At 37.5% G+C, this 110,000-nt stretch overlaps 6 protein-coding genes across 20 annotated transcripts in view; 3 read left to right on the plus strand and 3 right to left on the minus strand.

Moving 5' to 3' along the window:
- Positions 1 to 2,162: 2,162 nt before the first annotated feature.
- On the plus strand, positions 2,163 to 17,662 carry emc9 (ER membrane protein complex subunit 9). Of its 4 annotated transcripts, XM_081697892.1 has the most exons (7): positions 9,212 to 9,351; positions 9,986 to 10,065; positions 11,983 to 12,059; positions 13,072 to 13,093; positions 13,355 to 13,424; positions 16,203 to 16,297; positions 16,428 to 17,662. In XM_081697892.1, exons 3-7 carry the CDS (start codon positions 11,987 to 11,989, stop codon positions 16,606 to 16,608), a joined length of 441 nt encoding a protein of 146 aa, XP_081554018.1. In that variant the 5' UTR covers positions 9,212 to 9,351; positions 9,986 to 10,065; positions 11,983 to 11,986; the 3' UTR covers positions 16,609 to 17,662. The 4 variants fall into 4 exon arrangements, with proteins under 4 accessions (XP_081554019.1, XP_026887749.1, XP_081554018.1 ...); XM_081697893.1 differs by lacking the exons at positions 9,212 to 9,351; positions 9,986 to 10,065 and adding an exon at positions 2,163 to 2,779; XM_027031948.3 differs by lacking the exons at positions 9,986 to 10,065; positions 13,072 to 13,093 and adding an exon at positions 2,361 to 2,779 and having other exon boundaries at positions 9,155 to 9,351.
- A 10,228-nt stretch (positions 17,663 to 27,890) lies between these two features.
- irf9 (interferon regulatory factor 9) lies at positions 27,891 to 55,196 on the minus strand. Of its 5 annotated transcripts, none has more exons than XM_027031941.3 (11): positions 55,040 to 55,196; positions 54,114 to 54,188; positions 51,701 to 51,757; positions 50,867 to 50,989; positions 50,460 to 50,640; positions 47,121 to 47,263; positions 46,796 to 46,880; positions 37,140 to 37,202; positions 36,634 to 37,014; positions 30,272 to 30,384; positions 27,891 to 29,649 (listed from the first exon to the last, which is right to left on the minus strand). In XM_027031941.3, exons 3-11 carry the CDS (start codon positions 51,755 to 51,757, stop codon positions 29,497 to 29,499), a joined length of 1,299 nt encoding a protein of 432 aa, XP_026887742.2. In that variant the 5' UTR covers positions 54,114 to 54,188; positions 55,040 to 55,196; the 3' UTR covers positions 27,891 to 29,496. The 5 variants fall into 5 exon arrangements, 4 of the variants coding, with proteins under 4 accessions (XP_026887742.2, XP_026887744.2, XP_081554154.1 ...); XR_014117265.1 differs by having other exon boundaries at positions 29,511 to 29,649; positions 36,639 to 37,014; XM_027031943.3 differs by lacking the exon at positions 54,114 to 54,188 and having other exon boundaries at positions 55,040 to 55,193.
- Positions 55,197 to 57,447: 2,251 nt separating this feature from the next.
- Positions 57,448 to 84,330, minus strand: LOC113591443 (E3 ubiquitin-protein ligase RNF31). Of its 5 annotated transcripts, none has more exons than XM_081698024.1 (20): positions 83,001 to 84,330; positions 81,463 to 81,697; positions 81,146 to 81,292; positions 77,329 to 77,484; positions 76,491 to 76,556; positions 76,297 to 76,371; positions 75,929 to 76,159; positions 75,188 to 75,490; positions 74,851 to 75,036; positions 74,534 to 74,740; positions 74,094 to 74,267; positions 72,926 to 73,024; positions 72,738 to 72,827; positions 72,368 to 72,482; positions 68,289 to 68,401; positions 62,496 to 62,609; positions 62,367 to 62,412; positions 60,997 to 61,087; positions 59,430 to 59,595; positions 57,448 to 58,605 (listed from the first exon to the last, which is right to left on the minus strand). In XM_081698024.1, the coding sequence occupies exons 2-20, from the start codon at positions 81,655 to 81,657 to the stop codon at positions 58,558 to 58,560; spliced, it is 2,622 nt and encodes an 873-aa protein (XP_081554150.1). In that variant the 5' UTR covers positions 81,658 to 81,697; positions 83,001 to 84,330; the 3' UTR covers positions 57,448 to 58,557. The 5 variants fall into 5 exon arrangements, with proteins under 5 accessions (XP_081554150.1, XP_026887738.2, XP_026887737.2 ...); XM_027031937.3 differs by lacking the exon at positions 83,001 to 84,330 and adding an exon at positions 82,129 to 82,352 and having other exon boundaries at positions 60,997 to 61,084; XM_027031936.3 differs by lacking the exon at positions 83,001 to 84,330 and adding an exon at positions 82,129 to 82,352.
- psme2 (proteasome activator subunit 2) lies at positions 82,497 to 94,795 on the plus strand. Of its 2 annotated transcripts, none has more exons than XM_027031938.3 (11): positions 82,497 to 82,660; positions 85,000 to 85,032; positions 85,154 to 85,216; positions 88,677 to 88,763; positions 88,882 to 88,927; positions 90,757 to 90,854; positions 92,333 to 92,401; positions 93,256 to 93,323; positions 93,453 to 93,507; positions 93,620 to 93,706; positions 94,575 to 94,795. In XM_027031938.3, the coding sequence occupies exons 1-11, from the start codon at positions 82,622 to 82,624 to the stop codon at positions 94,653 to 94,655; spliced, it is 726 nt and encodes a 241-aa protein (XP_026887739.2). In that variant the 5' UTR covers positions 82,497 to 82,621; the 3' UTR covers positions 94,656 to 94,795. The 2 variants fall into 2 exon arrangements, with proteins under 2 accessions (XP_026887739.2, XP_081554156.1); XM_081698030.1 differs by having other exon boundaries at positions 82,552 to 82,660; positions 85,136 to 85,216.
- Positions 94,575 to 97,538, minus strand: lsm5 (LSM5 homolog, U6 small nuclear RNA and mRNA degradation associated). Its single transcript, XM_027031939.3, has 5 exons — positions 97,448 to 97,538; positions 96,822 to 96,917; positions 96,668 to 96,695; positions 96,505 to 96,577; positions 94,575 to 95,274 (listed from the first exon to the last, which is right to left on the minus strand). The coding sequence occupies exons 1-5, from the start codon at positions 97,491 to 97,493 to the stop codon at positions 95,242 to 95,244; spliced, it is 276 nt and encodes a 91-aa protein (XP_026887740.1). The 5' UTR covers positions 97,494 to 97,538; the 3' UTR covers positions 94,575 to 95,241.
- Positions 97,539 to 102,465: 4,927 nt separating this feature from the next.
- The window catches only part of kif22 (kinesin family member 22), an 8,755-nt gene continuing 1,220 nt past the window's right edge, over positions 102,466 to 110,000 (plus strand). For 2 of the 3 annotated variants that reach the window (XM_027031945.3, XM_081698311.1), the window contains exons 1-10: positions 102,466 to 102,810; positions 103,076 to 103,268; positions 103,610 to 103,737; positions 104,775 to 104,929; positions 106,475 to 106,684; positions 107,012 to 107,532; positions 107,886 to 108,006; positions 108,168 to 108,369; positions 109,474 to 109,556; positions 109,955 to 110,000. The exon at positions 109,955 to 110,000 is cut by the window's right edge. In XM_027031945.3, the coding sequence (XP_026887746.2) occupies positions 103,078 to 103,268; positions 103,610 to 103,737; positions 104,775 to 104,929; positions 106,475 to 106,684; positions 107,012 to 107,532; positions 107,886 to 108,006; positions 108,168 to 108,369; positions 109,474 to 109,556; positions 109,955 to 110,000 (1,657 nt within the window). In that variant the 5' untranslated portion in view covers positions 102,466 to 102,810; positions 103,076 to 103,077. The remainder of the gene's footprint in view (positions 102,811 to 103,075; positions 103,269 to 103,609; positions 103,738 to 104,774; positions 104,930 to 106,474; positions 106,685 to 107,011; positions 107,533 to 107,885; positions 108,007 to 108,167; positions 108,370 to 109,473; positions 109,557 to 109,954) is intronic. The other variant, XM_027031946.3, reaches the window with a different exon arrangement.

Below are 110,000 nucleotides of genomic sequence, written 5' to 3' on the forward strand. Positions count from 1 at the left end.
TGTCTGTGTGTGTGTCTCTGTCTGTCTGTATTCTGGGCCTGCTGCCTGATAACTGGCTGGCTCAGGGAATGAGGGATAGAGTGACAGAGTGAAAGAATGATGGATGGATGAAAGGAGGAGTGCAGGCTAGTACTATGGGGCTGTGACGATGTCCCACTCAGCATATGGTGACCCTTCTCCTCTGTATAGCCATTTCTCTCATTCCTCTCTCTCACCCTCTTTCTCTCTCTCTTCCTCCCTTCCTCTCCCTCTCACCCTCTCTTCCTCTCTCTCTCTCTCTCTCTCTCTCTCTCTCCCCCCCCGCTCACTATTTCTCTCTCTCTCTCTCTCTCTCTCATGTGTATTGACATGCAGATGTTAGGACAGGCAGATGTTTGCTCTGCAGGGCTTTATGGCCAAGCCTTTAAGTTCAGACCAACCCTAACCCTAACTAACCCTTACCCTAACTAACCCTTACCCTAACTAACCTTAACGAACCCTAACTAACCCTTACCATAACTAACCCTAACTAACCCTAACCAACCCTAACCCAAACTAACTCTAACCCTAACTCTAACTAACCTTCACCAACCCTAACTAACGCTAACACTAACCAACCCTAACTAACTCTAACCATATGAAACTCAAGGATTGATTAGCCACATGATAACCCTAACTAACCAACCCTAACCCTAACTAATCCTAACCCGTACCCTAACTAACCTTAACTAACCATATGAAACTCAGGGAATGATTAGCCACACAATAACCCTAACTAACTCTAACTCTAACTAACCCTAACCTTGATCCTAACCTAACCCTAACTTTAATCTAACCCTAACCCTGACAAATCCTAACCAACCCTAACCCCTAACCCTAACTCTATCCCCTAATCCTAACCCTAACCCCTAACCAACTCTAACCCTAACTCTATCCCCTAATCCTAACCCTAATGCCTAACTAACTCTAACTCTTACCCTAACCCTAACCCTATCCCCTAATCCTAATCCTAATGCCTAACTAACTCTAACCCTAACCCTAACTCTATCCCCTAATCCTAACCCTAACCCCTAACCAACTCTAACCCTAACCCTATCCCCTAATCCTAACCCTAATGCCTAATTAACTCTAACCCTTACCCTAACCCTATCCCCTAATCTTAACCCTAATGCCTAACTAACTCTAACCCTTACCCTAACTCTATCCCCTAATCCTAACCCTAACCCTAACTAACTCTAACCCTTACCCTAACCCTAACCCTATCCCCTAATCCTAACCCCTAACCCTTAACCCTAACCCTAACCCTAACCCTAACCCTTACCTAACCCTAACCCTAACCCTAACCCAACCCTAACCCTAACCCTAACCTAACCCTAACCTAACCCTAACCCTAACATAAACCCTAACCCTAAACCCTAACCCTAACCCTAAACCCTAACCCTAACCCTAACCTAACCCTAACCCTAACCTAACCCTAACCCTAACCTTAACCTAACCCTAACCCTAACCCTAACCCTAACCTAACCCTAACCCTAACCCTATCCCTAACCTAACCCTAACCCTACTAACCCTAACCCTAACCCTAGGGGCGAGGGATCAAAAGGCTGAGGAGGAAGTTTTACTGTTGCCACTACTGTTGCTCTACACTCTGTTGCTGTTGCTCTACACTCTACACTAACCCTAACCCTAACCCTAACCCTAACCCTACTAACCCTACTAACCCTAACCCTAACCCTAACCGTAGGGGCGAGGGATCAAAAGGCTGAGGAGGAAGTTTTACTGTTGCCACTAATGTTGCTCTACACTGTTGTTATGACAACGATAGCGCGAAGTGCATGCGCACAGGAAAAATGTCACACAAAACTCAATCAGCCTGTGGCATTTAAGTTACAATCGTATACATATCCAATCTAGGACGACATACGAAAGTTTCTCAAATCGCATTTGAACAGACCAGATGTGTGTCCACGGATCCTTGAAAAATATAATTTCATTCACATTAACGTAAAAAGGATTTGAATCACTTCAGGTCGGTAATGTCATCATAGCCTGACCAATAGCTAGCTAGAAACTATGTAGAAGCTGCAACATGGTTAAGCTTATTTACATAAGGACCATAGACGTTTTATATGAGAGGGACTTCCGCCATTATTGCAAGGCGTACTTTTCCAGGACATAAATAGCGGCGTATATGCGTCATCATTCTTTAACGATAAAAGTAGAATAATGTTTTGACACACATACATACAATATCTTGATATATTAATATCAAAATCTGTTAAAGAAAGGGGACCAAAACTGTGGAACAATAGAACTGCTGCTAGCATGACGTCGTCATCTTTATCTACAAACTTTGAAAGAGTACATCAATAACACTCTAGGAAAACACTGACGGAGAACAGGACATTTAACATAGACGCTAAATCATAGAAGTGTCCCTAGTGGCTAGGAGCAGTTCATTGTCAGCGTTTTGGAAAAATGTTTTTCGTTTGCTGTTGTGTTGTTTTATTGTGCTAATGTTAATATTTAGTCCCGTGAGTTTTTGTTTTTTTTCCTAATCTCTTGTTTTCGCAGTTCACATGGGCCCGTGTGCAGATCGGGTCGCCAACGACGCTGTGTAGGTGGCAGTATACGCACAGTATTGTAGTATACTACTAACACAGAAGAAGACTGTTACTAATAAAGTAATCCGCTAGAAGCAACGTTTTTGTCCATGTTTCGGTGGAGATTGTTGTTTTAGTTCATGTTTCATTTGTGCTTTTAGTTATATCTTATTTTATTCTGCAAACTTCATAGACAGGTACGTTCATCGTTATGTATTTTTACGGTCTATGTAGCTATCATATTGAATGAGGATTTACAAACACTGCCTAGACATAAACCAGAGTTAATCTCAAATCTGCTGCTCGAACATTCTTAAAACGTCACATAGTAAAATCGATGTTGCGTCTTATATTATTGATTGCAAGGAGTATATCAAATAACGAAGAGTTATTAGACGATATTTTAACGTTTTGATGCTCTCCACGAACGTAGCTTGCTACCGTTTCAGCTGATTCATTCTTTTGAACATACTTCACTATTTCACATTTGAGGACAGGCTACAGGATCGTGGTTTACAAATATTATGCGTTACCATTTGTTATTTTCTGCTTCGGTCTTTCAGTTTAACAGATAGCAATTAACATAACATAGGGCACATATTCATATGTTGAGCTATTCAATAGGCAGATCAGTTTACCTAGCCAGCACTCAAACGTTTTATGCACATTTCTGTTCTGTTTCCTGGACAAAAATATGTGAAACAAGATCACCATATGACTTTAGCTATTTAACAGGGGTATTAAAGTTAAAATATTTGTGACTCTGGCAGTTTAATCCCACAAATCTTAACACAAATATTTTTGTATAGCCTGCATTGACCCACATCCCTATGAACTGCCCCTTCAGTAGTAAATGCCTATGACTAGAACACATTCAACCAAATTAATGGCATAGCAACATTTATTTTCCAAGTCAAGGCTTTATTTTCATATACTTGCTATTCTTCACTGTCAAGATAATGGGTCAAGTGATGCTGCGTTGTAGGCTACACTAAAGTTGCAGAGGATGTGTCACTTTTGCAATTTTCAGGTCAGGTCAAGTTTTGTCATTTGTATAAACATACAGGACATTCATACATTTGAAATGTTTGTGGTGAGGCTCGGGTAACTCCCCTACATCAACACCGGCACTGATGTATGCAACTAATGATGAGATAACAACAATATATTAAATATACAGAATATACAACAGCAGAGTAACAAAATAACAATGTGACTTCAGGAGGGTCCTAAGGAGGAGCCTCCTGCTGTTTGAATATATTAGCCAAGGGTAATCTATAAATAAACTACACTGTATATTAATAATGACTATGTGGAAATGTTCAAGTAGTGGTGTACTACTATCTTGATAGCAATGGTGATAATGCCACAGTGAACTGATACTGGGAAAGACAAACTGTTTCACATACTGTTTAAAAGCCTTATAGCCAAAAGGTAGAAACTGTTCTGGCCTGTATGCTGTGGGACCTCTTGCCAGATGGCAGTACTGTGAGCTGTCCATGTGCTGGATGGCTACTGTCTAGCTGGATCTCTTTTATTTTTCTCAAGCAATAGGACTGATGGATATCCTGTAAGGCTGGGAGTTTATTGCCTATGATGGATTCTATAGTCCTCACTACTCTCTGGAGGACCTTGCAGTGGCTTATACACTATATTGCCAAAAGTATTTGCTAACCCATCCAAATAACTGAATTCAGGTGTTCAATTGTTCAATTCAATTGTTCAGGTGTTCAATTCAATTACTTTAATGGCCACAGGTGTATAAAACCAAGCACCTAGGCATACAGACTGCTTCTACAAACATTTGTGAAAGAATGGGTTGCTCTCAGGAGCTCAGTGAATTCCAGCATGGTACCAGGATTGGACATGTTGCACAGATGGCATCCTGTCATGAAATTTCCTTGCTACTAAATATTCCACAGTCAACTGTCAGTGGCATTATAACAAGGTGGAAGCGATTGGGAATGACAGCAACTCAGCCACGAAGTGGTAGGCCATGTAAAACGACAGAGCAGGGTCAGTGGATGCTGAGGCGCATAGTGCACAGAGGTCGCCAACTTTCTGCAGTCAATTGCTACAGACCACCAAACTTCATGTGGCCTTCAGATTAGCTCAAGAACAGTGCCTAGAGAGCTTCATGGAATGGGTTTCCATGACAAAGCAGCTGCATTCAAGCCTTACATCACCAAGCACAATGGTGTAAAGCACGCTGCCACTGGACTCTAGAGCAGTGGAGACATGTTCTCTGGTGTGACGAATCACGCTTCTCCATCTGGCAATCCGATAGACAAGTCTGGGTTTGGCAGTTGCCAGGGAAATGGTACTTTGTGCCAAGTGTACAGTTTATTGGAGGGGGGAATATGGTGCGGGATTGTTTTTCAGAGGTTGGGCTTGGTCCCTTAGTTCCAGTGAAAGGAACTGTAAATGCTGTAAAGGAACTGTAAATCAAGAGATTTTGGACAATTTCATGCTCCCAACTTTGTGGAACAGTTTGGGGATGGCCCCTTCCTGTTCCAACATGACTGCACAGCAGCACACAAAGCAAAGTCCAAAATCACTTATCCATGTCTTAATGGTGTGGAAGAACTTGACTGCTCTGCACAGAGTCATGATCTCAACCTGATAGAACACCTTTGGGATGAGTTAGAATGGAGACTGCGAGCCAGGCCTTCTCATCCAACATCAGTGTCTGATGTCAATGTGCTGCTGGAAGAATGGTCAAAAATTCCCATAAACACACTCCTAAACCACGTGGAAAGCCTCCCCAGAAGAGGCGAAACTCTTATAGCTGCAAAGGGTGGGCCGACATCATACATCACCTGTGTATTAAAATTGGGATGTCACTCAAGTTCATATTGGTGCGAAAGCAGTTGAGCGAATTCTTTTGGCAATATAGTGTATATTATATAATCCCAGGTTCCCTCCCATGTGATTTAGACACATAGTTTCTTTCTTGCAGACTGAGGTTACCCCTGTCTTCTGTCTTTTATGAAATCTTATCCTGACCCTGCTACAGTCTGGTCCACTGCAAGACTATAGCCCAGATCCAGATAGGAACATAGACCAGGCCAGTTTCCAGTGACTGAGTGACTCACCCTGGACAAGTCATGAGACTTTATTTTGACCTATTTGGTATTACAGACATCCTGCTGTACTGCACAATGATGCAGATGAACATTCCTTCTACCTTGCTAACCTAGTTACTTATCACTAAATGTTCAAACTATTATCATTTTCTTACATGCATGTTTCAAAAAGCCAGTAAATGCTTTCTTTTACTGAAAATGGACATTTTTCAAATGCATTTAGTTTCTGCAAATAAAAGGCATGTTTTAATCTCCTTGTCATGACTTATGAAATAATGATGTTTTTACATAATTGACAACCTTTTATTACAAAATAACATGTTTCATGTTCTCTTTAATTTATAGCATATTTGAAGATGTATGCTACTATCTTTATTTAGTTTTGTAGGGTTTGTATCTGAATTTTACAATTCTAAGATTAGAACCTGTACCTGAACTAGATAAAGTTCTGTATTTTATAGTTTTGTTTAAATGCATGTTCTTAGGACAATTATTAATTTAATTCAAATGGGTCAAACACTATATATAAAATTGACTACTCATCACTAAGTTTATATAACAAGCACTTTCCAGTGATGATTGCTCAAATTGGCTTGTAAGCTTTAAATAAACAATTTAAAATTGCATAGCATGGACAGAGATAATCATAGCACACTACCTGTCTCTTATGAGAAAATTAATGTTGTTTGTTTCATCTCTGGTGGTTTTAATTTTGTGGCTGCTCGGTATAACATTAACTGCATTAATGAGAGAAGCCTATTCGTGCTACAGTAAGACCTCTCAGCTAAATGGGACTTCTTAACATAGCACTTTTGCAAAGGAAATAAACTAAATCTATCTTAGCTGGCTAAAGCTCATTTTAAACTAATAATTTGAAATTGGCTAGCTAATGTTATTTCTCTGATTAACCTTAAATTTAATAAATAGCCATGATGGTTACACCAAAAATGTGACAATGTCTTACTGATAAATATTTTACTTTTTTTCCATTGTAGAAAGTACACTAGGTAGCCAGCTAGCTAGCTACTGTCAGAAAAATTACAAGCATGCTAAACTCAATATAATGTCAACAATTGTACTAATTGTAATAAAGGCACTTAAGAAACCATTTTTGATTGGTGTAAAGATGGGAGCTTTGCCACAAACATTCCAGTGTTCTGCATGAAATTTGAGAGATTTGTGGAGTGGAGAGCAAACGTAGCTTGTGAGCACATATGAGTTTTAAATGTAGAGGGTGCTGTTGAATAGAGAGCTGTTGATTTTTGAATAGAAGTGACATAGTTGAGCTGGATTTCAGGTTTTGACTGAAAGCAGTGTTTTACTGACCCTATCTGAAGGTTTTTACCTGTGCGTTCAATGTTAATAAGTGCATTTAAGATCATTAGCTGTGTGTGCAGTCGAGGGTCTTTTTTGTTGTTGTTGGATTTAGACAGTTTATCATACAGAATGTGGTGATCAGATACAGGTGGGATGGTCTTTTGGATTGTGATTGGGACTTTCTAACTCAACCAGGGAAGTGGCAGTTTAGTTTTCCCTCCATTGCTGCATTGACTCAGCTAACCTTCCTTTGTGAGACTGGAAAAAAATGCAGAGGGTATGTGCAGATTCCCATGTGTGCATTTGATCCGATGGACTAAAAATGTGCTGGTATGCAGACAAAACACTACATGGTGTGTCAAAAAGGTTCAAATCATTTCAACTTTTGCTGCAATGGATTCTGATATAGAGGTACATCAACCAATGGGGAAAAAGGATGGGTGCACTTAAGGAAAGGTCTGATGGTATATTCCCTGTTCTATATGACTCCAAATTGCCATAATATAAAGATTCTTTGAGTCTTCCCACAGCCTGGCAAGGTGTGTCTCTATATAGTGCTTTGTCAGGTTAATCTTGAACCAGTCTAGCCGGGTTTTTGGTAGAGATGCAGTTGGACAATGATTAACTCAAATGTTATCTAGAAATAGTTAGCTGCAATTTACTTGACTGTCCAGCCACATTTTGTTGAACTAAATTTAATTAATTATATGTACCCACAGCTGTGACTTCTTTTCCTTCATGTTTCTCTCCTTAACTCTGTGTGGCTATCGCCAGAAAGTGTTTTTTTTTTTTGTTTTTTTGTTTGTTTTTTTTTTGTTGTTGTTGCAATGGTTCATATTTTTGCTTAATATTTGTGTGGTTCCTGCTTAGTTTTGTATAAAACAATCTCCATTAATGCATTTCCTTCAGAGTCATTTACCTTGTATATAAGCTTTGGTTGTGCATTACATTTAGAGATCACATTTGTGCACATAATTTCATTCGTACCTTCCTTAATTGAGCCATTATTATTAGACATCTCTGCGTCTTCCATTTCCCACTGGACGATTGATACCTCCCAAGTTAGTGTTGAAGATTACATTGCAATTACATTGCAGCATGTCTATACAAAACAAACAAAACTCTGATTTTCTCACTTTGTTTAGCTACTCGATCAGTTGACCACATTTTTCAATTGTGGGTTTTGAATTAATGGTAGCCATCTTGCTAAAAATATCCTGCCAGTAATAGAGTGTACACAAGTCACTTTATGGTCAAATACTTATAAATTACAACATTATCATGTTTAACACACACTCTTTGTCATGTTTGAGGAGGCTAAAGGAAGGAGGAAGCGCTCACGTCCTATTTGGGACATGTTTTTTCCCTACATATTAGCTACATACTTTCTGGTCTTTGGTCAGTATTTTCCCTGCTCTGTTTTTCTCTCAATAATTCTGATGGTGATCAGCCAGTTGATTTAATCCATAAGGTATTAGCACTGAAGGTGCAGTCAAGGTGAGGTAATGAGCTAGAGCAAAACATTTATCATTATAAAAGTTAGTCAAAGCAAAAGGTTTATCACATTACACAGATGACGTACTGATATAGTTTATGGGTCAAAGATTCATTTGCAAGCTTCTTTTTTTATATTGATTACACTGTGCCTAGCACATCTTAAATTGCATGACAATGAATTCTAATGTACTGATTACTGATGTACAGAGGAGGTCATAAAAAGTGTGTGTGGGGGGGGTGTTTTTGGAGCATCGTGGTTTCAAAAAGGTGCCAACTGATGATTTGAAATATTAGATGCTGTAGGCCAAAAACAGTAATAGTTCAATTTGGGTGGATTACAATAAAATAAACAAAAAATAAATAAATAAAAAACCATCATAATCTGCCTTAGTTATAATGGCAGGAAAACCCTGGTCTGCCTCTAGAATTTGCTTAAATGCAATTTCTTCAGTATTTTTAAATCCATTGAATATTTACTTTTTCAATCCAGTAGACTTATTTCAGTAGACAGTTCTTAAAAATATGTATTGCACATAATGCATATCCTACTTTGTAGTATTGCATATCGAAACACTTTGCAATATTTTCTTGCTTATTCAAACTTTTTTAATCACTGCAACATTTTTCCCTTTTTGTCTCACTTTTTTTCCCCCCCTCTTTCTTTAAAATAAGAGATGAGTGAGGTGGAATTGTCCTGCCTAGCTTATGTGAAGATGTACCTGCATGCCAGCCTGTTTCCGCGCTCCAGTGTGAATGGGCTACTGTTATCTTCAAGTCTGGAAGAAGGATCTGTGTGTGTTACTGACTGTGTGCCTCTGCTGCATTCCCATCTCCCGTTGGCTATGATCAGTCAGCTAGCTCTTACACAGGTATGCAGGTCTCATGCATGAACACTCACCATTTTGAACATAAAATTATGTAGATTCAAAGTGGTTGTTTTGTATTTACATTTACGGCATTCAGTAGACACTTTTATCCAGAGCGACTTACAAAAGTGTTCTGCCAGCTTTTACCTTTATTCAAACACAACACAGCAGCATTTGTCATTTTTTTCCAGACAGTACATATTTGTTATTTTATATACATCAACCAATCAGAAGTAAGAACATGTTTTCCAGAAGATATATGAAGCTGTTTGTCATAAACCACGGGGTTTCATGTGAGATGCATAGATGTAAAATAAATCTGAAGGGGAAACTGACAGGTAGTTTAACTAAAGATAATCGAATGTAATTATTATAGGGTTAGGGTTAGCTATTATAGCTAACATAACTTTAACTCTAATATGGCTATTATCTGATGAGTCTTTCTTACTTTCATTAGCTAGCCTGCTTTGCTGTTTGTCATCGTAAAAAATCTTCTGATATAAATGACCAAAACTCCCCTTATAATAATGAATTGCAACAGAATTGAAGATGTGTAATTTTCATTTGTTGCTATGTGCAAATCTGAAGTTTAGGTAACTGTTTATATATGATACACAAGCTTATTTTATGTTTCCAGAAACTCCTCCAGGCCAAAGCAATGAGACAAACATTCTGAAATAAGTACAGGTGTCTGCAGCAACGGCACCATTTAACCAAGTAAACACTTCTACACAACAAAGCACATGCATTTACCTAGGCTGAAATGGTCTGCCTTCTGAAGCAAGATCATATTTGTTTTTTGCTGTTTAAAATAAACATAGTGTAGCATTTTAAAAAGCTGAATTTGGTTGATTATTCTAATAAGAATGGGGGGGAAAAGTGTGATTTTTTTTTTATGAAGGAACTAAAAATTTGAATAAAAAGACAACTGCTGCACCATTTAAGGTGGCACACAAAAAATGTGCAAGAAGCAGTGACAACCTTGTGCTTTGTTCAACTTTGGAAAAGCTGTCAAATGTTTGAAAATGTTCCCATAGATATAAATACCTAATTAAAGCCTAAATTGATTGATTGTTTTCAAATAAATCTGACCGGAATTCTTATTTTATTTTTCAGTCTGTAATGGCAGGCTTTTCACTGTATTTGCCTTAGTGTATATGACTTACTGGGCAGTGTTCATAAACATCATGCACATGCATTTCTAGTTAATAGGTTTTTTTTAACTTCTCTGTACCCATTTTTTCCACACTGTTAAAATCATAAAATGTCTTATTGGAGAGGATTCAGATCACATTTTGTTTTCTGAACTGTCACCTTTTTCACTCCCTCAAGTTTGCTTAAAATGCATAGGAGATACTCAACATTTTTTTCAAATGTATTTGTATGGAACTTTTTGTAACAGGTAAAATGTACATCTTTAATCAATAGTTGATGTGAAATTTAATAATGTTATAATGTCAGCTGCTATGTTTCCTCCATTACTGCTTGTTTATTCTGTAAAAGTTTTGTGAGCCAACTTAGATCTTGTTTCAGCAAATCTTTGGATCACCTGCATGAATATGGCTCAGCATGAATAGAAATAAATGTACATACAGTGTATAAAAATAAATAAAGCACTGTCCACTTATTTTTGAATCCGCTATGTACAGCAACATGGGTAGACAAATAGCTCCTCTCTTACCTTGGATTCTAACTAGAAGACATCAGATAACACAACCAACTCACATGTGTATGACAGTGACTGCCCATTTTATAATAGATGACTGGAAACTGAAGTCATTTCTTTTATACACAGAAGATGAGGCACACTGGAACGATCTTTGCTCAAAAATTGAGTGAAGTCATGTAGGATTGGGGGGGGGAGTAAATATGTGAGCAATCACACAGTAAAAAATGTTGGAATTTTGTAGAGGGCAACAATGGGGTACATGAACATTTAATGTGGTTATTTCATTTTGCTGTTCAACCAAAAATATGTGTAATGCAATAACAAGCAGTAGTTGGACATGTTCAGTGCATGAGACATGTTCTGAGTGATTCTTGAAAAGGTGCTGCATGATTCCATGGAAACATGCCCATTTACCCTGAGCATAGCAGTGGAAAACTTGAAAGGAGCAAGTTTGTAGTTGTTTTTAACAAGCAAAAGTCAAAATAAAAATGACTGTAAATTGAAAAATCACATTATGGTTTTACACATTCTGCTTTCTGGAGGCTTCTCTGCATAGTTGTTCATGGTTGTACAACAGCCATTGAACTGAATCTGGTTTTATGTCAGTTTATCCAGATGTGCAACATTTTTGACATTTAAAATACAAGGAGCTACTGTTGGTAAATATGAATCATTTTCAGTGCAGAGATGGCATGATATACTTATTTAAAACTGATGACATAGCTTATGAAATAGTTGTGTATACCTGAATGAAAAATATCTTTGTGTAATGTTAATCCGTACCCATGACTATTACAATAAGAATATACATTTCTACATATGAATATATGTATGTATGTATGTATGTATGTATATGATATAAAAGGTTGATGAAGCACCTTTGAAATGGTGTACCAAAATGTATATAAATTCTTTAAACTCTACCATCAAAATTGATGCTGATGATGAATCTTTTTCTTCTGTAGGTGGATGTATGGTGTTCACAAACACAGCAAAGGATTGTGGGATACTATCAAGCCAATGCCTGTTTATCAAATAGCAGGTGCTTCATTGTCATTCTCTCATTGTTTGTTTATTGTTTCATTTTAGCCTCCACAAGGAGTTTTTATCCTGTTCCTTTATGCTGTCAAAACCCAGTTATTTTACTTATTTCAAAATTAAATTCATTTTAGTTCATTAAGGTATGTCCCTGACATGAAGTCACAAGTGCACATATCAGAAGTTACATGTCCACATTTTCTCGGCCTGCTTAACACTCATTCAGGTCACTGCCTATAGAGGTGATGTTTTTACTCACTTTTTTAGTTCACAGTGGGTCATACAGCATCCTAAAACGCATCCACTAGTCATTGAGAACTTTATTAAGACCTGGATGTGGCTTGAGGAGGTGGAGAGATGTTTATGGATATGTATTTATAAAGGCTATTTGGGTTGCTGTTGACTTCAGTATTTGTTAACAATGTTAGCAGTTAGCATCTGTTATTCTAAACTAAAGAAGCAAAATATGGACTTCAGACATGTTTTATTGGATCTGCTGCCTCTGGGGTAAGAGAAAAATGACAAATTTGATTTTTCTTTTTAAAAAAAAAACAACAACAAAAAAAAACTTGTGCTGTCTTTACTTGTCCTGAACCTAATCTGGAGAAGAGAGAAATCTCTCCTCAAAAATGTCACATTGCCATCTATAGTTAACATCACACTTGCTGTTATGGCAGCAGACAGCTACCTTTTAGCTAGTGCCTTTAAGCACAGTTAAAATACCTGTGTGGTTGTATTTCACCAAAAAATATTGACACAGGGAATATTGCATGTAAAGGGATGAACAAGTCAAATGTAATAGAAAAAAATAAAAATAAAAAAATATATATATATATATATATATATATATATATATATATATATATATATATATATATATAATGTATGTGTGTGTGTGTGTTAGGTGGACACTGGTTCATTTTGAAGTTTACAATGTCTTACAAATAAGACATTCTTTCTTAATTTTTTTAAATTGTTTTTTTTTTTAATTGTTTTTTATTATTATCTGGGTCTAGGTTTCTTCCTTACGCCATTTCAGTGAGTTTTTTTTCTTGCTAGTCTTGTTCATTAGGAGTCAACAGAAATTTCTATAAAACTGCTTTGTGACAATGTTGTAAAAGGCATTTCAAAATAATATTAATAATACATTTAAAAACTTCAATTATTATTATTATTCTCTATCTGTATCACACTGTGCAAAGTATGTACTTTAGACAAAGTGCTTTTATTCATTTTTCCAATAAAACACTTGCACTTTATCTCTCTTTCATCTCTCTTTCCCCTGTTTTTACTGAACAGCCCTACTCCAGTTGCTTTCAAAATGGCAGAGAAGATTGTGGAGCACTACAGTAATGCAGTTTTACTAATGGTAACTTTTAATATTAAAGTTTTTTACTTGTAATATTTAGTGAATTTTGGCAAACACTGTGAAATTTAACAACACTGGGCTTCATTACTGATTCATAACATACATAGCATAGGGATTCTGAGACATGACATTGCATGCACAATCAATTTATAATGTAATAAACATCATATATGGATTTAAATTATAACCTAAGTAAAATTAATAAAGTACCTAGCAAAGACTACAAGTGGTAGGTTAATTCAACAGATCTCATTTAATAACACTGGGTAATAATTGTAACATTTTGTCCATTTTCTTAGTCATTTTGGGCTGAAATCAAATCTATATATTTATTCATAAATAAGGCTGTTAAAATATTAACAGTACAAACTTGCTGAAGTAAAGCGATGACACTCAGTGGAGGAACATCTTGATGAATATAACAGTAAAAATACTCTTAAAATTTACAATTTATTCCAAAAAGATACTTAAATAAATGTAGCATGTTACTACCCACTTCTTCTCAGTGCACACCCCATGCAAGCAGCAAGAGTGGTTTATATAGTTCCTTGCTTACACCGTTGTACATGATTAGTGAGTACAACTGTATTCATGTGTTCTCTTAGCTTTCTTTGTTACATCTGTAGTTTTCAGTACATGGAAGATGCTCTTATTTAGAGTGACTTACAAGACTGCTTTGTCATTTACTGATCGAATGTATGAGTAGGATTAAAGCAGATATCATGTTTATTTGAGTATAAAGATACAATGATAAGATCACTTCTTCATGAGAATGTACTGGGGCTTTCCTCTGTATAATTAACCCAATCAGTTCTATCGTGATACTTTCCTCAGGACTTGCATGTAGCCTTTTCCATAATAAGCTTGGTCTATGCCATTACAGCACGGTCAAAGACCCATCCATTACTGGTCCTGTTCATTTTTTAGTACTTCTTAGTAGATTAAGTCTTTACACATGGAGAAAAAAGGCACAGAATGAGTACTCCCATTATTTCTTAAAAACATAAAACAACATTGTTCTTATGTTTATTTGTAAGCAAATTGGTATGTATTTCATTCTTTGATGAGTATACATTGATAAATGCATAATACCAAGTTGAATGCCTGTTGCTTGGCAGTTCAAGAACTATCAAAATCAGCATTTTTATTTTTTTGAGAAGATAGAGCAATGAAGGGAAAATGAATAAACAGAAATGGATGGCATAACAGAATTTAGCTTTTAGAGCCATTAAATGTTTTGAACATTCCTAGTAGGCTATTACAATTGTGGCCAATTCTGACTTGGTAAATTTCTCTAGAAAGGTGTGTTTCACATTAAAACGCTCAATTATTTTGTTTACATTGGTAACACTGAATAATTATTATTTTTTTTTTTGCAAAATGACTGTTCCCCTTCGCTAGCTTTAGAAAATATACCGATTATAGAGTATGAAGGAAATGAAAATGGGTTAAAAGGATAAAAATAATTGATAAACTTTTCACAGTGGCAACATAAACTTGGAACTAAAGACCACTGTAACAGATTGAAAACTATGACTATATATGTCAAATCAATTTATTTCTATAGTGCTTTTTACAACAGATGTCATCACAAAGCAGCTTTACAAATGTCTAAGTCCAAGCCACCAGTGAACAAGCCAAGAGCGACAGTGGCAAGGAAAACCTCCCTGAAGCACGAGAAAGAAGCTTTGTGAGATACCATGTGCAGATATATACTTTGTGTCATAAATCAAACATTTACATTAAGTTTGTAAATGTACCTTCAAGGTAGATCAAACCAACTCATTTTTATTTGAAGGGATGAAGGCAAGGACAAAGGGGGTGAGTTAAAAAATGCCATCAGAATGAAATGCAGTTTGGGGCTTGGGGTCAATTGTTAAATCTTTTTACTGTTTGATGACTATAGCTTAAATTCAGAGATTTATAAAATCAGTGGGTTACTGAGGGAGGATGGAGGGATGAAAGAAAGGACAGAAGTGGTAGATAAGTGCCATTTATCTGAAATGAACTTTGGTACAGAAATTGAATCTGTATTGCAAGTGTGATGGGTTTAATTTGAAAATTTAAAGCAGACTAAAATCACTGGGAAGATAGAGGGATGGAAAAAACAAGAAATTAAAGGAGTGGAGGTAAAGAAAATGTGTTGTTACATTAGAACTAAGTATACTAACTTTGGTGGTTATAGCATGTAAAACATGGGAGTGAAAAATTATATGTTGAAAAGTGAAAGAAAAAGAAGGGTTGAAAGTGATAGAGAATATAAAATGCCTCATGTCATCCACAGCAAGTGTGATAGTTTTTGCATAAACTTACTCCACATAGGAGTAGTATGAAAACGTGGTCAGATGGAGAAATAAAAAGATGCAGTTGGTGAATAGCACTAAAAAGTTCAAGCTCCACCAATCATGTTTCTATAACATTTGATGGTTCTAGCTCAACATCATTTGAACAGTCATCTAAAAATTTGCACAAAGAATAGGAAGAAAAATTAGTAGAAGAAAAGGAACAGTAAGTTGACTAAAATATCCAGTGAATATCATCCACCCTCATGCATTACAATATATTGTGCCTTAGCCACGATTATCGCTGAGCTTTTATAAATATAATTGTCTAGTTATAATTTAGTTTTTTATATTTTAATATTAGCATTAAAAATAATCCATACACACTTTGATTTTAAGTAGTGTAATGTGAACAAGCTTTTAAGTGACATATTTATAGTCTTTCATATATTTAATCATTTAATGAATTTTATTCTTGTGTATGTTTTAATGGAAGATTGAAGGAAGAAAGATGTCATCAGGATACCGGGTTCCTCCAATAGTTGTGTATGAGCATAAAGACTCCCGTTGGACCCTAAAAGACAAGCACAAGTAAGCAAATCCTTCTGCCTGTTCTGTTGAATTCTAGATTAAGCACCAATTAATTGTCAAGATTTATTAAAGTAAATAAAAAATTGCAGTCTTCAACAATGATTTATAATATCTACCACCTCCCTCATAGAATAATGCTTCGGCAGTGGGAAGAGACTCGTTCAATTGCCGATCAGTTATTGAAGTCAAATGATCACACAATACTGGTGGATTTTGACAGCCATTTGGATGATATAACAAAGGACTGGACCAATCAGAAGCTCAATGCCAAGATAATGGAGCTTGCCTCACCAGCTAATGGAAACATGTAAATTGGTGTGGCAATATCAAACTCTATGTAACCTTTAAAAAATGATTTTAACAACTTCTAACATTTGTGTATTTGTAATATTCATGTCACAACTACACTTAGTCCAAGTCACTTAATTAAAAGGTATTTATTTAGAACAGAAAATGTACATGAAAGGTTCCACTTTACTAAAGCCTTTTCACATATTGCAGATGTTTAGTACAGAAATGTTCAATCTTCCTTTACAAACCATACTATGCATTGACTAACTATCAGAGTTATGTATCACTATATTATAATTGGGGGCTATTGTTAATATTTATGAACAGCAAGAACCATGTTTTGTTTATAGAATATTTACAATGTTATAATAACTAGAGAAATTTGGGGTCCTTTTGTAAAGTTAAAAATTATGTAATTAAAATTCTGTCCTTGATTATAGAAATTGCACTGCCCTTCAGAGCCCCTTCAGAGCAAATGAGCAAGAGTTGCTGTTTATGATGCAAAAATATTTTTAAAATAATGTAGGTTGTCCACTGTCATACTTATTTTGTATGCTCATGATTGTTATATAACCTTATGTAATGGCATTTCATAGTGGAAACAGTTGTGTAATAATTTTCCTAGAAAAGCTTTGAAATATTTATTGCCATCTTAAATACACTGGGCTTCTTTGACTAGTAGCATGAGTCCATCTTCTCTTATTTGTTTGTTGAAGAGGTGTGAACACAGCATGGAATGTGAACATTTAATGAAAATAACTATATTCCTCAGAATCATTTTCCCTTGCTTGTACTCTGTCTAGGCTTTGATCCATTACAGAATGGAAGGTGGTGTGGTGGACGATTTAATAGTAACCGATTGACAGTAACAATGGCTAAAAGTTATGGTAACAGGTGTGGAGTGTGAAAGAAACAGAACAGCAACACAAAATGAATAATTATCCAGTATATTTATTTGTTATATTCTTGAGTAGGGTGACATACCTACCCAAAATAAAAATGTAAACAAAAAAAGACAGTCACTTCCCTAACTCTCTAATTATACAATAAACCTATACAAACATTGGCAACCAACCATGCACCTGGTGTGTTTTGTACAATAGAGTTTATATATATAAAGACTGGGTAGACACAGAGCTATTAAAAATTTACACAAACTTGGCAGAGGTATCAAAAGAGGCAAGCCAATCTCAAAATCCAAATAACAAACAAAAATACAGCATTACAGAACAAGAGACACAATGAAAACAAAGTGATGCAGAATCACATGGTGACCCTCCAAGACTGGTGAACACAAAGAAGGGCATCCAAAACAATGACTGCATACAATGAGAGCTGCTGGACTCAGAGAAGTAGAAAAGACAGAACACGTCCACTGACTTCACCTAGTTTAGACTGTTCTATTCTAAATTGTTTAAAAGTGGGCTTGACTAAAGGGGTAGGTAATTGCATTTTTAACTTTAGAAGTGCTACAAAATAGAAAATGTATGATACTTAGATTTAAAAAATAATTACTAAGAGTAGAAACAGTGGTTACATCTAGGTGAAAAAAAAATCTTGCCTAAGATTTTCTTAATTTAATGTAGGATTTTCAAGTAATTATTACTTGATCTTTTTGCTGGTCTTTACTAAGGATATCAATAATTCTCAAGTGATTTTAGGCTTTGCGACTAAAGGCATATTACAGTATATAACAAAAAATTACACTTCCTCTTTAGAAACAACCTCACTAAAATCTTAGCTTCTAAAAAGTGGAATCACATTCTGTATGTCCTCATCATTTAGTCCTCATTATATGAACCTACACCCTGGCTAATGTAATTGTACTGAGGCACGTTCACAAATTAACAGGTCGTGGGGTCAAATCATCATTAAGACACACAAGATAATATAACACTAGTGGTCATGGCAATAATAATGGTAAGGCATGGATATGTTGGGGTGGGAGAAGACTAGAAACTGAAAATAAAATATAATAGCATGAGTTTCACTATTTTAATTCACTCAGCAAAACAGACAAACCAGACCATTAAAAAAAACAAACAAACTTGGCAGTAGTCTTGGTAAAAGTGAAAGCAATGATCCTGGTATTAGAACATGATGGACAAGGCAGAGGCATAGAACACCATATCACAAAGTAAATGGTATCTACTCTACTTTGGATGTTATTTCTTACAAAATCGCAATCCTTTATTTTTATATAGCCTGGATACAATAAGTAGATGACATGTCAAGGTGGTAACAATTTTGTGATGTTAAAAAAATTCACTACAGTTCTTGAGTGTGATATGCCTCTAAACAGATAGGCTGCTAGGACTGCTGTGCTCCCTTCCTGATGTGCTCCAGTTCTGGACTATTGCTGTCTTGTTACTGGCGCCTCCCTAGCAATCAAGATGGTATATATATGGACCAAGTTGTAAGACTAAAGACAGCTTCTTGTGGCTCAGCTTTGTAATTGCTGACTCTGCTTAGCACTTGTTCTTCTGTAGCTTCTTGGGACTGTAGACCTGTAAATACTTGTAAATAGTTACTGGTGGTAGGGAGTGGTGCCTATTTGTTTGGAATTAAGGTTTGTGTCTGTTTTTCTGGTTAGGGAGTTAGAGTAGGACTTTCTGTAAGATGGCACCGGTTAGGTCGGCTGCCATCACGACTGCTCCGTCCACACCTGTCACTTTTTTCGCTCTTTTCGTTATCTTTTTCGCTCTTTTCGCTCTTCCCGCTACCCCTGATTTCTCCGCAGCCCTTCTCTCTACACCATGACGCGTATCTCATACAGCAGAGACGCTCTTATTTCTCTTAATCTACATAGCACTCACCTCAAGCCGTCTCTAACCCCGCACCCGAGATGGCCGACAGAGATCCTGAGGGAGAACAAAGGACGTGACGCAAGCAAAAGGGCTCGAGGGAAGCGAGCCAGCGTCAGGAACAGGCTGAGGGCTCGGGCACACCGAGCTCCCTTACCCAGCATCCTGCTAGCCAATGTCCAGTCTCTGGACAACAAGCTCCACGAGCTCCAGGCCAGGATAAAGTTCCAGAGGGACATTCAGGACTGCAACCTCCTCTGCTTCACCGAGTCGTGGCTGAACCCAGCGGTACCAAACCACGCCATCCAGACAGCCGAGTTCTTCTCGGTTCACCCTATGGACAGGACGGCAGATTCGAGGAAGTCGAGAGGCGGTGGAGTGTGTGTGATGGTAAACAACAGCTGGTGCAACAATGCCAATGTTGTTACTCTCGCCCGCTCCTGCTCACCCAATCTAGAGCTGCTCGCCCTCGAGTTTCGTCCTTTCTACCTTCCTCGGGAGTTCAGTTCAGTCATCATCGACACTGTGTACATCCCACCTCAGGCCAACATGGACACTGCACTGTGTGAACTTCATGAGGCTCTCACACACTTTCAGGCACAGCACCGGGACGCTGCACTTATCGTGGTCGGGGATTTCAACAGTGCTAACCTCAAGCGTGCAGTGCCCAACCTTTACCAGCACGTAACCTTCCCCACCAGGGGAAATAGGACACTCGAGCACTGCTATACCCCATACAAGGACAGCTATAAGGCACTAGCTCATCCACCGTTTGGTAAGTCGGACCACGCTGCCATCTTCCTCTTACCAAAATATAAACAAAGGCTGAAATGGGAAGCTCCGGTTCAGAGGGAGGTCGTGCGCTGGACAGACCAATTGGTGGCCGCTCTGCAGGATGCTTTGGATGACGCAGACTGGGACATGTTCCGGCACAGTACTGATGATGTCAGCGAGTTTACGGAGGCAGTAGTAGGGTTTATTGGGAAACTGGTGGACGACACGATTCCAAGAATCACCATCAAGAAGTTTCCCAACCAGAAGCCCTGGGTGGACAAAACCATTTGCGAGGCTCTAAACTCTTGCACTGCTGCCTACAACATGGGGATCATCAGCGGAAACATGGATAAGTACAAGTCTGGAGCATACGGAGTGCGCAGGGCGGTGAGGGAGGCAAAGCGGCGCTACGGGAGGAAACTAGAGACACAGTTCCAGCAGAGTGGCTCTAGATCCCTGTGGCAGGGACTACGGACGATCACGGACTACAGGAGCCCACCCTCTGGACTGATGAGTGCAGATGAATCTCTGCTACATCTAGCAGCGCTAATGTTAATAGCGCTAATGCTAGCAGCGCTAATGGTGCTATCGGCGCAGCCAACGGCGCATGCGCAGAGCCCACCAGAGAACAGCGCCCTCTCATCATCACGGAGAGTGACGTGAGGAGAGTGTGTGAAAGGGTGAATACCAGGAAGGTGGTGGGACCAGATGGTATCTGTAGGAGAGTCCTCAAAGCCTGCACAGACCAGCTAGCACCGGTATTCACCGACATCTTCAATCTCTCCCTGACGCTCGGTATTGTCCTGTCCAGCTTCAAGCGATCCACCATCGTCCCCGTCCCAAAGAAACCTTGACCCTCCGGCCTCAATGACTACCGTGCTGTTGCCCTCACATCAGTCATGATGAAGTGCTTTGAAAAGCTAGTCAGAGATTTCAGCACATCTTCACTGCCAGCCTCCATGGACCCACTGCAGTTTGCATACCGCCACAACCGTTCCACTGATGATGCAATTGCACATCTGCTCCACACCACACTGACCCACCTGGACAAAGGGAGGGGTAATTATGTTAAAATGCTGTTTGTCGACTACACTTCAGCATTTAACACTATCATTCCCTCCCTACTCACTACTAAGTTGGAGGATCTAGGACTGCATACAGCCCTGTGCGACTGGATCTCCAACTTCCTAACAGACAGACCACAATCAGTATGGGTGGGCAACTGTGTCTCATTCACCCTCACCCTCAGCACTGGAGCTCCTCAGGGTTGTGTCCTAAGCCCCCTGCTCTACTCACTGTACACCTACGACTGCACAGCCACTTCCAGCTCCACCATCATTGTCAAGTTTGCTGACGACAGCGTTGTCATGGGCCTAATCTCGGACAACGATGAGAGGGCCTACTTGGAGGAGATTAAACACCTGAAAAACTGGTTCTAGGAAAAGAATCTCCTCCTAAACGTCAGTAAGACAAAGGAGCTGATCGTGGACTGCAGCAAGAAGCAGGAGCGGCACTACCAACCTGTGAGGATTAGTGGAACCACGGTGGAGAGAGTAGATAGTTTCAGGTACCTTGGTGTTCACATCTCGCAGGACCTGTTCTGGTCCCGCCATACCAACTCCCTGGCAAAGAAGGCTTGTCAGCATCTTTACCACCTCAGACGCCAAGGGAGACTTCAGACTGTCCTCCAAGGTACTGCGGAACTTCTACACCTGCACTATTGAGAGTATCCTCATGGGGAACATCACAGTCTGGTTTGGGAACAGCACCAAGCAGGACAGACAAGCACTCCAGAGGGTGGTGCGTTCAGCAGAGTGCATCACTCATACAGAACTTCCTGACCTGCAGACCATCTACTACAAGCGGTGCCAGACCAAGGCCAGGAGGATTGTGAAGGACCCCACCCATCCCAACAATAGGCTCTTCTCTCTGTTGAGGTCAGGGAAGTGCTTTCGCTCCCTGAAGACCAAGACAGAGAGACTGAAGAGGAGCTTCTTCCCACAGGCCATTCGGGCCCTGAATCAGGGAAACTGATAAACTGTGGGGACCACCACCACCATGTAACATAACTCTAAATATGTTCAATTACCACCATGTAACATATAACTGTAAATATGTCAATTACAAGATAAAACTGTTACAAGATAAAATTACAAGATAAAACATTCTGTACATTGTGTACATACATATATACATATCCATATATACATTGTATATTGTGTATATAAACATAATATACATATTGTACATACATTCATATATTTTGTATATATATAGAATATATAATTCTCTATGCACCCCTGTTTTTCTTTTTCCTCAGTTTGGACAGAGCACTCTCAACCATTTCACTGTGAGTTATACTGTGTATGGCTATGTATGTGACAAATAAACCAAACTTGAAACTTGAAACTATATTGTTTGAGGCTAGATAGGTCTGGGATTTATGTGGTAGTGTTTGTTTTGTTTGTTGGTTTGGCATTGTAACCACTCCTGACAGTTCAGCAGTGCAATAATGTCATACAATAAATAAATACAGGACAGGACCAATACACAAAGAAGAGACAGTGCATTTATTTTTACCAGTACGCAGTACTGGGAATATGTAAAGTGGGTTGTGCATAGGAGTCAGTGACATGCTATACTGAACATAGCAGTCACCGGTAGCAGCCAGAACAGTTCAGAGTACAGTGCTGATTTAGTACAGTACTCTAGCAGGAAGTATGAATAATGTGCAAGAGTGCAAAAGGAGTGCACTTAAATCTAAAGCTGTGATTAAAGCATTGATTAATTTCTGTTCTACCTTTGGCCTACCTAAATTTATCCAGTCTGACAGAGGGACTAATTTCACCTCAAACCTATTCACCCAAGTAACACGTGAGTTAAATATCCAACACCACTTCTCCAGTGCATATCACTCCGAGTCTCAGGGTGCATTGGAAAGGTTCCATCAGACTTTTCAAAAATATGCTGAGGTCTTACTGTGCTGAGTATGATAAAGATTTGGATGAGGGTGTTCCTCTGCTCCTTTTTGCTATTCCTGACACAGTTCAAGAGTCTTCGGGGTTCAGCCCTAATTGCCCTAATTGCTTTTTGGACGCACAGTGTGTGGTCCACTGAAGGTTTTGTATAACCAATGGTTGTCATCCAGTCCCATGAATAGTGTCCCCCATTGTGATTTCACTGCCAAATTACATAATTGATTGCATTTTGTTAAACAACAAGCCAAACACAATCTTAATGACTCTCAGGCCGCTATGAAGGCAATTTATGACTGAAAAGCTGTTGGTCATTCATTTGAGGTTGGTGACAAGATATTAGCCCTTTTGCCTATGTCAGGATCATCCTTAAGTGCATACTTTGCAGGTCCCTCTATGATAGAGAAAAGATTGTCCCCTACCAATTATGTTTCGGCTACACCGATCGTAGACGAAAGTATGTGTCATCAATTTGCTAAAGACATATGTGGATCGTGATGTGGTTTCCTCATCATCATCAATCCCTCCTACCCTTGCTACACTTACGGTTGCTGTTGAGCATTCCCCTGAGCAAGATGGGTTACACCTGGCTCACAACTGTCTACCATATGCACGTCTACCCAACTTAGAAGCCCTACAATGTCTCCTAGAGAAGCTGTCAGACTTGTCACCCTCAGCTAGGGATGACCTCCTTGCTCTGATTGAGAAATACCCATCACTATTTTCTGATACTCCTTCATGTACTACTGTTGTTCAGCATGATATAGATGTAGGCTCACACCCTCCGATAAAACAACATACCTATCGAGTAAACCCCCGTAAACGTGTTTGTTGGAATAGGAAACAACATGTCTTGGTTTAGCCATCCACAGTAACAGCCCTTGGTGTTCCCCGTGTCTTCTGGTTCTGAAACTTGATGGAACCTTTCGCTTTTGCAAAGATTATCATAAAGTGAATAATATTACAGAGCTGGATTCATTCCCCATGCCTTGCATGGAGGACTGCATCGACAGGATAGGATCTGCTAATTTCGTGAGTAAGCTTGACCTTCTAAAGGGTTATTGGCAGATGTTGCTTACTCCACTCGCCTCTGACATTTCAGCTTTTGCCACCACTGATAAATTCCTGCAGTACACGGTCATGCCTTTTGCTCTCAAAAATGCACCTTCAACCTTTCAGCGACTTATGAATATTGTGCTAGGGGATGTCCCAAATTGTGAAGCCTACCTGAATGATCTAGTTTATACTTGGATGTGGGAGCAACACCTACAAACATTAGAAATGTTTTTTGGAAAGTTGCAGGACGCTTTGCTTGTTTTGAATCTAGACAAATGTGATTTTGGTAAGGGTGAGGTAGCATACTTTGGCAAACTAGTTGACCATGGGATGATTCATCCTTTGGATGCCAAAGTCCAAGCCATTCTGTCCTTTCCTGTCCCAGACAACAAACAGAGTCTCAGACGTTTTCTGGGTATGGCTGGTTTTTACAGATGTTTCTGTAGAAATGTTTCTGTAATTGACACCCTTAACAAACCTACTCCATGAGAAAGTTCCCTTTGAATGGTCCCCCATGTGCAAGGATGCTTTTGATACTATTAAAGCATTGTTATGCCATACACCTCACTTCTCATGTCCCTTTATATTGGAGCTTGATGCTAGTGGTGTAGGTGCTGGTGCTGTCCTCATACAGGAGGATACCCAAGGCTTAGAACACTCTGTTTATTTTTCAAAGAAATTTGTAAAACATCAATTAGAATACAGCACCATAGAAAAAGAGGCACTCTTGCTGTCTTATTAGCATTGCAGCATTTTGCAGTCTGTATTGGCAGCAGTTCTCAGCCAATTACGGTATATACTGGCCATAATCCCTTAGTGTTTCTTAGCCATATAGTAAACACAAACCAGCATCTTGTTAATGTCATGTAAATACTCTGAATGTTATCTCTAATGTGCTTAATTTTCTCATTAAAGAAATTCATGAACTCCTTACTACTGTGTGATGTAATCTGAGCATAGGTGTCAGTTTTTTTCCTATTAAGATTTTACTAAAAAGAAATCTTGGATTATTTATGTTATTTTCTATAAGCATTGAGAGATAAGATGTTCAAGTGGTAATAAATGCTTTTCTATACTTGAGAAGGCTCTCCTTCCCTGCAAGCTGGAAGACTACAAGTTTAGTCTATTTTTCAAGTGTTTTGTTTTAAATTGTGAATGTGGTTATTATACCAGGGTACTAATTTTTGTCACAAATTATTTTACTCTTAAGTGGATCAACATCATTGAGTGTGCAGTGGAATACTGATTCTAAGCATTCAGTTATTTGATCAAGTTCCATGGGGTTTGAGGGTATCCTAGTTGCAAATGATAAGTCTGGGAGATTCACAATAAATGTAGGTGCAGTGGCTGACTTGATTGTGTGTATGGTATGAGAGTGAGGCAAGGTAACTATATTGTGGCTCCTATGTAGTTCAAATGAAATTAGGGAATAGTCTGAGATTGCATCTGACTGGTGTAGTATAACTACGTTCTCTATGTCTACACTGTATGTCAGTACTAAGTCAAGCATGTGTCCACCAGAGTGTGTGGGTTCTCAAACTAATTGACTCTAATATAGAACTAAAGGCCAATCTCAGAGGGTCTTGGGCATTATCAAAGTGAATATTGAAATCACCAACAATAATGGCTCTTTCTATTCGAGTGACTAGATTATACAGAAATCTGCAAATCCCTTAATAAATTCTGAGTCCTGGCTGCCTGTAGATGCCAATTAGTGGAAGAGGCTGGGTGGGCTTCTTACTGCTAGCTACATCATTTATGCTAGTAAAAACTAATTTCAACGGACTCGAAATCATAACAATCTTTCTGGTTTATGCCTAATGTGTCAGTATAAAAAACTGCAATGCAGCCTCCATGGCCAATTAGATGAGGGCGGTGAATGTGTCCTCTGTCTACTTCCAGGCAGAGATGAGGAGTGACATGAGTGAGAAAACCTGAGCTCACAATCCTCCGTCAAGCACTTATGGTGATTGTGTTCAATTTTTTAGCAAGCTAACATAACTATTAATATGGATTTACTCTGCAGTTGTAGCTAGTTACCACCCAATGCTTCTAGGTACCATTAGCCATTACATATCATTAGCTTTCCTGGTTAGTTTCGAGAAGTGAAGTCTACATTTAAAAAACAGGGATTAGCTAATCTTTGATATTAATCAAGTTTCGAGTTAAGGAGTAAGCTTGAAATATATTAAAAGTAGATTTAAAGTATAATTTCAGATGTATTTTTCCTTCATTTGAAGGCTTATTGTCAAGTAAAATTTATTTATATAACGCTTTTTACAACACACATTGTCACAAAGCCTCTTTACAAATGTATGGGTCCAGATCCCTATTGAGCAAGCCCAAAGTGCCAAAAACTCCCTTGGCATAACTAAGGAAGAAACCTCAAGAAATAAGAGGAAACTGATCACCCATTGGTAAGCCCAAATGGTAACCAGTCAATTATTTATTATGTTATTATATTACTGTGGAGACCATGAAAAAAGAGGGGGAACTCCATATCGTTTATTGTGTACATTTTCTTCTTATTGTACTGAATATTAAATACTCTGACTAATCAGCATTTTTGTTAGTTGTCTTTCAAGTCTAATATTGTTAGTGTGAAGGTACAGCCTTCTATTCACTATATGCTTTGTTTGTTTTGATTGTGTGCCGTGACAAGAGTTAGCCTTATTCAGATGAAGAGCTATCTTAGCTACCTATGACTCCCTGCTCCAACACTGAGCGGGCTACTCCTCGACAACCGCCCGTGTGGGTGGGGGGGAGGACTGGAGTCTCAACAATAATCATCGCACTTGTGCGCGAAGCGAGAGGAGACATGAGTAGTTGCTTGACTCGGACGCTACAGCTCATCTCCGTAAATGTCACGGACTCGTGAGTATTGGACCAACCTGCTCTGTGTTTCTTGTGAAACCATTCAGCGTTCTACAAAATGTGCACCAACATTTTGGGCCCCAACTAGTAATAATACAAATGCTTCTGAACACCCAAGCGCTAAGATGGACATAGCCAAGCTCTAGTTAATGTTTGCATTTACTGTGTTGACCATTTATTATTGAGTGTTTCATTTTCTAATTTCAGTGTTTATTCAATTGATAAATGTACAACTGAGGCCTCTGAGGGTAAGAGAAATATTGATATTGGTGTATTTTCTTTGCGCGTTTTGAGTTGTGGTTGGAGTTGTGACTGTAAGGAGTAACTTAACAAAATTCGGTAACCTAAAGCCACTGTTATTTTGGGTTGTTCCTAGTCAATGGTTAGTTTAAAATATACTTTATAGTTTACCAGTGACGAAGCAACAAGTCAACTGCTTACTAATAAGTAGTCACATACAGGCAGTCAGCAGCAGACAACACAGCAGAAGACAATAGTGCAGCAAGAAATGGTCAGATTACTTATATTTAGGAAAAGATGTCATATTTGATAGTGCTGGTCTTATTTTATATTCAGTTAATTGTAGGGTTAGAAAGCTTATATTTCAAGTATAATTATTTGATAGATGGATGATTGCATGTTTTTATGAGGCTTGACTTGCCTCTCACAAGTATCAGTTTATACAGAAATAACAGTGTTAGAGTGAAATTAAGACTTGTTTGAATTGTTTAATGCATGAATATAAGAGCGTTATCACAGTGTTGTGATTTCACTGATCATTTCCAGGCTTATATTTATATTAAATATAAAGTCATATGAAAATGTCTGAACACAAATTTTTTAATACAAAATACTTAACACATCCTCTACAGAGAACAAACAAATATGGCATTTTTTATTTTTAGAGCACAAAACATTTTATTACTTATTTTTATTATTTTATTACTGTTTACTGAGTTTAACATATTGCAAAAGATAAAACATTCGTTCTATGTAATATTATATATATATTGGGGCCACTGACTGTTGGTCCATGGTGAAGCAAGCTACAGATTGCGAATGTGTAAAATAGAAGCATTTCACTGTAGCTATTGGTATGCTGATGAAACAGTTTTGCCAATACATAGGCTATAGTTGATAGCTGACAAAAGTGTGAAGAAGAACAAGTTCGTGCGAAAGGAGAATGTATCTAAGCTACAGTTTTGTAGCAGAGCAAAGTGAATCTAATTGAAAGCAGAGTAAACATGATTAAGTACATATATATTTTGCATGCAGGCAAAGGAAATCTGTGAGTGCTGCATGAATCATGCTCTTGCATTTTTTAAAAATAAACTCCACTATTAGCAGGAAAATAATTCCATATGTATCCACTTACTAAGCTGTAACATATACTATACATGTACATACAGTAAGACAGGTTAAGGCCAGGTTTTAACTCATCTGTATTTATACTGTAATATACTGTATTTATACTTCTATGTATACTACTGGACAGTTCTAGAAAGTTTATTTAAATTCTTGCAAATTCTAGAAAATTCTGGACAAAAACGTTTTGAGAGTTCTCACAGTCCCAGAATGTACTTGTCTACTCAGTGCGGAATGCATCACAAATGTTCTGGAAAATAGACAACCTTTCAAAACATCATTGTCCTGATCACAAAAACAAAGCACATGGGACCAATAGCCATTTTCTAAATATTTTATGGCCAAGGAATTAAGAAAATACAGTACTCAGAAAAAGAAAAAAAGTTCTTACATAGCATAATTAATGCATAATAGAAGGTCTGGAACAACAGAAATGTAACCAATGAAATAAATATAAATGAAATTATTATTGGAAGCTTGTTTAAACAAATTAGGTTTTATAAGTCAACACCTAATCATGTAAATCTGTATTTGCTGTTTTTTAACCTCTTGATTTAAAATTAGAGGTTACACTAAAAATTGAGGCTGGTAATAAAGTTGTATTTGAACTTTAAAGCTTTTTAGCAACAGGAAATTATACAACTTTTGTTAATGTATCAACTGTATTTACTTTAAAATTTTGAACAGAAATAAATCAAGTTTATTTCCTTTTTTTTATACTGAGAAAAAGATTTGTTGTTATTGTTGTTTTTACCGCTACCTCTACAAGTTGCCACATCCATTAAGGCCAGAAAAATAATTAAACATTTATGTCAGTCACCAGTTCAATCCCTTGAACAGTAACTGTTTTATTTAGTGTTTTCAAAAGATGAATCATTACAGAAAACGACTTTCTGTAATATCTATACAATGAAATCTGTAATAATGATCTCTTCATTCAGGTGAAGGAAACAGAACTGCTACTTAGTAGTGCTTGCTCATCGGATCGGTCATTCCTTTGCATTTTTCTAGATAAAAACATCAAACCCATGCCAATATTAGACAGAATACAGGAATAAAATTAGAGGGCTTTAACTGGTTGATGGGGCAACTCCACAAGATTTAATGTAACCTCTCCTGATGGAGATTCATTAGCCAAACTTTGAAGGATGGCAAGAGATTCCCGGAAGGACTGGACCTCCTCTATTAGTTTCTTAGCCCAGGGAAGAGAAATCTGAAGAAACAGAAAGTGAGGCATTATTAAGCATTTATTGATAATATTTTATATATATATATATATATATATATATATATATAGAGAGAGAGAGAGAGAGAGAGAGAGAGAGAGAGAGAGAGAGAGAGAGAGAGAGAGAGAGAAGCCAGCACTTTTATTATCTAAAAGATAAATCTAGCCTTCATGACACTGTCAATGTGTGATTTAAATATCTTTGCATGTGGATCCTACGCTCATACACTTCTACCCAAAGGCAGCAATTACAAAAAGATCTGCAGGGGTCCAAGTATAGAAATCTGGAGCCTAAATACCATGCCATGTCAAGATTTAACTTTTTCGGTATATCTAAAACCAATTTAGGATGGGTTTAGACAGAAGCACAGTGACTGGTGAATGTATAAAATGCAGCACATGAAGTTCTATTTTAATTGTGCAACTGATTATCTGAGTATTGTTTTAATGTTTGTTAAAGGTCAAAACTAAATGTCAAACCAGAGTTTTCAATATTACATTTTTAACCTTTACTCAGAAGGACAACAGATGTTTTACTCACATATATGCTGTAATAAGTTACAACGGAAGAAACCTGATCTCAGTGTCCTGGGCCTTAACATGTCTTTACCTTAATGATGATGTGTTTGTCCACAAGATTATCCCCATCGAAAAGTTCCTCTCCAAAACAGAGCATGATCTCACTCTGAGGCGGATCCCCTCCATTCTGGAACTCCTCCAGCTCTACAAATAAAATAATAATAATAATAAGAAGAAGAAAAACAAGGAGCAGATAAATAAATAAATAAAGCAAATATGAATTTTTATAATTCACTTAATGGTGGTCAAACAAAATGTCTTGCACTAAATAAGTATATATACTTATACTAAATAAGTAAAATAAGTAAATAAGTAGGATATTAGTTAAATTACAGTTTCTTTTATCTTGGGGGCTGCACTGTATCAAAAATACAGAAGACAAGCTGCATTGACTTGCACATTAAAGTGAAAGTAATAGTCCAGCAATATTCCAGAGTTTATGAGTTTATTTATGCAAGTGATCCTAAAGATTAACAGTAGGCATGTCTCAGATGAGTGGTTAGGACAGCCTGCAAGGTTTCAAGAGAACAGCAACAAATGTTGTGGCTAGTTTGCTATTGTGTTTACTGAATTAAAGAGCAAGACTCTGCAGTTACTGCTCAATTATTTGAAGCTTACTTATAAAGATGACTGGGAACGTAGCCAGCAATATGTTGCAGAAGTCTAATTTAGCTATAATAGCATGTACTAGTTACTCAGCATCATGCAGGTTGAGCATGTGTCTCATTCAGGTTAGTAATATATAGTCTTAAAGGTTCACATAAGTTTCTCACACAGAAGATATATATATAGTTATTCTGTGAAATGACTGACCATTTTAGAGAATAACCATCAATGATTAAGCTACTTCAAGCATGCTTGTTTCATCAAGATCACCATCATTAAAGTACAAATCATATGAGAAAAAAAGAACTAAGCAAGCCTTGTTTTACCGAACTGCTACTTATCGCAGATTCAACAGCATAACATCTGAAATTATATGTAGATTTGTTGACAGTGCATGTACATTATGTACCTACATTAATGTCAAGTAACAGAATTTTTACTTCAAGTTTCAAGTATGGTTTATTTGTCACGTACATAGTCATACATGGTATAACTCGCAGTGAAATGGTTTGAGAGTGCTCTGTCCAAACTGAAGAAAAAAAACAGGGGTGCATAAGGAAATATTATTTTTATATATATATATATATATATATATATATATATATATATATATATATATATATATATATATATATATATATATATATATATATATATATAACAATGTATATACACAATATACAATGTATATATGGATATATGTGTATGTACACAATGTACAATTCCAGCTTACAAATTTACAGTCGTCCCCACAGTTTATCAGTTTCCCTGATTCAGGGCCCGAATGGCCTGTGGGAAGAAGCTCCTCTGTATTGGTCTTCAGGGAGCAAATGTGCTTCCCTGACCTCAACAGAGAGAAGAGCCTATTGTTGGGATGGGTGGGGTCCTTCACAATCCTCCTGGCCTTGGTCTGGCACCGCTTGTAATAAATGGCCTGCAGGTCAGGAAGTTCTGTATGAGTGATGCGCTCTGCTGAACGCACCACCCTCTGGAGTGCTTGTCTGTCCTGCTTGGTGCTGCTCCCAAACCAGACTGTGATGTTCCCCATGAGGATGCTCTAGATAGTGCAGGTGTAGAAGTTCCGCAGTACCTTGGAGGGCAGTCAGAAGTTTTTTAGGCGTTTGAGGTGGTAAAGACACTGACGAGCCTTCTTTGCCAGGGAGTTGGTGTGGCGGGACCAGGACAGGTCCTGTGAGATGTTATACCTGAAACTATTTACTCTCTCTACTGTGGTTCCATTGATCCTCACAGGTTGGTAATGCCGCTCCTGCTTCTTGCTGCAGTCCACAATCAGCTCCTTTGTCTTGCTGACCTTTAGGAGGAGATTATTTCCCTGGCACCAGTTTTGCAGGTGTTTAATCTCCTCCAGGTAGGCCCTCTCATCGTGGTCCGAGATTAGGCCCATGACGACGGTATCGTCAGCAAACTTGACAATGATGGTGGAGCTGGAAGTGGCTGCACAGTCGTCGGTGTACAGTGAGTAGAGCAGGGGGTTTAGCACACAACCCTGAGGAGCTCCAGTGCTGAGGGTGAGGGTGAATGAGACACAGTTGCCCACCCGTACTGATTGTGGTCTGTCTGTTAGGAAGTTGGAGATCCAGTCGCACAGGGATGTATGCAGTCCTAGATCCTCCAACTTAGTAGTGAGTAGGGAGGGGATAATAGTGTTAAATGCTGAACTGTAGTCGACAAACAGCATTTTAACATAATTACCCCTCCCTTTGAACAGGTGGGTCAGAATGGTGTGGAGCAGATGTGCAATTGCATCATCAAAATGTTAGAGGTACCGCCGGGACCTACTTACTCCTGTATGTCTGCATAAAATGGTCCCTGCTGTAACCATTATGCCCCAAGTATAAATTTGCTGAAGACACATTTATGTATGTTCTGGCAGTATACTAAATTAAAAAAATGTTGTGTTCACCAACTTGTTTATAAATGATTAGGTAAATCAGTGTTAAGCTCAGTGGTTAAGGTTCTTGACTTGTAATTGGAAGGTTGCTGTTCAAGTCTCTCCACTGTTGGGTCCCTGAGCAAGTTGTACTCACTCATAATTGTAAGTTGCTTTGGATAAAAGCATCAGGTAAATTGCTCAATAAGTGATAACCAAGAATAAAATTCAATTGATTATTAATTCTTTCTTCAGATGTTCCATCTCTTAATATGTGTTTAACATTTATTGCAAATGTTTTTCAAATTATTTATTTTTATTTATTTATTTTGCAATTTTAGGTTTGAATGTATTTTATGTTTTGTATAATGCCTTGAGCAACTCAAGTTATTGTAAACATAAATCTTTGAAAATCAATAAACATAATGGGAAACAAATCTTGCATCTTTATATAATTGGCAAATACTAATTATTTCTTTCGCTGGGCAATGTGGAACACTGGATTAATAATAATGAAAGTAACTAATCTTCATCAGTATTAACACTGTTCCAAACATCCCACAATATGAAAATAAACATTGTAGCAGTTAGCCGACTTCTCTTCTGTTGGATTGAAACTGCTTCCCACTTAAACTTAATATCTCCCTTTCCCCTCCATAGAGACAGTTTACAATATACAGGATAACGCTGGTGCTGTCCTGTCTGGTATTCACACCATTAACAGGACGAACTCTGAAACACCATCAGGTTTTATGACTTGATCAGAGAGGGTAATGATATTTACATGTGCTATTTATATTGCTGAACTATTCTAAATGACTAAGTCTTTCCTGCTGTGGCTTCCCTCACCCTCAGATACCTTCCCTTGCTGTGCTCTCCCCCACCCACTTCTCCCCTTTCCACCCACTTCTCCCTTTTCCTTGGTTCCCTCCCTTTTCCAGTACATTGAGAGGTTGCAGATTGACTGGAATCTGCTAGAGGGAATATTGGGCAGCTGTTCTTGCATCAGATAGACTTAGAGCCTGTTTACATCATGTATTAACATGCATTTTTGGTGATCAGATTACATTCAGATTTCAGCTGACTGCATGAAAAGCTAGGGTGCAAACACATCCAATACACACTGTGATTGGATCTCTCAAACCACATTCGGAGGTGATCAGAGATGGATCTTGACCACATTTAAAAAGTGTAAATGAAATGTGTCTTCTGTTTCTGCATACAATTACCAAAGAGGGAAGGCATCTGCTGGCTGACTACAGAAATTACAGCTGCCTTCTCCTGCATCAAAGTAGATGGGGCTGACAATTACTTTTAACCAACAATTTGCCAAGTAGCTAGCTAAAGCCAGCCCACCCAATGGTAAACATTAATCACATCATACTTTAGTTAAATGTAATATCAGTAGCTAGTTAGGTAGTTTGCTGACTTCACATAAGGTTAAGCCCATTTATGTGGTTAGCATTGCAAAAAAAAAGCATTCATAAAATTTACTACCTTTTTGTAATAATTGTTATTAGGAACAAAAATGTTACCAATCAAAAGGTTACCAATTCAAGGCCTACTGCTGCCAAGTTGCCACTGTTGGGTTCCTGAGCAAGACCCTTAACCCTCAATTGCACAAGCTGTATTCGGTCATAATTGTAAGTTGCTTTGGATAAAAGCGTCAGTTAAATATCTGCAGGGCTGCAGCTGGTCACCTCTTCTTTATTGCCTGTTGTAGATGGTTTCCACCCATATTTCATGGTATATAATACACTTGCAAAAGAGTGTGAGGAATGTTCACAGGAATTAAAACAGGAACAATGTGTGGGTTAGTGTGCTTTTTAAATGGGAAAAGACCTACTCTTATCTGGTTGCACTGGGGATGCATTTTTGTGAAAAGCGTAAACAGAATCCAGCCAAAGTAAGTCCAGATATGAAACACATGTTAATGCTAGGTGTGACAGTTACCATATCCACACTAGGAATTTTATGAAACTAGTATAGACCTCCATTGCTTATTTAGCTTCTATTGCTTATTTTTTTCTTGTTGCATTATCCAGTGTCAATCAGAGGAGGATAGGTTCCTCCACTGTGTCTTCCATTGTGTCTCAGGATTTCCTCCATATGCTCTTAGGGAGTTTTGCCACTGTCATCTTTAGCTTCCTCGTTGGGACTTGGACCTGGACGTCTGTAAAGTTGCTTTGTGACAATGCCTGTTGTAAAGTGCTATAAAAATAAATTATAAATAAATTTGACTTGATAAAGTGAGTTTACTACATAAATACGTATAACAGTATAGACCACTGTCAAACTGGCTTAATTAATAATAACCATTAAGAATAAAATAGGTAGGTAGAGGATCGAGAGGGCAGTTAGTAGCTTTTAATGTTTAATCTCAACTCAAGCCGCTCCCTGTTTCACTGGTATGGAGAAGCTTTTGGAAAAGTAAAAATAAACCTATACACCTCTTTTAAGCCCATTTCAAACATGATTAGTTTTACAAGGGGAAGTGGGGTAATGTCATTTTAACACAATGTGTCTGTAATAGTTATAGCTGATTCACTTGGGATATCTTGGTATAAATGCAGAGACAGGAGTGGCTATTCAACTTACACATTACACAAAAAACATGTAGCAATCAATGGTCAGATCCACAAAACAGTATTTCCGCATGAAATATTAAACTATGCTATTAGCTATTAAATAGCTATGGCTATTATGAACCAGGAGACTGGGATTTGGCCTTAATTCCTCACTAACTTGTCTGTAACCATAAACACACCTATGCAACACACTGATATTTAATAAAACTGCTTATAATAACTCATGTTAAGCCTGCTCATGTTAAATGCCAAGTTATTACTACCATCCCCTCCATCTTCCCATAGGAACCCACTGATTTTAATACTTCTTTAGTTTTCAATTTAGAGCCAGAAAAATCGCTATAGAGATTCAACTACTACAATTACAGCATTCAGCATACTAGGCCCAACACCAAACTGTGCTTCACTTTACTTATCCAACCCTGCCAACCTTTCATTCATTGTTCTGCTCTCCATAAAAACTGACTGATTAAAACTTTATACTACAATCATCAAACTTGGTATAGAGATTCAACAGCTGATCCCAAGCACAAAACTCCATTTCACACTGATGACACTCATGTAGGTACCCCTTCTATCTTTTTTTCTCCACACATCTGTACTTCTGTATATTTTAGAAATCTTTGAAATTTCAATCTAAAGCCATTCAGTTTGTCATAAAAATTCATCAGTTAACCCCAACTGCCAAAGTGCTATTCATCTTGTCATCTGACCCTTCCATGATGTTTTAATTCCTCTATCCTCTTAATAAACCAGTTAACTGTGGTACGTCTTGCATTATTAAAGATCACTCATCAGACTGTACATATTCAATTTGTGACACAATGTACATATGTACTTCATACCAATAGCGATACAGATTAAAATTCAGGTTTTTTTATGCTTCGGCAAACCAACTCCATTTGTTTATACATTTCTAATTTTGCTTTATCTAGTTGAACATAAATATTTTGTGTTGATTTAACATTACATGATGCCTTTTTGTAAAAAATTTTAAAAGTTTCACCTGATACTCTTTATCTAAACCCATTTTCCTGATGCCTTTGGTCATGTTTTCCCTCACACCCCAAGTCATATATTCTACGAAATGATGCTGTTTTGTATGAAATCTGAGAACTGAAGCTATAGTCTGAGAATGTCATAATATGTACACTGTACATGAGGCTTAAGCTTGGCAATAGGAAAAGGTCAAACCTATTCATCTAAACAAGTTGCACTGGTCAGCATATGAAATCATTCAAAAATCTAATTTAATGCCCATTTTGACGGTTTACTTTTTAAATAGTTTGAGCAGGTCACTACAAATACCTTGCCTAAAGATTTCCTTGTTGAAGAGCATGGTGGGCTCCGTGGCTCTCTCCATCTTGTGTGGTCCTGCTCCACAGTGTGGCCCCCTCCAGAATACTCGTCCTTGGCAAAACCGTTTGGCATAGATGCCCATTCCGTTGGAGGTTAGTACCACTCCTTTCTCCATATAAGGCAAAAGTTTAGAAATTATGGCCAAACTCTCACTACAGCCTGCATCTGTGGGAGGAGGTGGCAGAGAGATGCGAGGAAAGCTGGATCCATTTGAAGTGGGAGGGGATGGTGAGAGGGGGATGTATGCAATTCGAACATCACTACCCAGAACCTCTCGCCTCAGAACCTCCTGGCCAATATAGTATACAGTGATGTTGAAGGAGTGCGAAGCTGAAAAAACACAGAAAGAAAGACACCAGTTACCATAAGTAGTTCCAAAATAGATTATTTAAAACTAAGCCTTTCTAAACAGAAAGTAGGCACACAGAAAAAATAGTAATTATTAACAAAATTACCTTTACCATCACCAGAGGGAGGGACATTTTCTATCAAGAAGTTTAGCTGAATTTCATTGTTCTCTAAAGAGAAAGAATACAATTAATAAATAAATTTTCAAACATTGCACAAAATTTCAAATTTCAAACATTGCACAAAACATGCAGTAATAAGTATGTATCTCATGTAATAGAAGTTATATTGGCATGTTATGATAGAATATCAAATGCTAAAATATATTTTTTTAAAATGTAGGCTGCACTTAAAATTCAATAACTGCTAAAAACAGCATGTCAAATAATTCTGAGAATGAAAAGTGTGAAGATACTGACAAAGATATTCAAAAAAAGTAGAAAGACCTATTGTCCAGAGCAAAGAGAGGCAAAAGTTTCTTATAGCATTAGGGCATTCACACTTGGGCCATTTCACCCTTTCCAGTGGTCTCAGACTCTTCATTTCTTTTCCATATGTGAACACGCTGTAATGTGTCGGCCCGAGTGCCGAAGGGTGTGCAGCAGGACACTGAGACTCTCTCAACACGGATGAACATTTATTTCCGTAAAACACAAAGGACGAAAGTGGCACTCGTGTGAACACAAACAATGAACATAAGCATACTAAACACTAACAACTTCTAACATTTAACACGATTTTAAACAGTCACGACTGATACATATAGTTACAAACAACATGCTACATCAACAGTGACCAACACACTGCACACAATGACAATGGTTTATATACACAAAGATGAACAAGATGCAGGTGTGTGCAGGTGTGGTTACAAACAAAACAACCCTCCCACTGCATGTGGCAGGCCAAACCACGTGTCTCGTGGGAGGCGAGCGTTCCGTGACACATGCCAAACAAACTCAGACATCCCTAGACGGACCCAAAAATGAGCTGAACTCAGACCCCCTCCCAAGGTAGTTTCAGTATGGCTCATTTGTCATTTGTACTGTAGTCCACATGGTTTGTGCAAACAAACTGAAAACAAAGCATTCCAGTCTGTTTTGCATTTTTATTCATGTCAAACCTTGAGGCTCACCATATATAGCGACTGTCACAATTGGCCCCTCCTAGTGACTCTGTCTCCATGGTTTTTGTAATGGTGAGCGGTAAGGAGGCAGATGCGTGTGCAGAGAAGAGTGAGATTTATTAGAGCAAATCCAGATTCAGAGTAGTTATGACAGTCCAGGGTCATAGAGCCAACATAGAGAGTCCGAGAATATATGATATACAAAAGCACACGAAGGCAAATGGGGGAAGCAGACTATAACAAAGACGCTAGGAAGAACTCAGAGGCTAGGAATTACATAAACAGACTTGGATCCACAAAACAACAGTTCTACTTACATACATACAGATACAGGCTTTCAAAAACACCCAAACATTCATGCATATATATGCATGAAGACAAAGGGAACAAGACAGGGTCTAAATACATTAACTAATGAACACTAAACAAGGCAAAGGTGCAAATCATGAACGGTGAAAACCAAAACAAGGACTGGGACTGGAATGAAGAAAGAAACATGACAAGGTAACCATGGAACATGGAAGCAAGGAGGGACCAACTGTGACAGTTTTTCTGTCTTGTGTCGTTTAATTTTCTCTGTTCCTGTCTAGTCCTTGTTTTGGTTCTGGCTGTTTCATTAGTTTCACCTGTGTCTTGCTTAGTCCTCATTAACGCATGTATTTAAACCTTGTGTTTGTTCAGTCTTGTCGCTGATCATTGTTATCCTAGCATCTATTGATTGTGCATACCCCTGCTCATGCAAGTCTTGTTATTCGGGGTAGCCTGCTTCCCTTTTCTGTTTCCATGTCTTTTGTTTCTTGTGTTTACCACGTATCTCAGAGCTCTTAGTGTGGGCTCTTTGACCCTGGACCCTTAATAAATCTTTCTCCTCTCAACATTTGTGTCCACCCCAAGTTTCGAGTTTGGTTTATTTGTCACATACACAGTCATACACAGTATAACTCGTAGTGAAATGGTTGAGAGTGCTCTGTCCAAACTGAGGAAAAAGAAAACAGGGGTGCATAGAGGAATATATATTCTATATATGTACAAAAATATATTAACAATGTATGTACAATATATGTATATTATGTTTATATACACAATGTACAATGTATATGGTTGTGTATATATGTATGTACACAATGTACAGAATGTACAAATCCATTTTGTAAAAAGACATATTTACAGTTTTTATGTTACATGGTGGTAATTGAATATATATACAGTTATTGAATATATATATAGTTATGTTACATGGTGGTGGTGGTCCCCACAGTTTATCAGTTTCCCTGATTCAGGGCCCGAATGGCCTGTGGGAAGAAGCTCCTCTTCAGTCTCTCTGTTTTGGTCTTCAGGGAGCAAAAGCGCTTCCCTGACCTCAACAGAGAGAAGAGCCTATTGTTGGGATGGGTGGGGTCCTTCACAATCCTCCTGGCCTTGGTCTGGCACTGCTTGTAGTACACCTCATGATCACTTCACATTACAAACTTGAGAAAAATGGCTGCATGTAAAAATATGTGGTGCTGAAGCAAATTCTCTCCTACATGCTTATTTCCATTTAATTTGTTTGATTTTTTAACCATTTCGGTATTTTCTGCCAGTTATGTCAATTTTTGGTCTCTTTTCTCATCTGCTTCATGAAAATATAGCAGACCCAAATAACAGCATGAAAGTGGCCATTTGAACACACTATCCAGTGGCCATCTTGAATACACCATCAATTGTTACACAGCTGTAGTCAGAGTTTTAAAGGAGTTGTGGTGTAAATAACATATGTTCTGAGATCTCATCAGTGCTTAAGAGATCAGAAAGAGAATTGAGTCTTCACTTTGCGAACATAAGATGAATTGAGGACAGTTGCAATTAGTTTCCTTTCTGCTTCAATTTAAAAGAAAAGCGCGAAGATCATTTAAAAATAATTCCTTGTGAAAACACACCTAATGTGTCCCCTAAGTGACTGTGGACCTGCATTAAAAACACGCCTGTACTTAAAATTTTTGATCTTCAGGGATCACAACATTCAGCAGATTTAACAGGATAAATGGGTACATCAAGATGAATGTTTTATCTGATTCTCTGATTGTTTTTTAACAATATGTCATTTATATAACTTTTTGTATAGCTTTATAAAATAGTGACAAGACAAGATTAATATAGTGAAAATATTACAAATATAAAAAAATAAGTAAATGTTCTATCATAAAAAACAATATGTTGCTTAGCCTATCAACTAGGCATACTAAAAAGCCTTGACTACAGAATATCCCACTGCAAACGTTCAACTTTATCTGATTACAACAAATTACCAGAAAACACTTTTTATGGCTTCTTTAATTGCAGTTAGGCTTATAAATTAACAATGTATAAAATAGTCTGTGAAAGTCTGAGTAAGGCTGCCTATACAACAAATGACAATTTTATTAAAGCTCAAAAATCTTCAGGGACAGGTGTAGGTTCAGATGAGTATGTTTCATATTTATACAACAGCAAAAGGTTAAGGATGGCAGGGACACACAATAATTTTAATGTGAACACCATATTAATATTCTATATACTATTTCAAATTCTATTTTAACACTTTTCTAGAGTTAATTAACCTCAAACTGTGTAATGTAAAGATCCCTATTAATATTTATTTTTTCCTACCTTATTTTTAGTAAAAAGTACACATTCTACCTTTTGGTTTATGTCAAATTTGGAAGAATAGCAAGCTTTGATTGGAAGAATACTAAGCTTTGAATTGCCATAACTGTTGATGTCAATTTCTCCAAGATGCCTTCTAAGATTACATATCCATAGTGAGCTTCCTTCCTCCCCTCTGCCTAAGTAGGCAGCATTTTAACCAAAACGGAACCTTATAAAACATCTTCGTGAGATGCACTAGTTGGAGAGCAATTACATCCCCAATCAGTCCTTTCATTTGTAAAAGCTTGGTCTCTGAAAGAGTGGAAATAATGCCAAAATATATGGCACTAGAAGCATTATTATTCTTATTCATTGCGATGAGAATAAAATTAACATTTACATACTGGTAGCGGTAATTACTCACTACAGGTGTAGTTTCGCCCTGACCTTAGGTGTGAATTGCGGGGCGGGCTCAGCACTTATTGAACTGAGTTAAATTAGGATGACTCATGTGACACATGATTACCGCTACAGACACAACATCTGAAGAAGGTTTGGTGGTGTTCTCAATCAGTTCATCTACATCTCACCTACAGGACTTCACAAACTTAGCTAAGTATCTTCTCATATTATCTCAATCCTTTATCTCATACATCCACAAATCAAGCATCTGAAATGTGCTTCACAATTCCTGTCCACATATTCCACAGATCTCCTCGGCGGTATCATAGACATCGCAATCTCAGCAACCTCACTGACTCACAACGTTTCACAACATCACATATCGTGGTGGCAAGAGGGCTCTGGAACTGCCAATCTGCTGTCCAGAAGGCTGACTTCATCTCAGCATTAGCATCCCTCCACTTCCTACACTTCCTGGCTCTAACAAAAACATGGATCACTCTGCGACTCCGGCTGTCCTGTCCTCTGCCTTTTCATTTACCCATTCTCCGAGGCGTCTTGGCAAGGGAGGTGGCACAGGTTTACTAATGTCTCGAGAGTGGCGTTTCACTCCAATTTCATTCTCTATACCTTCCATCTCCTCTTTTGAATTTCATGCCATTTCAGTGTCTTTCCCCACCCAACTTCTTATCATTCCCTAGATCACTTCATTGATGAGCTCGACATCCTTCTGAGTCAATTCCCCATTGAAGGAAATCCACTCATTCTCCTTGGTGACTTCAACCTTCCATCAGACAAGCTGCATTCCTCTTGCATCCTTCTGCTGTTGACAGCATTTGGCCTCACCCTCAACCACTCTCCTCCGACTCACAAAGTGGGCAATGTTCTGGACCTGATCTTCACCTGTGCCATCACCACATTGGACATCACAGTCACCCCCCTCCACCTCTCTAACCATCACTTTCCATCCTTCTCTCTCTCCCTTCCTTCTCTTTCCATCCAGTCCTCTCCAACATGTTTCTCCTCCCTCCATCGCAATCTGGACTCCATAACTCCCTCTTCCCTTACTTCTACTATTTTGTCCACCCTTCCTCACCCTGACTCTCTATCCTCTCTCTCTTTGGATACAGTTACAAATACTTTCATTTCTACACTCTCCTCATCAATGAATCTTCTGTGCCCTCTCTCCTCTAGACCTGCTAAGTCTTCTCCACCTGCCTCCTGGCTAACAGAAACACTTCGCTGCCACAGGAGAGAACTAAGGACTGCAGAGAGGCAGTGGAGGAAATCTCACATAGATTCAGACCTTAGCTCATACAAGTCTCTCCTTTCCAAGTTCTCACTGGAAGTAACATCTGCAAAGTCATCCTACTACAGAGAGAAGTTCGAATCATCATCATCTGATCCACGCAAGCTCTTCACTATTTTTTCTTTTCTCCTTAATCCACCCCCTCCTTCCTCATCTCTTACTCCGGAGGATTTTATCACCTTCTTTGAGGAGAAGGTTGCAGCAAGCCGCCAGTCCTTTTCCTCTGTTCCCACCCCTCCAATTAATGTGCATTCCCCAACATCCAACTCTCTGACTTCTTTTTCTCCTCTCTCCACAGATGAAATTCTTCAAATCCTGACTTCCAGCAATCCGACTGCATGTCTGCTTGATCCAATTCCTTCTGCTCTGTTCCAGACAATCGCAAGAGATCTGCTTCCTTTCATCTCTGTCATCATCAACAACTCCTTATCTTCTGGATACGTGCCTACTGCATTCAAAACCGCCAGGGTGGTACCAATCCTCAAGAAGACCACACTTGACAGCTCCAGTATTGCCAACTACAGACCGGTATCACTTCTCTCTTTCCTCTCAAAAGCCCTTGAATGAGCAGTTTAAAATCAATTGTCTCTTTTTCTCACCTTGAACCAGCTGCATGATCCCAATCAGTCTGGCTACAAACCGGCACATTCTACAGAAACGGCCCTCATAGCAGTGACTGAGAAACTTCATGCCGCTAAAGCTGCCAAACAGTCATTTGTTTTGATTCTTCTAGACCTTTCAGCAGCCTTTTGACACAGTGAACCACAACATTCTTCTCTCTGTTCTTTCCAGGCTTGGTGTGACTGGCTCTGCTTGGAGATGGCTTCAGTTCTATCTGGATGGACAGTCCTATCAGGTGACATGGAGAGGATCCACATCCAAACCATGTAGACTCTCCACTGGTGTTCCACAAGGTTCAGTATTGGGCCTCCTTCTCTTCTCTTTGTATACTCGTTCTCTTGGTACCACTGCTGTGCCAATGACACTCAATTATTTATTTCTTTTTCACCCTCTGACACGCAGGTCTCCAGACATATCTCAGCATGCTTGACTGACATCATGTCATGGATGACAGCCCACCACTTGAAGCTCAACCCCAGTAAAACCAAACTTCTGTTCATCCTAGGTACTCCCAACCTTTACCATGACCTCACTGTTTCCTTTGAGAACTCCCTGGTATCACCATCCGAAGCTGCCCGTAGCCTGGGCGTAACTTTGGACAACCAGTTGTCATTCTCAACTCATGTTTCTAATCTAACCCAGTCTTGCAGATTCCTCCTTTGTAACATACAAAGGATTCAACCCTTTCTTTTGCAGGAAGCTACCCAGGTGCTTGTGCAGTCTCTTGTGATCTCAAAGCTAGACTACTGCAACTGGCTACTTGCTGGTCAAACGAGCCATCAAACCTCTACAACTTGTCCAGAATGCAGCAGCACGACTAGTCTTCAATCTTCCGAAGTTCACACGCTACTCCACTGCTGCGCTCCCTCTATTGGCTCCGTGTAGCTGCACGCATCAGATTCAAAACCTTGATGCTTGCCTACAAAGCCAAAAATGGACCAGCTCCTTCATACATGAAGTCAATGGTCAAAGCCCGATCCGTACCTCGAGTGCTTCGAACCTCAAGTATGGCTCGGCTTGAAATACCTTGCTTCAGGTCTCATGGACGACAAGCATCGAGACTATTTTCTGTCCTGGCTCCAAGATGGTGGAATGAACTCCTACTTGCTGTCCAGACAGCAGAGTCCCTTGCAGTCTTCAAACGCAGATTGAAGACACATCTATTTTCAGAATATTTAAAGGACAACTGACACTGCTCCCACTGACTGACTAATTTAGTACTTAATGTAGGGCATTGTTTATGCTGTTTAACAAACTCTAGCACTTACTGTTTATTGTTTATAGCACTTATCATTGTTTAAGATAGACCTTATGTATTTTGCACTTCTAGGTATCAGCATTCATCCCTGTATTCTACAGTATTCTAGTTCATTGATATGTTTAATTCTAACCTACTGTACTGTACTTGAATATATTCTATGAGTAAATGACAAAGCACTTTTGTAAGTCGCTCTGGATAAGAGCGTCTGCTAAATGCCATAAATGTAAATGTAAATGTACTTGATATTACTAATTATTTAAATCATTTAATCTATCTTTTTTGTGCACAATGTTATGCCAACTGTCTAGTTCACATTTAGTAGTAACAAAAAAATTGTTTTTCCTTACAAAAAACAATTAAATAAGTTGTATTTATTTAGTAATTGGGAGTAATTTAGTTAGTAATATGATGTTCATGGTCAAAATCCTGTTGTGAGAAACTGGAGAAGTCTTTACGCACCTGCTTGAAATGAGGAAAATACTATGTTACACTTGCACTAAACGCAGGTCCAAAGACGCAGTATCACAAGCACTATTTTCAGCAAAAATAGGTTCAAAACTTTCATTGCTCTGGCAGATTTTGTGTCATACCCCCTTTAAAGCTAAAATAAAGTATTTATATAAAATGTAAATAGTTGATTTCAGCTTTAAAGTTAAATAGTCAAATCTATTAAACTAAATAGTATTTCTGCTTTTCAGACACCTTAAAACAAATACCACACATTTCTAAAACCCCCAGAAATAAACCATAAATAAGCATCACTGCAGGTTGCAAAGTACACGTGTGTGTACTTCAACCTCCTGTCTTTGTCAATGTTGTAACTATCTCATATTCTCTTTCTCTGTCCTTCTCTTGTTTCTGGATCTGTTTTGGTTTCGTCATGTATTCTACTTTTGTTTCTCGTTCTCTTAGCATAATGGCTGGACTGTTTCTGATTCTGATAATGGATAAATAATGGAAAAATAAACGTCACTCTCCATCATGTTAGCATCCTGCCTCAACTTGCTCCTCATGCAGAATAACTGATATTCTAAGTACGCAGCAACTGAGCAACAGAGTGTGTCCCTCACTGCCAGTGCATGGAGCACCCCATAGCACACGAGATTAATATATTAATTAAAAATCCACTGATCAGAAAAGCTAGGGAGTGGGCAGAAATGGGCTGGAAGACATCGCCTTGCCTCTTGTCTCCAGAGTGGAAGACCTGACCTCTTGTCTCCAGTGGTGCCATGCCCTGTTCCTGAGAGGGCATTGAAGCACCTCCACAATCTTTTCCATGAAGACACAACCCTGGTGTTCTGCATGTTTGCAGTCTTAGCACATGGATGTGCAGCAAACATCCACGCGCTGCCATGTAGGTTCCGAGACCCAACTGCCACCTTTGCAGACGCTCCATTCGCTTTCAGTTACTCACCGCTCTACTTTCTGGACCTGCCTGCCACTTTCACGAATGCCTTGGCCTCCTTCGATGACCCACTGCCCTGCAGTCTCCTGAAACTCCTTCACAGAACCCCCATTCCTGTCCTGACTTTTGTGACTCCAGACCTGGCTCCTGTTCCAGCTCCTGTCTCTGTCCCCACTCCTGACCTTGCTTTTGTTCTTGTTCTGGATCCTGCACATGTCCTGTGTCTTGTTTCTGTCCCCTTCCCAAGTCCCGCATGTCCCTTGGTGTGGAGGCCTTGTTGGACCTTGGGGCCACTCAGGGGAGGGGTAGTTCCATCAAGACATTCACATAAAGATACGGCCCTTCATTGTTTGCACTTGTGTCTCATTTCCCCTAATTTGGTTGCATACTTATACCTCCAGTGTTACTGACAGATGGCACCATAGCCAGCATAAAAGATAAAGTATAAATGGCTATGCCCTTTCAGGTTTGAGAACGTAGATGTAATTTTTGTTCAGCAACACATGAATGCTGGACTCTAAATTAGCCATCAGAGAAACAATCTAGAGTGGGATTAAGTATTGAGGTAGGAGTAACATGCTATCTTGAGATCCATATTGCACACATATATATGTTAATATATACACTATTCTGAATACTGATATGTTGATGGTCACTATGTTTACCTTCAAACAATAATGTGATCACTCTGAATAATTTGATCACTTCAACATAAGGCCTTTTATTTGCAGGAAGGTCTAAAAGCAGAAGGTACTGTATTACACTTCCAAAGTACACATGTCTAATACTATACCAGGTGCACCTCACGTGCAGTTCTGTGTTTATCTGGTGAAACAACTATTACTAGGTCAGACGCATAAGGCAAAAATTGCAAGTCTTTTGGAATCAAATTACTGAAAAAATATGATTCACAATAAACCAAATATTGATGAAAAATCAGGTTATGCTTCTGCCAGTTTAGACCATAGTTGATTAAGATCAACTGTTTAAATTATTTGTCAATAATAGCAATATTGCAAATAATACACTCACTGCTGTTACTCTTTAAGATGAGCGTAGCCTCTGCTGCTTCCCTTTTATGAAGTGTGGCTTCCTTTCCGGTACTGGTTTCAACCTCCTGTAGATTGATCAAACAAAATTCAAATCAATTATAAAATTACAAATACATTTGTAAACAAATTTCTCATTTACAATTATCACATGCAGACAGACGCAGTTACAATATAAGCCTGGCAGTCACAAATCTTTGTTTATTGTTTGCATGTGTTTCTGCTAATGGCTTTCTTAATGCTGACTTTCCAAAATCACAGACTGTTACATGATATATTTTGCTGTTGTTTTCACCAGAAAAACTTACCATAGTGATTTGTTGAACAGAGGCAACCTCATCTTTGATCACTTTTGGCTGTATCTCTTCATTTCCTTCCGCTTCACTCCTCCTCCTCTTTTTATTTCTCCTCACTGCTTTGTCTCCATCTTCTTTCTTAACTTCGGCCAATCCTGTGCAATGCAAGGCAAGTCTATTTATATAGCACTTTTCAGGTACAGAGGTAATTCAAAGTGATTTATATAACAATATACAAGGATAATTTTAGTTATTAATTCTTCCTAAAACCAGTTTAAGCCTAAACCAGAATTAAAAGAATTTCTACTGGAGATCCACCACTAGCATTGCAATTTAGTCCAAGCCTAGGTTTAATCCTAAACTATGAAACTGGCCTTATGTTTGATTGTTAAGAAAACATCAGTGTTAAGAAAAACATCAATTTTATTGAAGTTTGCTTTCCATTTATTTTCCAACAAGGAAAATCTATTAAAATTAAAATTAATTTTAATTAAATTAATGATTGTTATTTAATGTTATTCATTTTCCACGGTAGTGCCCCAATTAAACTGAAAAATTTTGATTTCAAATTTATTGACGTTCATACCGCTACAATAATATACTCACAGAATTTGGCTAGGGAAACCCTGTCCTGTTCAGTGGTTAGGTATCTAGGATCCTCTTTCTTTACAAAAATCCCAGTTTGCAATTCCTGAATTCTGTTTAGTGCTTCTAATTAGTTGGGATAGTTTCATTTTGTCTGATTTGTTGTTTTGCTTTTGTTATGTTAGCTCAATATACGTGACTCATATCTGCTCATCCAACATTTATTCCATAATGAAATGTCTATTTTACTTTGATATTGGTGAGCCAATAAACTAAATTCCCATTAATTATAATACTGTTGTTATAGTACATAAAAGAACTGGGTGTAAGTTCTTTCAGACAGGACTGCAGATAACACCCATCTTTCCTTAAATACTTGCACAAACATGTCATGAATGGAAAACCATCTTGTACAGCAATTCTGCACTAGTTTGTTGTCAGCTGAGTTCTGAAGTTGTTTGTTTCAGATCTTTTGTGGCAGTTGTACTCAAGAAAAAATACTGACATGCATGTGCACACATGCTTAGATTTTAGGGGTGGAGCCGAATCCAAACATCATATTCAGCAAAGGACAAACGTAGTATGAAAATGAAAATGTAGTACAAATCTTTTTGTGGGCAGAAAAAAAACGTCAAATAGTTGGTGGTTCTGCTACTGTTTCAGGAGACACATGCACAACAGAGCTTGTTTGACCAGCAAGAGATCAGGCTAAAATTCACCTGTTATATTAGCATTAGGTCAATATTCCCCCTGTAACTTTGCCTATGAATTGAGCAATACTGAATGATACTGAAAAAATATCAAGTACAACTAAATTGTTGTAGTATAAAAGTAATATAAAACATTTGAAATTTAGCTATATAAATTCAAGAATACATTTGTCAGTATTTTTTCTGATAAGAAATGTGTCACAGTGCGCTCAGCACCCATATAGACACACCCACTGACTTACACTGACACACACATACTGCTCTGCTCCAAATCACCCAATTATTGATCCCCTGCATCTGTGCCTTATTTGTTCTCTTGTGTTCTCGCCCCTTTATAAAGCCCACAGGTGCCCAACTCCAGTTCTGCGCTCTGCTCTCCTTCACTTCACCTAAGATGTAGATGTCCGTTTCATGTTGCCACACTAAGAGCTATTACTGCCAGCTGTTTAGTTTTGCATTTCTCTTTCCTATGTTTATTGTACATTGCTGTTCTTGTATATATGGAGAACAGTCTCCATAACTGCACTAGTTTCTAATGCCATCAGTTCCATTGTCACAATATGCCAGTATATTAGTAATTTCTTTAAAATGTCACATAGGACAGACCTAAAAGTGAAGCAACTAATAGCTCTTTTAGCAAAAGTGTGGGGTGTTGGGAGGGCAGCTGGTATTTTTGTTTATGTTGTAGCCTATGAGCTGGAACAAATGTATTGTGCTACTACTTTTGGTTGCAAGAGATTTGACATACCTTAATCTTTACATGAACTTATTCCATATCTGACTTTTAAGTCCATACTTGTCACAGTTTCCCCCTTTAGCACTGCAGTTCCCATGCGGCTTTGTTTTTGCTTTATTTTAGTATCCATCTCTGACCTTCGCCATTTGTATCTCTTTCCCCCTAATCTATCTACTTACATCCCATCTTCCTGTCTTGTGTTGTCAGTCATTCTTGTAATTATCTCTGTATTTTGCTTTGTATCTCTGCATTTTACTTTCTTTTACTGTGTTTTATGGCTACTTGTCTTTGTCTACTTTTTATCTGACTACAGACTATATTAAGGTTAATGGGACTGGATTTGCTCTAAAAAAAAGTCACTCTGCACATCTGCTACTATATTACTAAAGTGACATTTCCACATTTCTTTACTATGATATTTTTTTTCTATGAATTGCTATGTTTTCATGATAGTAAAAAAAATCTAAGTAATCACACTTTGAAAACCATGTTAATTTGAATAACATTAATGTTAACATGAATTTGAATTGAAAAAAAATCATCATAAAATTGCCCAGCAATTTTGTTGGTAGTGTAGAAGAAGGTCTACCTTTTGGGTGATTGTTACGAATTGCATTTACACTTCACAAAGACTGAGGGTGCATCCCGACTGCATACTATTTACTAATATAAACTAGTTTTTGAATATATAGTATGTGGTATATATAGTATGTAGTATGTATTATAGTTAAAATTGTTAAATTTGAGTACACTCAAAAATCCATGATACATTCTCACAATTGGGCTGGTTTTGAGTATGGTTTGAATGGACACTATTGCCCATGTTGGCGGACAACATAGATGGTTCAGCGACGACTGTTGCAAGCAGTCAGTACAACTTATAATAATAATAATAATAGTAGTAGTAACTGTTCATTTGAATTCCAACTTTTAACATTGCTGTTTTACCTCAGAAAGGGGGAATGATATAAATATGAAAAAATATTACTAATGCTTCCACCCATTTCACTGATGGTACTATGCATATTGCTGTTACATTGGTTCCTTCAGCAGTGAGAACTAAATGTATAGCCACTGTTTCTAAATGTGTATATGTTAAAATCTATTGCCATATCCTATTGATCAGGTAATGTGCATACAGAATAAGTACAGAGGGAATAACAATTACCACAGCTTCCTACTTTTCTTTTGCTTTATCCAAGTGTGCTGCTTTAGTAAATGTGTTGTGGCCATGGCATGGTTACTATTAGTCACTGCAAACTGTTATGCATAGCACTCAAACCTTATATGTTTTCAAAGGCCATCGGTGTAACCTCTTACCTTGCTCATCAAGTGGTACAAGACGATACACCTTATAAGGTTCTGAGATGTCTAGCTGCGACCTTTCTGTGACTTCACTGAACTCAGGACTTTTATTTAAGGCACAGCGGAGACGAGTCTTCCAGGAAGCAGGGTCAGACTGCCCCTTTTCTGACAGCTTCCCCTTAAACTCCGCCCAGGCCTGTTAGTGAGAAGGGTTCAAATTCCAGTATAACAAATCTTAATACAGTACCATCTCTATGTGTTCGTTAGAATTCGATAAGATCTACTTTGTGCTTTTAAGAATAATTAAGTATTTATGGAGGAATTCCAAGTAACAAAAAAATTTCATGACATCTATTGCTGTTAAAGCGGTGATGTATCTAGTGCAAGGTTGGAAACAGCACAAAGTGAAAACAACCTGAGACCTTAAAAATAGCAGCATCCTCCTCACTTCGGAAGTCTTGTTTTCCAGCATGCTTCCAAGGTATTCGAAACATGGTCTTCTCAGGGTTGTCCCATACAAGTCCAGGATATTTTCCACTGCTTACCTACACAAGCACAGTAAGAAAAAATGAAATGTTAGCAGTGTTACTCATATTATAAACCTACATTTACTAGTATGTTAAGGTATCACAAACCTGTATGAAGAAAACATATTGGATCGGCTTGTGAGATATTTTATGTTCGGTTATATCAGTGCTGGTGATCACATTTACAGGATTCAAGAAACTAGTTAGATATACTACCCAGTCATGTAAATAATTATAACAACACTGGAGATAGGCTCAATAGATACTTAAGGTCAAATTATGACAAAGCTGTGTGTTCACCTTATCTCAAAAGAAAAATTTTGAACAAACATTTTATGAATATAAGTCCACACCAGAAAAATGCATAAAAAAAGACTTTGGTCTATTGGTTAGTCAAATAGATTTCTTGGAGCTATTACTTGGCTAATAGTACATAACTCTGTTACCTTTATTAGAAAAGCCACTGGTAAGGTAGTGACAGCATATTCCCTTATTAAATCTAAAGTAATTTTTTGGTTAACGATGCTAAGGGTGGAGTTTTGACAAGCAATGAAATAGAGAGTATAAATTAAAACAACAATCTATGACTATTAAATTATATTTTTTATAATCTACTCTTAATAAACACATCTGAAAAAGAATGAATAATGATATATTTAATGGTCTTCTAACAGGACACAAATAATGGATAAATAGCTCTCTCTCACACAAACATTCAGTCATACTCACCTGCTCAACCAACCATGACCGCAATCGGCGTGTAGACCGAATTTTAACTGATGCCATCTGAAAAAAACCAAATGAAGAATCATTTTCATTTGACAGCCTGTGCAGACCTATTCAGATGTAGATATTGTGGGCTATGGTTTTGAGAATTAGAAAAAAAAGAAAAAAGTGTTATATTAGCACTAACACTACCAAGAGAACTTTCTCATGCTTATCATGCTTAATGATGGACAGGATTTATGGCATTTAAATACTTTTTCCAACATAATTGATTAAATTATGTACATTTGGGGGACCTTTTCACTCTACTACTATCAAATAAAGATATTTAACACTACTTTTTATTTAAAATGTGTCAAAATAAGATTGCTAAAATTGCAGCACAGATTTTAATTGACTTTTTGATTATTTAAAATATAAACAATATTTCAATGTCTCTTTTTCATTGTGTTTTGGCTGATTTGTGTGCTGTTTTTTTTTTGTAAATTTGAAATTGGTCTTTACTGTTAGTAATGATCTTTTTTAAAATAGTTTTCATTTTCAGGTTTAAGCTATCATTATAGAATGTAAGAGGCTTTTAGAACATTAAAATCTAGTGAGGACTAGCAAGGCCAGATCTTTACAGCACATTTTACTCATGCTAGAGAAGCAGCCATCTTAATTGACAAATAAATCCCTTTTCAGAGTAATAAAGTTGTGGGCAATGGATGTGAGTCACATTACATTTTTGCTTGGAGTGACTTAACCTTGGACAGTGGGTATGTGAAGATCCGAGCTGTAAATTATGTGTTGAAGTATATTTTAATATTGGTATGTTAAGTTTGGATTGGAGACAATCAAGTGCTCTATGTATTAGCATGTTTATTCAATAATAATAAGATAATAAATGGTTATCGGTTTGTCACCAGTTTGTCTAGCAGTGACATTAATAAAGCTGTTAGGTTTGTGTATGAGGGGCAACATACTGGACAGAAAGTACAAACTATAAGTATCGGTAGATGGGGTGAAGCATGAGACTGGAAATTGCTATGCCAATAACAAACAACTGCGCTGCCTCCACACAGCCAATCACTTCCGGTATAGATAGGTTTTAGGGGATTTCTAGCTAGGTCTGCCACATCTTTACTTGTGCAGTTTAGTTTTAGAGTCCATAAACTAAGGGTAGCTGTGAAGGAGTCATCAGAAGTAGCTGAAAGAGTTAATCAGTGGTTATGGATAAGAAGACATATATTATCTGGGAAAATGCACTATGAAGGCGGAATGGCTGAAGTGTTTATGTGTTTAGTGTTTTAGGTAAATGGGTAGGTCAGTGGGCTGCTGTGCCTTGTCATTGTATAATGTGGTAGATCCAGATGGAACTGGAGGCACTAAGCATGCATTAATGGTGCCAGTGGGGCTGGGTGTGGTCTTAGTCACCAGGGAGGCCAATATGGATCAGTGGTGCGGGGACTGCTTGGTGGTGTAGTAGGTAAAATCAATGTGCAACTGGCAGCACTGAGTACACATTAACGGTGCTAGCAGGGCTGAGCACAGCCTCAGGCGCTGAGGAGGCCAATATGGATTTTACAAATTAGGAAGTGACTGGCTACATGGAGTGCCTAAAGCCCATATGGACATTGAGCATGCACTTACCAGCGAGGTTTATGTTTAAATAGGTGTAGCTTGGTTAATTGCGAGCTTGGTGGGGGTGGGTCTGGAATGCCAGACCTCACTGTTGAGTTATGGAGGTGTCGTGGGCTTAATTCATCAAGACACAAAGAGAGGTGCCTACCTCATAACCCGTGTGAAGTGCTTGTGATGTTGTGGTTGCTTGTATGAAGTGAATGGGTTGGGCCCTATGTGAAGCTCTAATGGTATGACAAAGGATATTTGACTTCTTATCCTGTGTATAATTACAATTAAATGAGAATCAAGCAGCAGGGGGGTTTGTTTTAATAACTTCTTTAAATGGTTAATATTTATAGTCCCAACAGGGATTCATTTTTTAAATATATATATATTTTGTTCATTCTTGCCACATAGAGGGATATCATTATAAGAGGAGATTCATACTGTACTTTGGATTCTAAAATGGACTGAATGTCTAACTAAAACAGTACCTGTTGTCAGTCAAAAAAATGACTGGTAAAAAAAAATGATGCTTGATTTAGGAATTTTTGATTTCTGAAGACTTAAGAAATAACTTTCTCCAATAACTCCAATAAGAAATAACTTTCTTGTTTTTCGGCCAAATATAAAACTTATTACAGTTTCAAAGTTCTTGTCAGATTTGCAGAACTGCTTCTAAAGTGGCAGTGTTATTTCAGATGTCACACCAGTTTCCCATACACAGATCTATATGTTTACAAGATTCATGATCAACAGTTTACTCATAAAGAAACTATATTTTATACTTGCAATTAAAAAAATCACAAACCTCATTCCTTTTCAGGTGGTAAGCCTTTGATGCAAATATTAAGATATACAAGATCCAAATCTAAGAGTTTAAAAACTGATATAAAAGAAAGCAGAATTTAAAGCATTAACTGGCAATGTCTCAATGTTTCAACACAATTAGTCAGTTTAAACTAATTGAAATAATCATATTATGATCAGGGTGAACAGGCTGGCATGGTATTTGCTTGAATTAATGCAAAATCTCTATGACGTGAGCACAACTGAAATACTAAATAAATTAATACTAATATTAATACTACTAATTAAATCAGTGATTGATGGGCCTACGGAGTTAACGGAGCTATATGAGGCTCCCTATTTCTTAGTTAAACAGACTGGTTAGTGTGACATACAAAACCCTCGTAAAATATGCCATTTCAGTTTTTTCTTATCGCGGTTATCCAGATAACAACTCCAACTCACTGTCAGCTCAGGCATTTCACACAAACGCTTTAAAACAACAACAGCGCTCTCTACAGGCACCAGGTTAAAATGGTAAAAGATGTGGCGTAATACCAATCGTTAAAATCGAGAACATTAATCTTGTGTGAAAGGCCGAAAATTCATAAACAAATCAAAGCTAGTTGGCAAACGCTAAACATTATCATCATACTAGCTAGCTAGCTAGTAGTGTCAGCTTTTATGCACTGATGATCGGTAAAAGGACTACTTCCTAATATTAATGTTATACGATCATGCAGAAGAAAATCGAACATTAAGACTGCTAGCTACCTGTCTTTTGTTTACCTGTCTTTTCTAATATAGAACAGATAACATGATCCTTGCTACACTCTGAACTGTTTAGTGCTATTAAGAAATTAACTGAAACCAACCACTTTCAGATAATCTATAACGTGTTAAAAGTCACTGACAAACATTTCTAAAAAAAAATAAAAAAAGGCTTACCTTCTGTTGTTGCTGTTGTTCTTCTTAGCGCAAAATAATTCTCACTTTTCTACAAAAAATGTTATGTTGCTGCTCCACTGAAACCTTCTGCCCCGTCATCAACGAAGACAGAAACTCGCTCCTTTTCCCAGAAATCATGTGACACTTCAGGCACGTCTGTCAAACCACTAGGTGACCACTAGGTGGCAACAAAGACTTGTGTTGCCTGCATAGAAGAACCATAGAATGCCATTAAACATTAAGACACAGGAAAGGACAGAAAAAATTCAAACTTCCTATATGCTCTTTTCTATCAATTGTTTTTTTTTGGAATTATTTATGCAAATGAAAATGTATATCACTGGAGAAAATGAATCTGCAGTACTACATTTCTCTTCTTCACTGTAAAACAAATCCTGATTTTACTGAAAATATCTCTAAATTTTACAGTAGTTTTCTGTTTTTTAAATTGTATTTGAAAATACCCATAATTATAGACATTATCTGTATAAATCAACTATTATTTTAAATATTATGCCAATAATGTCAAATTACATTTATTTCTTTTTTTGTACATCACAATTACTGTATAATTTATACAGCATTTTTCTGCTTTCTTAAATGTCATACATATTTATGTAATTAAATATATACCTCATTATATAAAGGTTATGTCCATGCTAACACTTTTACATTTTTATTTTGCCATTTAAAGGTTTATTTATTTATTTTTATGTGTACTTTTGAATTGAAACAGTATTACTGTGTATACAAATTGTGCAAACCTTTTTCACTACATTAAACATAATGCTTAGTCTTTTTTTAGAGTACAAAGCCACACTGCTGTCAATATTAAAACTTACAGGCTTGTTGCACCTCTGGCCACATCCAGTGATGTCAAAGTGAGTTAAAGCACATACATCAATTAATCTGAATAAGTACCTGAAGTTGTATCACCAAGAATGGTAACTATGTCCTTTAGAACAGCAACATGCCTGCTAATTTCAGGATCAAATTTCACAAGTGCGAGTTCAACCTGAAACCTTAAACTATAATCCATTATCATAGCACTTGCTATGCCAAGCTTAACTCAAGTACATCGGCATCTTACTGAATAAGTAACACTATAGTGAATGCAAATTACACACAGGAGCTAGAAGAACCACCAACTTCTTTCAAATCAGCTGTGTTGGAAAATTTCAGGTTCCCAGTGAACAGAGTGGTGGATGAGGACAGTATGTCAGCTTTGTTGGGTATGTGTGCAGAAACACAAACATGCTAACACATATTCAATAGCATCACTCAGATATGCAAATCATTTACATTTACACATTTGGCAGGCACTCTTATCCAGAGCAACTTCCAGTTTCAGTTACACAGTGGTAGGCAAATGTATGATAGGGGTCTTGCCCAAGAATTCATATTGGTAAAGCATGATGCATTTGACTGGACAGTCTCACATGAGAGAGGCCGCATTGTTACCCAGTATACTAGGATATAGTAACCAACAAATCAAGACCAACCCCACCCCAAACAAACCAAATGGGGGATTTCATAAAATAGGATTTCTATTTAGCCAGTTAAGGTCAATGTTTAACTAGTAAATATTAAGATAGTTAAATATGCAATAGAAATTGGACAGTCTTGGTTTTGAGCTAAATTTATCTGGCGAAGATGAGCAATCCTGCTTTGTGGAATACTCCCTAGAAGTCCCATAAGTTCCCCTACTGCTTTTCAGCAGCATTTAGATACAAAAGAAGACAGGGTCAAAAGCATTACCAAAGCATTTCCATTTCATCAGCTTGATCTGAAGCTTTAAATGCAGAGATATACCCTAAAGAGAACAAATTAATTATTATCTATTTAATTTGTATTTAATAACATAATAGATGCTTTTCATTTTATAGCTGATTGTAACTTATTACCTTTTCTTTTAATCAGTCTTACACATAAACATGACTTATGTGAGAATATACATCACTGTTTACATTTTACTGCTTAATACGCTAAAAGCTGTACCAACTGCTTCAGGGGGAATTATATGATATGAGGTGGAACAAATTGTAACTTGCACCACTGTCTGTTCAAAATAAATTAAAAGAACCTTAGACTTATGCATTTGGGGAGTTGATGGTTTTTTTTTTTTCCAGTTGTGCCAACTTCATATCAAACTGTGATATCCAAACTGTGAACTGCAAAATGCCGTCAAATCTGAACTGGACCTCTGGTGTTGAAGGATATGCATTTTATGACTTACTCACATAGGACTACCTCACAGGCAGTTTTCATTTATTTTAGAAATGTGGAAGCCTTTGCAATGTTCCTCATATGATAAAATGCAACTCTGCAGACGTTAATATGAGTAACAAAAACATCAGAATTGATGATACACTGATACAATAAAGATAGAGAATTCAACATGTTCAATAAGCATTCTGTTTATTTCATTCATCTTTGCCTAGATGTAAAAAGGTCTGTTACGTCCAGTCAGATATTTCATTCAAGTATATGTTCAGTTTGTTAAGTGGCTCCTGAATACACAGTAACACTAGTATATAAAATTGTGTGTCAACAGCATAACTATGAAAATAGATTTAATGCTTTTGAATTATGTAACGAGGTGTCACAGAGAAAGAAGAGCAAAAAATGCTAAAATGGATCCTCTTGGAGTTCCATATTTAATGTCAATGTTTTGATATCTTTCCATAAAGCTATCTGAGGTATGACCTGAAGCAGCTTCATGCTGGTGCTGAGAGACTTAGTGTTTAAGTCAATGCAGAATAAGGTCATGATCTACAGTATCAAAAGCTGCACTCAGGTCAAGAAGAACAAGAATATAAGTATTATCAGAACTAGCACTCAGCAGCAGAAAATTTAAAATCTCTGAACAGGGCAAGCTCAGTGTTGTGATTAAAATGAGCACCAGATTTTCCAAAGACATTATCTGAAATCAAAAATTTAGTTGAATAACAAGTTTCTACCAAGATGTTACTTAAAAACGGTAGGCTGGATATGGGCCTAAAATGATAAACAGCTGGATCTGAATCTGCTTTCTTAATTGGAGTTCTAATCATAGATACCTTCAGAAAGAAGACTGATCACAGTGGCTAAAACCTCATTGAAAACTTAAAGTAAAATCTTCTTTAAAAAAGTAATAAAGACTGCATCTAATTCACAAGTAGATGATTTCATTTTAAGGACAATACTTGTACGTTTGCTATTAATGCAAAAGGGATGCATAATAGACAGAAGGATTACTGGGATGGTAATCATTTAAAAATTTCAGGTGCAATCAAGTGAAGAGTGTCATTGTATGAATGAACTAAGTTACTAGTGGAGAAAAAGAATAAAGTAGTATAATTTTCTATACATTTTATATAAATTGCCTAGTTGTTTCTGGCTGTACCGCATCTTCACATATTCTTTGGTAACCTTTGGCAAGCTAAACCAGCTACATAAGCTCAATAGGTGGCTAAAACATTATGTATGTATATGTTCATCTTTAAATATAACTAAACGCTCACAACTTCTCCTTTCTATTAAATCTTTCGTGGGACCTTATCACCAAGGGGTATCTCCTTCAGTTTCTGCAAAAGTATAACATGAAAACAGATTATTAAAGAAAAACATATCAGACATAGTTACACCTATAACACTAGAAATAGACCAAAATTACAAGCATTTAGCTATGATGTGAACCATAGTGTCTATCACTTTATTAATAGTGAATATTTTTGAATATCTCAAAACTCTGCTAGCCATTTTTCAAATTTTACAGATCACATCACTGCCTAAAAAAATTCTCAAAACTCTCATTTACATTAAAGTAAATGTGTATTAGCCATGATATCGCGGTTGTCCCTCCTCTGGCGATGTGGTTCCCATGGCAACACCTTACCATGTGCTTACTTGTTTTGGTTTTATTCCTAGTTCTGGCTCCTGTTTCAGTTTTTCCCTGGCCTTGATCTGTTGAACCCTTTTTCCTTTTACCTATCAACTTGTATATATAGATCCTGTGTTTTCTAGACTGTCAATGGTCATTGTTTAAATTCTACTGTTATCATTTGTCTTGCTCCTTAGATTTGGATGCTTCCTGTTTTCTTTATGTACCCAAAACTTGTGTGATCCCGTCATGTTTTTAGTCTTTGCTGCAAACATGGCTTATAAATGAATGTCACTGTATGCTGCTCTTTTCTTGCATTCATGAATAATCATCCCTCATTCAAGCAGAGCCATCAATGAACAGTATAAAAAGGTCAGTAGCAAATCCAAAAGTGCTCTACACTGACATGCACCTATATCTACATTTGTCTTTAAATGACAGGGTCTCATCAGCTGTTATCTAAACAACGAAATATGACAATTCACTTATATAGATAAGTTAATATGTAGATAAGAGTTGTTCACTCACCTGCCGTAGTCTGGTGTGATATGTCTCATCATTTTCTTCTTCCCCTCGATCATGGTATACTTTGTGTCTTTTGCAGGCACTAATTAATTCACCCTCTTCAAAGAAGTCAGCAGGGTCAAGCAAGTGGGCATTGATGAGGCTTACAAGATATTCTCTGTAATGTTTGCTGTAAAGTACAAAGCATGTTTATGTTGAGCATTGTTGTTATAACCTAGTGTCCATCTTTTTAAATATAGCTAATGTTTTTAATGGAATACACAATTCTGTACTGGTGTGATCGGGTGTTCGCACATTCCATCATGAAAAGAATGGTGGGGCTTAACTGGCTAATAGAATTTGAGTCAGCACCAAAGCCAATGTGATTGGTTGTGCAATTTTATCATATAACATCAATAGACAATTGAGTTGATTGACACCACAGAGCCTCTAAAGTTAGGACAGACTTAATCTCTCTTGTAAAACATAGACCTCTCCTAAATTTATCAGATACCAACCAGATAGTCCATATTTGTGCTCTCTCCCAGATCCCCTCACACCTAATCCAAATCGTAAATGGCACTGAACATTTGGGACAAGGCTTGAGGCAAGGCAATGGAAAAGAGAATTCCAGCTCAGTTCTTTACCCAGTACAGTCTTTGTTGAGTCTAAAACAATCTGTTAGAACTTCTCTAAGTATAATGTCATTAAGTCCTCTGGGAACAACAACAGTGTGCATTGCTTTCTTTTCCTGTTTAAAAACTTTATTTTTTGATTGTCATGTCTCTCTTTAATTGGTTTGCACCTTTATTTATTTATTAAATTGTTGAGACATAAAATGAAAATATAAAGTCAATGCAGTTTCAATCTGTCCCATTCTTGATATAACAGCCTGAGGATGTTTAGTTTTATACTACTTATCATATTTCACTTCTGGGTGTTTTTAGTTTTATGCTTCTTTATCATATTTCACTTCATGCAATCTTCTTATCATCATTGTTTTATTAATTTTACTTAAGTCATTTGAAGTCTAATTTAAGTGCTTCATAAATTTCATATTGTTTTACTTGCTGTTTTATATGGTCCTTCTGGCACAATAACCTACAAACTTGCAAGGCAGCCAAATGTAAGGTTTGGCTTACATGTAAGGTTGTTTTGTACCGCTAATGAGTTGCCAAGGCAAGGTTACCTTATATCCAAGTCCATGGTGCCAAAGCTACTAAATTTATTAAGAAAAGAACTGCAGTTTGACCCATGACTATGGGTTTAGATGTCACTAATAAAACTATAGCATGCATAATGAGTACCAGGGCATTTTTACTCCAGCTTTTGGATATAAAATAATGCAATGGCCATTCATGTTATTCATTGCTTTGTATAATGGTGTCAAAATCGGTTCTGTTATGCAAAGTTAGAAATATAGTAGTATTTTCTATTTAATACCAATGTGTGTGTCTGCAGAAAGCCCCCCCCAAAACTGCCAACTCTTTAGCAATTTAATGAATTGGCTATCTTTGGTTTCAGTACAGCTAAATGGCGAATGGGAGTATGAGTAAATATAAGAAGTATGACTAAATACAAGGTCACTCACTCGCAAAGTCCAGCATGGCCTTCCTGTGTTTGAATTCCACATGGTGCATCAAACTGTGCTCCATCTTTCTGCTCCATCACTCCACATCCTTCTGTGTGACAAACACGTGAATTAAAACAGCAGTACGTAACTCCTATAAAAATTACTTTTTGCCATATTTACTATGTTACTATGTCCACACAATAGTATATGAGACAGATAATCTGTGAAAAAAAATCAGGCCTTTCTAGTTCCACCTTGTCCTCCTCATAGCATTTACATGAATCCAGCACATCTGAGTCAAAACAATCAATCCAGCCCGAGATTAAACAAGCATGCTAGCATGCTTGATGTTTTTTTTATCTGATTAAAAAAACCCCACAAAGATAATAACACAGTGTAGCACATTTCTCAATCAGAAACCACAGTCCCATGGGGGATTACACCAGGTGCTGGGGAAGGGGAGGAGGTCAAGACAAGGACAGAGCACCAACCATCACTGGACATACATGCACACACACAGGTCACATTCATAAAGGAGAATTTAGAGTATCCAATCAACCTAACCTCCATGTTTTTAGACTTTGGGAGAAAACCAGAGACCTCTGAGGAAACCCACACAGAGAGAACATGGAAAGTCCACCCACAAAGGGACTCAAACCCAAGTCCCTAGTGCTAAGAGGCAAACATGCTAACCACCAAGACATTCATGTACAGATTAATTTCTGCTTGTCTATTGGCCAGTTTGTTGACATTTCACAATGTGCACAGCAGCCTTCTTTGTGGAGAGGGACTTTGCAAGCAGGGAAGGAGTGCAGTAGAAAGGGAGTGAGAGGGGCCTGCTAGTTGTAATCATTTGAATTTTCAAGCTAAGTCCTCGCTTCTGAATTTTATTCACTACACCTTTAAGTAAAAAAAAGTATGGTTGTGACATTGATTGGTCTCCTCATTTTTGCAAATGAGATTGTAATATAGAACTACAAGAGTAATTCAGTGAATTCAAAGTCCTTTTTATGTGATTTGTGTTTTATGTTGCCCATTTCATGTATTTCATAAGGTTAAAGTTTTGTCATGGAGAACTCATAGAGCCTTGCCTTGACTTGCTCATTAGGCATCTGCTCACCAAGATACTCTGTTGTCCATAAACGTACCTTTTACAGATATACATATCTGGGTATGTCAACAACTTATACCTTCATCTACTATATACAGAATCATACTAATATCTTAATGAAAAATTACCAGCAGCCACAGAGTGATATCAAACGCTTATTATGCTTATGTATTATTCTTCAAATGCTTATGTGGAACATATAAGACTTAAACATACTATGTAACAAATGTAAATGGTGAGAAAATAGGACAGAATATCATGCCAGGTTTGACCATACCCATCGTTGTCCCATCAGGGTCTATGTTGAACTTCACCCCACCCATCTACAAAGAAGAACATTTGTGAATGGTATAGCAACATGAATTGCATTTTCGCTTTGACACAACATCTGCCTTCTCTTTTGTACCTGTAGCAAAGCCTGTAACCTAGCTGGGGTCCAGTCTCGTAGGTAGAAAAGGCAGTCACGAGGATGGTGGGCATGTAGTCCTGTCACTGTGCATTGAGCATACATACATCCTCTCTAAAAAGCAAAGGAAATGACAATTATTAGTAAAAGGCTTTTCCACTGATAATATTATATTATTTTTATTTAGAGCATTTATTTTCAGTGAGTTGAATCAATAAGGGTAATGGCCTTCATCCTGCTCATTGGACTCTTGAAACAAATGCATTTGAGCCTCAGAAACTACACCTAATGAAACATGAAGGGGTCCATAATAGGTTCAATCTGTAGGCCAAATTTCCAGTATAGGCCTCAACAGCTCTCAAATACCCTCAAGAATATCTCTTATGTATCGTGTGTGTGTGTGTGTGTACACACGTGTATACAATGTCCTCCACAAATATTGGCACCCCTGGTAAACATAAGCAAAATGGGCTGTAAAAATAATTATGCTTTTGAGGGTTCATTCAAATATTAACAAAAATATAACCTTTATTTGAATAATTGAAGGAAAAAACTGAGTCTTTTCTCAAATCTGTGTATGGCACAATTTGTGGCAACCCTTGAAATGAGTGCAGTCTAACTGACGTAAATTGACTTTGTTTAACTTGGATACAAATATGGGGTGATATGCAGTCACTGGGGAAAGAAACCACACTGATGGCTTACGAACATTTTCAGGTCTTTATTCCGACAGATCCCACTGACTGGGATTTTGAGTAAGACTAAATTTTGAGTAAGACACTGCTCTAGACTAAAGTCAGCAGTCACTTCTCCTGTATCTGCTTTATCCGCTACAGAAAACATCCTCACTGGCACATCCAGATTAGGATCCTGTGAGCCAATCTGATCCATATGACGACTCATGGCTGGCGAAATTGTGCCTACCAACATCACCCCTTCCTCAAGGTTCTCCAATTCAACCTGCAATTCATGTACAGCAACAGTTTTCACCACTTGCTCTCGCTTTCCCCTCTGAGGGGCAGAAGTAGAGAAATGAGTGCAAGGACGTATATCCACCTGATTAATTCTCTTTATCGGTCCTCCCTCCACTGGTTCCACTGTGTACATCATCCCCTGCACGTCCACTACATGATAAGGAATAGCCTGCCAGGCATCCTGGATTTTGTTCCTGCCTGGAAGACGATTCCTCATATATACACACTGGCCTACATCAATGGAGGGGCAGTACACTTTGTTCCTCTGAACGGCTGTGCGTTCAGCTGCTTTCTGTTCAGAATAAGCTTTGGCTCGCTCATGATTAGGCACCACAACTGCATCTCTTCCTAACAATGCATCAGTCGGAAGATGAGGATCCATTCCGAACAGCAAGAAATACGGAGAATACCCTGTAGTCGCATGTGGAATCACATTATATGCAAAGGCCAATTCTGGTAAATACCCTGGCCATCTACGTTTCTTCTCTGGAGGAAGAGTATACAAAAGCTCATGTAACGTCCTGTTAAATCGCTCACATTGGGCATTCTCAGTTGGGTGATACAGCATCATGAGACTTCTCTTAGCCCTTGACCTCGCTTTCAAAATTCCGGCCTTGGTCAGAGTATAATCTCTCGGGTACTCCATACCACATGAACCACTCTTTTAGTATAATTTTTGCAGTCATGTCAGCTTTTGATCTCGGGTCGCAAAAGCCCATGTGAACTTAGTGAAAACACCCGTAATCACTAAGACACTCTTTCTCACCTCAGATGCTGGTTTGAGTTGGGTAAAATCTACAGCTACTACCTCCAGTGGTCTGGTAGCTAGAAAAGACTGCATGGGTGGATGTATTTTGGGATGAGGCATTTTGGTTAAAACACAATGTTGGCATTTCTTTACCCACCGCTCAACCTCTTCATACATCCCTACCCAAAAACACCTACAGTGTAGTAGTTTCAGTGTTCTCTCTATACCCTGATGACCCATATAGTCATGCACACTCTCAAAGAGTTGTGTCTTCAAACAGTCAGGCACTATGAACTATAGACACTCCCCATGCCTCACATCCTCCACTACTTGGTACAGTAAACCCTCACGCTCCCTAATTTGTCCCAATGCTTCAGCCACGACCATACCGGTTTAGACAGTCCTTGCCTCTTTCGGCCCATAAGCTTCCTTCCCCTTTTCCACCAGGTTCTGAACACACTCAGCACTGGATCCTGTTGTTAGAAAACTCATTCTTGGCATACCCAGGTAAGGTGGGCGTGTTGCCCTGAGCTGTACTTACATCTCGGCAGCTCGCTACCCTCACCAGCATCTGTTTAACTTCACACCTCTCTATCCCAACCATATCCAATTCTGGGTCGAGAGTAGTCCCTCTACTCATTAAATTGCAAATAGCCATGCAGTTGTCATATTCACTATCCTCTGGATCAATCTCGGTCTCCCCTGCCTGAACGGTACTGATGACAAAGCGGGTTTAGATGACATAGCGGGTTATTGTTCGTAACCACCAAGGATGTAGTGCCCAGCAGATAACTCCTACATTTCTCTGTTATGGCCCATTTCAAATCAAGGAGTTCCAACTGCATACTGCTGTAGTACTTATCTTTTTCTCAGCATTTCTTAACCTCCGACTCGCATAAGCTACCACCTTTCTCACTCCATCTTGCTGTGGATACAAGACAGCTCCAAAGCCCTGACTACTCGTATCAGTCTTGACTATAAACGGACTCGTAAAATCAGCAAATCCGAGCACAGGTGCAAATGATCAAATGAAACCTGACACTCAGGCTTACCATCAGCTCATTCACTCTGGATGAGGGGCCCATTTTCAGACAACCCCATTTTATACTACTGTGTGACCATTTTCAGACAACCTACTAAATAATGTAGGGGACCTGCAATCTGTGAAAACCGTTTGACAAATTTCCTGTAATAGCTGCAGAGCCCCAAAAATGATTGCAGTGCTTTCAGCATCTAGGTCACTGGCCATTGCTCAACAGCAGACACATTTCCTGGGTCTGTTGCTATGCCTTCAGCTGAAATCTGAGGTCCTAAAAAGATCACCTTATCCTGGAGAAAATGACATTTCTTCATTTTCACTTTAAGCCCTGTTTCCTACAGCCATCTAAACACTGTCTAACCTCTCCAAATACTCTGGAAATGTCCTGGAAAATACCAAAATATCATCCAAATACACGAGCATTATTTGGAAAATTAAGTCAGTCATGGTCACCTGCATCAACCACTGAAATGTTGCTGGCCCATTGCAAACTCACAGGCATACGTACATGTTCATATAAACCAAAAGGAGTGGTGAATGCATTTTTATGCCGATCCCTTTCTTCAACGGCCACCTGATGATAACCACTAGCAAGATCAATAGTGGAGAAAAATCTCGCTCCACACAAAGCATCAAAACTGTCATCTATTCGTGGCAGAGGAAACGCATCTCTTTTGGTTTTCTGATTCAACTTGCAGTAATCGACACACAAGCGAAAACTGCCATACGCCTTCCGTACCACCACTACAGGCAAGACATAGGAGCTAGAGCTGTCTTTAATAACCCCTTTTCTCAATAACAGAGATATGATCCTTGATCTCTTTATACTGGGTAGGTGGAATTCTATGGTACGGGAGGTTCACCGGCACGTCATCCACCATCTTAATCTCATGTTTCACTGTCTCTGTATACCCTAGATTGTCATCTCCCATGACAAAAATGTCAGCATATTTGTCCAGTAATGCTCTTAACTCAGCTTGTTGTTCCACTGTACCCCCTACATCTAGTTTACTCATTACACATGACAAATTACACTGCGTCTGTGCCTCCTTCAGGTCCACAGATACTTGTTCTGTGTTTGAAGTGATCTGCTGAAACTTTACTTCATAATGCTGTTCTGGGTTCACTCTCTGTAACAGGGACTCCTATCCGAGTTCAGGGCCTCAACCACACTGCCTCAAACAAGAGATTAACTACCTGCACTGGTACTGCCTGTCTTTGAGCCCTCACTAGTGATTGCATGACCACTATCCTGCCCGGTAACTACCTGGCTCTAGCATCCACAGTCCTTCTCTTGGTGACCTAGGTGATCATAACTGTAGCCACTGAGGCTGCAGGGATGTGTATTAACTCTTTGCCTGCTATTCGAGCTATGACTGTCCTGTCAACTCTATGTGTGTATCTATTGAAACATGTTTCTCCAGTCAGAATCTACCGTCATATCTAAAGTGCGATCGAACTCAGCCTGAACTAACTGACAGCAACGACCTATGAAGTTTATGCCTAAAATGCAGGGTACAGCTGTCTGCTGATTCTGGGGATTCTTTACCACTAGAAACCCACAATCAGGGATCTTCATTCCCATTGCCTCTACTTCCAACTCTAAATATCCTAAGTAGGGGATATCTAATCCATTAGCGGCTGTTAACCTGAGCCATCCTGCAGTTGACAACATATCTCCTGTTTCCCCACCCAATTGCTGATGAAAAAACTCCTCCCTCAGGGTGCTTACTTGACTGCCAGTATCCAGTAAACATGAGGCAGTAACACCCCCGATTTTGACTTCCACTATGGGACAAGTCCCCACTGCTCACTCTAATATCTTACTGTGACTAGGGTTAGTGTCATGGGAATCTATGTTTTGCCTTTGAATGGCCCGGTTCACAGCCACCTGGGGCATCTCACTTTCCTGAGCACCAGAGCTATCCCATCCTTTTATTTTACATACTGAGGGACAGTTTTTCGCTTTGTGCCCCTCCTTCTGACACTTCAACCATATAGGTCTACCATCATCAGTGAAATGGAGTTGGGCTTGTAGTTTACTGTCAGTTGGCTTGCTCACAGCTGGTTGCCGAAGGGCCAACTCTTTTACCGCTAACATCAGCTCACAGGAGCTGCTTCCCTTGGTCTGACACAAGTAGCACAGCATCTTCTAAGGTGCGGTCTTCGTGGGCACTGACCACGGCACAACAAGCCATCTCCCCTTGCTCAGTCAGCTTAACAAAAGAAAACAAATCATGTCTTTCTATTACAGGGGATTCATAAACATGGGACATCAAAAATTAAACATTCACCTCTATGATGAGCTTAAGTCAGGAACCTGTAAACAAAATAAAACAAACCTAGTACTGTGTCATCACTGACACTCGATTGGATTTCTCAAAAATGAGAGATTTAATGGATTTTAGAAAAACAAATGCTACATTTCTTGGCATTAATTATATAAAACTTAGCTAATTACATAGTCTACCTTATTTGCTGAATGGTAAGCACTGAACATCAGAAGATAGTGTTAGGCATCATTCTCTCTTACTGAGATAAATACTTCTTTGTTTTGACATGGCTTTCTCCATGTCATAGAATTTGTTGATAGGCAGTGCCATGCTAATGCTCCTCGTTGTGTTGTTAATGTATGTGTATATAAATCCTTTGTGTAAACATGAACGTTGTCAGTGTTTGATCCCATGATAGCCTTAGTGCTATGTTGTCTTCCGTGTCTCTAAATAAATGTTGTTGTATGTATCACAGCTCCTCTTTTGCATCCTGCCAAGCCTCCCCGTGTTACAAGATTTTTAGATTTAGTTATATTTATGGTCACTATATTCTGGTTAATATATTAAAAATAAGTAATAAGGAATAAGTTATAAAGCATGCTTTTTACATCCTGTTTTGATCTTGTTTACCAGGGGTTTCAATATTTTTGGAGGGCACTGTACTTCAGGAAAGTTTTGTAGTAGTATTTTTAATGCACTTTTTCACCATATACAGAAAAATACACTTCTTGTATAGTTTGAAATAATTCACATTCCTACCTTGTGGAAAGGGTTGTTGCAGCCACAGCAGAACTCATATCTACATTGGCTGCAAGTGAAGTGCATACAACCTCCTTTTGCCAGGGCATACTGAAACTTACAGTTAGGACAATCTGAAAAAAATAGAAGGCGGGGGGCGGGTAGAAAAGGTTCTAAAAGTCAGTTGGAAATTCTTTTTGGGTTCAATTTCATGATTTAATATATAGTTTTGCTCCATTTTATTTGCTCCATTTAATTTAACAATTACTGTAGCAATTAAGACAAGAGCTTTGCTCACTATAGAGTTGTGATCATGATGAAAAATAAAAATAAAAATATGAATACAAGCTAAAATTGACATTGTATAAAAAAACAATTACTACAAGAACTAATCATCCAGCAAAACCTTGACCATTAAATATTTCAGATGTTTGATTCATAAAATTCTTATGCTTTCACAAAAATATTTTTAAAGGCAAGTAAAATCATTTCAAGTTAAACTAAATGATTGCATGTTTGAATAAATCAATGAATTTTTAAAATATCATTAAGATAATGGCAACTTTAAGGCCTTATAAATAATGAGTAGTTAATGTAGATGTTCTAAACAAAGTTGATGTAAGTCTTCTGTTTTAGTGATGGCAATACATCTTATGGAGCAATAACTTGTGAAAATGGATATTTATAACATCCTGACTTACATTATTGACGTTGGCAACATTGAGCAATGAAAACAAGATTCTCACTGTTCAAACCTAAGGATTTGGGTGGAGGATCTTTAAGAAATATTCATCTTTACTAGTGATCTTATCACTTGGCAGTGGTAGCCTAGTGAGTAGGAGTTTTTGCTCTCTATTGGAAGGTTGTGGGTTTGAATCCTGTCTGCAGCCACTGTTGGTTCCCTGAACAAGGTCCTTAACCCTCTCAGCTCCAGGAGTGCTGTGTAGACTGCAATCTAGGCAAATGACAATTTCCACTAACTACTTCAACATCAAAGAACCTATTTGGAAGGCAATGCAAGATGCCAAGTTTGCTAAATGTAGCACTAGTGTGGATTTAACTTGCATGGCATTTGAAATTGCCTTGGTGCACAGTGGAGGACCTCCAGAGGAGGGTAAGTCTTCACCTGCACAGGTGGCTAAGTTTGCCACAAAGCCTCTATTTAGAAACAAGAACAAGCTGCAACTTCCCATCTGCATACTGACAAAAGAGTTCATGGTCACCCATGATCATATATGAGAGAGGTGTTTTACTATAGAGAGTCTGGGGACCCCAAGAGTTCACAGGTTGAAATTGAAATCATATCAAGAAGATGGAGAGTACAACACAGTGAACCAAGCATGCCTCAGGGCACTAGTTGGAACACTGGTTTCTGACCAAGCAGGTCTGGGTAGCATTCCAACCTCATCCACTATGATGAGGCCAAGGGTAAGGACTGGCGACAACTGGTCCAGAAAGAGGCAAGAGCTGTGTGCAAGACAGGTGGTTGGGATATGGCAAGGGGATGATGTCAAAAAAACTTTTGACATACCAATTAAAGATCTTTACTTTTTTATTTATTTATTTATTTTTACAACCATGGCATTTCTTTGGAGTTACATTTGGAGTTTATTAATCCTGAGGAGCTTCTGTTCTCAATGTAATGCAAGATTTCACTTTTTTTTTTTAGTGATGGGATTGGCATAATATATACAAACAGACTTTTCCTAAAGGTACTTTAAATGCTTGACAAAAGCAATTTTAATCAGGTGTACCATCACATAGCAATATCAATGTAGGTAATTATTGTTGGTGATTTTTACAAGGCAATAATTGTTGGTATTTTCAATACTCAAGATTTTCTTAAAATGAATTTTGAAACAATTCTTGTTTCTTTGGGAATCACTCAATGTGGTGGGGCCTAAACCTAAAGCTGTGTTTATTGATAACTTATTTACCTGTAGGTCCAGAAGGACTTGACTGTGTAACAGAGCATATTCAGAATTAATTTTGTATAACTTTAGACAAGGTGGTGCCATCTCAGATAAAGTGAGAATAGACTTGTATCTTGGGGTCGTGACCATACACATACGCTGGCTTCTCTATCCACTGTCCAGGGCAGAACACTGGACTCCGGAAAGAGCAGAGGTGGCGGGGTATGTGTTACAGTGAAATTTTGTTGCTATAAACCCCACCCCTTGCACTGCTTATGGAAAATCTGATCACACCTACATTCTTCTCCTGCCTGCATACAGACAAAGACTCAAACAGGAAAAACAGTTCTCCGATCAGTCTATTAATGGAGCAAGGAGATCAACTTCACACTTCAGGACTGTTTTGAAACCACAGACTGGTGGATATTTTGTGACACAGCTGGCACCAACACAGCTGAGATGCATCCTAACCATTCATGGGTCTGAGGTGGTCAGATACTCAACACACATAAGGCACCTGGTGCGGATAGCATCCGCAGTCAGGTACTTGGAGCACATGCCAACCAGCTGGCTGAAGTTTTCACTGACATCTTTACCATTTCCCTAAAACTGTCAGTGATCCCCACATGCTCTAGGAGAGCCACAATCATTCCAGTTCCAAAGAAAACACCTGTCACCTGCCTAAATGATTATCTCCCTGTTGCACTGACCTCAACAGCCATGAAGTGCTTTGAATGACTAGAAATGTGGAACAGATGTGAGCTTTGACCAGACACCATGGACCCTCATTCCTCCCAATTTGCATACCACCCAAACAGATTTCCAGACGATGCCAATGCCCTAACAACACATACTGCCCTCACTCACTTGGACAGGAAAAACACATATGTGAATGCTGTCCATACACTACAGCTCAGAATCATCCCTGATAAACTCATCACAAAACTGACAAAAAGGATCATAAATGAAAACAATGCCAGGACATGAGTGGCAACTTTCATTTTAAAACAATGGACAAAATTACATCAACCTGTGATTAATCAGAAATTAGACTAACCTGTCCTCTGCTTTGTCAGTGCTCACATAATTTTAATTAACCTATGAATGGTGGCTTTGATGCTTAGAAAGGTGCATTTTATTTCCTGTTCCTTGTTCACAATGGCAAAGCCAAGATAGCTGTCTGAGTAGGCCAGATATACTAATATCACAAATGCACAAATGGTCTAAAGGGTACCAGACCTTGGCATCCCTACTTCATCCCTAGTTCAGCTGTTATCAAGAAGGTTGCTACTCATGGGACAGACAAGAACATTCCAAGATGTGATGCAAATAGGAAAATTGATGGCAGAACCTGGTGAAGTTGGTTCAAAGTGTGGAAAAGAACGCATATACAAGTTCCAAACAACTTCAGATTGAGCTGGAGATGTCTGGAATGAATGTTTCAACCTGTACTATACCCCACACACTGAACGAAGAAGGTCTCTATGGGCCAAGGAGGACCCCACTGCTTAAACAAAGGCATTATAGGGGACAACCTTTCCAAAACTTGCATAGAAAAACCACAATGGACAGACGAAATAAAAATAGAGCTGTCGTGTTATATTCATAAATTATGAAATGAAACCCACAAAGAAAAAGAAAATGCCATAAATGTAAATGTAAAAAGGCATGCTACTGTGAAACATGGTGCATTCATAATGTTGTGACACTGCTTTGCTGCCTCTGCAAGTGGAGATCTTGAACATAGTACAGGAATAATGAAATTAATTTTACTTTCCTGCCTATATAACAATTACAAAAACAGCCTGTGTTGTCATAAATCAACAATATAAGATGCATCTTTGTTAATTCCTATATCAGGTGAATTTCCAATTTATAGTGCAATCAACAAGACAAAACTTGGAAGCTAATTAGTTTGGTTCATTAGAGATGTGCTCTTTCTAGCTAACATTAGCCTTTCCACCACTTAAGTGGAAACAATTGTCATTTTTCAATTGTCATGAAAATGAATTATGCAATTATCTATAAATAAAAATCAATATAAAACATTACATTAGTTCTTCCCAGTCTGAGCATTATTGTGCTATGGCCTGTAATTAATTTCTGCTCCCACAGCAGATCCTCTATCTCTCATAAAAATAGTTAAAGTTTAAAATGGGATTTGTATTTATAGTATGATTTACTCACTAATGCCATTGTCATGCAGAAATCCAGCTAGGCCTTGTTTTTGATAGTCTGAATCATTTTCTCTTTTCCAGGCCTGAAAATCATTACATGATATACCTTCATGTTGATCTTCCCACTGTAAATAAAAAAATTAAAGTTTAAAATTAAAATGTATAAAAAAGTATGAAGTAATTTGCATGGTTCACAGACAGATGGCAAATAAAGAAAATAAGTACACAGAAAAAGCTGTACAATAGTTTGTTTTAAATGAAGAACTAGAACTAATATTATATATATATATATATATATATATATATATATATATATATATATATATATATATATATATATATATATATATATAAATAAACTAGATAAGGTATTTACTCACAGGCTTTTTGCATTTGGAACAAAAGCTTTGCTGACAATTTTGGCAAGTAACTTTGAGCTGGTCTTTGTCATTGATGAAGCCATTGGTACACTGCAGAGTGGAGGGCAGGATATAGTGAAGTACTGGTGTTAGTACTTAAAATAATGTTTTGATTGAATACTACGTAATTTGAGTTAAAGGAAACTCACATGACAACACCACAGGAACTTTGGATCCTTCATTACAGCATGTTCCATGAGCTTTTTACCAAACAGCTCATATGTTTCAGGCTCCAGATACACCCTTAACTAGAAAAGCACACAATGACATAGTAACCCAAAATAGCACTTTTGTAGAACCTTTATACTAAATCCATTTTAGAATTTAAACTCTCATTTAATGGTGATCTTTATTTACAGTTCTCACCTCGTTATTTAAATGTGTGCCTGATTCTAAATATTGAGCGAAATTAAAGCAAGGCTTGCACTGTACAATTTCAGCCTGTTTTTAAACTTGATTTTGGCAGTTGCAAAATAAACTTAATAATCTAACTAAATTGTGACTTCATCAGCTACCACTTGAGGGTAAGCTATGCCCAATTAACAGAGCCATCATGTTAACAAATGCATTTCATACATGTCCAGACATGGTCTCAGCATTGAGATTGCCTATGCAAAGCATAAACGAGACAACCCTGTAGGCTTAAATAAAGGAAATTAAACAAGGTGCACGTGTATGTAATGATCAGTAAGTGGGTGATTGGGAACATGGAAGTGAATGATTGAGCTAATTGGTAGAAGGGCTGGTGACTGACAGGCTGGAGGTGTCTGATTGCCTTGGTGCTGGAGACTGACTATGGCTATATGTGAGGCCACCTTGTCTAAATGTGGAAATATGATATGAGCAAATTTCTGTAAGAACTGGAAGTAAATATTTTCATTTATGAATGTTGCACTCAGTTCCTCTGCTTTTCCTGAGCTTTATTTGATAAATTATGTTACTTGCAATAACTGCAAAGAGAAATGTGAAGTGAACTATAAGGTACATAAACAACATTTTGTACAACTTTATTAGAATCATCTACCTTTCACCTGCATATACTTTATACTTTATCAGGAACGCCTATATTAATGGTATATTTATCACTATAAATTTAAAGTCTGTAGCCTAGCTGTTGGCATCCACAATGTGAATGTATACTTTCAAAGTGTTTTCTGTCTTAAACCATAAACTATTTTACAATTTCTATAATAGAAAGAACATACATGTAAGATGACTGAAAATTTTGAATTGTCTCAAGGTTTTAAGCAATTCCAACAGATATCACTGCCATGGTAAGTGAAACTATAGTGTTTACTATATTTTACTATTGCTTACCTGCACATCCAATGTAGAGACATAAGTTAGAAAGGTTTCAGGGTCATTGATGTCTGGCTCTTCACACACAGGACAGACCATGTCTCTGATGTGCTTGTCTCTCAGTACTACTGTAAAGTGCTGTTTAAAGCATTCAGTACACATGGAGCACTGGCATGCGGTCAAAGAGTGCATCTGTGTATATTTTTATAAGAGATAAAAAGAAAACCGTTATATATTGTTACTATAGGATATAGGGATATAGATAAAATTATAGGTGCAGAAGGGTTAAAACATTTATAGCCGGGTTAGGGTTTAAAACTATTTTATAGCAGATAATGAAATATGAATAGAAGAAAAAAAAACAACCTTAGATTAAATATTAACTGTGTTAAAGGTGTTAAGTGTTAATTATTTTACATTTGCTTTCTAACAGAATCCTAAGGAATGTCAACTCCCACCTTTCTCTGGGGAAAGCTGCCAAAGCATATTTTACACTCCTTCTTGAGAATACGGTTGATGAAGTCTTTATCATGGTGTTCTCTCACACACTGGACCACATCTTCTAGTGAATACTCAACATCAGGTTGCTGTAGCAAGGATAGGGCAAGCAGACACCGACCCCAGCTGGGCAAATTATACAGCCCTAAGAGTCTACAGCATAGCCACTAGGAAAGAGAGAGAGATGGGTTAATGAAGAAAGAAAGAATTACAATGCCAGAGACATTAATATGGGTTTACTTCATGCGCACCAAGATCTTATACCCCTGCCACACACCTCTTTGTCATCGTGATTGATGTCAAAGTGGATATTCGTTTGTTCTTTCCAGATATTATTATGTAAAGGCTGTAGTAGAGGGCGTTGTAGATGGGACAGAGCACCACCCAAATCACCTGCACTTATAAATAAGGCCTTTTCACATGCCAGTCTGTCCACAAAGCCCATTGACATAAGCACATGAAGCTACACACACAAAACACACACAACACAGAGATTATTACATTTAAATTTAGCAGTTGTTATTATCCCTGACATTACATCACTGACATGGGATGATATCTAAATATATATAAAAAAGGAAGGTGAAACATTTAATTTGTCTTTATTTGCTTACCTTGGCTGCTCTATCACTAAGCAGCTGCAGAACAGCTTTCTGAGTATTGCCCTCTGAGGTAATCCAAGCCTGTTTGGCCTCAGCTTTTGACAATAGAATCTCTGTATTATGATGCTCCCCTGACCCAGCCTGTATCCTGGAACATTGGGTTTTGCGGTGCAGTTGGACTGAGGCTGCCATGGCACAGATCTCTTCTAAAACGTGTGGCAGTTCAGAATGTAGCCAATCCCACACTCCGCTGCCTCCAGAAGCCTGTAGGGCAGCATACACTTCCTCTGGGCCAAAACCTTTTTTTTCTCCTTCCTGAATTCAGGGAAAAGCAAATGGAAATAGTAATGCGCCTGGGGGGGTTGGTTGGTTGTGTGCATGTTTTTATTTTATTTTTAAGAAATCCCTATGAAAATGTGTAATGCTCCAGCAAACTGAACTGACAGAAGAGGATCTGAAGTACATGTGACATCAAATCATAGCTTTCATAGATTTACATGATATTGAATTTTAATTAGGATGTCCAGTGACATGGCCAATTAAGCAGTCCTGGCTTGAAACAGTATCTTGTGTCTTGTTAAACAATGAAGGATTGAAGAACATGAAAAGGAAAGTAAATAGTAGAAAAGTAAAAAGTAATATCAGTTTACAGATCAATCAAGGTTGAACCAGTGTGCCATAGGCCAGGAAAGGGAGCACAACTTAAAAGGTTCTGTGACTCAATCAAATACAGATCAAGATGTCTCTACCTACTTTGAGATGATGGAGAAGTTTTAGCCCCTCTTTCCGGAAAGTGTCCTGTTTTTTTATGTCCAAGATTTTGAATGAAGCCTGAGACTTAGTAATAGACATAACATCATCTTTGCTTGGAAGGGGATTGCAAAGATTAATATTCTTGGTAACTGGATCTTCTTGATGCATATCACACATCTCACATATTGAACCATGTTTCAAATTAATAAAGGTACATTTCTGGCATTGCCACTACAAGAGCAAAAACAAAATGAGGAAAAAAGAGAAACACAGTGATGAGCAAGGATCCAACTAAACAGTCATGCAGAAAGAGTACAAGAGGGTCTGGGGGCAACAGAGCCAGACAAGTGTGGTTTTGCTGCACTCACATGTGTATTACATGCCCTAGGTTTAGGGACAGGAACTTGGATAACTTTAGCATCGGATATAACCTCTTGATCATCCTAAGAAGCAACAGGAAATAATATAATGGCAAATGTATTTACATGTCATAATTTTAGCAGGTTAAAAATATGTACAGTTCTTAATGGTTCTTAATGGAAAATTATAATAAAACAGAAACCTTTTCTTGAGCTTGTCGATGCAATGGTATATTCTTCTCAAAAAACTCTGGATGGGAATGTTTGCCCTACATTAATAAATCATATTATTTAGACATTGTTTCACAGAGCAGATGGTGTAAAAAACATTTGTCAGGAGAAGGCATTTATACAGCATGCAGAGATGAAATGCAACCTTGAGGCCGATTAAGGTTGGTTTAGTCTGATCACTTGGTGTTACAAATGTACAAGACTTCAGTCATAGTTTGGACATGTAAAGACAGATTCACTGAATTAATCACAGACTGTAGTAAACAATCTGTGATCACCATATCATTTTATTCAGCACCATATGTACATTGGTACATATGCAAAGGAAATGCTAATATAATGCTTAAGAGCATTCTGAATGTATTTATTGTATGACTATGCAATTGCTATTTTTACTATTTACATGAGGATAATGACTTTTTATGATGATAATGATTATTGTTGTTACTATAATCAGATTTTTTCTACTATAGTTAAATAAGCACATAGTTTGACATTATTTTTGGTGGAATATATAAAACCATAAAATATTTTGTAAACCCCACGCAATGAAATGAAATGAATATGATTCAAAATAGATCATACCTGTGACATGATAGTCATTATTCTAATGATGGGTGAATAAAAACGCACATATTTTTGAAATAGGAATACAATAACCATATTTGTTTACTCTGATAATGCTTTTCATATGTTCTTTCATTTGGGTGATCTTTTGAAACCAAAAAAGTGAAACAGGAATCATTCTTCACCCATTCATGAACAAGAAGCAGTTAACATAAATTAACTAAGCACATGGTAATTGTTCACCTTGGTGAATAAATCAAGCTCAGCAGACAGTGTCATGACCTCTGTGGCTACTTCTGCGACTTTTTGGACATCAGGACTGGTGACATCATCAGGAAAGTTCAAGCCATCTGGCATCTTATTTGTGTAACCATAGAGACACAACACATTTCTGCCACCCTGTGGTAAAAGAAATAAATTAATAATGGTGAGGCTGTACTGAATTATGTTCTCTGGAGACCAAAACTTGATGGTCATTTTTATGTCTTGGTTTCATGTACATTTGGACTGTGTTATCTATCTTGTAATCTATTGTTCCTCTTGAAATGAATAAAACTACATAATACAACATCTGTTGCACCAATTTATCATAGCTTCTTGTTAAAAATATTTATTGATGACAAGTGTACTTACATGATTTGATTAATAATCGTAATTTTTGGGGGAATGGGGCTATATGTATAATACTAAATGCACTGGATTTGATGTTAGAAAGCAATGCTGCAAGACATTGGAAATCTCCTTCTCCTGTGGCTCCTGACTTGCCTCAACTCCCTTGGCCTCTGGGCCCTGCTGTGCCCCACTGGCCTGGGATGTGTTTGCCATACCACCACGTGTTTGTGTTTGTTACCCTCCTTTGTGGCCACACCTCACTGTTAAACTTTGCTTGTGCCGGCTCATTCGCTGTATCTTCCCTGGTTGTTCTGTGTGTAAATATTACTCGTTTTTTTGTGTGTGTTGTTACGTCCTTGGGATTTTTTTTTTTTTTAGGTTTTTTTTTTTAGGTTTTTTTTATGAGTTTCTTTGTGTGGTGGTGTTAGAATTTGTTTTTCAGGTTACCCACATGAGGGCGCACCAAGAACCAGTGAGCTGGTGAGATGATATCGTCACCACAATGGACACCCTGATTGGCTAGAGGGATAATTAACTTCCTGTTAAATATCTGTGTCGCAAATCTGTAGGCTCCCTTGGTGTCATGCTCAGTAAACCCAACATGTGCCACGGTAGACTCTGCTCTGTAAGGCTCTGTTTTGGTACAATTACTGCCTGTGGTAGACTTTTTGAGATTGGTATATTGATGTTTACTGTCCTCTTTTTCTGTCCCAGGTTCTTTGAATAGGGCCTTATGAGTTAGTACTTGCTGTTCAGCTAGGTTCTTAGTTAGAGCCTCTGAAGTGTATTCAATCCTTAGAGGCTTTAGAGGCACAGGACCTCAAGTAGTTGCATGAAATGCTTCTCCATTAGTAGCATTGATTTGTTACAGCCAGTGTCAAAAGGACCACTGAGAGACATATAGTTATTTGATTGCCTGAAATGAGTATTGTTTTTTTCTTATTGTTTGGAGTTGTAGGGGTGGGTGCCATGTTCTTTTTGCTTTGTTGTTGCATTTCTGTTTTTGTGATAAGGAGTTGAAGGAAGAGTGATTTGTTTTAGGGAAGTTAATGATTTTTTTTAATGTTGTGCAATTTTTGGACCTAGATTTTGAGCTGTTGAAAGGTGCAGGTAATAGGGTCGTAATGTAATTTGTGTTTCTGTTATTATTAAATGGTCTACGTTTTGTCACTTGTGCCTGAATACTGCTCTTTTCTTCCCCAGTGCTTGTGTCATGAAACAGATCATATATACATTCAGATCATATCCACTCAGTCTTAACTTGGAATTTAACTGAGGTGGAAAGTGCTGAGATACACACTCAAAAAATTCTTGATCCAAGCAATGAATCACTTCTCTGTAATGAGATTACCTTTGGTATTGTCATGGCATGGCCCCCTTTTCCTAGACTCCCCCGTGTGTTTGATTTACATATGTGTGTGTGTGTGTGTGTGTGTGTGTGTGTGTGTGTGTGTGTGTGTGTGTGTGTTTATATATGTATGTGAGTCTCCTATCTTATTGATTGGTCATGTGTCACACCTGTAACTAGTTGTTGTCCTTGTTATTAGATGTATTTAAAGCCCTGTACTGCTGTTGTATTTTTTTGGTTCTTGACCCTGTATGTTGCATATGTTATATTCTTTGCAAGTGTTTCCAGTTTTGCTATTTGCTATGTTGATTTGGTCAAGTCTGCTTTGTCCTTTTCTTCATGTTTTGTTTTTGTTTTTGTTTTGAATAAATACATTTATTTATTTATTTATTTATTTTTGGCCTCAACATCGCACTTCCTCATCACATCTCATTACAGGTATTTTAGTAAGTAACAATAAAAAAATCACATAAGATTTGTGCTTATATTAAAGTTTGTAACATATGATATGATTTCATGCTTTCTCCACTGAGTGGAAAGTTGTTTAGATTGGCACATTCATTTCACTGTAATATTATTATTTTACATTTCCCTCCCATTTTCCTATAATTTTTTTTCAAATATGCCTGTACTCACAAATTGCATACTGCAAGTGCAGGCATGCACATTAGAATTTATATTGTAAGTATTTGTTATTATTTACTCAGAAAGACACAAGTAACATGTATTAAACATCTAATTAAAACAGTAGTCTATTTACAATCATTTAAATTCTAATGCACTATGTCATTACAGGGGAAAGTAATTTATGTAATTTGTTACTATGTATCTTATTATCCACAACATTGGAGGTAAGTAATATGTCAGCACTACAGATTTAGCTTGGGAGAGGATTAGCTTAAGAAGTATCACTATTTTAATTGAACTAATAGTGAGTTTAGTAAAAATGTCTTGTAAAATTGATTGTCATAAAAATTTGATTATGTGAAATGCAAAGAAATAAAATAATATGAGTGTAATTCAGCCTGCTATCTTTAAAAGCTAGCTGACATTTAACTAGGCAGAAACTACAAATTAATTTCACTATTTCTATGTGTTCATTAAAATCATCAACTATCCTACAGCAAAATTATATTAGAAATATTGTTAGGTTATATTATATTTGTGCAACCATATAAGTAAAAAAAAAAAAACAATTAAATCAAAGACTTCCAGATAAGAAATGTGCAACACTCATGCATAGTCTTAATCCTTAAATCTAATCTTAAAATGTATGCATTTGGTTAGGCCCTTGGTTTGAGAAAGTCACAGAACTTGAGGTTTAAGGATACAGAAACACTCGAGTATTTTGATGGTGGTTTTCTGGTTTGCTGATGTCTCAGTGAGCCCTAATGCCTTTGCTGCCTTATGGTTCTTTGTTTTATCTAAACTGCCATAGCTAGACATGCTGGACTCCCTACATGCACTAATGGTATCTATAAACATGCAACAATTTATAATGACTTTTATAATGACTTGTTTATTTATAAATACTGGCATCCAATGTTGTTCAAAGAGAATAGATTTCCTTTGGAGTCTGGCTCCTCCCAAGGTTTTAGATCTTAACTGTGAACAACTTGAGTAACTTTTGTTTTCAAATTCATTGGCTTTATTAGTTCCTACTTCCACTACTGATGTTTTCATTTACTGATCTCAGAAAACAGGAAACTTACTATTTTTACCCATAAATGGCATATTTATAAATTCCACTTTTATACAAATCAGGCAGGCCACTTTGCCATATATGATCTTTTTAAGATAAGACAAGACTTTATTGATCCTCTCAGGGAAATGATGAATATTAGAATTTTTGCTGAATCTGACACAGTTGTACAAACTGAATTTATGACAGACATATTAGAAATTGAATGTAAAATTGCAAAAATGATGACAGGAGGACCCAATGTCTGTTGTTAAAAAAAAGTATTATTTAAATAAAAATTCACTGGGAAGACCACAGGAGGCACAGGGGCCACTAAGGAAGCCTATCATAACATTTACCCACTAACAATTGTAATATCAACTGATATTATTTAGTCAGTAAATGTAAAAATAACATACCTTTATGATATCCACTACAGTCTTAAAGACTGGGTTGTTGTATTTGACTGTGCGCCAATATTGGGGCCTGTTGGGGTTGGTTAAATTACAGCCATATTTCACCAGAATGTTTAGAGCTTTAATTAGTTGGGTCAGGGACTCAACAACCTCAGAGTGAAGAGAGAAACATCTGAATGTTAGAAGAGTTAAAGAGTAGATGTGAATATATATTGAACATAGACAGTTTGATTCACAAGACATATGCCACAAAATATTAAACAAAATCATGTACAATTCTCATGTGTGACTATTATCTATAGACATCCAGCATCCCTTACTTCTTTTTGGTTCTTCCCAGCAATGTTTTCCTTTATTATGTTTTCTGCAGGAATGTGCTGGTATCTGGTAGACACTGGAACGGCTGTCTCTGCCATAGCAGTGATGAAGGGCCTCACCTTCTGGACAGAACCTGACGTTGCTAGACATGACTCCGCTCTTGCCTTCAACTCCTCAAACTGAGCAAGTGAAGACATCGGCTGTGGAGACTTATTCTGCTCGCACTCTTAGATTGATCTGCATATATGTGATATAAGCATATATATATATATATATATATATATATATATATATATATATATATATATATATATATATATATATATATATATAATAATTATTATTATTATTACAGTATTATTTAAAAAATAATGCATGTTAAGGATAAAGTCAATAGGCTATTAAACGGCTGTACACTGGCTAGAAAATGTTAGCTCCACAAGCAATATCTTAAAGACAAATGACGAATTAAGGCCAAATCAAGACCCTGCATTAAAACAGTTTAACTAGTTTACTTCACTTTATCTAAGTTAAGAAACGGAGTTTGAACCCTAAGTAACATTCCTAATGTCGCATTTCTGTTTCGTTCTGTTCGATCGGTTTTGCAGCTAATCTAAAACCTCAACTGTCTAAATATTTAGACTAGAAACACATTTTCGACATTTTACCTCACGCTGACAGCAGTGATAAGTGATTAAAAAGGCAAATTCTGTACAGTACAGAAGCAGACCAGGATTTACAAAGCTATCGCAATCTTGTCTGAGGAAGTTGGTTGGTTTCGATACGTTTGTTTTCGATGCTTTTATTTAAGGTGGGCGTAGTTTGAACGTGAACGTTTGATATTTTACATTGCCAAATAAATGCAATTTTTTTTCTCAAAATAAACGGCAACAGCATATTAGATTTACACCAAATACTTAATTAAGTTGAAAGTGAAAAAAAACTAACTGAAGGTTATGTTCGTTTTTGATCCCCTTAATAAAAGCCTTAAATGACTTCAAAATGGGAGGAGTAGCTAGTTATTCAGTTACTGAACAGAACGAAAGTGTTTCTCACAACTGGAAGACTATCATATGCTTCTGTGACCTGCACTTCTTTTGCTTTGCTTTGGAATTATTACTATAATTTTTTATTTATTTATTTTTGCGATAAGCAGCTAAAATGTCGAAATTCAAGATAAGCGTAGAGAACGCCGTAAAGGTAAGCACTACATTTAAGCTTTACCAACTTATTTTTTACACATTAGAGTGCAGGCATGTTCAACGACTCGACTGAACCGCGACAGAAAAAAAGAAAACGTCATGGGTAGTAAATAGTTCCCATGCACATTTTTAAAGATTTGAAACAATGCGGGTCGGTAAAATAAAACTATGCCACAACTACGTATACTGTTACATCCAAAAGATCAATATTAAACTACAAAGATATTAGCTAGTACACGAATTTAAAGGAGCTATGTCCTAATGTAGACTAGGCCTACAGCGGGCGCAACACGATACGACAGCATTTAGTAATAGTCAAAATACACAATGACAGTTACCTTAACTTTGAATTACTTTTTACAAAAACAAAATAAAGCAACAAGCACAACTGTTGCAAAACACAATAAACTAACAAGCACACGAAAAATATTGTTATTGCTATTGTGGAATGATAGATTTTGGTCTTATTAACTGTCTTTCCACGGTGACTTGCAGATTGTTAATGATCTTGCGCTGTTGTAATTGGTTTCACTTTCGATTTGAACCGCGACAAAAACAAGCATTCTTAAAATTGAACAGTTCATTCTTAACCTAATTTATAAACATCTATAGTTTAGAAATATAAGTAAATTGATCAAAACTATGCAGTAGACGACTGAATTCACACTCTAATTTACAAATATAAAATAGTTAATTAAAAACTAGAAGATAGCAGCTCATGTCACAGGCTTGAAAGAAGCTAACGCTACTTTCATATTTCATTTTCAAAAAGTAATATAAGTTTGGATGATATGGCGATTTAAAATAGTCCAACTTTAGTAATAGTGGAATAACTGTATTTATGCAGCCACAACAGCAAAAAAAAAAAGAAAGAAAAATCAAATCAAAATAGTACAAACGTGCTGTTGCTTGAGTAACTTTAGCCCTGTCTTGTACATGTCCTTGGTCCTAGACAACTTGACCACAAATCCTGAATACATTCAAAATATTAAAATTCTACATACAAAGTTCTTTACCAGTTTTTAAAGTGCTGCAAATGTGGATTCTCCAGTGATCTCAGGAGTTAACAGCTATATGCTGATGATACAATGGTACTAAAATATTGTAGGTGAACCATTCTCTATAAAAACAAACAAACCCCCCAGTACTTTAGTGCTCACAACTGTCCAGATGCCCAGTCTGTACAACAGATTTTTAAAAATGTATTTAAACATTTAAAAACTCATTTTACTTGCTTCAAAACTGACTTGTCATGCCACTCAGTACACAACAAAAAATATAAACTTATAACAACTTATATTCTGACTGGGAACAGAACCCTCTCAGCAGCCCAGTTCATGAGCTGAAAACACTGGTGGAGTGCTGAACTGCTGCATCTAAACAGTGGCTGTGAAATGGGCAGGACTTCAGTAGCCAAGCTTTAAATGTGTTGCAGACTGGAGAGTCTTTTAGCACAGAGATCAGTAAAGTGCATTGCAGTAACGAAAATGGTAGGCAATAAAATATGGGCTAGAGTTTCTGCATCCTTAGCTTAGAGTATGGGCCAGAGGTAAAAGAGTTAATATGTGATTTTTATGTGTAATATGTGAAGTTATATATCAAATGCAAAGATTACAAACTGTTTTGCATGTCTTAATAATAACCCTGTCAATGTCAAATTTAAATGTCTGAATGTCTGCATATTAAAATTTTCAGACCAGTTAGAAGGACATTGCTTCTTTTTGTGGGCTATTGTTCATCCAGTGATTTATATCACAGTTGCAAGATAATACTAATACTAATACTTTGTATATAGTCATACTGATGTAGAAGTGTGAAAGCTGTGAAAGGCAAGGCCATGATGCTGGATGATATGAACAAAGAAGAAGAATGTTAATTACCATCAGCAGAGTCCTGGGAAACCTCATGAGTAACTGAAGCAAAGGAAGATTTGGGATTTTTGATGATAATGAAATGGTGTCTGTTAGTAAGAGAAGATATTCAATAATTTATACATTGTCTTTGTTATATTTAACATCAGTCAGCATTTTTGCACATTTTCCTAAAAATAGCAGAAGTTTTTGGACATGCCCTAATGGCCTCATGAACAAAGACTTTATGTCACAAAAAATAGAGTCTTATGTAATACTGCTCAGTGAAAAATATTTATCCAAAAATCTGCTAATTATATTACTGCAAAATGTACTTAAATATCAAAGTATTATGAAATATATAAGTAGTAATTCCTTCGAGGCCATTTTAGGTATTTACATTTCCATGTCCATTATAACTATGAAATCAAAAGAAAATGAGAAATTGCAAAACAGATCTCTTGACTTGAGTTCTTCTTCTCTCTAGGTTGATAACTTCCACCAGACTCTATATCAAAAGGTATGCTATTCAGAAAATATGGTCAATTTAACTATGTATATTTTTGTGATAATACATTAAACTTGATGTTACAGTCACTTCAAAAAGTAAACTGTTTCACTAGCGGTTGCTGTTTATCTAGGCTGAGGACCTTTTCTCTAATCACATTCCAATGAAGATCTCTCAGCTGGATAATCTTCTTCAGGTAAACACCATAATTAATTGAGCATTATAGAGTACAATATACTGTATAAGGTCATACAATACATAATTTGACATTCTGTGGTTTAAACTGGAATGGAAAAATTTACAGAAGTACCATGTGTTTAAAAATACTAGTTTAAAAAAAAATCAATATTCATTACTGACAGCTGGTGTTGCCAATCAACTATCCCAACCAAGTTAATTTCAGTCATCATAACACAAACACCCAGTCACATACACTCATTGGCCACTTTATTAGGAACATATTTGCATGTTCATCGGCCAATCATAAAACAGCAGCAGACCATTAAATCATGCAGACATGGATCAAAAGCTTTAATTAATGTTCACTTCAAATATTAGAATGGGGGAAATGGGCTGTAGCAGAAATTGACATACTGAAACTAAAGAGACTGGAAAAACACTGCCTAGTCTAATTAATTCAGCTTCTACTGCAACATGTAGTTGATACTAATGCTTGAACTGGAAAAAAATGCCAGTACTCCCCTTCTGCAAATGTTGGCCTGTGTATTGGCTGGTAGCAGTATTCCATTTTGAATTTTTACAGTGAATAAAACATTCTTGGAGATATCGCTGATTTTTGTAACAAACCTATTTACCTGAAGTGTCAACTATTTAATCATTTGATTATATAATAATATAGAACCATTCCATAATGCTATATCTGTATGATGTAAATATCATGCATGTGTGTACTGTTTTATGTGTGTGTGTGTGTGTGTGTGTGTGTGTGTGCGTGTGTGTGTGTGTGTGTGTGTGTGTATGTGTGTGTGTGTGTGTGTGTGTGCAAAAATACATCATTTGATCCTTTGACCAACAGTCCATTCATTTTTACTGACATTATTGTTAACATTTTAATTTTTCTCATCTATTACACTTGTAGAGAGAATGGTAACAGGTGGATGTCACATAGTGCCCCCTGGGGGCATTAATGCAGTTTATATGGGGTCATCATGAATCATCCAGATCCTGATATAGATAGAACAGGAAAGAGTATAGGGTGCTTGTGAGAAGTTCCAGCAATTAAGAAAAAGTCCCAGTACACCAAGGAGTAAAACGAAGAGGTGCCCATACTGCATAGCAGTGAGTACCACAATGAGCACTGAATAGTACTGTGAGAATTTAGCATAACACCACAAATCCATGGACCAACCTTACAAGTCCAATGCAGGATGGTGGTTGTAGTGTGATAGTGTGAGTAATGATTTTTGGCATACATTGGGCCTCCAATACAATTCAAGAACAGTTTGAAATCCACATCCTATTGTTGCTATCTATGTGCATCAGTTTATGGACACAGTTTTACCAATATAATGCATTATGTCACAAAGCACTGTTCATCTCAAACTAGTTGCATGAACGTATTGAGTTCAGTGTATTTCACTGGCCTGCCCAGTCATCAGCCCATATGCACAGCAGTCTTCATTTGTAAGTGTCGGGGCACCTCCTGGATTTAACAGTAGAAAACACAGTCTTGGTTACGATTTTCAGGGAAAACAAGGTAGATACATATTTTCCAGTATTCAAATGCATTGCATACACACTACAATGCACCAAGGGGGCTTGGCCTTGCCGTTGTAATGCAAGTAGGTAGGTAGAGCCTAAGAAGTGTGCACTTGGATTTTAAAGTGGTTAAGTCAGCTTTACTGAATGCTTATCAGGTCATACCAGAACCCTACAGACACTTAAGCCCATCCCAGTGGTGGGTGAGCCTTTTAAGAGGTATGCAATGTGGCTCTGCTTTCTAGGCCCATGTTGGGGTATACCTGTTGACATTGATGTGTTTCTACCACCTACCCCAAAGCAATTCCTCTTTGTTCTCTTAAAGCCCAAACTATTGTTTAAGCCTTTATTGTTAGGGCCACAGCCTCCCCTGTGGCCAAAGTAACAGAAGACTCTGGCTGAAGAGCAACTAATATGAGCCGCCACATGAATTCAGAACACTTTTAGACATCTCCATGGTTACTTGTCTAATTCTGTGTTTTGCCGTGTTTTGTATCCATGGTTTCCTTTCCCGTTTCTTATTTCTTTGACTTGTCCCTCATTTAGGCCTTAGTAGCCTCTTGTCTTAAACCCTGATTTTTCTTTTGGTCTGTTCTAGTCATTCTTTCTGCTCTATCTGTTCTGTATGGTGTGGCATGTTATCACTTTTTGTTTTTCCTGTTTGATCTGGTTCTTCTTGTCCTGTCCATCTGGTTTGTTCTAATCCTTCCTGTTTTTCCTTGTCTGTCTCATTTCTTCTTGTTAATTTACTTGTTCACTTGTTCTGTTAGCTTTGGTTTATGTTTAGCTGTCCCTGTTTTTTTTTTTTTGTTTGTTTTTGTTATTTCTGTTGTTTTTCTGTCTGTTTAGTTTGGCTGCCTCTGGTTTTTGTTTTGCTTTGCTTACCCCATGATTAGTATGGTATTGCTAGTAAAGTGGTCAGTGAGTTTACATTAGGATTAATTCAGTCATGTTTTTCCATGTGTATTTAGGCCAAACCCTTTAGTGTGTTGATTTTCATTTTAATGGTAGTGGTAGTTGGTTCCCAGAAACAATCCCTACCACATTATCAATCATATATTTTTGCACTGACATAATTGTAGAACAGGTAAACACATTTGGAGGAGAGTGCAGTGACTGGTTAGCATTGATCTGTATTTACAGATAGACAGGAACTTATGGGATGCCAAAAGTGAAAAGCTTAGTACTCATTTTTAGTTGAATTTTTTTACATTTAGCTCAATTTCCATAAAGTTTACCAGGAAAAAGGTGTCAATATTCATTGTAGAGTTTAACAAAAATAACAAATATAAACTAGAAAAGTGCATTTCCTGAAGAAATTGCAGAGTGATTGCGATTCCCAGGCAGTTGTTAGGTGGAGAAACATCTTGTGGCTAGGCTCAACCCATTGGAGCTGGAGAGCCAAATATAAAAAAGCCTTAGCAACAACCCTGATCAATTGTGAGAAATAAAGTTGCAATTACGAAAACCTTTTTTAAATGTGTTCTCAACATAGATTTCTCTGTGGGCACATAGCCCCAAAGTCTTATTCCCCCTATTTATTTATTTCTAAATGTACAGCAATTGAGGTAAATGTGTTTAAAATGTCCACTAAAAATGAGTACAACACTTCAAACTTCCAATGAGGTGAGAGCACAAAGTTGTTCCCTTTGGAAAATTAATTAACACTTTGTTTGCCCAAACTAGTTCACAAAGGTACAGACAAATGGCTTGTCATATAATATAAGTCTACATGTGGTAATATATTGACAAAACATTATAATTACATTACATAATACAGCAAATGGCTTTCTTTTCTACAGTGATGAGGCAATAATTTCTGTTTTATTGAGACAGACATAAGAAAGCAGAAAGTAATGTGTGCTAGAATATGCATAAAGTACTGTTGGTTTAATATATAACCTGTCTATCATTCTTGTTCTCTTTTTTATTATTAGGAGGAGGAGTTTTGCATTTCTGACCTCTCTTCACTCCATGCTCCACTAGACATTCCTATTCCTGATCCTCCTGCACCTGAGGATGAGGTTGGCATACCCTTATCATTATTTATTAGAATTTAATTTACTGTACTTTGGATGAAAAACATTTATAACATGTCTAATGTTATAAATGGCTAATGTTGGTATGCATTTTTCCACACAGGAAATGGAAACAGATAAAAATGAAGAAGAGGAGAAGAAAAAGAAACGTGTGTCAGCATTTCCCAAATTATTTTCTAGACTAGAGAGACACACAAGGATATAATTCTGTTCACACCCCACCCTTTCCCTCAGCACCGCCTCCATGTCCCTCAGCCCTATCTTCATGTTCCTCACCACCACCTCTATGTCCCTCACCACCATCTCCATGTCCCTCAGCATCTCTATGTCCCTCACCACCATCTCCATGTCCCTCAGCCCTATCTTAATGTTCCTCACCACCACCTCTATGTCCCTCATTACTATCTCCATGTCCCTCACCACCATCTCCATGTCCCTCAGCCCTATCCTCATGTCCCTTACTACCATCTTCATGCTCCTGAATACCGTCGCCACTCCATACCTGCGTTAACTAGCACCTTCCTCTTTCTGATCCTCATGTACTTTATCAGCATCCCCACCCCACCCCATGCCCCCACCCCATGTATCCCAACAGTGTTCACTGCCCAAATATCTTTTCTTTTACTGCAATTTTTTTTTTTACTTGTGGGTTGGGTTTATAACCATTAGAACTATAGTATGTTCACTCTTATGATTACTGCTGGATACACATATAGGGTAATTCACAGTATTGCAAAAATGTAAATATTGGTCTATAGACTTTATTTCTCAATTTGCCAGCCTTAGTCTTGAGCAAGGGTCAGGATTTTGTCACTATTTCTGCAAAAGAGATGAATATGTAGGTTTTAACATGAACACCACCTGTAACACTGCGCAGTGTGAGGGAGGACACAAATGCATTGGGGAACATGTTTTATTAGAACCTTTATACACATCTGGCTAAAGTTCCTGGTGGATAGATACCTAGGTGAAACTAGGAACTAAGAAAACCCTGGACACTCAAAAAACTAGGAAACACCTTGAGCAGAGGCAACACAGGACAGAAACAAGAACAAAATCCAAAACAAAAAGTACATGACTCTGTCACCTTAGGAACACCAGTTGGGTAAAACCATGAAAGCACCCACACATTAAAAGTCATACCTATCACCATGTCTTGGTATGTCTTAAGACAAACCTATGAGGACATATTATACCTCTTATGAGGACATATAACTTTTTGACTTTTTAGACCATGATGTCTCAAGATGTAGGATGCACATTATTTATTTTTTAATATTCCCTTAAAACATAAACAATGTAGCAAGAATTCTAGTAAAGAATTGTATTCTAAATTTTACTTTATTATAATCACACTGTGACGGTGACAGGGAGGGATTGAGATATAAGTGTGAATACAGAGAGCCTTCATTCTACTTGAAACAAAGGATCAAATTAGCACAGCAACGAGCTGGGTAATAAACAATGGGAAATAAGCTAATCAAACACACTGGAAGTAAAGGTCCATGGTGTGGCAATGCGAGTGAAATTGGGACAGTTTCCAGATTCTGTACTGCAATGCAGAGCACTAGGGGAGAGTATCTGTGGGCTTTAAATAGGGGAGACAAAATACAAGGTATAGGTGCTTGTGTTCACTGGCAGCAGGGCAGGTGCAGAGTGAGTGTGTGGGTGTGTGGGTGTGTCTCAGGCTGGGTGCCTGCTGCACCATGACATGCATATTTAATACATATATAGCGTATACATACAAACAAGGTCTCACTATGTAAGCAGCGAGCACTCAAAACACATAAAACTGATGATAGAACAGTATAGCTAATCCCTATTTCCATTGACACTTTGGGAATATTTCGAATTTTGCCTACATACCTATGGACTACCATGGAAATCTGTAGTATTGCTGCTATTCTTTTGCATTCCCTCTATGCAGATGTCAGATTAAACTTCTTTTAACGATTTTCCTCATCTTTTCTCCTCAAAGCTCCCAAATGTGGATTTATCAAGGGGAATGGAAAAATTATGAAGTTACTGGATATTGTAAAGCCAGAGATTACAAGTCTCAAAGAAACCTGCATTGCAGTAAGTGATATAACTTGTGTTTGAGCTATAACCACTATCATAATAGGTGTTACAACTTCAGTACATTTTTATATGATTTACCACTAAGAAAACATAGTAGGGGTGTGCACAACCCTACACAAACATCCGTGTAGATGCAACATCATGCAGTTATGCAAATGAAAAGTTCTGGTAAAATTTAAACACTCACGCAAGCTCACACAAGTCCTTAGCATGTACCTGTAGGAGAACTACAAGCTTGCATGAAGTGGAAGCTGCTACCCTCAGTGAAGCTTAATACCATAACTGCCACCCTGCCTGCCATCCCAGCCCCTAAAATATGAGGCAATCTTTATTTAGCACTATGGAACTAATGGCTGAAATGTGAAAATGTGTCCTCTGAGCACACAGAGCTTCTTTCCATAATTCTGCTTATATTATATCTAGCACGCTGAGCTGCTTACAGAGGTGAAGATGTAAATATAGTCCATTTCTGTATGCAATCTGAAACTAGACAGCAGTGCTGGAATAGATTGTTGTCTATTTGCCATTCCAAGTGCAAAACCAGTTATTGAAGGTAAAGAACACAAAGGATCCTTTATATCTGTGGGATTTTCACTTGACCTCTTGATCTTAATTTAATTAAGATAAATACATGATTGGAAATTACACAGATGATCGAGTTTGTCTCACTTTGAACTGTGGTTTTAGGCCTTATAATGGGAGCTTGTAAAGGAGTCAGCTCTTGGGGAAATTGCTTTCAGTATGTAAGTTGAAAGGAATTCTATGTAGCTGTAATCCTCTATTTGCTTTTAGATGAATATTGTTATCCTACATTAATCTAAAATGTAGGCTATCGATACCTGTGTGCTAAAGGGAGGCAGACCCATGCTGAAAAGAGTGAAATTTATTAAAGGCAAATCCACAATCAGAGTCGTTAATCAGTACAGGGTCTAAGAACCAATGAGAAGAGTTCAAGAATACATAATAAACAAAAATAAACAAAACACACAATGACAAAAAGGGGAAACAGGCTATAACAATAAGACAAGCAACAATAAAAACCAACAACTAACACTAGCGATAACAAACAAGGCTTGGATAACATGAACAGGCAACAAAAACAAGGCATTGATTACAACCAGAGGCTAGGAATCACAATAACCAGCCAACACAGACAAGAAAACACAAGGTATTTATACACAGACTGATGAGAGCTAACAAGGAATAGGTGATAACTAATGAAACAAGGACTGGAACAGCAACAGAGAAGATGAAACTAAGGAATCGAACCGAACCAAAACAAAACAAAGACATGAAACAGGACGCTAGCAAGGGCCAATCGTGACAGGTAGTCAAAGCATCTTTGATTATGGTGTTGGTGCAATAAATAATTAATCACAAGTTCCTACAAACTATTAATGTTTCTTTTCAAGAATGACAGACAAATAATTCTGTAGCAATTAATACAGCCTTTATTTTCCTTTTCTGTTGTACAGGTTTCCTGCTGGATTTCACATCTAATTCCCAAAATAGAAGATGGAAATGACTTTGGAGTTGCAATCCAGGTAAACTACCAAAATATTCTGATCTTTGCTGATGTTTACATAGACCAGTCCAAGTGCCACCATCTCCCAGAGGCCACAGAAAATCTCAATGGCTAAAATGACAACACAGCAAAGATCTGGACCAGTTGTATTCTAAATTTTCTTTAAAATCTTTTAAGACTACATGTTACATCATGGAGTGCCACCAGACTGCTAGCTTCAAAATCTAAAAATCTAAGCATACTAATGTAGGATCCACTTGTACAGGTGCATCTAACTGAAAAAATATATGCTGTTGTGCAGCTGCAACAACAACAACAAAAAAACAGGAATTATGTTTCCTTATGGGTAGCAGTAGAGGTTATGCATTTAACATGAGATTTTATATGAGGACCAAATTCAGGAAACTGCTGGCTATCCAAATAAAGGCAACGTTCATACCGCACACTTGTGATTATGAGTATTTGTGCTACTTTGCTAAATCCCTAAATACACTACACAAGTATGCACTGTTTGCATGGTAAACTGCATGGTAGTTCCATGGTAATGGACACATTATTTTGAAAGCATATAATTGTCACTGCTGTATTGAAAATGGCCTTTATACATGTGTAGTGTTTGTAATACATTGGCAATTCTCAGTTGGTTTTGAATATAAAACTTATAAAAGGCAGAATTTTAAGACTAGATTCTGAAAAGAATTGTTACCATTAATTGTTTCCAGAATACAAGCACTAGACTGATAAGACAAATTTTGAAAGACATTTTCATAAAGATCAGTAGGTCTAGTGTTAATCCATTTCCCTTTATGCAAAGTATAGCTGTATGATCTTACTAAGTTTTGCTTTATTTATTTGTACATACCTTTGTTTCAGGAAAAAATAATTGAGAGAATTGCTGCAGTGAAGACAAAAGTGGAGGGCTTTCAAAACAACATTAACAAGTACAACACTCATATGAAGCTTTTTATAAACACAGCATTATCTATGATTAACTTAAAAATAAGATGCTTGCTTATCTTAAGGTGCATTTCTTTTCCATCTAATTTACATTCGGTTTGGTCTGTCCCTAGGTATTTCACAGAGAGGGGTGATGCAGTTGCTAAAGCCTCCAAAGAAATGCATGTCGTAAGAGAATTAACTTTCTAAATTTGTAAACTTTACACGAGGACATGAATTTTGTTATCATTTTAAGGCAAAGAATTATAAGATCTTAACTGTACTATTTATTTTACTACAGATGGATTACCGCTCACTAGTTCATGAGAAGGATGAAGCTACCTACTGTGAGATCAGAGTGATTGTACTGGACATTCGTGGTTTTTATGTGAGTAAATATGTGTAACAACTTAAGTATCATGAGTTATAATGAGTTAGTCTTCACTTAAGGAACATAATATTCAAAGGAATATTCCGGCATTTTTAACCTAATCTCCATTTACTCAATATGTGGCATATGGTCTAATTCATGTGAAGTGCTTTCGACACTTCCCTTTATAGAAAACTTATTGACATTCTTAATGTTGTAAATATAAAGGCAATTATTGGAGGAAGAAAAAAACACAAACTAAACATGTATATTTAAATAATTTCTTAAACTCTTCAGTCAAAGCTATTTGTAAATTAAGTTTTAGATTATCTTCAATAGACTTTTTATATTAAGAATTTGTTTTCATTTGTGATTGTGAGCCTACTATAAACATGTGTTCCACCTGATCATAAATGTAAGCTTTGTCCTCAAATTTGGAAATTGTGGAAACTGAGAAAATATTTCAGTACCTGTCTCAGAATCTTCAGTGAGCCTAGTTACGTTAAACCAGGTATTGTAGTGTAGTAATCCTGTGTTACAGGAAAGCACTTTTAGAATTTGGACTAATTAATTTGTTCTAATTATTAGAAAGAAAAAAAAAGGAACCAGAATATCTTTTTAATGTTTTGATCCATTATTGTAAAGTTGCTTAAAAGTACTTGGGATTCTGTTATACGTGTCAGTGTCTTATCAACAGGTTTTTAAATTATTTTCTAAATACATGGAAACATTATTGCCCATGGTAATCTATACAAATGCAAAAGAATGTGGTATTAACTTATGACTAATCTTTTTGTCATAAGTTTTAAAGCGACCATCAGAAGAGATTTTTTTTTTAGAAAATATTCCTGTTCACAGCAAATACTAATTTTGTACCAATATACAGGCAGAGTTGTATGACATCATCAGCAAGAACCTGGAGAAAGTCACCAATCCTAAGGGAGAGGAAAAGCCCTCTATGTATTGACAACAAAAACAAAGTGTTGAAGTTTCTGTGGTTGTGTTTAGTCACTGGACAGATTTGTACTGAACTAATCATTCTGACCAATAGCTGTATTTACTGCAACTTTATTTGGTATCAAACAATAAATCAAACTTGATACAATACATCGGCCTGTTCTTTACTGCTATCAAATTACACTGTTGCTGTTATAGTGAAGGTAAACAAAAATCTGGAAATTCAACAATTCATTCATTCACTGATGCGGCACTTGAGTTCATTCAGAACGATATAATAGATATTCTAAGACTATGATAAAGAAAAACACTTTCTTGACCATAGCTACAAATTAAATCTGCATGTTACATGACAGAGTGGTCCATGCATAATTTATTTCCTGTCATTTATAACCAAAAAAAATAATAATAATTATTTACCAGCCTCACTAACACTTTTCAGAGGATTTTGACTGTTATGAAAAATATAATAAAAACTAATTATAAACTAAAAACTACAGTAACTCAAAACAATTCCTACAATATTTTTATAATCAGTAGGTACATTGAAAAAGAAAGCTGTCAAAATGAAAAGATTAAAGATGAGCCAAATCTTCTCATACTTCCGGTCCTTCTCCTCCTGGGATTAACTAGGTTAAACGAGTCAACAATTTGCATGAACACACAAATTTAATACATGTACCATTTAAGGCAACTGAATATTAAGCAAGCACTAACAAATTAATAGCACAATTGTTACAATAGTACATTAAAATAAATGCTATTTCACCAGATGAGGAAGCAAATGGAAAATACATTTTGTTCATCTGAAAAAAAGCTATAACTCTACCTTTGAATTTCATTGTTTAATATGTCTGTGATATTACCAGTGTTTCAGCAATCATTAAGACATGACGAAATGTAGAATCACATTACACTTTTTGTTCCATTCAATGTATTCATTCAAAATTCATGTGAAAATGTCAGGCATTTTTTCCAAGATAGAATAGTATCCAATTAAACATATTTGTTAATTGTTTTGAAATTAAATCAGCTGATTTCACAAGAACATGCTAATTTTAAATCTTATTTACTTCCATATTGTGATTCTCTTAAAGGAGTAATAAGGTATCTACCACATTTGATTAGTGAACAATTGTCCATTACAAAAAGATGTATGAAACCTTTTTTGACTTTTGAACTACTTCATGGATTCAGTCTAAGTTATGTTTGTGCATATGGTCACCAACGAGCATGCTGAAAATTTAATATCTTGCAGTTGTCCTGCAGTTGCTTTTCCCCCATTAACACCTTTAATTTTTGCTGCAGACATTAATTAAGCACCTAAACCTACTGTAAAAATCTTATGAGAACAATGCCAATCTGAATTTTTTTTGGGGGGGGCAAAATCTTATTTTAACTACCGAGAGTTTACTTTAACTGCTACTGACTGAACCCCAATCACTCAAGTTACTCTAACATACACACACATACATACATACAAACACATAAAATGGGGATTCAAGTCAAGAAAAAGGTCATGCACTGTCCACCTTTATTTTTTATTTCTATTTACCATGGCTGCCACTTAGAAATTCGACTACAATTTCTTTTTTAATCTCCTTCTCAGACATCAAATGCCAATGTAACTGAAGATTTAAAGGAATGTCATCGCTTCCAAATTACATTATATCATTCTCCTGCACAACTTTTAATTAATTTAAACCAATTAAGTATTTCATCATGGCACATTACTGAGTATACTAAAATATATACACAAATTAAAACAGGAATGCATGTACCACATTTATCTGACTAGTGAGAAAAGCTAGAAAATGATCCGGGATCCAGGAATGGATGATTTCTACTCCAATACTTACCATTGTGATATTGTTGCCATTGAGTAAAATTTGATCCAGTTTTGTTATCCTTCTGCCCTCTGGTGTAATCTCGCTGGATAAAGACAAAAATCTGATATTTAAAACAATGCCACACAATTGTAGTTCAATAACAAAAATGGTAAAGAGATGGACAACTACTTACAACTCTGTAACATCTTCAAGTACCATGTCTGATTAAATAGGTCAAGGTAGGTACAGTAAGGATTCCAGTCTATCTGGTACATTAATGCTTTTCAAGAAAGGACTATAACAAATCCGAGAGAATGAAAAAGGAGAAAAAATATTCAAAAGGATACTGACAAAATCATCAAACCCCAATAAGGTACCCACTATTTCTTTGTCATTTTTCATAACGATGTGAATTCGGGAGCCAATGCATTTGTCCACCAGTTCTGCAAATAACAGCAGAGTATTAAATATGAACAACCTGCAGGTACAACTGAGCTGCCGTTTAAGGTAATGAGAGTAAAAATTAAGTTAATGAGAGCAATAACCTAGATTTTAAGTTAAGTTAATGAGAGCCACAGGTTTAACACTAACAGAGTTGCCGCAAGAATGGAGCTCGATAGCTAGCATTAGATTAGCTAGATAAGATAGAAACGGCTGATCAGGGTTATTAGCAAGCCAACTAGCTATTTTGGGTTTTAAAACGTGCAACACAACCTTACGTTTAACAGCAGGTAACTAACCTAGCTAAGTAACTAGGACTACTCGAATAAAGAAATATGAAATAGGTCTCAATGCACTGGCTTTCACTAGCTCAACGGTGCATCAGCGTCTTCCTCCGACTGTTATAAACAGAATGTAAACACCCCGAATTTAAAACGATAACACGAAATATGAGAGTACATCATCTAGCTAGCCAGCTACCAAAGCCGCTAAGTTGGCTACAGTACTACCATTTTATAAATATATTTTATACCAAGTGGTAGCAATTGCGAAGGATTTGAAGCCTGCGTTGCCGCCATTTTGCAAACAAGCTATGCGAAAGTATCCTCAAAAGAGGGTTTGACTCGCAGTCAAGTTTATCAACATTTCAATATAAAAGTTCCGGATGAAAATAATATTTTTTTCAGAGAGAGAGAGAGAGAGGGGGGGGGGGAGGAATATATGGGAACAAGGCTTGGGGAATTGTTTCCTAATCTATTATATTATTATATTATACAAAACAAAAACAACACAACGCAGTTTAACAATTTTATTTAATATTACTACAAAAACAACAAACTATATAATATAAATGAATAAGGCTTGGGAAATTATCTTCTAAGATGTGACTACATGTGTCAATAAGATCTATATATAGTGATATTCATTATATATAATTAGAGTGACTGACAAACTGAAAATTGCATCCCCCAAATATAGGGATAAAAAGCAAAATTAGAGACATCTAATTTCTGAAAGTAATAAATTTAATTAAATTAAATTGTGGCTTATACATTTCAAAAGGAACTACATTAAGCACAACTCCAACAACTTGAATCAGTATGTACAACACATTGTATTCCCTCATAAGTTATGTTAAATATAGTTTGAAGATCTTGTACAAAAAAAAAAAAAAATGGTGGTTGTCTTTATGGTCACTATAAGGGTAATTTCATGACAGTCAATAACTGTCAGCAAGACCTTTATTGTTTTGGCCTCTTCACCATAATGGGGTCAACATTTGTGTTCAATTAATATCAGGTAATCTTATTCCAAAAGGTAGCTTTGTATCATTTGGATATGATATATTAAAGCGGGAGTATTCAACACCATTACTGAGCCCTTCTCTCCACACCTACTCTGTACAGTGTCAGATTTTTCCTTCCCACCATACTTGATTTCATGAAGGTCTTGTCTTCATCAGGTGTGTTGAACTAGAGAAAGCCTAAAATTGTTCAGGGCAATGGGGTCTCAGGTGTGGAGACCCTAAACCTAGTTTCCCTTAGCGATAGAAAACAAAAGCCTACTACTCCATCAGCACCCATGAAAGAGGTTTATGTAGTGTCTGAACTTCAGAATTACTCAATATTATTTAATATATAATGTTCATAATGAGGTCTGTACATGTATGGTTGTATTACCCTCAATTCTCTCTGCTTGCACCATTATATTAATCTCTGCTTAAGATAACACTTTACTGCTCCCAAAGGAAATTGCAGTGTCACAGTAGCATACATATTGCACAAGAACAGACAAAGTAGTCAAAACCAAGGATAAATAAATAAATAGAAAAAATAAATAAAACAGGGAGGTACAATAATGTGTTTCCTTGAATAAAATTACAAGACAGAGATGTATCTATATACATATATGAGGTATATACAGTACAAGATATTTACATGAGCAGCATCAACAGTAATAACCGTCACACTAATAACTGTCAAAAAGTACAGTGCTTGAATGCATAGCAGACAGCAAGTCTATGACTGTCAATTAAGTGAGCTTATTGGAACATTATTACCATGCCCATACTGTTCTTAACTAAGACTGATGAGCCAGTATATATGTTTTGGGGTGTTTTATCATAACTGTGTTTTGGATTTTTTAAATATGCTGAATATTTAATATATCAAACCCTCTAATTTATTATCATGCAAAATAAATAAATAAATAAATAAACACACACACACACACACACATATATATATTTGTCACAGAACGCTCATGGTTTGGCCCGTCACGTGCAGTGGGAGGGTCTCTGTTTAGTTGGGACCATGCCTGCACACCTGCATCGGGTTAGCATTGCGTCTGTGTGTATATAAACCCATGTCGTGGAGTACAGTGCTGTCGGTCTTTGTAAATGGTTGTCTAGGTTTACGCTTGTTACATGTTTGTAAATGTTCACCTTTAATGTCATGTGTGAGTACCAACGTTGTTTTTGTTCTGTGTTAATATCTGTCCATGTCAAAGGCGTCTGCGCATCCTGCCCCTCGCCCTACGGTACTCGGGCCGTTACAATATGTGCATCTCCTGAGTCGTTAAGTGGTTATCTATGACTTCCTCTTTCATTGGTATATAAATATGGCACACAGGCCAAATTCCTAAGATATCCATAAATCATCATTTGGAAAAAAGAGATAGAAATTAAATAAGGCATACACGAAAAATGAAATATTATTCATAAATTATGTATACTATAAAATAACTACATGCTTGAAAATGCCCAACACCACTGTAAGAGTAGTAATTAAGACGTTTGCCATAGGAGCTGTCATAATTCTGCCTGGAAGATGACACACATGTAGCCCTGGGAATGATGTCAGGATACACAGCATCATGGACTAATTCAAGTACTAGAACATTAAAAAATTAATCTGACTGCATCTGCCACCAAGTTAAAACTGGGTCATAGTTACAACTTTTAGCAGCACAATGATACAATGCATATCTCCAAATACACTCAAAAGTGGTTCCATTATCACAGAATCAAGATCTCACTAGGCCAATCTAGTCCCCTGCCCTAAACCCTTTTGAAAACCTATCAAATGAGCTGAAGAGTCAACAGATGAGGTCCTAGGACTTTGCATGATGTATACAGATTCTCTACAGAGGACTAGTCTCAGATCTCTTCTACTATGTTCTTCCACTTCATAAACATTATAAGAGAAGACATTGATGCTTTAGTGCTGTCATCTTGACAAAGGCCAGGCACAGATTACTAAATACAGGAGTGCCAGTAAGGCTCAAACCCATTTCACCCCTTGACCTTATCCCTGTGTTTTGTGTATTCATGCCTAGGTGTCTGATGTGTTAATTTTTGTTGAGATAAAGAGGTAGGATGAATGTTAGGGACCTCCAAACGGAGATTTTTAAGAGGCACACTCCAAATGGTGTGTGTTGCAAGGCATTGTTGGAAATTTCTCAAATCACCTAACAAAAATTAAAGAAACCCACAAAATGCATTTTCTCCAGTGTAGTCTGTTATATGAATATCTCTCTGGGTGTTGATAATATACATAGGCATAGTGTCAGTGAATCACGGTGTTGTAAGGAGGGGCTGCCAGGTTGTTTGCGGGAGGGCAATGCGTTCTGTCTCCGTTTTCTTTGGTGATAGGGAGTGAGTGTAGGCTGTGTATTTCCTTTTGGTGGAGTATAGATAGCTGTCTTGTTCTTTTTCTTAGAGTGTTTTGTTGGCCTTTGTCCCCCCTGACGTTGTATCGATTCCCTGTATAGTTGTATGTTTATTCCAACACTTTGTAATCCACTTGTTATTCACTTCATCTGTTCGCCGTTATCACCTCAGGTTTCAATGTTACGGACTCCCCAATCTAGAATGAGTTGTAACACATAAAAAACCCCCCAAAAAACGTTATTTCTGATCAGTCAATGGCAGCCCCATTTTGGACCCATTGCTATACAATGACACTGACAGCCTAGTGGGTGAGCAACCACGCTCTAATGTCTCTTCCCCCTCCGACACAAATCTAGCAGTGCCCTCACCCTGTACGCCAGCCCTCCATCAATGTCGATGGGGGGAGGTGGAGGACCCAGGCGGCGACCCTCCTCTGCGAGGCGACCTTCCACCACCGGTTTCAAAGCGGACATGTGGAAAGCCCGAGATGCCTTACTGTTTCCTGGTAAACCCACACGATACGTGACATCATTAACCCACTCTAGTATGGTGTATGGGCGCTCATATTTTGCCTCCAGCTTTCCCGAGGGGCCTGCCCAGCCGTCTTTCGTGGAAACCCGTACCTGTTGTCCTGACTCATATTGCGGTGTCTCCCCGTGCCTCCCATCCGCTTTGCTTTTATAGTTAGTGATTGCTTTGCGTAGGTTCTGATGTACCTCCTCTCAAACCGGCTGGTCGGATGTGGGCGCATTCCATGGATAAAGTGCCGGCTGATACCGTAAAACACACTCAAATGGTATCATCCTCGTGCCAGAATGGCATAGCGAATTTTGAGGATATTCTGCCCACGGGAGAAAGGTACTCCAGGTCTCTGGGTGTTGATAACTATATAAACATAAGAACTTACGCAGTTCTTGATTAATTCTTTCCACCTGTCCATTGGCCTGGGGGTAGTATTCAGATGTAAGGCTGACCGTGATGTTCAGCTTTCACAGCAGCTCCCTCCAGACTCTGGATGCAAGCACCACTTTCCTGTGTGTTCATATTTACAACTTCAGACGCTTGAAGTTGCGTGGTTTCAAATTTAAAAATCCAGGTTCCCAGTTGTCGTGAATGCAGCATCAGTTCTAAGGGGCAATAGGACACTAAAACAAGGGGAGTGGTAGAAATAAAAAATGGAATTGGTCCTAGGTGTGATTAAAAAATCCTAAAAAATGTGCAAGTATTTTCAGTTTTTGTCAATAGTATTACAGTAGAGTGTTTTTATTTTCTGATTTTGCTGAGGCTTAATTGTGTCATTTGAACATGACAATAATTTTGGAGAGCACTGTATATCGTTATCTTTATAATACAAACAACTTTTAAAAAAGTTTAAAGTGCAAAATAACATGTTTGGCCTAGGTTTTTCTCTACTTCATGCAACAGTATCTCTGTTTCGTTGCTGGTAAAACTCCTACATTATGTGTAGTGGTGGTTATTATTAGATTTAGATTTAGATATAGATACAGATTTAGTAGTACACATGTTGATAAATGAAGTCCCATGTCCTTGTGAATTGTCAGGCAGTGCAGGTCCTATTGGACTCTAAAAGTACGATTGTTAATGGTACACAATTTTTCTTGCATGTTGCACAGCATCTCATTAGGAGCTTTTTTACAACATGCCAGGATCTCCCCATCTTGTGTGACCTAAGCGAAATGTTGAGTGTGCTGCTCTACGCTGTCAATTATCGAGAATGAGTCAGAGAACGCTCCGTCCAGATGGTGGCGCAATGCAGTATTTGGTTTATGAACCGCCATAAAAATAATAAGATGAAAAAGGTATAAGACGTACCTGTAGCTGATTGGGCGTTTCTTTAGAAGTGGGCGGATACTTAGTTTGAAAATAGCTTTTTGGAAAGAAAAAAAAGCCTAGCTATTAGCTAACGCGCGAGGTTTGTGCGCCGTAGCTGAGAAGTTCTAAACAATATTTCTATAGTACGTCAATAGAGACACAACCCTCCAAAAATATAATAGAGTTGAAATCTAATAAGATTGAGAGTGTACAGTCGGACAGCTCTTTCAGAGTACTCGGTCGGTAAGTTAAAGTCTAAGTAGAGCAGCTCAAGTTCGCTAACGTTAGCTAGAATACGAGCATCTCCACTCAACAGAGCAGTGAAGGAGGGCGAAGAACTGAGAGTACAGTGGGAAACGTAGAGCTGTCTGTCTAATTGTACAGTTCACAAGGTATCTAATTATAAACACATCGAAACATGGCTTTTTAGCTGCGAACCAGCTAACTAACCTGTGTCGACCACGCCGGTTAGCTATTTTAGCTAGCTAACAGTTAGCTAGGTAATGATCTATACAGCCATCTTCTACCCTAACTTGGCTGTTTTATCTAATTTATTGATTCAGATTCTAGGATGGCTTTATTTCAAGATAATCCAACACACTCTTATAAGTAGTTACAAGGTGGCTATATTAACTGTATTTCTCACCATCTTGTCAGAAATGGCCCATCGTGTTGCTGTGAATGATGCCGCTGGATCTAAACGGACTTCAAGGGTTCGGGTTGCGGTGCGGCTCCGACCCTACATGGATAAGCAGGACGAGAAAGGCGAAGGTCCATGTGTCAGAGGACTGGGACCGCAGACTTTAGAGATCGTCAACTGGAGGAACGCCACTGAGACTCTGCAATATCAGTTAGTCGTTCATGGGTTTTTTTCTTCCTAATTTCCACTGCTAAAACGTAAAGCATCTTAACAGGTCTTGGTCTTTGCGTGGTAGACCATGATTTGGTAGCTGGTGCTGATATACAATTTCTCCCTGCAACAAAACCAAATGGCCATTATTGTGCCTGCTTGGGCAAGTACAGAGAAAACAAATTTAAGTTATTCATTATTATACACCATATTTTTTTTGTTTTATTTTTACTGCTCATTACCATCTGTTAGTGTTCATGTAGTTAAACTAGATTATTTTTCCTGAAGAGTATATAGTTTGTATTTCGCATTCCTTATGCCTTTTCTATTTTCTGGTGTAGGTTTGATGCTTTTCACGGAGAGAAAACCACTCAGCAGGAAGTTTTTTTGTCATCAGTGAAGCCCATTGTCTCCCACATCCTTAATGGTCAAAATGCCAGTGTCTTCGCCTACGGACCAACTGGAGCTGGTATGATGCAGCCTTTTTTTCTGCAAAGCAGGAGTTCTGCACATTTCTGTAGTTTTTGGGGGCTTTTTTATTAGGATAATTAGGACAACATTTAATAATTTCAGATGAGCAGCCTGTCTTCCTGTTTTAATTTGGTTTTGGAAGCAGAATGAGCAACACATCTTTTTGGAACATGCATATTGTCACTTTACATAAACGTAGTGTGTTTTTGCAGAAACGTATGCCCAGTATATGGAGATACTGCTTACTTCTGGCTTCTGTAGATTAATTAAAATATTGGCCATTGAAGTGTCAGTGTGCTTTGGAGGGTTGTTGCGTTCTTTTGTAACATGTACAGTATATGCATTAACCATTCTGTATAATGTCCCATTCTCTACCAAAAAAGGAACAATGCTGTGAAAATTGTGATGCTGCAGGTTAATTATGCAATGTACATTTGTCCCTTTTTGTGTATGTATGTAAGCAATTCTATTAGAACATACTAACATTGGCTGTGGTTTATTATCATGTCCAGTAATTTCAAGGCAATTCCCTCTACTTGCCACACACACACACACTGCCATTATGCTTCCCATGTGAGTGAATTTGAATTCTGTTGGCCTTTGTCTGCTTACTTTTTCAACCATATAAATGTATCCTTGCATTCTGATTTTTTTTTTTTCCCTCCCTCAACCTTTAATCGTGTTTTCATTTTCTTTGTTTGTTTGTGTTCTCTACCAGCTCTAATATTGTCCGTCTTGGAAAAAGCTATTCTAGTGGCAGACAACATACTTTATTCTATAAGCCATGCTATATCTTGCACAGAATGTCTTCCCCTCCAGAAATACGAACATATCTTAAATGATTTTGAGGCTACATCAGAGTTAAGTTAAAATCATGTTGTTAATGGACTTTAAATTCATTCTTTTTTTCAAAAATAAGCAGAAATTGCTTGTGGTTCTAACACACACAGTTTAAACTTAAGAAACCAAATAAGACCCTCCTTTTTTTTTTTTTTTTTTTTTTTGCTAAATTTTTTCCCCATCTCTTCTCTTTAGGAAAGACCCATACCATGCTGGGTAGCCAAGAGCAGCCAGGAGTGATCCCTAGGGCTGTTCGCGAGGTATTCCATCTGGTGCGCACCCAAGAGAAAGACCAGGGTGAATGGGGGTTCTCTGTCGGCATGTCCTATCTAGAAATCTACAACGAAAAGGTAAGGTCATCGAAATGCAGAACAGTAGGATAATTATTTTGATAAATAATTGTGTACAATGTAGTAAAAGACCAGTAATCTTTGGTGTATTTGGCATAATGTTAACGATGGTGCTAAATATGTTTTATAAAAGTCATTTTGCATGCTGTGCCAGTCAGAGGTTTGGACACACCTAACTGAATGTTAGGTTTTCATGGTCTTAAAGGCCCTATAACCTAGTGGTTTATGCCTAAATTTATTTTTAAAACAAATTTTAATGGTGAAAGTTGATAACCTATATATGAATTGAGTTTTAAAATGTATATTTACATAAAACAAAGAACAAAACAATAAAAAATTAATTAATTTTAAACACCCCCTCAAGAAATAGCTTTAATTTCTTTAAAACATCATAGGTGCCCCATGAAGCTTGTTCAGTGGTCAACAATAACATGCAAAGTTGTCATCAAAGTAAACTGTGGCTACTTAAGGTTTGTTTAAACAATAACCATATTTGTTTCACATGCCATTCCATTATTTTTTATACTTTTACTCTTGTAAGATGAAGGAAATGGTAAAAATGTCAGCATACTTTATTGTATAATCCATGTCATAGCTTGCACAGAATGTCTTCCCCTCCAGAAGGGAAAATCGACAATATATCCACAGTACGCTTTGGTCAAGTTGCTCTCACACTGTTAGTCACTTTCAAGAAAGTAAAACTTTTGGAGAAGATTGTTAACATTTATTGACTGTTTAATGTGTTATTTGAACCATTGAACTGATGTAGCTGTTTAAAACTACTTACCTGTTTATAGTTACCTGACAAACCTCAAATACTAAAACCATATCTTTTAAGTTGTACTATTTTCATCTTAAGAACACCCTAGGTGGTGTGGCTTGGATCTATTTCAACATGGAATGGCACAGTGCTGGTATTTTAGCTGCAAGAGAATATGCTAAAAAAAATTATCGTCATACTAACTTATTGCAGATGTTGCATCAAAGCTAATCGGTGACCCTCTCAAATTTAAAGAATTTGGGGATAAATATGTGCTTTATTCATAATTAGGTTATACTGAATTAGGTAATACTGAAAATATCAACCTACCATCAGCATCTGTGAACAAGGATTATCTTTTGCAGAACCTCAGAATTATTTGAATATGTATCCTTACCAGTAGGTTCATACATGTTACTTCCATTCTCCCTCCTTGTCAGTGACTACCTGCTACACCACTCAGGTAAAGCTCAGCTGCTGGAGCTTGTCAATTAGGCGTGCTGACTAGAACATTAGGTCATTCAGTGTTTCTTATTTAGGACTAATGAGTTAGCTTGATGTTTGCCATTGTTTTTGTTTTTAAAACCCTTGCTAAACATTTAATATGTCAGTATTATAAACATTTTTAGTGTTTAGAATATGTTCCCTGGGTCTTTGACACATACTAGTCTTGTTTTGCTTATATACAGTCATTTAATCGTTTCAACATCTTGTGTATATTATGAGCTGTCAATGTTACATGTCAAAGTTAAAACATTATTTGAAAGTCTATTCTCCTACTGCAGGTTCTGGACCTCTTGTCTCCAAACTCTCAAGATCTGCCAATCCGTGAAGATAAAGACAAAAACATAATCATCCCAGGCTTGACTCACACCTCCCTCTCATCCTTCTCCGATTTCCACACTCACTTTGTTCCAGCCAGTCTAAACCGCACTACAGCCTCCACCAAACTCAATCAACGTTCTAGTCGAAGTCATGCAGTTCTTCTGATCAAGGTACCACTGGCTGCCTGCCCCACTACCCATGTCACTACTTTTTACTTAAAGCACCCTTTGAAAGGTCTCGGATTAAAGCGCTTTTGTGCTGCACCTTGTGCTGATCTCAAATATCTTCCTGTAACAAAATGACTCCTTGTCTACTGCAGAAAATTGGACAGAAGACAATAAAGGCAAATATTTCCTGAAAATAAACAATGCAAGTTTGTAGCTAATTAGCTTTTTTTCTTTTTTTTTTTTTTTTTTTTGTCTTCTATAAGAGTTTTTAGTGACACTTTTAAAGTGTCCCATGAACATAACCTGCATTTGCTTTGCTCTTCCTCTCAGGTTGTGAAATCTCAGCGTGTTCCTCCCAACCGACAGCAGACAGGGAAGCTCTACTTGGTGGACCTTGCTGGTTCAGAGGACAACCGACGTACAGGCAACCAAGGCATTAGACTCAAAGAAAGTGGTGCCATCAACCTGTCCCTCTTCACACTCAGCAAGGTTGTGGACTGCTTGAATGCTGGGACTGGGGGCCGAGTTCCTTACAGGGACAGCAAGCTCACTCGGTTGCTTCAGGATTCGCTGGGTGGCTCGGCCCATTCAGTCATGATCACAAACATTGCCCCTGAGTACAAGTATTACTTTGACACGTTCACTGCTCTCAACTTTGCTGCCAAGTCAAAGCACGTTGTCAATCGTCCATTTGTCCGAGAGACGATGTTGGACTCCACAAACAGTCAACATCCAGTTGCAAGGAAGAGGACCAGCGAGGAGCTGGAAGCAGAGGGATCTGGAGAGCCACGGAATAAAAGGCTAAAGGGCTGCAGGAGGCTGGAGCAGCCACCACCCACACACCCACAAAGGTCAGTTCCCCGAGGAACTAACTGCTCATTCAGTGTATTCTTTTCCTAGCGCTATAACAGGTCTTGGCCTTGTGAGGTAGGCCATGATTTGGTAGCTGGTGCTTAGAACGACAGGTCCTCATAACAAAAACCAGAGGTTTTTTAAGTATCTCATGGGTCAATAAAGGGGAGGACATTTTGTTTGAAATCTTTTGTACTGGGAATCTGTGAGCTAAAAAAGCAGCTTTTGAGGTACTATTTGCAGAAATGCCCATCAGGATGTAACTATATTTTCAGGGTTTCTTTTATTGCATAAGGCATTAGAATTATGCACTTGTCATTGACTTTTAAATCTAAATGAGCATCTCTTTTAGCCCAGTGGATTCATCGGTGTTGGACAGGCTTCTTGCTTTGGAGAAAATGATATTAGGCTCCCCAGAGAGAGAACGGCTCAACTTGCTCAAAACAGTCGCCCAGTCCCGCCAAGAGATTCAGGTGCGCGAATGCAAAATTTTGTGGAGTACACGCTTTGATCGTTCCAATCTTCTTTACGAAGACCATAGGTCCCGCGTTTTAAGCAATTTCAGGTCTCCAGTAGCACCTCACATTTAATATTTTTTGTCCTCCCCCAAATGTCTTATTCTTGGTCTGTACAGAAACTGAAAGAGAAGCAGAAGGAGCTGGAGGAAAAGGCAGACATGCTCAAAGTGACGGGAGATCATAGTGGTGTGATGGAAGAAAAAGAGGGCCCAAGCAGGAGTGCGACACTCTTTAAGACAGATATACCTGCACTCCACAAGAAACAGTCCACTGTAGCCAAGCCCAGGAAACAACAGGCAGTTGTCAACCCATTACAGGGTAAGATGAGCAATGGTATCAAGTAATGTACACAAATCCATTTAAGATATTTATAAAAGCTTAACGCTACCTCAGTTAATAATGACTAGTCAGTCTGCCAGTTTTAAGTTTACCATGTTCACATACATTGTATACTCTACCAAGTCATAGGACCTGTAACTTGTGTGAAGACCAGCATTTCTAACATTGGTTAGTGTTCAGTTAGGCATTGCAGTGGGTAAATGAGTGATACAGTAGACAAGCACAACTATTGGAATGGCGATAGTTGTGCAAGCAAATACAGAGGTCAGAACAAGGCAAGGTCATCTCAGAACCCATCAGTTATTGGACTGTCAAATGGATTACAGCATCCTAATGTGCCATGTGCCAAAAAATGGATATCACCTGGACAGAGAATCATCAAAACTACTGCTGAGTACAAAAGGTTGTCTGGTCAGATAAATTCAGGTTCCTTTTCCATTGTGCTGATGAAGGGTTTGGTTACACAATTTTGGTTACTCATTTGAGAAATGAGCCATCCTGTTTAGAGTGAGCAGTACAGGTAGATGGCAGTGATATCAGAAAAACATTCCTGACGCGCATTAGTGGAAAACATATTTTTGTTCTGTACTAGGAGCAGTAGTAGCAATAGCAGTGCTCATGTAACCTCATGTAATGGATTTGTCAACTGGACAGGCTACTAGATCTGGAGAAAATGGACATAAGCAGAATGACACCACTTCTGAACAACACTTCTGAGTTCATCCCTTCTTGACTGCAATTTATTCATACATGGACATATAGTTCCAGCATTAAAATGCAGCATGTTGCCAGACACACAGTCACCAAATGGTTTCAGTTTTCACTACTTAAGAGGGTCACACAGTCCCTGGGTTTTAAGCTTACTAGCTAATCATTAGCTAATCATCTGAGGTTTTTAACTGTGCAACATGGTCCTTTCTGTATCGTACAACCTACCTGTATAAAGCATTTAGCATCTTTTGGACTTCATGTCTCCAACATCTAACTCTACTAAATGGGTTTATCCAGTAATTGTGCTACTTGGTGTATATCCCCTTGTTGCCTGTCAGGGTCTTTATCCTGTTTTGACCTTTATATCCCCAGTATCTCAGGTACTGCCTTTACAGCAATGTGCTGTGGTTTGCAAACCATCTAAAGTCATGGAAAAGAAAAGAAAACAGACAGAGGTCAGTAAGCCTAGGTTTGTTTGTTTTTTGTTTTCTCATAAAGAATGCCCACATATCAGGTATATTCCAAAGAGAGGAATTAATTTTGTTTTGTACTCAAAACTAGTCAAGCTCAGCACAGTATATTGATATACAGAGTTTTAAGAACAAACTGTGATCTATTGATTATAATATTCAGATAAAAATGATCACAATATAAATTTAAATCCATATGGATTTCTTTGAATCTTATGTTCTATCCTAAATTTAGGCATTCTTTTTAAGAAAAAGTATGTGTGTTCACTTAAACTTGCACATATTGCAAAATATGTGATTTGAACCGGTGTAGTTCAAATGGAGCTTATAACTAATTGTCATTACCACAAGTACAATTGCGGTTCTCAAACTTTTTTGTTCAGATTACTGAGGGTAAGGAGAACAGACGCCTAGACTCCTGTGGGGAAG

Source organism: Electrophorus electricus, chromosome 15, assembly GCF_041902795.1.
Source record: "Electrophorus electricus isolate QZ-2024a chromosome 15, ASM4190279v1, whole genome shotgun sequence".
Lineage (NCBI taxonomy): Eukaryota > Metazoa > Chordata > Actinopteri > Gymnotiformes > Gymnotidae > Electrophorus > Electrophorus electricus.

Excerpts from the sequence above, each read along its gene's own strand:
- emc9 (XM_027031948.3), top strand. The coding sequence starts at position 9,157 with ATGAGTGAGGTGGAATTGTCCTGCCTAGCTTATGTGAAGATGTACCTG. Across the intron at positions 9,352-11,982 it reads GTCAGCTAGCTCTTACACAG|GTGGATGTATGGTGTTCACA; the intron begins GTATGCAGGTCT and ends TTTCTTCTGTAG. Across the intron at positions 13,425-16,202 it reads GTAATGCAGTTTTACTAATG|ATTGAAGGAAGAAAGATGTC; the intron begins GTAACTTTTAAT and ends TTTTAATGGAAG.
- psme2 (XM_027031938.3), top strand. The coding sequence starts at position 82,622 with ATGTCGAAATTCAAGATAAGCGTAGAGAACGCCGTAAAG. Across the intron at positions 85,217-88,676 it reads AGCTGGATAATCTTCTTCAG|GAGGAGGAGTTTTGCATTTC; the intron begins GTAAACACCATA and ends TTTTATTATTAG. Across the intron at positions 93,508-93,619 it reads CCTCCAAAGAAATGCATGTC|ATGGATTACCGCTCACTAGT; the intron begins GTAAGAGAATTA and ends ATTTTACTACAG.
- irf9 (XM_027031941.3), bottom strand. The coding sequence starts at position 51,757 with ATGGCATCAGTTAAAATTCGGTCTACACGCCGATTGCGGTCATGGTTG. Across the intron at positions 50,641-50,866 it reads AGGATGCTGCTATTTTTAAG|GCCTGGGCGGAGTTTAAGGG; the intron begins GTCTCAGGTTGT and ends TCTCACTAACAG. Across the intron at positions 46,881-47,120 it reads CTGTTCAACAAATCACTATG|GAGGTTGAAACCAGTACCGG; the intron begins GTAAGTTTTTCT and ends ATCAATCTACAG.
- LOC113591443 (XM_081698024.1), bottom strand. The coding sequence starts at position 81,657 with ATGTCTTCACTTGCTCAGTTTGAGGAGTTGAAGGCAAGAGCGGAGTCA. Across the intron at positions 77,485-81,145 it reads CTGTAGTGGATATCATAAAG|GGTGGCAGAAATGTGTTGTG; the intron begins GTATGTTATTTT and ends CTTTTACCACAG. Across the intron at positions 73,025-74,093 it reads TCTCTACATTGGATGTGCAG|TTAAGGGTGTATCTGGAGCC; the intron begins GTAAGCAATAGT and ends GTGCTTTTCTAG.
- lsm5 (XM_027031939.3), bottom strand. The coding sequence starts at position 97,493 with ATGGCGGCAACGCAGGCTTCAAATCCTTCGCAATTGCTACCACTTG. Across the intron at positions 96,696-96,821 it reads GGGGTTTGATGATTTTGTCA|ACATGGTACTTGAAGATGTT; the intron begins GTATCCTTTTGA and ends CTATTTAATCAG. Across the intron at positions 96,578-96,667 it reads CTTGAAGATGTTACAGAGTT|CGAGATTACACCAGAGGGCA; the intron begins GTAAGTAGTTGT and ends GTCTTTATCCAG.